The 144,179-nt window shown below is 49.8% G+C and overlaps 1 protein-coding gene across 3 annotated transcripts; it reads right to left on the reverse strand.

Moving 5' to 3' along the window:
• Nucleotides 1–5,681: 5,681 nt before the first annotated feature.
• CLMN (calmin) lies at nucleotides 5,682–120,741 on the reverse strand (the record flags this gene model as incomplete). 3 transcript variants are annotated; one of them, XM_079701274.1, is made up of 14 exons in its annotated part: nucleotides 120,226–120,741; nucleotides 41,262–41,323; nucleotides 37,685–37,780; nucleotides 34,954–35,037; nucleotides 29,297–29,389; nucleotides 27,363–27,553; nucleotides 24,868–25,061; nucleotides 22,830–22,912; nucleotides 16,154–17,767; nucleotides 13,061–13,251; nucleotides 8,564–8,624; nucleotides 7,881–7,951; nucleotides 7,372–7,468; nucleotides 5,682–5,864 (listed from the first exon to the last, which is right to left on the reverse strand). In XM_079701274.1, the coding sequence occupies exons 1-14, from the start codon at nucleotides 120,305–120,307 to the stop codon at nucleotides 5,682–5,684; spliced, it is 3,102 nt and encodes a 1,033-aa protein (XP_079557400.1). In that variant the 5' UTR covers nucleotides 120,308–120,741. The 3 variants fall into 3 exon arrangements, with proteins under 3 accessions (XP_079557400.1, XP_079557399.1, XP_079557401.1); XM_079701273.1 differs by having other exon boundaries at nucleotides 5,682–5,860; nucleotides 13,061–13,257; XM_079701275.1 differs by lacking the exon at nucleotides 7,372–7,468 and having other exon boundaries at nucleotides 13,061–13,257.
• Nucleotides 120,742–144,179: the final 23,438 nt, after the last annotated feature.

Genomic DNA, 144,179 nt, shown 5'->3' on the forward strand with positions numbered 1-144,179 from the left:
GACAGCAGCTGCAGCCCCAAGACATTCAGTCTCTCCCCAAAGGCGGTTTCAGCAGAGATGATGCAATGTCAGGGCAAGAGAAATAACACATGTGGACCCGGAGGGTTTCGTGGGCTCTTGTTTCCCGGCCAGAGTATCACTGGGAAGGTTCTGAGGAACCACATGGATCTGAAACTCCCACATAGACCACCTCGGGGACTTGAGGACGTGAACAGAAATGGCTGGGAAGGTCTCCAAGCCAAAAGGAAAGAGAGGCCACGGCTCCAAACAGCAGTGGGCCTCCTGGAGAGTTAAGAAAACCCAAGCTTGCATGAAAGAGTGTGCGCTTTCCAATGACACGACCACGGAAAGAGAACAATCCTTAACAAAGAAGCCGCCGTGAATTCTGATATTCAGAGATACATTCTTTCCTTGTTTACTCTGGCTTGTGTTTGAGAGATCAGCTCTGTGATGTTCTGAGTCCTTGGTGACGAGGGAGGTGCAGTGTAGCTGCAGTGGCTGGAGGCTGGAGTTCTGTAGAAAACTTGGCAACCAGACGTCCCTCCTGAGGGCACTAACCAGCAGTGTGACTAGTCATCTCTCCTTCCTGATCGTCAGTTTTCTCATTTCTTAAATGAGGCACTAGACCCTTCCGTGATCCCTAAGGCTATCAAATAACCTATAATTTAGGAAGATCGACTACACAGGCAGGCAGCCTCCAAATCTCCTGCCTTCTATGAGTTCGACCCTCACAAAGAGCAGGCTCGCCCTGCATGGGGACGGGGAGAGAGAGCTGAACCCCAGAAAGGGAGAAGCAGCCTTGCCCAGGGTGGCTTCTAGGGGGGCACAGAGTGGGGTACTCCCTGGTTCCCAGTCCTGGTGGGAGCCCCACTCCCTACAGAGGCCGGGCTTGACCGGAATTGCTCACCAAGTTCCAAACAGCCATCCAAGAGAGGGAGCAGCCAGTTTGTTCGCTGGCCGACACCAGTGCGGACGACCTGTTTCCCAGTGAAGTGACGGTGGCAAAGAAAACCTAGAAAGTGCGTGACTCCGAGAAGCGGGAGTGTGGCGGGGAACGGGAGCTCTAAGATAGTTTCGTCGGGACAGGAGGTAGAAAGGAGGGAAGGAAGGAGAGTCCTATCTGTGCTGGGGCATCCAGGGGAGCTCCAGGTGCCCTCCCGCCTCTCCTCACTTGGCCCAGCATTATACGAGGGCACTCGCAGACCGTGGCTCAGCAGGACTCCGGGCACGTTCACAAGCGCGCCCACAGAGCAGCGAGCCACCTAACAAGCAGGGAGACAGCAAACGTGGGGCCTGCGACTCAAGACGGTGTCTTCCCCGGTGAAACCCCAGGGAAATAAGAGCAAAGCAATGGAAGTGATGGAATCATAAAGACAAAGGGATGAAGAGGAGGTGACAGCAGGCGTGAGATGCCAACCCACTTATGGCGGGGGCAGAAACGAGGGAGACGGGAGCAGGGTCGAGGAATCGCAACACCACGCACTGCCTGTGCAGAGCGGAGGCACCAGCACCCAGCGGCGTCAGCAGCCTGCTCCTCGAGGGGAGGCGGAGGAGCTCTAACCCAGGGACGCCAGGCACAGCGAGGCGGGGGCGATTCAGTGAGTCCACACGCTGACTGTGATGAGATGGCTGCTCAGAGCCAGGATGCGGGCGCTCAGGTGTTTGCCGGCATCTCTGGGTACGGCCTTCCAGTCCGTGCATGGCACAAAGGTGCCTGGCTAAGGGGGCAATTGGCGAGTTAAAATCTAGCCCCTACTCTGCTCCTCAAGCCTCTCCCTGGAGAAAGAGGCAAAAGATGCCTCCTGCCAGTTTGGCCAAGTGCCCACGGATGGCTTCTGCTCACAGGGGCACCTATTTCTAAGTCATCCATCCACTCAGAGGGAATGCCCTTTTTGAAACTGCATGAGGGCCCTGCATAGGCTAGGAGCAGCTCAGCGTTATGTCCCTTTATCTCAGGCAGGAGAGAAGTGGAAATATCTCTAAAGAAACACAATGAGAAAAGACCTGCAAATATTGATATGTGTGGTCCTCCCATGAAGAGTCCAGGGGCCCACCTGGGGACCCTACAGAAAAATCCACCAGTTGACGCGCAGAACTTCCTATCCATTTTGTGATGTATCATTCTTACACACGAACCGATCCACAGGATCACTAGATATCTGAAGAAAACTTGTAATGTGAAAGAGAGAGAGTGCGACTAAGAGAAAGGGAACTTAGAGGAAATAAAGGCAAAACAGAGAGCAGAAAAGAACTTCCCCCAAACCCCACTATCGTGAACATCCACAGAGAAATAAGTTCTGCACCCATGAAACAAGAACAGGACACTATAAAACGTTTTGGAAATTAAAAATGAATAAAACATTCATCAGGTATATTGAGAAGATAAAGCTAAATAACTACCTTTGAAAGCAGATCAAAAAAAATTAAGAGATGAGAAATAGAAAAGATAAAAAAATATCAGAGGTCTAGCCTGGGAAGTCCAACATTGGAACAACAGGTGATGCAGAAAGAAAGAATGTGAACAATTACAAGAAAATTTAAGGAGTTTCTCATGAGAACCCAGCACGAGGTACACCATCAAGGGTACAACACCATCGGGACAGTTCAGAACGCTAAGAATGAAGGGATCTTACATGTTTCCCGGGAGGGTGGAGAAACCCAAGTCACAGCTAAAGGCCTGGGAATCGGAATGGCATCAGGAATCTCAACAACCACGATGGGGGGGTGGGGGTGGGAGGGTATTATTTTCCACCCACAATTCTATATCCAGCTACACCTGGGTAAGGGCAGAAAAAGGATATTTTAAGTTATACAAAATCTCAAAATATTTACAATAATATTTACTTCCCACGTTCTTTTCTAAGAAAGTTACTAAGGAACGTGCCACACCAAAATCATCATCATCATCATCATCATCAATCATCAGTCATCAAGGAGGGAGAAAAAATGTGACGAGAAAGGACGTGTAACTATAGTACACTACTTGGCTCACAAGTTAACAGTCCTCATATGCCCATAATGAAGAGAGATGTACCAAATAACACATCCAACTATACTGGAAAAACAAAGCACAGTATGGGTAAGAGCAAGATCCTTCTCTACCACGGTAGCAAGCCAGTAGATGTTTCTAGATTAATTTTAAAAATAAAAGAAGAATAAGCATGTTATGTAGAAATGCGAAGGTAAATATTAGAAGAAACAGCTAAAAGAGGTGAAAGTGTTACTTCTAGAAAGCAACCCATAGGGGATTGCTCGTTTTCATTAAAAGTCTTATAGTATTTGTTTCTTTTTAAACTATGAACATGTATTACTTGGATAAGAATTAAAAATAAATTCTTAAATAGAAGCCATGGAGTGGTTTGTCCTTCAGGCTTCTCACCCACCTTCTATATCTGACTTCTTTCACACACGCCTGTAATCAAGTGAGATTTTTTTTTTTTCTTTAAAAAAAAAATCAGTTTGCTGCCACCCTGAACCAAATGACTTTCAGGCATCTTGCCAGTGGATGGTTTTAAACAACATGACACTTTGTAATGGGTGAGAGAAGAAACCTGCAGAGACTTTTCTGAACAAGGTCTAGACCCGTAAAATGAAATGATTAATGTTCGGGTCAGCTCTTCCCTGGCTTTTCAAGCATCTAATTTAGGTGAGGACTGCATGGTGTCCAGGGTTATAAAATATCACACACATAATCGTTATGATCTCTACCTTTCAGCTTTCAGTGATGCCAGGGAGGTCACTAATTAGCTCACTTTCCATGGGACACTAGGCCTTCGAGATGGAATCGCTCCAAACTCCCAACAGCTTTCAGCTGGGAAGGCTTAGATTCGTTCGTGGAGAGAAAGCAGCCTATAGCCAGAGTGGGTTAGAGGCCAGGCTTTGGCTGTCATCGACTCAAATGCGCTACGTCAATTCTTTTGGCCATGCTGGAATTCTGTAAACTTGAGACCCCCTGCTTGAAATAAGTAAATCCCTGCCTTGCTGAGAGAGAAGCGTGATTCCTGGAGTAACAACAAAGCTGGTGTGTCAGCTGACAAGCTGTTAGAGCTGTCGAGCGTTTTCCAGAAGGAACATCCAATGAGCCTGAAAGCGAACAAAGCTTCCTCATGGGAAAAACACGAGAAAAAACAAAGGTCAGTGGTTGACCTAAAAATTTTGGTTTTGTTTAAATGAGGACATTCTTATCTCTTCATTTTATTATTTTTTTTTCAGGACATTCATGGGCCCAGTAGGAGTTCCCTAAAAGAGGGGACAGCTCTGGATGGGGCATCAGGGGGGCTGGGCACACTTGCAAGTCCGCTCCCGGTTGGCTGTGTGATCTTGGTCAACCAGCGCTGCCTCTCTGGGTTCAGCAGAGGAGATGTTGTCTGAATGCCCCTCCTGACCTAATAGGCTGTGGTTTTATAAGTCTCACCACAGACACGCTTTCTGAGGGGGAGGACAATGGGAGGAGGAAGTAATACACAGGGACGCATGGCCTGCATCTTGACAGGAAGCAGGAAGCAGAGGGAGCCCAGGGCAGAAGGAAGATGGAAGGGCAGGTGGATGTCTCTGTCCTCTCACCACCTGCCTGTTCTGGTTACTTCTCGGGGTGCTTTCCAGAAACCCTTTTCCTTTTCAAGAAACCCATCCTAACTGACCACAAAAGATGCCCATGCTGAGACTCGCACTGTGAGGCAGGTGTGCACAAAAGCCCTCTCGGAGCAGGAACGTGCTGGACCACTTCCTGCTCTAACATCAGTCAGAGCTCATTCTCAGCCAGGCCACTTCTGCATTCCTCCTCAGGGCTTTCGGGGGCTTTTTTTTGACAGTGCCCTGCAGGGCCTTGGGTACTAGCACGGATGCCTCAGGAGGCATGAGTGGAAGCTGGGAGCTGCCTGGGCAAAGAGAGAGGGATCCCAGGCCTTGCCCTGTGTCAGCCAAAGCTCTGCTTTTCATGTATCAACTAGACTGGCCCTTGAGAATCCACTTGAAAGGAGGATTCCATAGGTGGGAAAGGTTTGCAAATCACAGCTTTACCTCAGTTCAATCAATGCAAAAGCAAAATTAAAATGCATGCCCCCCACAAAAAAGAAAATGAGGGTGAACGAGTGTGCACTGCAGCTCACGACCTAGCCTTCACTTTCCTCGAACTTTGCCGTTCATGAATGCCCTTTGCTGGACCCGGCAGCTTTGTGCTGCTCTGATATCCCCCCAAAGGAAACGACCAATCACCAGACCACAACAGGTGCGTGGACCCCCAGCACCTTCCCTCAGACTCCCCTCTCAGAGGAAAGTAGGGCACTTTTCTTCCCAGTGGGGGTCTCCCTGAGGCATCCATCCTATTTCTCACCAGAAGGCGAGAAACTCAGGTCCTCTGGGGCCTTAAAAATCAGCATGTGGGGCGAGCTAAGACCTAGTCATGAGTACTAGTAACAAAGCTTAACACCTGACAGAGCAAGGCACGCAAACAAACCCGCCCAAGGATCTGGCCACACACCTGAGTGTTGAGTCCACAGCCAAAGAGAAAAGCGTGCTTAGGACTTACAGGAGAAAAAGGAAACGTGAAAAAGAAAAGTGGAGAGAGGGAGTCTTAAGTTTCCTCGGAGGTCCTCCACCACCTGCAGAAGTGCCCCATCCAGAACAGGCAATGAAAGGAAGTAAGGAGACTGCCCACCCCTGGCCAGGATCCTGTCGTTTTATTATGCAGACGCACGCATCAGAGTCCGCTGAGGTCCAGCTGGGGGAAGAGTAGCAGGCAGTAAACCAGGAGCCAGAGGAAGATAAAGGACATCGCGTCTGGCTGCTGGACGAACTGCATCAGCGAGTCGCTCTGTGGGCTGTGGATCTCTTGCAGCCCGGCTTCTTCCAAGTTGTTGGCCTTCCTGCAGGAGGGGAGACACACCAAGGCAGTCACAAGTGGGTCCCCAGCCCAGTGGAGCCCCCTCCCTCCCTGTACGCCAGCCTCACTGCCCAACTGGAGAGCTGAGGGCTTCCCAGTGAGGTGCAGACCCAGGCGGAGGGGGCTGGGTCCCGGGGTGCTTTGAGCTTTCAACCCCACTAAGTTCATCTTCACAGCGCCAAGAGGGAGGCACTGTTAGCCCCATTCTGCAGATGCGCATACTGAGCCTCATGGAGAGGGGGTGGGAGGGGGCTTGCTCAAGGCCATACAATGACTTTGTGATACAGCTGGGACCTGGACCAGGTCTACACCCAGTCCAGGATGCTTTCCCTTACACCGCAGTGCCCTTAACGCAGAGTTAGAAGCTGATGCCTCTTTGTTCTTCCCTAGGAACAGAGGAGACTTCCTAAGGAATCTGAAGAAAGAATCGGAGGTTCCCTGATCATTTAAAAACAGCCATCAGCAACAAAAAGACACACCTCTGTACCACCAAGTTTTTGTTTTTGTTTTTGGAATCTAACCTTGCAAATAATTACCAGGTTACCAGATTTTGGTCAGATGTATCTTTCTTCTCTTATTTTAACAGAAGGTAGTGCTAAAGTGACATTTTAGTTTTGCCTGGTGGAGAAAGCCCAGACGGGGACTGTGTGGTGGTGACAGGAAAGGGTCAGAAGCCATAATCTGATTGCAGTTGGGCTTGGGGGCCTCTGCTTGCAGATGCATTTGTAGAACCTAGAGTGTAAGCTTCTCAGGGTCATTTGGGGCTTCTCAGGGTCATCAGGGTGATGGAGTAATCTCAATCATAACAACCTGAGAAGCGAAAACTACCTCCTCCTCCCTAGACCATCTCCTGATACAATGAAAGGCCAGGCCAAGAAGGGATTAAACCTTTGTCCTGGTCTGGAAACTGAGCGATTCCCACGCAGGTAACAGACAACGGACAGAATTTCTTTCTCCTCCTTAAAACTGTTTTTAGAGAAATTTTAAACTGTATATTTTTATTGCAAGGGTAATAAATGCTCAAAAGCATGGAAAACACGACTGTACTTCTCAACCTTGCAGGTTCAATTTTCAAAGACTCTATCTCATAAAAGCTAAAAGTACTATTTTCCTATGAGGATGTCAAACCTGGTGGAAAATGTGAATTAATATTGCCATTTTATGGCAGGGGAGGGAAACAAATCTTGCCTCTTTTTTTAGTAGCCAGACAGGTGGACTTGTAAAGATTACACTCCTGGGTGTTGGGCAATTTTCAGACAAGGTCTCTCCATTCCAATCATCTAAGTCCTTCCAAGCCAATTCAAATCCGTGGCAAATATTTTTTAAAAATCAATTAAATTAAGTGATTCAATAACTTTAACAGAGATAGGGGCATCTCAGAGTTGTCAGAGTTTTAGATTTCTCTGCCTGCCTATGTTCTAAACGGGCTGTGTTACAGCAATTCGACACTCTTAGTCTAGGTCATTTTGTTCTCCAACAGTAAGAAATACTTTCATAGACATCCTGGCATGTTTGCATTCCCTCTTCATGTCTGTTCTGATGCCACAAAACTGTAAAATCAGCTCAGTGAGCTTCTGAGTATTGTACCTGCAGTGGTGACACAGAATGAACACAGTTGTCAGGGGCTACTGCGTTTAGAACACACACAGTATCCCGTCCCTACCTCTTCTGCCTGTATCTGCCTCGGAGGGCCAGCTTATACCACTGTGTCATCTAAATACAGCCACAGGCTCATGACCCAGACCTGTCTTTAAACCGAGTCATTTTCTGAACCATGCCCTGCCCATCAACATGAACTCATATCTAATTTCCCCTCCCACTCATATTCAATTTCCATTCATTTTTTCCAGAACGGGTATTTTCTTGCATGAGTCCAGACTATTAATACTGTTATCCAACACAGCCTTGTTGGAGAATAGCCACCCCCAGAAGGTAGGCTGCGTAATTAAAGAAAAAATATCCTTTTAAGCCCCACCAAGCTTGGACCACTGCCACCTACCTGGTTAACGTTCGGTTTCTTCTGTCATCCTGATCTGGTGCGTTCCTCAGCTGAACACAGCTAAAACGATCCTACAGTGAAATTTATAAACAAAACCCCGCAACCCAGTTAGTAAAGATGAAGTCTCTGAAACAGAAAATGAAATGATTTTAAACATACAGAGTCGAGTCGAGCATGCCATGATTTTCTCAATCTTGCGAACATCAAGTTCCAAAGTAAAATGACTATGCAGTGTTCTACGTTATTCCCACGGGCGGACGGAAGGGTCCCCTCCCCCATAACAACCTGAATCAGGGCAAGCTGTGGATCCCAGGGCTTTGGGTCCCAACACATCCACAGCTAAGTGGTTGCGAAGACAAAGCGAACCCTCTGCTTATGGGGCACCTCTGTCTTTGAACGTGATCTTTCTGGACGTGTGTGCACGGGTGGAGTCTTGGATGCATTTGTTATGACAAAGATGCCTTTGGGCTTTAAAATCATCACTTTATTTACATCCCCTAATGCCCAAACTGGACATCTGATCGGACTATGCTTAGTGACAAGGTTTTAATTTGCTTGTCTTCTATCCCAAAGCATAGCTGTCGCAAGTCAGTAATTTCAAAGCTCTGGGCTGGGGAGGAGGAAGAATGGAAAGGAATTGATTAGCAGGGGCCGGTGAAAGAAGAAGAAATTCACATACTAACCGATTCCGAAGACCTATTAGCATGTCGTTGAACGTAAATGCTGGAGTCACTGTGACTTGTCCTGCAAAATAAACACACGTTTTGAATTGGTGCCACCAAGAACATCTTGCTGCCCCCATCCTGAGGCTGCCACATGTGGAGTTAGGCAAGCTCTGATTTCTGACCTAGTGATGGAAATGAGACATGGTATCCAGTAGACCCACTCGGGGTGGAGCGTGTTTACAAACAGCAGGATGATGTGAAAGGGACACACTGAGCCCTCGTTAACAAGAAAAAAAAAGAAAAAAAACAGTAAGAATTTCAAATAGAAAGCAGACCACATATTCTTAAAAATCATAGGATTTGGGGGCAGGAAGGGATCTCTTTTTCTAAGTATCCCGAAGTCTTGGAACTCACCAGATGTCCTCTGCAAGCTAAAGTCAGACCTGGGCTGAGACCTGGGCCCCGGACTCCCTTTGCAGTGCTCCCTGCTGTGCACATGGCTGCTGACTGCCTAGCTCTTGGGAGGACCACCTCTTTTCCTTTCATACACGAGGAGGCTCATTTTCTGACTATATCTTTGTGGCTGATGTGTTTCTCTGATCTTCCAATAAAGCTGGCTCACTCAGGGCTAAGGCAAAAAGATACCCAACCAGAGGCCTGGGCTGTCATCCTGGCTCCTGGTTGATTAACTGGCAACCTTGGTCAAATATTTTCATCTCTGATCAGTTTTCCTTATCTGTGAAATGGATCATCATTCCCACCCTACCTACTTCATGGAGCTGGCAGGGATACTAGCCTACTGCAGGTCAAAGGGGCCCCGCCCTATTGCTCCACAGGAGAAAGAGGTGTTGCATGTGGATGGGCCTGATACAGAGACAGTCATGTTAGTTTCCTCAAGGCAGACCTACTATGTGGCATTATGGGGTCCGGGAAAGAGGCACCTGACCCACGAGTTTATTCCCATCATTGGCAGCCTTGTTGTTCCCGCCCATGGCTGTCCTCCAAACATCCCCAAACTCTTCCCTTTCCTGGGGCACGTTTCCAGCTAACAGGTTTTGAGCACCTACTACATGCCAGGGGCAGGGCTAGGCCTATGGAAACTTCAGTCCTTTTCCTCAATCCGAAGCCTGTGCTAGTTTTCCCTGGCTGGTATCACAGCACAGAAATGAAACAAAATGCACCTACAAAGAAAAAAATAGGGCTTCCCTGGTGGCGCAGTGGTTGAGAGTCCGCCTGCCGATGCAGGGGACACGGGTTCGTGCCCCAGTCTGGGAAGATCCCACATGCCGCGGAGCGGCTAGGCCCGTGAGCCATGGCCGCTGGGCCTGCGCGTCCAGAGCCTGTGCTCCGCAACGGGAGAGGCCACAGCAGTGAGAGGCCCGCGTACCGCAAAAAAAAAAAAACAAAAAATAACACTGGTGCCTGGAACCCAACAGTGCCCATAAGAGTCAACTCAACAAGTGGTCCTGGAAACGCAGGACCACTCTCCACTCCCCCCCAGACCACATATTTGTAATGTTTTCTAGTAAAAAAGCTCATCCCTGGGGGGGGTGGATCTCATTTTTCCCTCTCCCCCTTTTTTTTCAGTATGCTTTCTTGAAGGTGGTTTTTGTGTTATAGTCAAATCACTATGAGACGTATTCATGTTTGCATCCCGAACTTCATTCTTTCAGCAAAGCATGATCAGGAGGCTACTGTGTGCGGGGCCCCGAGCTAGATGCTGAGGACCCACTCCTCCAGGAGCCTGCCATGGACTGCGAGCACAGCCATTCACTCATCATCCCCTGCGAAGAACTTCTGTTCTTTGGATGCCGACTATAAGGCAGGTGCCGAGCTAAATGCTGGGATACGCTGGTGTGCCCTCCCTTCCTCCAGGGAGCTGGCTCACCGTCTAGGGGAAGGACAGGTGATAAATACATCCTTCCATAAATGATTATAGAAATTATTGCTTTGATCAATGCTGTGGAGAAAAAGAACAGAGGCTATGAGGACACAGAAAGGGGAATCAACAATTGCCTGGAAGAATCCAAGAAGGCTGCTTGGAGGAAGTGGTAGTGGAGCTGAGACCCAAGGGAGCAGGCAGGGGACAGAGGGTCCTCAAGGATGAAGGAACTTATGTTGGGGGGCATTCCAGGACCTCAACTAAGGCCAGGGTGCTTAGCGTGCTAGGGATGAGGGAGAGGGTGACCGAGGGTGGACGGAGATGAGGCTGGGGGACAGGCCACGAGGGGTGGGGTCCTGCAGGCTCTGGACCAGCGGCCTTTCTGCTGAGACCAACGGGAAGCCAAGGGGGTGACTGACAGCCAGGAAAGCATCCTGTGCCTTCCCTGGGAAGAGAGATGCCGGGGCTCTGTCTCATTCCATAGTCTCGGCCAGGCAATGACCTCTCTGAACTCAGTTCTCTTGAGTGTAAAACAGGGAGGGCAGGTGAGACGGCCGTGAGCACAGGACGGGCGCCGGGGTGTGCGTTCATTCGTGGGCATGAGCGCCCCTCTATGCTGTCCGATTATTTTTGGCGTGTAGCTTCTACCTCGGCTAAAATGCTTCATAATAGTTACAGCTTTGCCTGACGTGAGATGGGATGGAGGAACTGGGAGATCAGAGTAAAACCTTTGCACTGAAAGGTCAGCCAGGCCTCACACCCACAGACACCGAAATATCGGCTTACGTTTCCATATCCCTCCCCCACGGCCCCATCTTCACAGGGGCAGGTTTTGCTGGTCCTTCCGAAGCAGCACGCACCCAATTCACTTGCTTTGCCCCACCATGCCCCCCTGGTCTCTCCTCCCGTGTCCCCTCGCATTCAACAAATATTACCTGAGGTGCCTGCTACGTGCCAGCTGTTCCTCAGGCTGTTTCTTCCACTTGGAAAGTCCCCTGCTTCCCTCTCCCAAACCCAAATCCCACTCAGCCCTCAAGGCGGAAGTCAAATGACATCTCAGCGCCTAGGCTGCCCTGACCCTCTCCGCCTGCCTCTGAGGTCTCACCGTGAAACCTCACTTGCCTCTCACACCTAAGGTGCCCACCCAGTCCCAGCAGGATAGACGGAGCACGTCTCCTCTCCCTCCAGCTGGGAGATCCTGGAGGGCGGAGCCGTGGCGGACCTCTTCCGAAGTCCGCATGTCCCCATCACATAGTGACCGCTCAAAGACTGCTTAGGGAGAAGCGGGGCAGTCTGGCAAATGACCAGTGGCCCCTCCTGAGTTGTGGTTGAGTAGATGACAGCCCTGGACCACTTGCCTGGAAGCGCTCATCTGCACTTAGAGCGGGGTCGGGTCCAGCTGCACATGAGACATAGATGTCTGCCGGCTAGTCACAGCCAAGGGCAGGGAGAAGGACTCTGGGAGTCACGGGCTAAGGTGGCAGCAGCCTTCCGTGGTGCCTTGAGCCTGCTCCTCCGGGCTCCCGTCTGCCCTCCCTTTGTCCCCCACAGCTCAGCACGGGAGCCAAGAGGAGGGCAGGTGGGAAGCAGGGTATCGGCCGGCCTCTCCTCCGGCTCTCCCTGTATGGGCTTCCCCCACTCACTCCCCCAGGGCTTATCTCAATAATTTCCCTTTGCATCCAGCATGGCTCACCCAGCACAGCCAACGCGGGGTCACAGAAGGAACGTGGACCGTGGCATCTGACAGGTCTGGGTCCAAGACCCCAGCTGTCCCATCTCCTAAGCTGGGAGATACCCTCCAAGCTTCCCAATGATGCACAATCCCACCTACCTGCCTATCGGAGTGCCCACGAGAACTGATGAACACATGTATGGGAAATGCCTGACACGTAAGGGCTGGTAAATGGTGATCTTTGTGATGATGAGGGATAATGGGGAGAGACCAGGGTCTTCTGACATTCAGCAGCTACCTATTTTCCCCGGGACAAATCCGGACCATCCAGTGGCCTCAGAGTGACGGAGCAGATGCGTGCTACACGCTTCCTGGCACTCAGAGCTCAGCATCCTCCCTGCCCCCTCCTCCCCTGTGGTAAATCGACCACCCTTACTGCCTTGGACCCAAACTCGTGGGTGAAGCGGTCATAATAAAGTCCAGCTTCCATGCGACAGTGATACATGGTCCCCCCCATGCATATGCAGTGCCTCCCTTCTGATCCTGTAAGATGCTTATAAACGGCTAAGTTTGGTCTCTACCTAGCCTGACCGGAGGTTATCAGGGGCCACAGACGGCCGGCAGAGTCTCCAAGGCTATTACTTTTCATACCCCACCCCTACGTACGGTTCAGCCACCTCTCTGCTCACTGCCAGTTTCCACCCAAAGCTACTTGGAGCGAGGAGAGAAGGCAAAGTTCAGGGCCTTCTGGTTTTGCTGATTACAGGCAGGTCTGATATTGTTTGGGGGAGGTCAGTGGGGGAGCCCAGGTGTGAAGAAAGAGGACTTTGCCTGAATCTGTTTCCCTTGCTGTCCAGCCCCACCCCTGCGTCCCCCATCCAATCAGAAACCGGAAATGGGATGAGTTCAGAGAGTAGCTTCCCAGCTCAGGCTCTGGGGTGAGAAGTTGTTAATCAAATACCTGGAAAGGACATTGTGGTCACAGGTGTCTTCTTCCAGGTCATCTGAGGAGCGAACAGTTCCGGGTGCTAAAAATATTGAACTTTCTACGTGGTCCACATGTTTTCTTTTTTCCTTTTTTTTACTGCTGATCGGTTCTTCCGTTACCTTTTCTTCTAATGGGTTTGCTAAGTTTTCCGGGTTTGGAAATTCCTGGGACTGAAGGATATGACAACCAAACACAAGTCAGAATTTTATGCTGAGATGTTGAGTGCGTGACACCACCCGGCAGCGCCCTGCTGCACCTTGACTCCGAGGCCCTGCTAGGGCGCCCCTTCCAATCCTGCCTCTTCCATGGGTTCCTTCCAGCACAGCCCACCATGGAGGAGAAGCCCACCCGAACTGCTGCTCCCCGGGCAGAGTTCCAAGTGCTCCAGACTAATTGATCGAAAACAGCATGGGTTTTACAGTCAGTGAGACCTGGTTTCAAATCCTGGCTAAGTCAGCTATCTGACCTTGAGCAACTGACTATCTCTCTGATCCTTGGTTTCCTTGTCTGTCAAATGGGTATAATGATTATCAGCCTCTTCCCACTATACCACAGTGCTTCCTATAAAGGACGTCCCTCACAGTGGACAATGGTCGGACCTTTCACACAACCATCATCCACTTAAACAGAGGAACAAATCCTAGAGGCCAGGTGGGCCAAGGGGTGTGAAGGTGGCTCCTGTGTTTGGAGAGATGGATCTTCACTGTGCTTTTGGCCGAAGGTGTATGGTAGTGCCACCTTTGTAGCATTTATATGATAAGGAAGATCTTTGACCTCCACCCCCCCACCCCCCCACTCTGAAACCCACCAGCGATGCTCCCACGTGAAATCGAGAAGCGTGAGAATTGCTGGCAGCACTTCTCAAGCATTCTCACAGGGGCTGGAAAAACCTGCTCAACAGGTGTCCGGACAAGAGGATCAGAGTGGCCGGCCGTGCAGCCCAGGAGAACAAAGCTCCCTGCAGAAATTAAAACCGCCCTCAGCAATGTGAAAGGCCAGTTGCTCCTCCATCATCAAGGAGCAAATGCTACCTTTTCGGAAAGGTGAAATGAGGAGAGGACTTATTTTCTTAAAGACTAGAAGTAGAACTTGCCATTTTCTAGTCCATTTAGAAGATAGTTTTCTCTTTTCTTTTTAAAGAAGGGCCAGGTATCAGAGAAATTCTCCACCCGCTGTCATCCTCTCGGTCAGGAGGCAAGTCCTCCTGGGCTGCACCCCTTCCCCTCCCCCGCCCCTGCTCACTCACAGGGATCAAGGCTAGGGCTACACTCGGGAGCCAATGGCAAGGTGTGCTTGGGAGCAGTGGGCGGGCACCTGCTTGTCGGACGCCTAATCTGCGTGCCCACAGGCCACACTCCATCACTGGAGGAGGGGAACTCAGGCGCTCATTAGCCATTCTAAGTCACACAGAGGGGCAGAAAGGCAACTCAGGGCAACCCCAGTCCCCTTTCTTTTGTTCTAAAAGAACTTATTGGCCTGTAATAATCCAGAGAATCACCCCAGTTGCTGTTGTCATCCCCCAACCTGGGGACCCCGAGACCTGATGTCACTGAGGGGCATTTCTCACCCCGCCGGATCTTCGGGTCTCCCACAGGACAAGCCTGCTCTGACAGACAGCAGACCGAGGGCTAGGGGCAGGGGACAGGACTAGGTTCCTTGCCCCTGGGCGGAAGGGGAAGGTGGCAGGCAGGCCTCTTGTACCTATGGAGCCACCCAGCCCTCTTCTGCAGCCGAAGACGGACACAGAATGGGTGCTCGGCACCAAAGGATAGGTCCGGCCACACGTGGCTTCTAGACTGTTTAGTGCCAGAGAACTCTGCGGCCCCCAGTGCTCGGGCAGCTACTCCCCACCGCCTGGAGCTGGCAAACCCATAAATGATGCTACCACTTCTGGCCCATCTAAATCCTAAATGCCTTTTAAGGCTACTCAGATTCCCCTTCTCCTGCAGCCTCCCCAGGGCAAGGCTTTCTCACTCCTCTGGGCACCTTTGGGCCTCCGCTGGGTCCTGTCCTGACTTCCCAGCACCTCAGGGTTTAATTTACCTGCCCTCACCTGATACCCCAAACTGTCATGCAATGCACCTTGTTTCCTGTCAGGCTGGCCTCTGGAGCCCAGAGATTAATACACAAATGCTCACTCTCTCCCAGGAGAGAAAATCACAACCCACGAAAGCAGCAGCAGTCCACTACAGAACCATCGAGAATGTTATCACTATAAATGGAAGAGTGACCGCTCTGCCTGGAGAGGGGCTGGGCGGGCTCCCGGGAGGGGGTGCTGTTGGCATTGGGCTTTGAAGATGAGTAAGTGCTTGCCAAGCCAAGTGTGGGGAAGGGCGTCCAGATGGGGGACCAGCTCCAGCAAAGCCCAGAGGCAGGCTGGGAGGCAGGGAGGAGGTGGGCTTATCCGGAGGGGAGGGGGACCCAGAGGGACATGCAGTCAGGGTTCCCCACACCCTCTCACTGCTCACTCTGGGGGGCCCCTCTGAAGCTGCTGGGCCAGAGGACGTGGAGACACGAGGTGCCAGAGGAGCCTGTGCCCAGCTGCTCCGGCTCAGAAGTGCGCGTCCGCCTTGCCCTGTTTACACAACCCACTTCTAACCACAGGAGCCAAACAATAGTGCTCAACAGGCAAAAGGCCTTTAAAAATCAAGGCTGGAGTCCAGTGTGAGGTCTGGCTTGGTTTTCCCAGGCTGCCGTGGGGTTGGGGGTAAAGCCCACTAAGTGCATGCTAGGTAGAGCTGCGATTACTACTTAAAATGATTTCTGCTACTACTATGCTGGACCCTCAAGCACCTCAAGCACGACCTCATCAGATCTCCTTGGCAGCCTGTGGGCAGGGCCCAGACTAGGGGGAGGCCAGCGAGGCACCCCGGGTACAAAATTGACAAGTGTTCCTCTCAGGTGCTAACCCTGACCTTGCCTGAGCCTGAGTGAGTGTCTCCTTAAATTCTGGACCTGGGATGCCTGTGAGGGAAGCTGCCTTTCTCTATTTTATGGAGGAAGAAGCCGAGCTTAGGAGAAGCACAGAATTCCCCACTCAGCGTTCCCGAACCCGCAGTCAAGTACCTGGTGGTCCTGCACGGGGACACTCTCTGCATCCTCCCTTGGCTGGTGGTCCTCCTGTGGGGATGGGGGCCTGGGTTCCGAGGCTGGTCTGGCATCCTCCGCGATGCTGGCCTGGGGGTGGTCCTTGCCCAGCCCGGGGAAGCTGCAGCTGCTCTGGGAGGCCTCGGCGCCCCCGGCCTCATCCTCCCCGGCCCCCAGGTCCGGCAGATACCCCTCTGGCTCTTCGAGGTCCACTTCTTCGTTTTTCAAATCCTCCATGCCTTCTGCGTAAGCCTCCAAAACCTCAGCCAGGGGAACCTCATAATGCGGGTAGTAGAAAAGGTCATGGGGGATGATGGAGATCCTGGAGAGCGGTGGAGACGGCTTGAAATCCAGGCCTTCTTCGCTGGAGCTGCAGAGGGTCTCCAAGCTGCTGCTGCTGCTTGGTGGATTGGAAGGCAATTCTCCCCCAAGGCCCCGTGGGCCCTCGGCTTCCCCTTCCTCCTCACCCCGACGGCGCCAGGGGGACTCGTGCTTGGCCTTTTGTGGCTTTTCATCCACCGGTGCCTCCTCAGGGGCCAAAGAATAGCCTTGGTCTTCTGGTCCAGGGCCCTTGTGAGGTTCCTGCTGGTTGGGCTTCACAGGGGGCTCATCCAAATCTGTCTTCCTGTGGGCAGATTTACCTCTCCTTTTACGCAACTTCTCAGCACTATCCTCTGACACCTCCTCCTCGGCAGGTTTTTTCTCATGAGGCGAAGGAACCTCGTAGAAAGCCTGGCTGGTGGAGGGAAAATCTACGAGGTCGCTGTTAAATTTCGAGGCTTTTAATGGTATGCCTTCGAAAGAGTCTTCCTTATCCATAGCTTCTACAGTCAGCAGCTTAACCTTGATCTCCATGGAATCGGCCACAATGGTATCCTCTCCCAGCGTTGAGGGGGAACGGCCCTCTTCCCCTGGGCTAGCTGCCCTCTCCGACGCCCCATTCCAGGAGGGAGAGGTCTGGGGAGTCGGAGGATGACTGACCTTACCATCCACTGAAGACACGTCGCTGGGGGCCTCACTGGAGGCTGCTTCCAGGATCTCTGGGGCCTCCTGTTTCGGTGTTTCCTCAGCAACCTCAGCTGCCAAGACCTGTCCGTCCTGCTTGGACGACTCCTTGGTCTCTCTTGGGCTTCCTTCGAAGCGAAGGTCTGGACTGTAGAAAGGGTCCCTACTGCAGGAGGCATCCCCGTAGATGTCAGCCTCAAAGTGCACAGTTTTCTTGATTGGCAGAGAGGTGGACCTCTGGCTGTCCTTTCTGGATGATAAGATGGAAGATTCTGGAGCCAGCTCGCTGGTGCTGTTGATCTGCCCTGGGACCCCTTGGAGAACCTGGCCAATGATCTGGTGCATGAACTCAGAGCAGCTGTCTGCCAGCTCCCGGCTGGTAACGCAGGGCTCCTTCACACCCTCAGGCTTGTCACAGACGAAGACTTTGGAGGGTGGCGGGTGGCTCGTTTCGTGGTTGATGGTGTAGGCACGCTCCCCGTTCTCAGTCAGAAGGAAGACGGTGCTCTCTTGTTCAGAAGGGGTTTCTCTGATGCGAACGAAGGTGGATTCAATAGGGGCTTCTTTGTCGGAATCCGCAAAATCCTCCTGCCAAGAAATACAGGGCAACGTGAAATCAGCAGAGCGTCTAAGTGTCACGTAACGTCCCCTCTCAAAACACAAACACCGAAGTGGAAAAAGCACTTCAGAAGGAATGGAAGTGTTCTGATGCACATGTAGACTGGCAAATGACTATTGCTCCTGCTGAAATGTGAGAACACCAAAGTTAAAAAGAATGTGGTTTTTTGTTGGTTTTTTTTTTTGCGGTACACGGGCCTCTCACTGCTGTGGCCTCTCCTGTTGCGGAGCACAGGCTCCGGACGCGCAGGCTCAGCGGCCATTGCTCACGGGCCCAGCCACTCTGCGGCATGTGGGATCTTCCCGGACCGGGGCACGAACCCATGTCCCCTGCATCGGCAGGCGGACTCTCAACCACTGCGCCACCAGGGATGCCCCGAATGTGTTTTTTTAAAGCTATGGCTGCAAAGACATATCAATGAACTGAACTCTGGAGAAGGATGAGCCCTTCCTAAGTGAGCAGAGATTGTCCGTGACTTCATACCTGTGGGCCACTGCCTGGTCTGGGTATGGACAGGAGAGCGAACTCATCCGAGATAAGGAAAGATCAGCTAAATATTTATTGATTGTGTGGGCTGGCATGAGAGATTGAAACTAGAGGGGGCCCACACACAAAACTAGTTCTCTTCATATACTAATTCTCCCACACAGGGACTTTTGCTAAGTAAGATGCAGCTGAATTATTCACAATAGCTAAGACATGGAAGCAACCTAAGTGTCCACCAAAAGAGGAATGGATAAAGAAGATGTGGTGTATATATTTACACACACGCACGCACACACACACACACACACACACACACTGGAATATTACTCAGCCATAAAAAAGAATGAAATAACGCCACTGACAGCAACATGGATGGACATAGAGATTATCGTACTAAGTTAAGTAAGGCAGACAGACAAAGACAAATATCATATGATATCATTTATACATGGAATCTAAAATATGATACAAATGAACTTATTTACAAAACAGAAACAGACCCACTGACATAGAAAACAAACTTATGGTTACCAAAGGGGAAAGGCAAGGGAGGGATAAATTAGGAGTTTGAGGTAAATATATACACACTACTATATATAAAATAGATAACCAACAAGGACTTATTATATAGCACAAGGAACTATATTCAATATCTTGTAATAATCCATAATGGCAAAGAATATGAAAAAGAATATATGTATGTAACTGGATCACTTTGCTGTACACCAGAAACTAACATAACATTGTAAATCAACTACACTTCAGTTAGAAACAAAAAGATGCAGCAGCTGAGAGCAGGGCTGAAAAGCAGAGAGCAATCTTGGTGGTACTGCAGAGCTTGGCTCCCAATGCACTGGTAGGGAGAGTGGATTGACCTCATTATACAATTACTTGAAACTGGAGGGCTGAAATTAAATAAAACTGCAACAGAACCCTTATCAACTCTTGAGAAGGTCAAAATGATCAGCTCCTCATTATAGGTCCTTGTTTGGGAAAGGGCTCTATTCTCTGGGGGGAAAATGTCATCTACCTCAACTGTACTGCTCTTTTGTACACCAGGTTTGGCATAAAATAAAAAAAATTTAAGACACAAATAAGCAAGAGAAGAGACCCATAATCAGGAGAAACAATAGTCATTAGAAGTAGACCCAGAGATAACCTGGGGTTAGAACTAGTAAATAAGGAGTCTAAAATAACTGCTTAACCTATACTATAAGAAATACAAAGGTTTTTCTTCAGGCTGAAGGAAAGGATCACAGATGAAAGCCTGGAGCTGAAGGGGGGAATGAAAAGTACCTGAAATGGTAAATGTATGGCCAATATAAAAGACTATTTTAAAAGTTTTCTTAAAAAGTCTCCTGTTTAAAGCACAAATAATACATATGCAGAAGAAAGTCAGGCAATAACAGCACAAAGGAATGGAGAAGAGGTGAGTGGAATGAAATAGTTGCATATATACAAATATATAAATATGCGTTTTATTTAATGTTGTATTATAGTAATCCAAAGTAGACTGAGTTATGTTCAAGATGAATATTATAACCCCTAGGAAAACTACTAAAAAGATAAAACAAGGAGATGTTGTTTTAAAGCCAACAGAGGAGATAAAATGGAAACCAAAAAAGTAATTGAGGGCTTCCCTGGTGGCGCAGTGGTTGAGAGTCTGCCTGCCAATGCAAGGGACACAGGTTCGTGCCCTGGTCTGGGGGGATTCCACATGCCGCGGAGCAGCTGGGCCTGTGAGCCATGGCCGCTGAGCCTGTGCGTCCGGAGCCTGTGCCCCGCAATGGGAGAGGCCACAACAGTGAGAGGCGCGCGTACCACATAAAAAAAAAAAAAAGTAATTGAATAATCAGAAAAACAGTTAGAAAGGAAGGACGGGGGAGCATAGAACAGATAGGACCAATAGAAAACAACAAGCAAGATGGTAGACTACGTGAAGTAAATGGTAAAAAAATACACAAATAAAATGACACACTAATTCTTGTCAGAATGGATAAAAAACAAGACCCAACTCTATACTATTTGCAAGAGATGTGCTTTAAACATAAGCATACTCTGAAAGGAGAAAGATGGTAAAAGATGTATCACACAAACACTAATCATAAGAAAGTTGGTATGGCTATATTCCTGTCAGACCAAGGACACTCCAAGACAAAATAAAATAAAAATAAAAATAAAATGATGATGTCGTCAGGAAGAGACAACAGTCCTAAATGTGTATACATGCGTGGCAGAGCTTCCACATACATAAAGCAAAAGCTGACAGAACTAAGAAGCACAACAAATCCACAATCATAAGTCAGAGATTTTTAACTTTTCTCCCTCACACTCATTGATAGGAAAAGCAAAAAAAAAAGTCAGTATGTCCATAGGATATTAGAACAGCATATTACCCAACTCAACCTAATTGATATTTAAAGACTGTCAAAGCTTTCACTGCACAAGACACATTCTTTGCAAGTGCATATGGTATGTTTACCCAAATAAACCGTACATCGGGCCATAAAGCCAGGCACAGTGTCTGGTACGCGGTCAGGGCTTAATGAATGTTTACTGAAATGTACTAAACTCAGCTGAATTGTTAAGCTTAAAAAAAACAGCAGTTTAATGGGAGTCTAGATTAGCTGGGATGGCTCATCTGTATTCCCCTGGGGATGTAAATGGACTGTTCTGTGGTGATGCACTGTGTTCCATGAGTCAGGATGACCTACACCAGGTATCATATCTTGTTCAACCTCTCTTGCCCCAGCCCTAGTCTCTGACCCCAGCACTGGGGAGATCCAAGTGTCAGATCTACTGAATCCTGGCCGTGACCCTGACTCACACAAGTATCATAAATTTTAGTTAATTTTAAACTCTGCCTACAGCTTAAGAGCTCAGGGCTAATAAAAGCCCTGGTGCCTAGTATTTCAGAATTTAGTAATGGTCTATGAAGATTGAAGTACAAAATAACATCACCACCATTTTCTGGGCATCAACTGCTGTGCCACGCACAGGAGTAAGTACTTTATGTATCTATTTATTCTTCACGTAACTCTGAAATGTGAGTCATCTTTCCATTTTACAGATGGCATCTCATACGGACATGTATCAGAGAGGTTAAGTAAGCAGCTCAAGGTCACACAGCTTCAAGTGGAAGAACGGACATTCCAGCCCGTGGAATGCCTGCTTCTAAAGCACCCTGGAAAGTGATCTGTGGGCCAGAAACAGATGGGAAACACACACATAGGTAGGGACTGGAATGAAAGCCACATCCTGGGGAAGACCCAGTCTGGCTCTTCTGAGCTATGCCAGATGGGGTCTCAGTTTCAGCATATATTGTAAGGAACCTAAAAGCCTGAACTTTGCAACCGCAGAGAACTGGGATCAAACCCCAGCTCTGCACTTGGTAGCTGGGCAACCCTGGAGAGCTCTTTAAGCCTCTTAGAGTATCTGTTTTCTCTTCTACAAAATGAAAATAATGATACCAAGTCAAGTGGAATTGCAGAGGTGGCAGTCAGCCCAGAGACACAAGAGATGGTTACCTGACAAGCCTCCAGCTACAAGAGCAGCCCATTCTCCCTGCAAGTATTAGCTCTTGATGCTTTTTTCTTTTTTGTCTAGTACGTCTAACTACCTGAAATGATGATGTGTTTGCTGACTTGTCAACTGTTTTCTCTATTAGAACAAAGCTACAAAAGGTCAGGGACCTCATCCATCTTGTTTATTGCTAAGTTCCCCTGCGCCAGCAGTAGGTGTTCGGCAGATTTCCAGTAAATTCAATAAAGGACTGTTGTTATCCTTGTGATCAGTGTTATTATCATCTTGGGCTTATGCACGGGTTGGCTGGAGGTTCAACAGAGCCATGACAACTTCTAAAAGGTCTGATTCTGGGGCTTCCCTGGTGGCACAGTGGTTGAGAGTCCGCCTGCCGATGCAGGGGACATGGGTTCGTGCCCTGGTCTGGGAAGATCCCACATGCCGCGGAGCGGCTAGGCCCGTGAGCCACGGCCACTGAGCCTGCGCGTCCGGAGCCTGTGCTCCGCAACGGGAGAGGCCACAGAGGTGAGAGGCCCGCGTACCGCAAAAAAAAAAAAAAAAAAAAAAAAAAAAAAAAAAGGTCTGATTCTGCTCCAAAAAATCTGTCACCAAGTATACTCAGATTCTGAAAATAAAAAGGCATGCTTTTGAATGGTCACTGTCTATGAGAATTTTTCACATTCTGATAAAATCTGGTAGACTGCTAAAATGTTCCATCTGACATTTAGAAAATCAAGTAGCTGATTCATAATACAAGTGGGCATCTCTTCTAATCTTAATAAAGTTTGGGATGGGAAGGTTTGTAAGAGGTGTGCCTAACTTCCCACTCTGCTTTTAAATGTCATACACGTTATCTATGATTTTGAAATGAATAAGTGGCAAAGCAACGCTCAAGGTGCTTGAGATCGAGTTTTGACCCTTACGGCTGTCACACAGAACAACACAACCCGAACCCCAAGCTTCATGTGATCGCCAGCTGATGGTGTATGGTTTCTGAATTATAGGTAAGGAAAACAGACATACGGCTTCCAACTCCGGGAAATGTTCTAGAAACTGAGCCACGTAAGTCACGATGGACTGCTCGTCTGGCGTGTCAACCATGATGTCTGTTAAGAGAGACACAGGAGTTAGAAGGACACGCAAAAACGGTTTTTATTTTATTTACCTAAAACATTTTTAATTAAAAAATTGTTTTCCAGCTTTATTGAGGTATAATTGACAAATGAAAATTGTATATATTTAAGGTGTACAACATGATGGTTTGACATACATATACATTGTGAAATAATTCCCACAATCAAGTTAATTCACACATCCATCACCTCACAGAGTTACCTTTTTTGTTTTTTGGGTTTTTTTGGTGTGCTGAGAAACCTTAAGATCTACTCTCTTAGCAAATTTCTAGTACACAATACAGTATTATTAGCTATAGTCACCATACTGTATGTTAGACTCCCCAGAACTTATTCATCTTATAACTGAAAGTTTGTACATTTCCCTACTTTTCCCATCCTACCCCCAACCCCCAGCCCCTGGTAACCACCCTTATACTCTCTGATTCTATGAGTTTGGCTTTTTTAGATTCCACATATAAGTGAGATCATGTAGTATTTGTCTTTCTGTGCCTGGCTTACTTCACTCAGCATAATGTCCTCCAGGTTCATTTGTGTTGTGGCAAATGGCAGGATTTCTTTCTTTTTCATGGCTGAATAATATTCCATTGAACATACCCACAGCATTTTCTTTATCTCGTCATCCACTGTTGGATGCATTGGTTGTTACCATACTTTGCCTATTGTGAATAATGCTGCAGTGAACACTGGTGTGCAGATATTTCTCCAAGATTGCAAGTTCATTTCCTTTGTTTTTGTTTTTTTTTGTTTGTTTTGGGGGGGCTTTTTTTTTGTTTTGGGGGGGTTTTTCGTCATGCAGTGCGCCTTGCGGGATCTTAGTTCCCTGACCAGGGATCAAACTCAGGCCCACAGCAGTGAAAGCACTGGGTCTTAACCACTAGACTGCCAGGGATTTCCTGAGGTGTTTGGTTTATTTTTGTTTTTTTTTAAATTTCATTTCCTTTGGATATATATTCAGTAGAGGGTTTGCTGGATCACATGATTGTCTATTTTTAATTTTTTGAGGAACCTCCACACAGTTTTCCGTAAGAGCTGCACCAATTTACATTCTCACCAACAAGAACACACGGTTTTTACATGGGATCTTGGGATGCTTGATCGTGAAGGATCCCACAGACCAGGGAGTTTTTTTCTCTTTATTGTACACTTCAGGAAATCTAGGCCCAGAGAAGGGGAATGATTTGAGTGAAGCCTCACAAGTGGCTGATGAGCAGAGAAGGTGGAATGAAGACTCCAGCTCTCCTTGTACCCAAGATTCTGTTGTTCTCTACTGTCTTAGTCCCTCCCTGCCAGCAGCCAGCTCACTGCCTGCCCCATCAGCGAGTCTGTTGAGCTGGGACCCTCACACATTGCCAGAGGGAGTCCTAAGTTAGCCTAATCCACATGGAAGGAGATTTGACAGAGATAACCAAGTGCCCTAAAAAGGTGTGTACTTTCTAGCTGTGTCATTCATTCCGCTGTTGGGACCTGGTCCTGGAGGAAATAATCTGAGATGCACACTGAGCTTTAACCAATAAGATGTTCATCGCAGCGTTATATATAAACATGACTATTCTGAAAGAACCTCGATGTCCACCAGTAGGAAAGAGCTAAGTAAATTTTGGTGCACCCACTAAATGGACCATTATGTGGCCAATAAAAATATGTAATGAAGACCTCCTCTCAGCATACTTATGTCACAATTATAATGTTAGGTTTACAAAAAGTAGGCTATAAAACCACACATACACTGAATGATCCCAATTAGGTAAAAAAATTGTAATTAGATGTAAGGAAAAATACTGGGAAAATGAGCTCAGTGGCAGGAATACAGGAGATACAAAAGTGACTTCATTAGATGTTTCCGTATTCTCCAGATTGGACGGCAGGTGTTACATACGTAAATATATATATATTACGAAGAAAGAGAAAGAGAGAACCACATCTACCTTCTGGCTCCAGGAGCCTGGGGATGTGAAGGGCGTCGTGAGCGATGCTGAAAGCCTTCTCTAGATTTTCCCGCATGGAGTCTTCTAGCGCCAGCTTCATGTCGACCAGGCTGGGGTCGATGGCCTTGATCACTGCCAGGAAAGCCAGCCCGCTTCTCCAGCTGCCTGCAAAGTCCTGCACCGCCACGCCATACCTGAGGAAAAGGAGCAGCCTCAGTGCAGGTCAGTAAGCAGACTCGAGGATGCCTCGCTGGCCTCCAAGCGGGGTTGGGAGCTGCTGACCTGGGGAGGCCAAGATGCCCCAGGCCCTGAGGATCGGGATAGCTGCACTGAACCATCGGTATTTCCTTTTCCAGACAAACAGGATAGGAAGGTGTACAGCACACGAGGAGACATAATAGAACATAATAGACATATTATGTATAGACATAATAGATATAATAGAACCTTGTGTTTCCCAATTCCCAGATATATACATATTTATACACACATATATATAAAGGAGTCATTTTATACACTGTTCCTTTTATCAGTGATGTTCAAAATGCAGCAAACATAGATGTGTTGTGTAAAAAAATGGAGCCAGAAAGACCCAAGTTCACACTCGGCTGCCCCACTGTGCTTCCAGTGCTGTGGCCTTATAAGCCTCAAACTCATTTATAAAACAGGGCAGCTGTCATGGGCAAGTATTAGGTTGAATCCCCCAAAACGGCCATGTCACGTGGACAATCTAATGTGCAATGCAGATGGCACATGAAAGCCACTCACTAAGGGATAGCTAATGTCATGATTAATATAAATAAAATCATAACATTAAAAGTGACAAAGATAGATAATCCTGCCAGACACTAATTTCCTTTGGACTCCATCCTTTGAGACCATATCCGCCCCTGTCAATCTCTCAACTGTGATCCCTGAACTCTCTTTTAAAAAAAAATCCTGGGGCTTCCCTGGTGGCGTAGTGGTTGAGAGTCCGCCTGCCGATGCAGGGGACACGGGTTCGTGCCCCAGTCCGGGAGGATCCCACATGGCGCAGAGTGGCTGGGCCCGTGAGCCATGGCTGCTGAGCCTGCGCGTCCGGAGCCTGTGCTCCGCAATGGGAGAGGCCACAACAGTGAGAGGCCCGCATACCGCAAAAAAAAAAAAAAAAATCCTGTTATTTAGAAATCATTTGAGATTCATAAGAAGTTGCAACAGCAGTACAAAGGGCCCCTGTAGACCCTTCACCCAGCTTCTTTCAACGGCAGCATCCTACGTTACCGGCGTGTGTTATCAGAACCAGGACACCGACGTGGGTACAGGGCTATTAAAACCACAGACCGAATTAGGATTTCATTGGCTTCAGTGTCGCGGGGATGGTGTAAGTGCTGTGACATTTTGTCACAAGCACCCATTCCTGTGACCAGTGCCACAATGGCGATACAGACTGTTCTACTCCCCGCAAAGGCCCTTCCTCTCTGTTATAGCCACCCTAACTCCTGACAATGAGCTCACTTTTGGTTGATTTATTTTAAATACCATTTACTGGTTGCTCACATTAATCAACTCTATCACGCTTAACCCCTTAATCAAAACCCCAAAGATCCAACTTCTCTCTCATCTTTTATTTTTTCCTGCCATCTTTTGCTTTCTTTCTTTCTTTCTTTCTTTCTTTTTTTTTTGTGGTACGCGGGCCTCTCACTGTTGTGGCCTCTCCCGTTGCGGAGCACAGGCTCCGGACGTGCAGGCTCAGCGGCCATGGCTCACGAGCCCAGCCACTCCTCGGCATGTGGGATCTTCCCGGACCGGGGCACGAACCCGTGTCCCCTGCATCGGCAGGCAGACTCTCAACCACTGCGCCACCAGGGAAGCCCTTTTCCTGCCATCTTTTATTTCCATACACTGGGGAGCCAGGATCCGCTGCTGAGCACTTACTCAGTGCTGGTACTCTGCAAGGTGCTTTCACAGAGTTTATTTCATTTAACCCTAACTCTCCCATAAGGGGGTGAATGGTACGTCACCATCTTAACAGATGCAGCTTAGAAAGGTAAGAGATTCACCAGGGTCTCCCCAGTCTGGAAGGGGGTTAAACAGAAGGCCAGGAACTTGGTTCCAGTTCACCTGTCTCAGTTTTGGAAGGGCCAGACCTGACTCTGATAGGTTGCAGCCTTTATCGTTACTCGTTTTTCAGTAGGTACAGACTCTGAAAGATACCCAGAAGCTTAATAATAAATGTGTCCATGTTAGTAGGATCCAAGGGCCATCCCCACATTGGGGTTTAATGTGCTGAAGGCCCCTGGGATTTCGATTCACATCCTATCATCAGCTTTCTGCAAACCAAACATGGGGTGAGTACAGTTTTGTGGCAGAAACAGAAACTGACAGAATCCCTTTTCTGAGGGTCTGTGTGAAGCTCCGGGCACGTAACTGAGTAAACGGTGATGCTCTTTTTCTTAGCCCTCCTCCCCCCGCCTGGCAGCAGCACGGGGTGCTGGGGAACAGGGCATGCGGCTTACTTCCTTGTTTTCCTCTGCACCCATGTCAACAGTGTCCTGATGGCCTTCCTCTGGTCTTTCACCGATATCACCGCACTCCTCTCTGCGGTGGGCGTGGGTGGGAAGGAGGAGTCTGAGTCTGTGCCCCCCGAGCCGGGTGACAGGCTGGAAGATGGAGAATTTCTGCTGAGGTTGCCGGTGAGTTCTTTAATCTGGAAGGAAAACGGCGTTTCAGACCCCGGAGGCAGACCCAGCACGGTCCCTCGGGGACCCCGGCTGGAGGGACCAGCTGTGCAGAACTGGTTCTCCAGATCGGGAGAAACCCCTTCCTGAGGGTCGTGTGTCAGGGGTCAGGGCAGTACTCATGATGGCCTGGCTGCTTCTTGTGGCTTGTGGTGCGTGCAATGATGCTTTGCAGGGAAAATCATGTCTTCCTGGAGTCTCTTTAGCTCTGGCCAGAGGCTGCAGATGAGGTCTTCCTGACCTGACTCCACCTACCCCTACCCCGTCCTTCCATGGCCGTCGCTCCCAGAGTGCATCATGCTGTTTCAAGCCCCACCGCCTGTGCTCACCCAGGTCCTGCTGCCTGGATGTCCCTCCCTTCCAACACTGAACTCCTGGCTACTCAAAATGTGCTCTTACCACGGGGTGCCTGTGAGAAATGCAGAACCGCAGGCCCAGCCCCAAACCTACGAAATCAGACTCTGCATTTCAATACCACCCCCATACCAGGTGACTGGTTTGCACAATAAAGTCTGAGAGGCACTTGTCTAGCGAACTCCTCATTCTTTAAAACCCTGCTCTGGTGTCACTTTATCCAGGAAGTGTTCCCCTCCCCCCTTCCCCCCGAGATAGTTGCCCCAGCTTGGAGCTTTTACAACACTCTGCTCATATGCTGACCATGGCCTGCACCACAGAATTCTATAATATGGGACTGACTTGTCTGAGACACCAGAAAGTCATGAGAGCAAGACTTTGTATGCTCAGAGCCTGGCACATGGGAGAAACTCACTAGACATTTACCAAATAAATGAATGACGATCCAGAGTGGAGTTAAGGACTTTTTACACATTTCAGGACGTTTCCAGTCTATCAGGGAGTTGAAGAACAAATATCAGTAACCGAAGCCTGTATATGACACTGTACAATTGACAGAGGGCTTTCCCACGTAGCATCTCTTGATGCTCACCACATATTTGGACCACTGCTACCATTTCACAGATGTGGAAACTGAAGCTCAGAGGGAGCCTTTGGTTTTATAAGTTCAAGGCTGTTGTCTCCAAGCCTTGTTTGAGCTCATTCTCCTCTGAAATGTAAGCATGAGCCTCTGTGCAGATCATTTTTACACTTGGGAGACCCATTAAGCAACGAGCCCTGATTTTCTATTTCAAAAGAGGGAGATTTTAGAAGATAAAACCTCAGCTCACTCCCTCCTACTCAGGGAAAAGAACCTGAGCACAATTTGAAATATCCCCTTCATACTCCAGCCACAGACCCTGCCCTTGCTCTATAAAATCTGCATTTCCAGATAGAGGCTGAGGGTGCTAAGGATGGAAAAGCAAGGTCCTTCCTGTCACACACACCTCTTCCTAGAGCTATCTTTGGACAGGCTCTTTAACCGTATCGGATGAATACAAGTCATTTTAGGAAAGTAACTCTACCAAGTTCAATTTTTGGTTGGAAGGATTCCCGAGCTCTTGTGACACTTTAGAACAAAATTACTTTTCAACGTAAATAGTTAACTCTTCAAGTACCAAGAGGAGAACAGAGCTCATGTCACTTTTAGAATCACAGGAATTCAAAACCTTTAGCAACCAGGTTCTTCCAGTTCTTTCCCAGGAAACAGAAACGTCGAAATCTGTTAGAAACGAAATCTCACTGTCTCCCTCCATCCAGCTCCACTCTTGTGCTGCTGGAGATCATTACCGTGTGTTATAGGAAAGAAATGACTTTACCTGGAAGAAGAGGATGATGTTCCAGATCAGCCCAAGGACCAAAGAGGGGTTGCCATCTGCTATTTCTGCCGCGTCGATGCTAACCAGTTTTACCTGGAGAGAAGCAATTTATAAGCTTAACAAGAGTGTCCAAACAGGATGCAACGTGTTATTTTCTGATGCTGTCGTCGTGGGCCTGTTTCTCTTTCTCACCTGTGCTGTTCAGTGCTGCCCCAGGCCACCTCTCAGGGACCCCAACATGCAAAAGTGTATGTAAGTGTGTCTAATAAACACGTGCATAGTACTTCGCACGCGCAGACACTATTCTAAGCTCCTTACAAGTGTGCATCCTCCCAGCTCATCCTCACAACCCCACATCACAGATTCTTCTATTATCTCTATATTTCCGGTAAAGAAATTCCAGAGCAGTCAATGTAACGTGCCCAGGACACACACCTAGTAAGAAAGTCATCCTTTTCCAAGAACAGACGGTAAATGCCCAGGGGCGGTCTGTGTACGACACTAACACCACCAAACCTCCAGATTTATAACACGTCTTTGGATAAACACAGCACTGACATCAGCGATCAAGGAACACGGACAGCTAAGACAATTATCCATTACTCATTAGAAGTAGTGCGTGGGGATAAGGCTGCTACCCAGCGTTTCTGCATCTTTCTGCAACATTCCGTAACAAAATACCCTACTGACTGGTTCAAATGGGCATATTTGAGAAAGCCTTAAGAGATTACGTTATTTATTTAACTATGTTCTGACCGCAGAGGATTGCCCTTGGTGAATGCCTGAGGCACTGGTTTTCAAAGTGTGGTCCCTGGACCAGCAGCATCAGCCTTGTCACCTGGGAACTCCTTAGAAACGCAAATTCTCCCCCAGACCAACTGAATCAGAAACCCTGGGAGGGGCCATGATCTGCATTTAACCGGAGCTCCAGGTGACTCTGCTACACGCTTGGGTTTGAGGACCACCGCCCTAAGTCATCATTTTACTCTGCAAACAAAACCTGAGTATGTAGATCAGGGGTCTGCAAACTTCTGTAAAGAGCTAGAGAGTAAATATTGAAGACTGCAGGCCACATCCATCTGTGTCACATTTTCCGCCTCTTCATTCTTTACCACCCTTTGCATTCTTCAGGGGGAGGAGAGGAGAAATCAAATAAATCAAGGTAAACTTTTACTTTTCTTTTTTTGGCTGCGTTGGGTCTTCGTTGCTATGCAGGTTTCCTCTAGTTGCCGCGAGCGGGGCTACCCTTCGTTGCCGTACACGGGCTTCTCATTGCGGTGGCTTCTCTTGTTGCGGAGCATGGGCTTTAGGCACACGGGCTTCAGTAGTTGCGAAGCATGGGCTCAGTAGTTGTGGCTTGCGGGCTCTTGAGCACAGGCTCAGTAGTTGTGGCGCACGGGCTTAGTTGCTCCGCGGCATGTGGGATCTTCCCGGACCAGGGCTCAAACCCGTGTCCCCTGCATTGGCAGGCGGATTCTTAACCACTGCGCCACCAGGGAAGTCCCAAGGTAAACTTTCAAATCCAAGTTTGATTCATAGAATTCTGCTCAGGAGACTCGGGAAAGAAAACACAAAGAGAGCGTCTCACACAAATACGTCTTTCTCTCTTTCCTTTGGGGCTTTAAAAAAAGATGGGTCTCTGATCCTACCAGTTCATCAGGGGTTTCTGACCACACCCATCAGTAGGGCCTGGGCTTTCCTAATCACAGGTGAGAATCCTGAGTCCCTGGCTCAGGTGTGTTTTGCAGGTTGATGACCAGAGAATAATCCAGGGAGCACAGCTCATCACTGGCGGGTTAGAGGCTGAAGGAAGTTGTCAATATTGTGAACAACAAAGCCAAACAAATTCAGGCCCAAGAGTTCGTCCATATTCATCACGGCCACACGTCCCATGGGATGAATCACCTGCGGTCTGTGGCTGATCGTGTACCCTGGACCTCTGCTCGGGCAGCTCCCTCCGTTTTTGTGGCTCAATGATCATATCCCAGCGCGGGGGAGTCACATCAAAGCACTTAGTCAAGGTGACAGTCCTGGCCTTTGCTAACCCCTGGAGGAAGCCCAGCATGGCCTCTGAGCTGAGGTTCATGAAAAGTGTCCCAAAGTGAGAAATCACAGAGCTGCCTTGTAGGGATGTGGGGACTAGGATGGTGCACCCTCTTGGGACAGGGAGGGAAGCGGGGGCGGGGAGCAGCCATCACCTTTGGAGAATAAAGCACTCTCCTGGCCACAGGGACTGGGGAGCCTGGCTGAGGGAAGGCGGGGATTATGGATATTCCCGAAGACCTCGTCTCGAGTGCCCAGCCACTGCTTGGTGCTCCCTGGCAAACAGACGATGTAGCATCCAGACATCAGTCAGAAGGTTCAGGGACAATGTCCTCCTCCTCCTCTTCCCGCTAACTTGGTTGTTTTCGCCACACTGACAATAAATGGACCAAGTGGCTTCTGGGAATATTCCTTCTCCCCCTCTGGCTGGCACATCCATCGTGGGGCAGTGATAATGGTCATCACGGTAATGCCCTCCCCGGGGAGTGCTGACTTCTGCCCAGTGGTTTTCATGGGTTAGTCATACTATACCCATTGCACAGATGAGGAAGTTGAGGCTCAGAGAGGTTGAATGACCTGCCGGAGGTCACAGAGCTGGTCCTGTGGGGCAGCGGGTCTCTGACACAGGAGTGAACACCATGCTCTAAGCCTCATAGTTTCGGGGGAGAGAGGGAGGGACAGAGGCTGGCCACACTAACAGCACCTGAATCCTGGGGCAAGTGGGACCTGACTGCTGCCCCTCCAGCACCCGCTTGGCATTGATCACCCAGTTCTGGGCACTTTTTTGGCTCAGGAGAGCCACTGTGGCCCGTCCTCCCTCCAGCTGGGACAGTGGGACAGGAAGGGGCCACAAGGGCCCAGGAGCGCTCTGTGGATTCTGGCAATGGGAAAGAGACTGCAGCCAAAATGCCAGTTTCCACCTGCCTCACTCACCGGTGCTCCCCTCCCCATGGGGCCATTCACCTGTCTCACCTGCCGGACACGGGAGCCAATGGGGCAAAGAGCTGACATAACACAACCACATTTGGCATATTTCCAGATTTTTAAATAAAAAATAAAGGAGAAGGGAGCTTTACTGTTCTTTCTTTTGTACCATAAGGCAGCTACTGCAGTTGGGGAAACATTTAGGGACGGATTACAGAAGGCCAGGCCTGCCACCCCTGAGCATGGGCTAGTCCTCCCTGCAACACCCCCCAGCAGGCTCCCAGGCTGTTTGTTTTTTCGCTTCTGCAGGATCACTGCTCCTCCCTGGGCCCCTGCACTGATGAGCAGCCTGCTGTCTGCGTGAGGCCTCTTCTGAGAGGCTCTAAGCTCCTTGAAGCGGAGATGTGCTTCTAATGCAGCTTTATGTCCCCAAGGCTGAGCACAGCCCTGGGCCCACAGAAGACACTTTGTACATGCAGGGGGAGAGTTCTGCCTACAGTACAGACCCATCAGCACGTGGCAGCTGGCAGAGAGGAAATTACTTAGGGGTTCACAAGCTGGAAGGAAGAACAGTGAGCATCCCGGGTGGTGGTCCCAAGCCCCCACGTTATCATAAGAACAACGTTCTTCGGAATTCAGGGGTGGACACTGCCCAGAAGGGCCACACCTAACGCTCCCTTCCAGGAGCAGACAGTGGAGCTGTGGAGCTGGGGAGAGGTAGCAGGAGCCACAGCTAACGAACGCGGCCCTTGCCCTGTGCCCTGTGCCCGCACCTGGCTAAACCCCACCTGGACGGGCACAGTCCATCCTCAACAACTCTCTGGAGTAGGTTTGGCTTTCATCACCTCTGTGTAACAGATGTGGAAATGGAGGCTCAAGGCGTCTACATCATTTTCCAGGAGCGGAAGCCGTGGCAGCGGTGCCCTGAACGTGCCGTCAGCACCGAGGCGGATGGCGAAACTGACTCTGCAGAGAGGCCAGCGTTTTCACGAAACGGGATGTGCTTTTTTAAAAGCAGCTTCATTGAGAGATACAATTCACATCCCATCCAATTCACCCATTTAAAATATACAATTCCATGGTTTTTTGGCATCACCATAACTTTAGAGCATTTTCATCACCTCAAAAAGAAATCCTGGGCCTCCCTGGTGGCGCAGTGGTAGAGAGTCCGCCTGCCGGTGCAGGGGATATGGGTTCATGCCCCGGTCTGGGAGGATCCCATATGCCACGGAGCGGCTGGGCCCGTGAGCCATGGCCGCTGAGCCTGCGCGTCCGGAGCCTGTGCGCCGCAGCGGGAAAGGCCACAGCGGTGAGAGGCCCGCGTACCACAAAGAAAAAAAAAAAAAAAAGAAATCCTATACCCTTTAACTGTCACTTGTCTAATCCCCCAACCTCTCTCAACCCTGAGCAAACACCCATCTCTTTTTTGACTCGAGAGATTTCCCTGCTGGACGTTTCATAGGAATCGATTCATAGAAGTGGTCCTTTTTGTCTGGCATCTTTCATAATGTTTTCAAGGTTCATCCACACTGTGGCTTGTATCAGCACTTCATTCTTTTTCATGGCAGAATAATATTCCATTGCATGGATAGACCACATTTTGTGCATCCCTTTGTCCATGGATGGGCATCTGGGTTGCTCCTGCCTTTTGGCTATTATGAATGACGCTGCTATGACCAGAGCTATGCTTTTTGGCCGTCACCACCTGAACTCCCTCCTAGGTCTGGGGCTTTCCCCACAGTATGGGAGGCAGAGTACACCTCCCTCTTCAAAAGCCAAAGGTGCTTTTCTCTGCCCTTGGCAGCCAGGACATGGGTGGGGATCCAGGCTTATCAGCCCAGGCCTTAGAATCTGAATGAGTGACACTGAGAGTTCCTTCCAGGGGCTGTGCTGGAGGCAGGGCAACAGTGCAGTAAAAACCCCTCAGCTTGTCCGACACATCGGCATGTACAGCAGAACATCATCACAAAGTGCAATTTGTTTGGGGTTCCTGATGGTAAACAACAGGATCCGATCGGGGCTGGTTTAAGCGGAAAAGGAATGTGTTGAAAGGATGCTAAGGGGTCACAGAATGACTCGGAAGACTGGGGAATCAGGGCTGGGATGAAACCCAGGGCTGCTAAGTGCCAGCACCACTGCACGGCCCCTCCCCCTCCCAATGCAGGGACCCACGTGGTCCTTAATTGGTGAAACTTAATGAAAGGGGAACTTTGGAAATTTCATCCCTCTAGGGCCATTCCTTCCCAGTTTTGAAGGACGTGAAGCAGAGTTCAAAACACAGAAAAGGCTAATTTAAGTCGAGAAAGTTCTATCAAAGGGGACAGAATTATGTAATTTTCCCCGGCTCATTTAGCCCCCTTTTCCTCCTTGCTTCTCCCATATTCTGAGTTCTAAGAAAAAGTTTTTCACGCTGACATGCTCTTATCCCCCAAAATGAAAAAGAAAATGTCAACTAAATTCTGAACATCTGAGAACCTGATAGAGATGGAGGGGCGGGCAGGGAGTCAGGGACTGTATCTCTCGCTGATGGATTAGCTGCCTGAGTTCTGTTACATTTCAACTTAGTTTCATTCGACCATCTCAGCAGGGTCCCTTTTGCCCGCATCTCTTCTGACCAGCATTAAACTTCAAATTATGTCCTTTTTGTCACAGGGGAGTCTGTGTTAACAAGATGTGTTTCAAATACTTACATTGCTATCTTCCAAGAACTTAAGTGCTTTTGCTATGTTGTTCAACCGAAAAATACGATGGGACGAGGATTTGTATTCGTGCAGCTGTAACACAAACCAGAACAACACAAGCAGTTAAGCCAAGACAGGCACTCAGTCCCCAGCGGTGCCGTTGGACGTGCTTGTCTTTTTCTTTACCTTTTTCACATTAGTCTCAAGAGAAGGTTGGGGCTCATAGCAGAGCCCACACGGCCCCCATCCAAACCCGGGCATGGGGCCCCAGGATACACAACCGTACCCTCAGGGGCCCCCGACGGTCACCTTATTTATGGTTCTTGGGACCAAACTCACTCCAGCTGGTGAAGGAGGGGAATCCAGGGGTTAAACAAGGAACAGATTTGTCCAATTTTTCTCCCTGACCCAGCTCCTGGCTTTTGATACTCCTCCCTCCTCCAGAGACTGTCGGTGACATGTTCTTCTCACTGCACTGATGCTTTTCGTCAGGGCAGAAAGCGTCAGCCGGGAGTGTCACCCACAGCTGCTAAATCATCCGGTAAGCCCTCCCTGGCGGCCGCAGATGTTTCTGTTTTCTGGCCAAGAGCTTTGTGGACATTTATCCCAGGTCAGAGAGAGAGAGAGACAGACAGACAGAGAGAGACACAGAGAAACATAGAGAGACAGAGACAGAGACAGAGACAGAGAGAAAGGTGTCTGCAGAAGCAAAAACTCTGACAATGCTAGTCCTACCCACTAGGGGCACCAGCAGAGGAAACTCATCCTGAAACTGAAGTCCGTCCCCACTCCTCCAGGTGGGTGGCTTTACACTATAAGGCAAGCCAGTGGGTATCACTTCCACATGGTGTGAACTGCCAGGCAAGCTAATGGGTGAGGTCTTGGATGTTCTTGGCTGGGCTCCAGGTTCAAAGACTCCCAACAGAGGCCCCGCAAGGACATGGTAGCTCCTGACCAGTGCCCTGGCAGCAAAGTGGGAGCCTGGGCTGCTGGGAACACAGAACGAGGGGCTAGAAGGCGCTTTTTCAGGAAGCCTATTAGAGACTATGCTGCCAGCCCATTGTGAGATGTGCAAAGAAACCAAATACAGCAAGTCCCCTGCACACGAACCTTCAAGTTGTGAGCTTTCAAAGATGCGCATGTGCATCTGCACGTCCAATCACGTAAGTTAGTTCACATGTCTGGTGTATTGCCACGTGCGTGCATCCTCTACAAGTGGTTGTGCTTTTGTGTACTTTACTGTACAGTACTGTACAGAGTACAGTAGTACAATATCTTTATTTCAAGCCCAGGATGTCCGGAAGCAAGCCTAAAAGCAGTGGTATATAGCCGATTGTGTTAGATGGGTACCTAGGCTAACTTTGTGGGACTTATGAACAAATTGGACTTACACGCTCTCGGAATGGAACTCATTCATATGTAGGGGACTTACTGTACTCCTTTTACTGCAGTGGCTTTGCCCTTCATTAGAATTCACAGTATCACTTTGCACAGCCCCCTTGCGGCGGGGTGGGGAGGCTATTGGGAAAGCAAAGGCAAGGAAGGGGTGTGATAAGACTCCAGCCACATTAGATCTGAGAACAGAAGTAGGGGCTCTTGACTTTAAAGCTACAGTTAAGAACAAATCCAGATGGGCTTCCCTGGTGGCGCAGTGGTTAAGAATCTGCCTGCCAATGCAGGGGACACGGTTCAGGTCCTGGTCCGGGAAGATGCCACATGTTGCGGAGCAACTGAGCCCGTGCTCCGCAGCAAGAGAAGGCACCGCAATGAAAAGCCCGCGCACCACGCAGCAACGAAGACCCAATGCAGCCAAAAATAAAATAAATAAATGTATTTAAAAAAAAAAAAAAGAACAAATCCAGAGAGGTCCACATGGGCTGAGCTATACCCCATCACGGCACTTTTGTATCAGCCACGCTGGGTCACTTGAGCCAAATCAAACACTGGACTCTAGAGCTGGTTTCTCAAAATTGACACCACTGGTATTCCGACCAGATCATTCTGCCCCCTCAAGGAACCTCTGGCAGTGCCTGGGGACATTTTTGGTTGTCAAACCTGGGGGTACTACTGGCATCCAGTGGATAGAGACCCAAGGATGCTTGCTGTTACACATCCTGCAATGCCCAGGTCAGTGCCCCCATGACAAAGAACTACCCCAGCTGAAATGCCAACAGTGTGGAAGCTGTTAAACCCTGCTCTGTGAATTGGGGAGAGAGGACCGACCTATATACAGCAGATACAGGCAACATGGAGAGCTCTGGTGAAGATCCAAAGTGGAAGGAACCCCAAGATCAGCTGGTTCGATTCAATTTTGGTCGTACTCACAAGAAGCTTCTAGAACTCTGTGTATCTAGTTTTAGCCTCGGGTGGATTATAGATTTTGGCTGATAAGATGCCTTTCTTCTCCATCTTCCTGACTCTTAGCTCTCATTCTAGGTCATTTCATGGCTGGCCGGCTAAACTGTCATGATTCAGTCATGATCCTTAGCTCTGGACTCACAGAAAACATGGGACAGTTATTTATTTACTTGCTAAAGTATATTTGCTTAGTTGCACATGACTGTATGTATCAGTCTTAGTCACCGAGAAAGGAATGTCACCCTCCCAGGTTTCCCGTCATAGGATTTATGGATGGCCAGGTATGTATGTACATACACATAGATCTGTACAGAAAAGAACCCTTCGGCAATGTTTTCCTTTGCATTTTCACTTCTTCCTAACCCTTCTGGAGCATACGTACCAGATTTCGCCCAGACAGGACTTCTAACAAAGCCATTAGGATTTTGCCATCTTGTATATCAACGAATAAATCTTTAACTTCTAGAGGTGGGTTGCACTGTGGAAGAGGGGGGAAAAAAGTAGCCGATTAGTGATCTGTGTAAGCCACAAAAGAATTTCAGAACTGCAGGTTTCACTGGAGATAGAACTTCCGGACATCCAGATGTGCTTACAGGCAGCAGGGCCCATCCAAGGAGGTAGCGGTCCCCTCTCCCTGGAGGTGGCCCGTGGGCAGGGGGTGCGCTGGGGAGCTGTGGAGGAGGCTCTGGGTGGAAAAAGTCAGAAGCCCCCTGCTTTCCTCTCTGACCTGGGGAGGTCTGAGGAACCGGGGTTGCGTCCACCAAGAGTTTGGCTGGGTGTGGCCTGGGGTCCGCGGGGCCAGCTGGAACTTGTTGGGCAGATGTCCCAGCTCAGGGATTTCCTAACTGTGCTTCCCAGAACAGAGCTTCAGCAGACCACTTCACGGAGCCCTGTGGGGGCAGGGGTGGTCCCAGAAGAGGCTGATTCACGGCACTCCCTTCGATAGCTCTTACCGGCCTCTATTTAGGGTTCCAGGAAGACTTTACTTAAAGAAAGGTTTCTGTTGACTAAACAAGCTTGATAAAAACTCCTTTAACACAGGATGCTTAGGATTTATTGAATCTTGGGGGACAAGGTCCAGGAACCTGCATTTTGAATTAAGCCCCCGGCATAAATTCTATTTACTTTGTGGTACTGGGGCATTTGGAAGCATTAGAACACTTACTGCTCTTGGGGACAACGAAGGGGCGTGTTCCCACAGGAGACCGGATTAATTGGGGGACAGGAATGGTGGCTGTCACCCATCAGAGAGCCAGGGAAATCTTGGAGCTGTGGCCCAGGCACCCTTTCCTCCGGGAAGGCCTCCTCTCCAGGAAGTCCTCCTCCCCGTGAAAGCCTTGGAGGGTCCATGTTTTCTTTTTTTATTCGGGAGGTGGCATTTCCTTACCTCTTATACGAGCCCCCTGACTCCCAGTTAGTCAAAATACCGGGCAATTCCACCCACAGGTGCACAGAAAAGGGCTTTGCTTCAAGGGCAACAGCGACTTTGAACGCAAAGGCAAACTATTTTCTTTGCAAACTCCCCACTGCCCTGCAGGAACATTCCACACAGAGCATGACGGTATCAGGTTACCAAGACTCTTACGGAAATGTTATTCCTGTTAACGCAGGGCAGAAACGCAAGACCTGAACAAAACAGCCCCTGATAGATGAACTCACAAAATTTCCAGTTAGCAGCCCCGACCGTGGCCAAACCTTGCTTTTGAGCTGAACCTGGAGAATAATTTCCATTGACAGTGTCTGTAAGAGCCTCAGCCCAGCAGCAGCGAGCGGGGCCTTGGCCGGCATCCATCTGCAAGATGGCAGGAGGAGAAATTGAACCCACTCCAGTGAAAACACTCCTCGGGGCCCCAGACGTTCCATGGGCTTCATGAGATTGGTATGGCCGAGTAAACAGCACCGCCAGGGGTTTCTTCATGATCTAACTCCTTGGGTAAATTAAGGAATTTTTCCAGAAGCCAGAGACCCCGTAAATATTTCTGACAGCCTTCAAATTGCAGTTAAGCCCACTTCCCCAAGGAGTTCCTGGGTTTCCTTTACATGAAAAGTTGTTCTTGAAAGTCTCAAGGTTGGAAACAGGGCTGTGAATTTTGCCCTGTTTATTACGAATCAGTTTTAGGTGCTATCTGATTTATCTGTAGAGTGGGTGCTACCCGCCTGCCCCGAAAAAGGAAGCAGAAGCATGGCCACGGAGAAAATTCTGGATGCAATCAATGCCAACAGAGGTTCGTTTGGGGGTGGTGGTGAGTGAGTGCGAGGGTATTTGCTCTATTACCCTCTGTACTTTTCTGTATTTGTTTTTTAATTAAAAGAAAGAAAGAAAGAAATACACTAAACTCCGTCTGCCAGGAGGAATTTCCAGCTACCCTGATACACATCAGGCATTAATTTAGGAGTTCAGTGAACTCAGATTTTGGGAACGGTTTTCCTTTTTTTCCAAAAATAACACTTCACTGTGTGAGCACTGCCGAAAATGCACCAATAGTCAAAACAACTGGCAACTGATTTATAACGCTTCATCCATGACATAGAGAGACTTTGCCCTGAAGAGTTCAGGAGCCTCCTGGGCAGAGCGGAACCCGTTCTACAGGTGGGGAATAGAAGTGTGGGTGGTCAAGCGTCTGCTCGGGAAATATTATAGGCCTAAAGTTTATGCTACATGAATTAAAATTTTGGTCAAGAGCTCCACTTCCTAAAAAACCACATTTATTTTCTCTGCTTTCTAATCATTTCAGTGATTTCCTCTAAGAACCTTTCTTTGGGGTTAACTCTAAGGGCCATTAATATTACTCCTGTGCCTTCTAAGGGGAGAGGAGAGAAGAAAATATAGGTATTAAACTCACTGAAGTAGGATCCTTGAATACCACCAGCTTTGAAAGACATGAGACTACCGGCTGGGTCTATTTGGAGAACCAGATAGTAGAATTTAAGAAGACGTGAAGTGAGTAAAATGAATCCTGATAAACCAGCTTTCTTATAATAAGAAAAATAATCTCTCCTCCCCCAGCCCCGGGCAATTTAGAATGTTCTCTGTCGGGGGTGGGGTGGGGTGGGGGTCAGGGTGGGGGTGTGGGGGTGTGGGGGTGTGGGGGGTGGCTAACCTAGTGGTGGAGGAGGGTTCAGATTTCTCCTCCTCCGAGCTGTTTATTTATCCATTTCACATCCCGCCCCTTCTCTGATGCTCATCCTTGTGTCTGGTTCAGCTGCTTTTGTTTTAGGGTTTGTGTGCCTGAGAAGCCGGCAGACAAAATGCGCTTCAATGTTGCTTGGCCAGAGTATGTTAGCAAAACAAGAAAAAGGGGAGAAGAGGTGTCACGAAGCGGAATAGGCAGGAGAAGCCACAGGAAGAGCTTTCTTCTCGGTCGTGGGATTGCAGAGAAGCGATTCAATGTCTCCAGGCTTCTGTTTCCTCGTTCGTAACAGGATGGGGGGTGCAGGGTAGGAGGGTTGTCTTGAGGATTAAAGGAGATGTGTGCTCGATGCACCCAAACAAGCAGATAATATTGCTGACCAATAGCAGCATCACGTGATGAGCCAGGGGATCTGGCTTGGTTAAAAAGTGCGAGGAATTTTTGCTTCAATCAACCCAAATACCTGTACATGGGTCTTCACGAGAGCCTCCCTGACCACCCCAGACTAGAGGTCGAGATCCCCTCAGCCCCGTGTTTGAATGTTTCCTAACTTTTGCTCAGCGATCCCTATTTAAAGATGGACCCTCTCCTTCCCCAGCTAGACTGATAACCCCAGGAGGTCAGAACCCCATGTCTTACTCACCTTCACGTTCCCAGCACTGAGCCTGACGCTTGGCAATGAGAATGCACTCAACAGATGCTTAAATGAATGAACGAAAAACAACGACACAACAGAAACACAGAGTACCCTCACCCCCGCTCTGCTGAACTGTGCACTCAGTTATGGAGGAATCCATCGCTTAAAAACAAGCCGAGTGCCCTGCTTACCTTCTCCAGATGGAGATTTATCCATCGGGTAAAAGTCCGCTTCTGCACATTCTCCCTCTCCACTGAAAACAAAGAAGTGCCATTAGCTGGGTGCAAAGAAATACATGCAAAATCCCACCCTCCTCTTCCCAAGGGGAGGGTCTATGGAATCTCTGTAGGATGGGGAGCCCCAGAGGTCCCATGGAGACCTTCCCAGAAGGAGGCTGGCAAGGGGCTGGGGAGCACCTAGAATCCACTTTCCCCAGCCCAACCCTGAGCATCTTCAGTAGATTAAAGACCCACGAATTCAGACACACAGAACAAAATCTTAGGCACGAGCTAACGTGAGCATTTGGGCATTTGACTCTCCAGCATAAGAAGCACTGGTGGGAAGATACAAATTTAAAGCACGAGGTGATGGTGCCACACGCCTGCCTGGCGGTAGTGATGGGTCAGGGGAGCTGGGATGGAGGGAAGGAGGGGAGGTCAGTGATTAGGGATTGGGAGGGGGCTCGGGAAAGGGTGGTGGAGAGATTTGACAGTCCTGGCTTGGACTCTTAGCCTGGTCACCTCCCAGCTTCGTGTCCTTGGGCCAGTCGCCTATCCCCATATCTGATCTTCCCCATGAAGATACATGGGTGACAGCCCACTTCCAGGCTGCCATAAGACTGACCTGCGATCCTGCAGGTCAAGCTCAACAGGGTTCCTGGCACAATAGCTGCTCTTTTTTTTTTTTCTTTGTAGCAATTATTTTTAGAGCCAGGGAATACTTTGTGCCCCCCAGGAGGGGAGAGTTCTGCAGAGCCCCAGAAAGCAGGGAAGACGCCAACCAGACACAGACCCCTTCTCCCACAGGACAGAATTTCCCAAACAGCTTTCTTAGGAGAAAAGGTCTTTCCTTTTCAAGAGTCATTGCCATCTATCTACCCAGCACTAATTGTGTCCTGGACACTTTGTTTCCAATAATCTTTAAGCCTGACAATACCACCTGCGAAGCAGAAACTAGTATTTTATAGATGAACAACATGGGGCTCAGAGAGGTACCCTGACTTGCCCCGGACATCAGTTGGACAGAGACAGAGCTGAGCATCTGTCTGTTTGCCCCTCATCCGCCAGCTCCCTGGAAATGGAAGGCTTGGGTTTGAATTCTATCTCTTCCAAAAATTACGACAAAGGCATCTGCAGTAGTAATGATAATGATTTTAAAAATATTTACCGAACACCCGCTATGTGGCAGGTACCCATCTAAGCACTTTACATGCATTCACTGATCTAATCCTTCCTACAACCCTCACAGGGAGGGACCTTCAAGATGGGAAAACTGGGGCACTTGCCCAGCGTCACGCAATTAGTGAGGGTATTGTTCCTATGTTACAGATGAGGAAACTGAGGATCAAAGAGCTAATACGCCACAAAATTAGGACTTGGAACTAGAGTCTGTGCTTTCCCCATTCGCTCCTGGGCTCTGTGGCATCAGCTGGCTTGGTGCCTGGGGACCCGGAGGGAGTTTCCGTGATAGGCGGTGGTGCCAGTGCCTGGGTCTGGGCGCCCTGGAGACCATAGTAGCAGCCCCTGCAGCTCAAGACACTACGCCTCTCAGGAAGCTTCCTGGAAATGTCGGAGCCAGAGGACTCCTAAATTACTACGTTCTGGATTTCAACATATTGGAAGAACATATCACATATGCTTAAAACCATTTCATATTTCTTTAGCAATAAGAAAATGAGAGGCAATTTATCTCTTGGCGGAGAAAAAAAGGCTATGGTTTTCTCTAGCAACTGTGGTTCTTTTTTTCCTCCCAGCCTCATTATTAGGTAGATAGTGGTGCCCATAAATCAAATTTTAATATTGTGCCTTTCAATCTTTTTAATTGAAGAGCCAGCAGACAGTAATTATGCACATAACTGCTTCTCTCTCGTTTTCCTCTTTTTCCGTCAGGGAAGGTCACTGACTAGCAGGCATAAGGATGAAAGAGCTCATTCTAGTGAACTGTTTCTCGTGGGAGGCGGGAGGAGGGAGGAAGGAAAAGAAGCTGATGGAAGCGAAGCCAGGAGGGGGGCATGTGCTGAGGGCCATGAGTTACAGAGTTCCAGAACTTCCCAGAAGATGGGAGAGACCTTTCTGCCTCTGCAGCTTTTTCCATAGTGTGGGTCTTCCCATAGTTTAGTGTCTGTCCCACTGTTGATGGACATGGGCTATTTCTGGTTTTTTACTGTGTGGAGCAGTGCAGTAGCCAGCACCCTGGCACAGGCAACCTGGCATGTGAGTCTCTGTGCACAAACGTGTGACTATAGTTCTTAGGCCTGACGACGATAAGCGGAACTGCTGGGTCTTAGTAGTGGGCACATTTGAAAATTTAATAGCTGCTTCCAGACTGCCCTCCCAAAAGGCTGCCCCAGTTTATATCTTCACCCCCACCTGTCTTTAAACAAGTTTATGGGGATTGTAAAGTATTTACACACACGTTCAAGCACTCAGGCTGGTTTCTCCATATGGCTTCAGAGAGAGCGAAATCTGTCTCCTGAAACAGAAGTGCATTCAGTGAAAGCCTAAGAGAACCAGGCGTAGGCTGTTAGTTTAACTGTGCAGAAGGGTGCAAATGAGGAAGTGGGTGTAAATGAGGAAGTGGGTGTCTGTTAGTCTACATATGCCTCATCTATCTGCCCACTGAGCCACCTATCTGTCCATCCACTCACCCATCCACCCACCCGTTAGTCCATCCATCCATCCATCCATCCACCCACTCATTAGTCCATCCGTCCGTCCATCCATCCATCCATCCATCTATCCATCCACCCACTCATTAGTCCATCCATCCATCCATCCATCTATCCATCCACCCACTCATTAGTCCATCCATCCATCCATCCATCCATCCATCCATCCATCCATCTATCCATCCACCCACTCATTAGTCCACCCATCCGTTCACCCATCCATCCATCCATCCATCCATCTATCCATCCACCCACTCATTAGTCCACCCATCCGTTCACCCATCCATCCATCCATCCATCCAACCATGCATCCATCCATCCATCCATTCAGCCGGCCTCCCAGCTGATACTTACTCAATGATTACTACTTGCTGGGAACTATGCCCAACCCTGTGGGCAAAATCAGAAATGAAGAATTAAGCATTCATGGAATCTTGCACTCCAAGAATTCACAGCCAAGTAGGAGAGAGAAAACACGGATGCCGCAAGGCACATAAACAAGGAGAAATGAATTAGAAATTTCAAGAGCTGATGGGATGGGAGGAGGTGATTTCAGACTCCACGGGGGACTCCTCTGGGGGCCCTACGATGATCCCCCCCATAGAATTGGGACACGGAGGGATCCTGAAAGGCAAAGACAGCATTTTAGCCCTGCCCTGATCCACAGCCAACCTCTGGGTGGCTTCACTTCCATTCCAGCCAAGGCCAGTGGGTGAATCCGGGCACAAATCAGCTTCAAGAGTACAGTGGAACCATAGGAGGGCAAGGTGATGACTGAAGACACCAAGGGACTGTGAGACTAGGTCACAAATAGCAGATGAGTCCCAAACAGAAATAGGGTACGGAGACCATATTTTCTGTTCCTGAAACTAGGACATGCCGCTCAATACACAGGAGAGAGAATGCGAGAATTTAGCCTGCCCCAGAAGGCCCACCTGAGAGCCACACACCATTAGACCATTAGCTGACCTTGGTGAAAGTCAGAACTTTCAAAATACCTTTGCCTCAGTCTCCCCTCTGCAGGATGGGGATAACCGTGCCTCCCCCAGGAATGCTGTGAAGATCAAAAGGGATCCGCCAGAAAGGCTTTCCCAACAGCTGTTCCAGAAGGGCCACCTTTCCCCCAGCCCCATGGCACACCGCATGCCCTTGGGGTATTTTATCTGGTGTCTCCACACAAAGGTCGGCTGCCCTTTCCGGGCCTTCTCCATCTCCAAATACCCACCCCCATCCACAGGCCTTTTCTACTTCTGGCCCTGCCAAGACTCTATAAACTTTATATCCTTTCCATAAACCCAACGGCCCCTTTTGTCCACGGCACCTATCACGTTGTAAAGGTGTAGGAAACCATTTCTCAGGAAGGGTCTGGCCTTCTTGAGGAGTGTTTGTGGGGCCTGGTGTGGGTTTACTGGGCAACAACGGAGTAATAACAGCACTGTAAAATCGCCATCCCAGCTCTGCCTGGCCGGCCAGGATGCTCGAGCACCAGGTCGGGTGGAGACGGGGAGGGGCTGTCAGGCCCGGGACTCCAGAGACGCACAGAAGGGGCGGCCCAGCCTTCTGGCTCAACTCCACCATCCCAAATTCCAAGGCATGACTTTGGCCCCGGCTTTGCCTAGAACAGGCAATTTGAAAACAGGAGGTGTGACATTCCTTCCTTCTCAATGGCAGGCTCAGGGGTTGGAAGCCACAGAAAAAGGGATACTAGCTCTGGGAGTTAAAATAGACTCATTTAGGGGCTTCCCTGGTGGCGCAGTGGTTGAGAGTCCGCCTGCTGATGCAGGGGATGCGGGTTCGTGCCCTGGTCGAGGAAGATCCCACATGCCGCGGAGCGGCTGGGCCCGTGGGCCATGGCCGCTGAGCCTGCGCGTCCGGAACCTGTGCTCCGCAACGGGAGAGGCCGCAACAGTGAGAGGCCCACGTACCGCAAAAAAAAGAAAGAAAAAGAAAAGACTCATTTACATTTGTGGCTGTCTTTCCGTAGGTCCACATTTCCCTCAAACCTACTTCCTATATAATATTTCCTCTATAATAGTCTGCTCTTCCCCGCCCATGGGAAAGCCTTGATGGCTTTATCTGTTGGTGAAAATAATATGCTCATCATAATAGAAAAGCATAGAGAGGGAATTCCCTGGCAGTCCAGTGGTTAGGACTTGGTACTTTCACTGCTGGAGACCCAGGCTTGATCACTGGCTGGTAAACTAAGATCCCACAAGCTGCATGGAGGGGGGAAAGAAAGAAAGGAAGGAAGGAAGGAAGGAAGAAAGAAAGAAAGAAAGAAAAGCATAGAGAAATATATCTCAAACCTCGTGAAATCATTACACCCAGAGATCACCAGTATTGCCATTTTAATGACCATCCTCCTAGAACTACACACACACGCACACACACATGCGTGCACACACACACGCGCACACACACAGGCTCAGAGTTAATGCACGTGGGTGCTCATGTACACAACTGCGACGTGATCACCTAAAGACTCAGTATTCGTCAAAGCATTGCCCACGGATCTCTAATATCAAGAGTTTCTGGGCTTCTGGGGTGACAGTTAAAATGCTAATTCCTCGACCCCAGCCAAGACCTACTGGGTCACACTCTCTGGGGCCAGGGCCTGGGAATCTGAATTGAACCAGCTCGGGGGTTATGATAGTACACAGTTGAAGAACCTAGGTCTTCCTGGGAAGAGACAAGTGGCACCGTTCCTTGGTCATCTTCGGGCAGAGTAGAGATGGCAATGGGACGTCACCTGGCGGAGGAGAAAGGGCCGGCGCTCTGAAGCCAGGCCCACAGTGCCACCCCTCACCCTGAGATGGAGACACGGATAGGGCTCCCGGGTTGGCTACAGTATTGCTCATTGGCGCTGGCAACAAAAATTCCTTTCCTGCTTTGTCAAAAATGCTTTTCCTGATAATGCTTTACGTCACTAAATTCATGCAGCTGCTCTGATACTCCTGAGAGATGAATCAGAGCTCGCCTAGGAGGACTGCACAGCAGAATCCCGCAGGGGAGGCTTATCCTTTGACGTCCATCCAGATGCGGCAGCTGGGGGCACCTGTTTCCAGCCGCAGGGGCACTGCCCGGGTGGAAGGGAGGCGGCTGGGGCAAGCTGTGGCCTCACCTCCAGGAGCTCAAAGCCCTCGCTCAGAGCTGGGCACAGCGCATGTGCTGAACAAACGCAGCTGTAGCTGTTATGGCTAACCTCTGACAAGCTGCTGAACTTTTCTGAAGTTGAGTTTCTTTTCTGTGTAATAGAGACAACGCCTTCCGCTACCAAATGAGACGATGATGCCTCTGTGTGTGTGTGTGTGTGTGTGTGTGTGTGTGGGACACATAGAGGACCTCAGTAAACAGACTTGTTTCTTCTCACAATTCACAGCATTTCAGGGACCCATACGTGGGCCCTACTGACAGCTTTCTGTAGGATGGGGCGTGGCTACCCTGGTGACAGCTTGGTGGGCCCTCCCTGTCCCCAGTGGAAAGGTCACTGACGTCCCCCACTCAGCCCTCTCTATCCAGGAGGCAGGGTGGCAGGAGGCCCCGTATTTTTCAAGCTTTACTCCTGTTTTGTGTGAGGGCAGGACCCTGGCACGCGTTGGCTCCTGCACCCCAGGCCTTGTTCGCCAGAAGCCCGGGTCTGTACAGGGGGCCACCTCAGCTCTAGGGGAAGCCACAGGCCCCGATGATGACAGTCTCAAGGGGTTCCTCCGATAGCATCCTGGTCCAGAAACCTCTTGCCCCGCCTTATACGAGCGACGTCCTGAGACACACATACACTTTCCCGTTCTGGGTCTGAGCTGACTTCCTCCACTGGCTGGGAAGCCACTATCCTTCTTCCCAAATATCCTTCTTTTTCTCCATGGCTCAGACCCCTACTCATTCTAAGGGTCCCCCTTGGCTCGCTTCAGCTGTGCCAGCTCCTTCCATCAGCTGGGGATCTTTAACCCCCGCCGCCCCACGGACAGCACACAAAGAAGCTAGCCCTTGGGGGGGGCCCTGCATGCCTGTCCCCGCCCAGCCCTCGGCACTGCTGGACCCCCAGGAGCCCGCAGCCGGCCCCCCGCAGAGGCCGGGTCCCCTGCCTCGTGGTTTCACTCCTTTCCCCATCTTTCAACACCTCCCAGAAACACAACCTCATTACATGGCCCCATGCTGGTTCATTTGAGAAATAAAACTCAGAAACAAATTAAACGGCAATTTCTTTTTCAGCAGGAGGGGAGCCAGGCTTCAGGAATACCAGGCCAGCAGCCTTCGGTTCCGACTCCGGGGGTCTACTTCCCGCCATCGGCTCTGGGGGTATTAAAAGCCAAGGCCTCCCAGTGGTTTGCACCAGCGGTGATTTTGCATTTAATTTCCTTTGTTTTTCCTCCCCCAGTGTTTGCTCTGACCCAAGTCCCTTTTATTGAGACTTTGGTAATAAAATGCAAAACCCTCCTTGGGACCACAGGCCAAGGAGCATGCAACTCCAATCGGTGTGCAGGGAAGTGGCAGGCAGAGCTGGCAGGGCCCTCTCACCCCCTTTCTAGCTCCTCTGCGGCCTTCTCTCCTTTGTCCCTCGTGGGGCTGGGGATGCGCCGATGGGCCTCAGGACCAAGAGTGAGTCCGGGCTCCAGCCGGTGCAAACCGGTGGTCTCCCCAATATGCACCTGGGGAGACTCCAATAAAACTGCCAAGCTCATTCGAACTGGGGACTTAAATCCAATTCTCTCACAGGTCCCAGAGGCCACCAATTAACATACCACGTCCTGCCCCGCCATGCCCCTGCTTCTTAGCTGCTCTCAAACACATAACCCAGGGCTCCAAAGAGTTAGTCCCAATTACACACCAAATTAACTTTTAAGCTATATGTATATATATACAGGGCGGGTACCTGTGACTAACATAAAAAAATAAACCCGCTCGAGTTTTTTCTGTGAGGGATCCTGTCTAACCTCAGGGCTCAACCTCGGTCCACCTTGATTTATGACAGATGACACCAGCCAGCCAGCCATAAAAACCCAGGTTGGGAAAAAGGATTTTAACATCCACCCAGATGGGCAGACCGGGTGACATGACCAAGTCAGGCAGACTGCCCGGACGCATCCAGTTGAAACGGAGATGGAGAGTTAAGTGGCGTCGGACAGATCATTCGCACACCCATCCAGGAAGCAAATGGGTTGATGCTTACACTCAACCATGGAAAAGAAGAATGTGGACCCCGTCCGCATGGGCTTCCTTTGCCAGGTCCCACAAGGAAGGATGGAGAGAGGGAGGGGAGGAGGGAAGGAAGGAAGGAAGGGAAACAAGATAGAAACATACTCTCTTCCCATCCTGTGGAGACCGTGATTCCTGGGGGACTGAACTCTCCCTTGTGGACCACAGATTTCGATGATTTTCTTTTTTCTAATACCAGTATTTTCGGGAAAGTATCCTGGCTTCTGAATACTAACTTGAGTAACTTCTAAAACAGTGTTTTCCAAACCACATTCTGCAGAGGACTAGTTCTAAGAGGTCTTTCAAAAGAGGAACCCAATAAAGCTGGGAAATAGTGCATCCTCTGTTTCCTCTCATGGATATTTATGATCGGTATTTTTAAGGCTCTGATAAGTCCTGTAATAAAGACGTGTTTCACTTGGTCTCAATCAAGCTCATCTGAAGCCAGACCCCTTTTCTGGGTAAAACTGATCACAACTTTCTTGTAGAATCCTGCTTTGGAAATACAGAGAGATGTTCATTCATGGGGGATGTCTCCACTGGGTCCTCACAGCCACTGAATTAGGCAGCCACACTTCCTGTGACAGAGACTCCCATGTATTTGCAAACCCTGTTTCCTTTTTCTCATGGGCACAGAGCCAAACTACATTTCCCAGCCTCCCTTGCAGGTGGTGGGGGCCTCATGGCTGCGTTCCAGCCAAGAGTACGCGGGGAGGTGCAAGCATGCCACTTTCAGACGAGGCCAGGCCAATGCTTCCTGCCATGTGCCAAGGATGTAGAGGAGGACCGAGCCACAGCAGGGAAGGAGTCTGGACTCCCAAATCACCCCTGGGACAAGGATCGCCCAGGAGTACCACCACATGAGGAATACCACTGTGGGACTGTTGAGTGAGTGAGAAATACACCTTCACTGAGTTAAGCCAGAGTCCTTTGGGGATCGTTATTATAGCAGCTGGCCAACCAGGCTTATACCTGCCTTCAGCGAGAACCAGCCTCCCCTATGCAAGAGAGGAAGGGGAGAAGGGAAAAGTCAACATTTCTGCAGCCTCTTCCAGGCACAGGGAGAAATACTCCACCACTGAATCCTCACGGCAACCTCAACAGGTGAGCGATGGTGCTTCTGGTGCAGATGGGGAAACTCAAGTCTCAGAGAGGGGAAGTGACCTGCTCCGGTGCTTGGCTGCACAGCCGAGGGAAGAGTCTAGCCTGGTGAGCCAATACCCTCTCCACGGCACCTTGCTGGGCTGGTGGAACCCTTCAAAGCAAACATCTTATTGAAGAACCTTCACAAAGAATCGGTTTCACACCCAGGTGAGCTCGGCAGAATACAGGCTGACCTGGTGTTTTGTCCCCGAACAGAGCTTAAACAGGCCTAATAAGAATTAGCTTGACTTCTTGGGTTCAGCTCTTTTTTAAAAAGGAGATTAAAATGCTCAGCTGCATACACATGACCTTGATTTGCTTTTTTTTTTTTTTTTTTTTTTTTGCGGTACGCGGGCCTCTCACTGCTGTGGCCTCTCCCGTCGCGGAGCACAGGCTCCGGATGCGCAGGCTCAGCGGCCATGGCTCACGGGCCCAGCCGCTCCACGGCATGTGGGATCCTCCCGGACTGGGGCACGAACCCGCGTCCCCTGCATCGGCAGGCGGACTCCCAACCACTGCGCCACCAGGGAAGCCCTGATTTGCATTTTTAATAAAGCCCCACACTCACCCTTCAGATGCCAATGTTTTTATGTACATGCAAAGGCCAATCAGCTGCGAGATTCTCTAGAATTAGGGTGACCAACTGCCCTGGTTTGCCCTGGATTGAGGGGGATCCCGGGACACAGGACCTCCAGTGCTAAAACTGGGAAAGTCTCAGGCAAACTGGGATGAGTTGGCCATTCTAAGCAGTAGACACAGCACTGTGTCCTGGAGAGCAGGTGGGAGGGGACAGCTGCTGGGAGGAGCCAAAGGCCCTGGGAGCCACGTGGGAGACCAAGACAGCGTAACTCGAGGTGGTTAATATTTGCTTTAAATGCCGGGGACAGACAAACCCTGAAATTCCCATTTACAACTTTAAACTGCCAACGAACAGTGACACCAGCGTGAACAGAAATTCCTGCCCTGAGCGGGAGAGGTAACACTGGAAATTATGATGGGGAAAAGCAAGAGGTGTCAAATTCTCCTGAAGCTGGAAGTGTCCCCAAATTTCCTGTTAATTATTAGCCTGAGAGCCCAGAGGCTGCCAATGGGACAAATACAAATGCTTCACACACCATGGGTTCCTTTTTGAAATGCATATGTTTGAAAACAGACAAAGGTTATCTATATACACAAACCATCCAAATGCACACACTTGTGCATGCCCACGTGTGTGTGCATGCCTGAGTGTACACACACACACACACACACACACACCTCAAGGTAATGTGGGTCACCTTCAACCTTCTTCAGGGACCTTTAGTTCCCAGGGTCACTGGAGGGATGTTGTCATTGCAAGGTCTCCCTTATGCCACAGCCATAATGGTTCAGACCTCAAGGACTGCACTCACACTGAGGTCAAGGGCAGATCATTGCCACTGGGTAGAACCCTGTAGAATGGCAAATTCCAGTTCGGTAATCCTACAAAACCCACTGAGACTAGACCCGTGATGCTCAACCCTCACAGTCACCTGGGGAATCTTTAAAAAAAAAATCAGAGATGCCTGGGCTCCATTCCAGACTAATTGAATCTGAATCCCTGAGGGCAGGGCCCAGGCATCTGCATTTTTCAAGCTCCCCAGGTGACCCTGACACTGAGCCAGGGCTGAGAACCACTGCTCTCAGCCAGGAGTTGGCAAATTTTTTTTGTCAAGGGCCAGATAGTAAACGTTTTAGACTTCGCAGGCCATATGGTCTCTGGCAACTAGTCAACTCTGCAGTGGTGGTAGAAAGCAGCCAAGGCATACCCAAACGAGCATGGTGTGTTCCAATAAAACTTTATTTGTAAGAACAGGTGGTGGGCCGCAGCTTGCCAAGCCCTGCTCTAGACTTCACAAGCCCCATTGCCTGATGTAATCAGCCATTCTAGACTTTGCTGGTGGCCATACCCTTCATGGCCCAACTTTTTTTTTTTTTTTTTTTTTTTTTGCGGTACGCGGGCCTCTCACTGTTGTGGCCTCTCCCGTTGCGGAGCACAGGCTCCGGACGCGCAGGCTCAGCGGCCATGGCTCACGGGCCCAGCCGCTCCGCGGCATGTGGGATCTTCCCGGACCGGGGCACGAACCCTTGTTCCCTGCATCGGCAGGTGGACTCCCAACCACTGCGCCACCAGGGAAGCCCCACGGCCCAACTTTTAAAAGTCAGTTTGGGGCTTCAGGAGCAGGGGGTTGTTTGCATTCTGTTTACTGTTATAAGAAAAGCAAACAGCAGTGGTGGGGTGGGTGGGGCAGAAGGTAAATGGGAAATAAGAGCAGCAGAAAAACTGAGTATTTGGTTCCTGCAAGTCAGAGAAATCCACCTGGATTTTCTCCTCCCGTCACCAAAACTGTAAGAAAAATCACATTTGGGCAACCAGACTTTTAAGTGATTCTTGTCCTTATTTTCCTTCTTCAGCAGCCGGCCTTTTTCAAGCCAAGTCCTATCACCTAGCCTCTCCCTCCTCATTCCCTGCTAAATATCCATTTTGTCTGAAGAATCCAAGGGAGCAAACATGGAGAAGGAAAACAACCCCACACAATCATTATTTTTTTCCTTCTTCTTTTGTAAAGTTTAAATGGAAACAGGCTTAAAAAAAAATCAAACAGAGCTACCCGTAGGCAAAATTTCTTAGCAGATTAAACCTTGTCCAAGGAGAGTAATCTCCCTCGCCCATTTTCTTAGCACCGCAAGGAACCCAGAATTATTCTGCCCATCAGAGCACTCGGCAGTTCAGTGTTCTGTCTGGAGAGGCCATTAAATACTTAGGGTAGCTTCTCATCCAACACTGCCATCGAGGCAGTCGTCCAGGGGCTACTTGAATGCGTCCCAGGATGAGGCACTCAGTACCTCTCCAAAATCAGGCTTCCATGATCTCAAAGCTTGTCTTATGGAAAAGGGGAAAGCGCAGTGGGTACAAGTTAGGAGCTAGAGGATGACAGGTTTCAGTTTGATATCAGGAAGCTAGGCCATCAGAGCTGACCAACAGTGGGATGGGATACCAAACATTTCCAGCTCTTCAAACCTTAACGTTTTAGAGGAAAACTAAAAACACACAGATACTCTGAGATTCTGGCTAGAAAGCCCTGGTAGGGCTTCCCTGGTGGCGCAGTGGTTGAGAGTCCGCCTGCCGATGCAGGGGACACGGGTTCGTGCCCCGGTCCGGGAAGATCCCACATGCCGCGTAGCGGCTGGGCCCGTGAGCCATGGCCGCTGAGCCTGCGTGTCCGGAGCCTGTGCTCCGCAGCGGGAGAGGCCACAACAGTGAGAGGCCCGCATACTGCAAAAAAAAAAAAAAAGAAAGAAAGAAAGCCCTGGTAAATGTTTTTTCAGGCTGTTGGAAAATCTGGTGAGCTGGAAGAAGGTTTTGCTACCTCTCCTGATAACTACTGTAATTCCTCCAACTAGATATGCTATGAAAACTAGTTCTTGTAACAGGTTGGTTAGGGGTGAATTTTTACTTGAAAATGAGTCCGTAGATTTATGTAGGAGATGGAAACACACTAATTCACAAAAAAATGGGACATAACCGTATCACTAACAGATTCTTGAACAGGTTTCTTATACAAAGGGACAGGGTCCTCTGGAAATATTCCTCTTTGGAGGAATCTCAAAACCAGTTCAATTTCCTTTTTCACTTTGCCGTCAGGAAATTCTTCATTAAACTTGAAGGCCAGGTTTAACAAATGAGCGGAACTGTGGCCTGCATATCTGGATACGAACTTTCCCCTGGACCTCAATTTTTACAAAAATATTACAGTCATACCTTGTTATCTGCAGGGGATTGATTCCAGGACCCCCATGGATAACAAAATCCGTGGATGCTCAAGTCCCTTATATAAAACACTGAAGTATTTGCATATTATCTACACACATCCTCCCATATACTTTAAATCATCTCTAAATTACTTATGAGACCTAATACAATGTAAGTGCTACGTAAATAGTTGTCCCCGTGGCAAATTCAAGTTTTGCTTTTTGAAACTTTCTGGAAATGTTTTTTGGAATGTTTGTTATCTGAATCCATGGACGCAGAATCCACAGATATTGAGGGCCAACTGATTTTGATACAGATTCTTTTGTTTATAAACTTTAAAACTTTATTTTATGGATCAGGTAAACTACCTTAAATGTTTTTGTTCAAGAAAGTAAAGTATAATAAATGAATGCACAGACATGTGAATGAGTAAATCCATAAGTAAACAGAGTGTCTTGTACATGGTTGTTACCCTCCTCCACGCCACCCATGCCTGGTGTGTAAGTAGAGATGCTTGTTGAATCAATCAATCAATCAATGGAAAACCCACCTACCACAGCGCTCATTGCATCTGGCCTACAAAACCACCATGCTCATCCTGATACAGCCTGGATCACTCACTTCCCAGCGGCGACCCTGACCTCCAATCTGTCCATCTGACCTCACCGGTGTGGCTCTAGGAACACAGACTAGGTCTTCTCCCTTTTTACAGTATCGCTCAGGCTGTTCCAGTGAGCCAAGTCTCAGGTGGCATCTATAGGACTGAACCAAGAAAGCCCTGATGAAGATACCCAGGAATCAGTATGGGGACCAACTCTGTGGTGCGCTGGCCTGAGGGGCTTACGACCATCTGTCTCTGGTGGAACAAATCACCATGGCTCTATCAGTGAGAGCTGGATCTGGATTTCTCCCAGGTTCAGGTATCAAGAGAACAAGACTGACTGCAAAAGGACCACCACCTGGCCCAGGTTAGGCATCTCGGCACTTGGCTTAAATGAACAGCCAATTGAGATACTGCGTCTAGCTGCCCCTCGGGAAGAAAAGGGGCGCCGTGCCACGTGACACCACTGTGCGTGAACTAATCTTCATGATTCCTGAGAGTTTTTGGTGTCTGCTTTTTGTTGCTAAAGCTGCCACATTTGGGGGGCTCACTGTGTGCCCTGCGCTACACATGGCTCATCTCTTTTCTCTGATCCGTGACCCTAAGGGATGGGTACTGTCATGGTGGTGTGCACGCCAGAGTGCCCTGCAGGGCACCCCCTGGTATGGGGATGCCCCTCCCTCGTCGTTGATCCAGGTGGTAAAGGCAGTGGGACCCTGAAAGTCAACGACACGGCCACTGGATCAGGGTTAGGCCTGAGCTCCTTCTTGGGAATCAGACTGGGTCTGATTCCAGCCTCCATCTGACTGGTTCCTTGAATGGAGCAAGCGGCACAGGGGCCATTTGCTGCCACTCGGACTGGAGGGCAAACAGATCAATCAGGAAGAAAGAGAGACACAGAGATGTGAGATGGGGTGGGAAAGACGGAGAGGGAGAAAGCGTACAAAGGAGAGTTCTGTTCTGGCCTGTTCTCGAGGCCCTGCTACACACACCCTGGCCTTTGGATTCAGTGGGATCCCTGTACTTTTCTTAAAGCAAAGGCAGCTTTTTAGCTTAATCATGCTCTTGTGAGTTTCTGTTGGTTGCAGTTAAAAGCATCCCCATTAATTTCTTCAACAAGCAAACTGCAAATTCAAAGAGAGAGACGAAGGGACACCTATAGATTAAGAAAGGCTCAAGGGACACCCTCGGATTGCAATGTATGGCCCTTATTTGGATCCAGATTCAAACACATTGTTATGAAGATAAAATAATTGTATCCTGGAAGTTCAAAAACATAACTAAAATAAATCCTTAGCAAATTATAAAATGCCAAAATCAGGGCAAGAAGAAATAGGGAATTTAAATACATCAATAAATGTTAAAAACAACAACAACAAACAGTCCTTAACTTGAACATTCCTGATTCCCATTTTACAGATGCACTAACCGAGGCAGGGATGAGTTTGGCCACCCATGTGGTCAGTAACAGAGCCGGGTTTCATACCCAGGCCTGACCCCAGAGCCTGTGTCAAACCCAGCCTGCTGGGCACACTGCCTCCCGACCTCAACCCTGGCTGGGACATCAGACGCCACCACCACTCCGACTTCGCAGTAAACCAGGGCGGAGCTCATTAGAACTATTCTAAGTCCTTCCAATTTAGGTCACTACCACCTCCTGCCATGCTGTGTGCCACCTTGGCGGGTCCCTCTGCAGAGGGATGCCTACTTTCCAAGGCTGTGCTATTAGCGATTTCATATATTTTGTCAGTTCTCCCACACTAAACCACAACTTCTACCCAGGAAGAACCCTATCTTGAAAAGTCTAAAACCTATAAAAGGGCTTCCCAGTAGAAGCGGGCCTGAAAGTGCAGACAGCTAGGGAAGGAGACTACAACTTTTATTACAAGCTTGTCTGTATATTTAATTTTTTAAATGATGTGCATACATGTCATAGAAATTTTAAGCTTTACTTTAAAAAATTTGCTATGTACCCAACCCTGTGCATAGTGCAATCTTTTTTCATCTTTTGTCCTTAATGCCACTGGGGGAAATGTTTCCAAATGCCAGATCTGACAAAAGGATTTTCTGTTTGTAAAATTAATAGATACCTAAAACACACACAAAAATCAGAAAATACAATGGGAAGGAAAAAGTCACATGGATTCAATTATTCCAAGGGAAGCTTATTTCCTTCCATTCTTCCTCTACATGTTTTTCATTTTTGCTTGCTTGGTTGAACATAATTTCAACCATATTATACATGCCATGTGGTATTCCGTGGGGTGGGCACTGTTGTTTGCCGCTCAATACCTTTTCTCACCTTTCCTGAATGGTAGTAGTAGTTATTATTATTATTGTCATTATTATTATTACTGTCATCAATCTTGCCCCTGCTCCATCACTGTGTCTTGGCTGTGTTGGGACAGGGGGCAAATAACTTGTCTTTTAGTTTATAGGTACAAGGAACCAGACAGACACTTTCTTTTTTTTTTTTTTTCCGGTACGCAGGCCTCTCACTGTTGTGGCCTCTCCCGTTGTGGAGCACAGGCTCCGGATGCGCAGGCTCAGCGGCCATGGCTCACAGGCCCAGCCGCTCCGCGGCATGTGGGATCCTCCCGGACCGGGGCACGAACCCGCGTCCCCTGCATCGGCAGGCGGACTCTCAGCCACTGCACCACCAGGGAAGCCCCGAGACAGACACTTTCAAACCTGACAGGCAACTGGCAGAGCTCTTCATGGTCCTGGATTTTGAGCCCTGGCTCAGAGTGAAAGGCCCTTTTTATTTCCCATGTGGTATATGCAGTTGGCGATTGCACACAGCGATCCCACGTTGCGGGGGGGAGTGGGAGAGCACTGAAGGGCCAAAGACAGTGTCTATCTTCTTAGTTCTCAGGTGATGATGATAAAACCACCACCCGCCATCTTGCGTTCTGGAAAACCTTGGTGCCTCTGCCCCCTGATGTTTGTTTTGTGGATGGGGTCCAATCACTCTGGCCGTAAAAGTGAATCCTGTATTCTCACTGACTGACCCTATAAAATCAGAGATGTAGTAAAAGAGACTCATCTCCCAGTCAAGTGGTCTTTGCACTCTTCTAAATACATTTGTTCTTTAGGTGTCTGATCCAGAATGTCTTCAATTTTATAAATAGAACTCATTTATTACAGAACAAGGACTTGACATCCTGGCACTAAAATCACAAAGATCCTCTCTTACCCTCAACTGTGAAAACTAGGACCCTATATTTATTGAGTTCTGGGCTCTGTGCTGGGCACTTGTGAGATGGGTATTAATATCTCCATTTTACAGATGAGGAAACTGAGGCTCAGAGAGGTGAGGGAATTTTGTGTTCAGGATCAGACAGGAGGGGAAAGAAAGGAATTCTAAATGTCTTAAGCAAATGTGCTCTAAATTCTAGAGCGAGCGGTGTCACAGCGAGAATTGTTGGGTCTTTGTTGGTGAGGAGCCCCCTCCTCCCTCCCTTCAATCGCTTCTTTCATAAGGAGCAGTTGGAACTCTGCCCGGCCTGGTGGTTTTCTGAGACATTCCTTTACTTGTGCTTATTCTCAAAGCTGCAGGCCAGGTTCTAAACTCAGGTCCGAGGGCCAGGGCCAGGGCCAGACCTTGGAGTCTTCATGCAGAGAAGAGTTTTCTGCCCTCAGCCCCTGCAGAGGGAAGGATTAGCAGGCAAAGCCCAACTTGATTGAAAAATAACTTCCCTCCCGGCTGCTTGATGGCTTTGTGTCTCTTCCTCCCAGCCTCTGGCTGAGTCTGGCCCCAAGACCACTGCGCTCAGGGTGGTCCTTCCTTCTCCAAGCAGTTGGAAATTACCAAAGGAGCACCGGAGGGGTGCTGAGCAGGCCATCTGAAGTCGGGTGGCAACTTACTCATGTTTTTAAACAGTTTAAAAATGAACGCAGCAACAGTAAAGGCCCGAGGCATTCTGATTCCACCACGTGCCGGCTCTGCACTGCTGGGCAAAGCGCGTCCCCTCACTGTCCCCATCTGAAAAGTGGGGGGACAGTCTAAAGCACCGTGGGGTTGGCATGAGGATGCAGTGAGGGCAGGTGTTTACAGAATGCTTAGAACTTGGCACACGGCAGTAACGGCAGATGGGAAGCCCCAGCCCTGGGATAGGGTGAGCACGTGTACAGCCATCAGGCCAGTCAAAGCTGGTTCCTGCCAGCACTTCTGAGTAGCACAGAATCTGACTTTGGCCAAAGAGAGGACTAGCCTTTGCCCTTGGCTTCTGGGAGGTGACCTACGCCATCCAGCAGGAGTGTCCTCGTTTAGGGCAGGGGCTGACCATGTCAGAGAGACCAACAGTGTGACCTGGGATGGGGGCTGTGGGTCACATAGTACCAGTGGGCCTGGAGACTGAGTACAACCACGTGGGCCACCAATCAATCAATCAATCGATTGATCGATCATGCCTACTTAACGAAGGCCCAGTAAAAACCCTGGGGACCGAAGCTTACACGAGCTTCCCTAGTGGGTGATGTCTGTGTGTACTGTCACACATCACTGCCAGGAGGGTAACGTGAGTAGAACCGCTTTCAGTGAGCTCTGTGTCTTTCTAATGCATTATCAAACCTGAGGGTGGTTTGGGGAACCCCTCGAACTTTGCAGTTAGTGTCAGAAATGAGGGTGAATTCCAGACAACTTCCCCGACACCAACCCTCCTGAGTTTCGTGTCCACTGGGACCCCCAACCACCCAAACTGGAAACAACTAAGTGGAGGGTGTTTCAGATGCAATCTCATGGGCACCTCAGTTTCCACATCTGTAAAATGGGACACACAGCGCCTACCTTTCCAGGTTGTGAGTTGCCAGATCAGGAAGGACTTCATGGAGCTCCCTACATCATTTTAAACCCAATTCGACTGACAAAAGAGCACAATCTGATCAGGCTCATGAGTGTTTAGTGGGAAGGAACTCTCTCCTGGTGTTGTCAGAGACAGTGAATCTTGCCTGAAGAAACTGCAACCAGTCAGTCGCTTTATGATTCAACAGAGAACTGCTGGGCTTAACACTTAGAAAATGATTTCTTTATGAGCTTGTTGCTTCCTGGGAAAGGCCAGCCGCCTAGAGTAACCCCCACCTGCCGTGCCCCTGGGAGGGCATCTGCCCTGCGCGCTGGCTGGGTACCCAGTGAGGCCCCAACACCTCTCTTCCCAACCATCTCTTAAATGTTCACTCAAGACGTTGAAATGACCAGGTGGCTCCTGGCTAGACGTTCCTTCATTTATTCATTTTAAAATGAAACTGAGCAATGCACTGGATGCATAGTGTGTGTCTGTGTTGGCAGGAGAGAAAAACTGCTGAATATAGGGGCCCGGTCAGCACCCTGCCAGGCACACAGGTACAGGGAAACTCAATGCTCGGAGAAGGGCTCTTGTGGTGGATGGAGCCTCCGCTCAGGAACTTCCTGTGTGGGGTGGAGTTGGAGCAGGAACTTGAAGGTCCAAGGTCAGCAGAGAGGGAGGTAAGGGGTGGGCATTCCCTGCAGGGGGACAGAGAAGGCTGGAGCGTGACCAATAACAAAGGGTAGGTTCTGAGACCTGTCAGCCCCCAGCTCCTTGGCAAGGAGAAGTGGGGCAAAAACGGGGGTGGGGGGGACACTCGGTGAGAAGAGCCTTGAATGCCACCCAAGTGGTTCCTTTGGAGCAAATCTACAATGAGGCCATTATTCCTATGGATTCCTTGAATTAGAAGGTGTGATCTTTCATCCCGGTTGCAGTGTTTGCGAATTAGATTTGAGAACTAAACCAAGGCAGAGGCCAGAGTAAAACAGATGATTTATACTTCGTTCATCCAGTGAAATAACTGTCGAGGACCTGCTGCCAGCTGCGTCTAGACGAGGAGCTATTTGTTACTGTTTTGATTCTCTCTTCCCTCTTTATCTTCCACAAGTAGTAGATTCCAAGTCATTCTCTTGGACGTGAAGGATGCCAACTGTAAATAAGGTGTCTATCCATTGACAAAGACCCAGCAGGAGCCACTGAAACTGTTTTGCTAATAGAGTAACTCTGTGCTTAAGTGTTTACAATATTTGAACTGCACCTCATTAATCCAAATTCATCTCTTCCAATTAACTGGCATTACCTCATGGGTGGGTGGAGTAGAAGGAAGCTAACTAGCGTCAGGCAGCCAGCTAAGAGCGCTCACCACCATCTTGTTTAATTTTCTCAACGATGGTGTGTTCAAACTCTGTCTTTGGGAGACTGCCCACTTCCTCCCCTGCCCCTGCCACAGGGTTATAAGGGGTGTGCAGCTACGGTGTTCTGACCCTGCCACGTCTCAGGACCCTGCCCCTCCCTGGTCACAGTTAGATTGACTTAAAGGCCACGGGAGCCCAGCGGAGCCAGTGAGCTACTTCCCTGGGAGCTTTGGACTTGGGACTACAGAGGACATCGGAGATGTCCCTCCCATGACTGAAGCCACGATATTTGAACTTGGGGGCTCATGGAGACCACATTTCCCCCTTGGTGGAGAAAGCTGGTCTAGGGCGTAAGAGAGACAGTCAAAATGCAGAGAGGAGCAAAACAATTGGTGATGTTTGAGTCCCGGATTCCTTTACTCCTGGGGCTCAGCCTCACCCCGACCCTGCCAGTGGCTCCTTTGGTTCCTCTTTCTTGAAATCTAAAAGCAGATTCCTTCCCTTTTGTGCTTAGATTAGTTCCAGTGAGGTTGCTGTCACTTGTTACCAGGAGTCCTAAGAAGCAGGTGTTATTATCACCATCTCACCAACGAAGAAACGAGGCTTGGGCGCTTGCTGGAGTTTCAGAACCAGAATTTGTTGAGTACGTGCAACAGAAGGAATGGTCTCCATGCCTGACCCTATGGGTCCTTCTGGTTGGAATGCAGGGCATCTCCGGAGTTGAGGACATAAAGGCATCAGCAGGGATGGAAAGGTTCAGTTCTGCTCCATCCTTTCTCACCAAGTCCCCTCAACTGCAGCAGTCCCCACGGAGCCAGGGAGACAGCCCTCTCCAAGAAGACTGCTGTTGGGTTCTGCTCTGGCCCTGCATGGCCTTTGCCACTGGGAGATGTTGGTTTCTCTCTTAGCTCCACCAGCCGGCTGTGTGGTCCAGGGTAATTTGCTGAACTTCTCTGTGATGGGCTGAATTGTGTCCCCTCAGAAATTCGTATGTCAAATTCCTAACCCCTCAGGATATCAGAGCTGACTGTATTTAGAGATGGGGTCTTTACAGAGATAATTAAGTTAAAATGAGGTCATTAGGGTGGGTCCTAATCCAATAGGACTGGTGTCCTTACACACACTCAGGGGAAGACCACATGAAGACACAGGGAGAAGACGGCGGTCTACAACGCAAGGAGCGGGGCCTGGAACAGAGCCCTCCTTCATGGATCTCAGAAGGAGCCAACGCTGATGGCACCTTGATCTTGGACTTCTGGCCCCCAGAACTGTAGGAAAATACATTTCTGGTCTTAGAGCACCAGCCTGTGGTACTCTGTTACGCAGCACTAACAAACCCGCCTGTGGTACTCTGTTACGCAGCACTAACAAACCCACCTGTGCAATTACGAAAGCAACACCTGTGGCCCCAGGGTGCAGGGCGTGTGGTGATAAGAAGGAAAAAGCAGGCACACATGGCAGCCGCGTCACGGGCACGCCTGCAATGGTAGCTATTCCTTCTGTTCTCACAGTCACGCTGTCCCCAGAGCTGCACAAGTTTCTCTGTCCTTTGCCAGTCCTTCAAGGAAGCCTGTTGTTTCCTTGACGACAATGCTCCGACAGGAGGTGACACATTTCCATCTTTCCCGGACAGACTGCTCTAAGCTGAAGGGCTGGTGGGAAAAGCCAGCCGGGTCTCTATGTACTGGGACGAAGAAGCTTCCAGGTGTGGGCTCATCCCCAGAGAAGAGGGAATGAAGTGTGCGTGGTTCACTGGACGCCCCGAAAGAGCCCAGTGTGGAGGATGGGGTGAGCTCACGTCCGGCTGGGGGGCAGGTGCCTGACCCGTGTGGCGTGCCTGATGCTAACAAGCACCAGCGGGGAGCCTCAGGCCGAGGGGCCTGTAATAAAGGCTCCAAGAGATGAAAAACACAGCGCTGGGAGGCAACATGTCTGAGGAGACAGGGAGCACAGGGGGCCGGCCCTGCAGCCTCAGGCAGCACAGCACCTCGTGTATGTGTGTGCGTGCGTGTGGGTCTGCTACGTGTGCATCTGTGTGTGGTGTAGGGGTGTGTGTGTAATGGGTGGTGTGTGTGAGGGCTGTGTGGTGTATGGGTGTGTGTGTGTATGGGCGTATGATGTGTGTAAGGGGTGTGTGGTGTACGTGTATGGGGGGGTGTATGAGTATGTAGTGTGTGTGATATGTGTGCTGTGCGTACAGGTGTGTGGGGGGTATGAGATGTGTATGGATGTTTGTGTATAGCGTGTGTATTTGTGTAGGATGTGTGTGTAGCATGTGGTGTGGGGGAGGTGGTGTGCGTGTGTATGGTGTGTGTGTGTTTGTGTATATATATGTGTAAATATACATATTTGTGTATGTGTATGGTGTGTATAGCACATGTGTGTGTTTGGAGGGGCTAGGCCGTGTGTGGGTATTTTTGTGTGTCTGCTGTGTGTAGTACATGTGGTGTGCATGTGCATGTGTGTGAGTAGTGTGTGTGGTATGTTGGCTGTGTAAAGGTAGTGTAGGGTATGTGATGTATGTGGATGTTTGTATATAGTGTGTACTTGTATGTGGTGTGTGTGTGGTATGTGTGTCTGTGGTGTGTGTGTGTGTTGTGTTGTGTGTCTGTGGTGTATGTCTGTGGTGTGTGTGTCTGTGGCGTGTGTGTCTGTGTGTTTGTGCGGTGTCTGTGTGGTGTGTGTGTCTGTGTGTCTGTGGTGTGTGTGTCTGTGGTGTGTGTGTGTGTGTGTTTGTTCAGGGATTGCTCCTGGACCTGGAGGCAAGAGCGGCTGGCCCACCAGGGCTGGGAAAGGAGTGGGAGCCGGACAGCTCCCCCTGAGGGCAGAATGGAGGGAGGTGACCATGTGTGGCTGTGACACAGGACAAAGCGGAGAGCTCGGATGCTGGCTGGACGCGGGCTGGGTCCTGGCCGTCCACCAGCTGCCCCCACCCCAGGCCTGACCTCAGAGCAGGGAGGAAGGGTAGCATGGACCAGCCCGGCGGGTGCCAGAGAGGGTCTTTCACAGGACACAGGAGGACGCCCCACCCCCACCTCTGCCCAGACCCTCCTGGGGTTTCAAGAACCATCTGGGAGGAAGCGAGAGGGCAGGGCCGGGCCGCGGTTCCCCCAGAGCTGCTGGGAGCAGGACAGAAAAACACGATCTTGACCTGCTTGGGGATCCTGTTTTTACACCCAGCCGGTGGGGCTGGGAAAGGAGTTGACTGGTCTGTGTCTCCCCTTCCTGGGCGTGAGCTCCCTGAGCCCCTGGGACACCTTAGTCCTATGACCCCACCAGACAGCACAGGGTGGATACCTGTTCTGAATTATGTGCATGTGCTGCTGAGCTAATTAAGGACCAGTGCATCACGTCTAACCGCAAACCCCTGAGTGCTTAACCCCCCAAAGGCCCTTCCTAACTCAGGACTCCTCAGCGTGCAGATGCGAGGCCGCGGGGGCCCGGCCCACCTGCCTGTCCTCCCCTCTCCTCACGCCCGCTCTCCCCTGGCTGCTGCACGTCTTGTAGCTCCCTAACACACCTGCCCACCGTGCCTCTGGGCCTTTGCACATGCTGTTCACGCTGCATGGAACACCCTTCCTGCCTTTCTCCACCTACTCATGAAATTCCTCTGATGCCCACCCTCCCCATCTTAGGATGGGGAGGCACCTCCTCTCTGTCCCCACAACTGCAGCGCCCGGGATTCTTTGTCTTGTGACTTTCTCATCATTACTGCCTCCCGTGGGTGCCTGGCATTCAGTAAGCACATCCTTCCTTCCTTCCGTCAATCTTGCATTTATTTGCTCATTAAAAGGATGAATCCAACATGCAAATCAAATTAATGAATCAAATATCTGCAGAAAAGACTCAAACACACTCTACTATGAGCAGTGCCCAAAGAATTATAACAGACGCATTCCCGGCTTTCAAGAAGCTCGTGCCATTGTCATTCTGTAAGATAAATGTGTGGGAAAAATGACTAATATCTTGCAGTCAATGTCACGTGTCAAATCAGTGGTAAATAATACATACTGTGGGGTGAGACAGGGTAGGAGAAAGATCTTCAGAGGCTGGAGAAACCAGAGGAGGCTTCCTGGAAGGCGTGGCTTTGCATTAGGTCTTAAGTGCCTATATGACCCAGTTTATTCCTATTGACCAAAGGTAATACAGTTGATTCTCATTATTCACAGTAGTCACATTCTAGAAAGTCACCACGAACACTGAATTAGCAAGTACTGAATTACTGCTTGGGGAAACACGGGTTTGGGTTCCTGAGAACCTCTGGCCACATTTTTGTCAACCAATCAATACATACCTTGTTTTATGTGTGTTTCTGTCTAAAGACACCTTACTTAATATATACTGTTGACTCCTTAACATTGGACTCGGGGCTTCCCTGGTGGCGCAGTGGTTGGGAATCCATCTGCCAATGCAGGGGACACTGGGTTCAAGCCCTGGTCTGAGAAGATCCCACATGCTGCAGAGCAACTAAGCCCATGCGCCACAACTACTGAGCCTGGGCTCTAGAGCCAGCGAGCCACAACTGCTGAGCCCATGTGCCACAACTACTGAAGCCTGTGTGCCTAGAGCCCATGCTGGGCAACAAAGAGAGGCCACTGCAATGAGAAGCCCGTGCACCACAACGAAGGGTAGCCCTCGCTCATTGCAACTAGAGAAAGCCCGTGCGCAATGACGAATACCCAACGCAGCCAAAAATAAATAATAAATAAATAATTTTTTTAAAAAATGGGGGCTTCCCTGGTGGCGCAGTTGTTGAGAGTCTGCCTGCCGATGCAGGAGATGTGGGTTCGTGCCCTGGTCCGGGAGGATCCCGCATGCCGCAGAGCGGCTGGGCCCGTGAGCCATGGCCGCTGAGCCTGCGCGTCCGGAGCCTGTGCTCCGCAACGGGAGAGGTCACAGCAGAGAGAGGCCCGCGTACCGCAAAAAAAAAAAAAAAAAAAAAAAAAAAAAAGGGGGACTCAGCGCCAATAGTGCTATAACTCACGCCTGAACAAAGCTTATTTAATGCGTGTATTTTCTCTTTAAGGTACATCACAGCCTTCTTGAATTTTAGCACGATGTGTGGGGGGCATTTTAAACAATGAGATCACCAGCGAAAAGCACAAAAACGAAAAATGTGGCACTAACTAGACCTCGAAGGGACACTTGTTGATAGCATGAGAACTGAAACAAGAAGACAGACTGATGCTTTGTCCCATCTCAGCTGGAACATGTGCGTTACATACTGAAATTTTTGGCCACTCTGTGCGTGTCTGCAAATGACCGTGAAAGCACCAAGAGTACTGATAAAGTTAGTGAGTAGGCGAAGTGCAAATATGGAATCTGTGGACAATGTGCATGGAATGTAATTAACAGCTTCCCCTTTCACTCTCCAGTTTGAGAGTCACCAGGGTCTTGAGACCTGTGCCTCTGCAGTGGGCACAGCAAAGCACATAACTGCTGTTGGGCAGGTGGCTCTTCCGCCCCTGCCCACCCTAGGCTCCCTGCAGGTGTGCTAGCTCCCCCATCTCCCCAGGTAACACGGGGATCTCCACAGCCCGTCTCCCATCCACAGCGAGAACCTGGAAGCCATCACCGTCCTCTCACTCCCAGGCCTCCTAAAGCATCCGTCAACTTCGTTCTGATAAGGAATGAATCCTGACAACCTGCAAGTAGCTCCTTCTCCAGATGCCTTTCCTAGGAATTCCTCCTCCGAGCAGCAGCTCGGCTCAGGGCCCAGGAGAGCCAGCATCAAAAGCCTGGATGACAGGTGCTGAGACTCAGCCAGCATCCCCGCCTGCATTCCCAAATGTCCCGGGAAATCAATCTGAACTCTCCACGTGTCTCCCCACCTCGCGCAGGGCACCAGCAATCAAGTGTCATCACCTGTTCAAGAGCATTAGAGCCAATCTCAGAGCCGGCTCTGGTGACTCTCTTCAAGTTGACATTTTCTCAGGGCCCTGTATCTGCCCTGTGGTTAACCCAGTTTTTAGCCTGGCTACTGAATATTTAGCCTTTCCGCAGCTGTTCTGCTTACCAGAAGAGCAACCCTATCTCCCTCCACAAAAGACAAATACGTTCCAGTGACTGGAGAACAGCTCAGCAAGCTACGACCTGAAAAATGATCTAGAGCAAGCAGAGAATCAGCCAAGAGATATCCACTTGGCATTTATTAAATGCCTAATAAAAATAGAAAACTGTTTCTTGGGGCTTCCCTGGTGGCACAGTGGTTAAATATCCGCCTGCCAACGCAGGGGACACGGGTTCGAGCCCTGGTCCGGGCAGATCCCACATGCCGCAGAGCAACTAAGCCCGTGTGCCACAACTACTGAACCTGTGCTCTAGAGCCCGTGAGCCACAACTACTGAAGCCCGTGCGCCTAGAGCCCGTGCACCGCAACAAGAGAAGCCACTGCAACGAGAAGCCTGTGCACCACTACGAAGAGTAGCCCCCGCTCGCCGCAACTAGAGAAAGCCTGCACGCAGCAACAAAGACCCAATGCAGCCAAAAATAAATAAATTAAGAAAAAGAAAACTGTTTCTTGAGCACTTGCTGTGTGCCAGGCAGGCACTCTGCTACACGTACTTTAGAGATACTATCTTATCCAATCTTACTAAATTCAAGGTAGGGGCTATTTTCCAGATTTTCTCACCATTTTCTGGTTGAGGAAGTTGGGCTTAGGGAGTCAGGGAACGTGCCGCAGGCCACATGGCTGGTCCTCTGGGTGGCAGGATGTAAAGCTGGGGATCATCGCCACTCCCACCTCCTGGGGTTGTCGTGAGGACTGAATGAGGGTCTGGGAAGAGCGTAGACAAATGGCCGGCACAGCAAACACCAGTAAGAAGGTTGTCACCATCGTCATTATGGCCTTAGACTCTCCGAGTCCAGACTGAACACCACCATCCCTGAAGGGGCCTTTTGAAGAAAAACCTGTTACTGATTGAGCACCAGCCAGGGATGGGGGTCAGACCTGGATTCCAGGTTCCACTCCTCACCAAGCAGCTGTATACCCCAACCCTGGGCCAGTCCCCTAAATGCCCTGTCTTTAAACCTGAGGAGAATCACGAATCCACTCTCCTTGGTCAGAGAAGGGGCTCAATAAATGACCAGTAGTTTTACAAGACCACAGAGGCTCGGAGAGGTTACAGTTACCTCCCTAGAAAATTCAGGAGGGAAGATTCACACCCAAGCTTCCTGGCATCCATGAACTTTGCAGGCCAGCCCACCACTTCTGTGAGCATGCTTGTAATAAACCCGGTGTGATGGTTAACTTTATGGGTCAACTTGACTGGGCTATGCGCCCAGATATGTAGTCACACATCATTATGGATGTTTCTGCGAAGGTTCTTTTTGAATGAGATCAACATTTAAATCAGGAGACTTTGAGGAAAGCAGAATGCCCTCCGTAACATGGGTGGGCCTCATCCAATCAGTTGAAGGCCTGGACCAGAACAAAAACTGAGCACCCCCAAGTTAGAAGGGATTCTGCCACAGATGGCCTTTGGACTTGAACTGCGACTCTTCTGTGGGTCTCCAGACTGATGGAGATTTTGGACTTGCCAGCCTCCATGATCACATGAGCCAATTCCTTAAAATAAATCTATATACGTAGACACATCCTGTTGGTTCTGTTTCTCTGAAGAACCCTAATACACACAGGGCTGCACTGTGGCATGCGTGAGCGTAGAAAAGTGGAGAAAGTCACTACCTGTGAATCAGACCTCCTGGCTGCAACCGTTTGCCATTGCTCCAACCATATCAATTTCTCATTTTCATTTCCAGTGAATCATATTTCGAGCAGCTGGCTGGGATCAGAAGGAACAAGGCATTCTTTTCATGCTCAGACACGGCCCTCTTAAACATTGGCCTTCCAGTAGCCTGAAGTAGGCGGAGGGAGGGAGGGCCTCCCTGTGACATTCTCCAGCCTTGAGGAAAAAGAATATTCTGGTTGAATGAACTTGAGTTTGAATATAATCAGATTTTCTCTATAGCAACAGTCCCACAGCACAATCCTCTTCGCAGCTGTGAGCCATCTCCCGGTGAAACCCAACTCATGCCTAGGCCAGGGGAGAAGACTCCATCAGCGTCTGAGACAGCAGAGCCTTGTGGGATGGTCACATCTAGTCCTTGGCTTCAGACCTGAACGTAGTGGAGGAAGCAAGCAATGCTACGGTCTTTTGATTTGGGAGTTCATAGGTGTTCCTGTAAAAATATGCTTCCCCTCTGATTGGCAGATCTCCTGAAGGGTGGTCAGATGGCCTGACCCTGGCAGAACTGAAAGGACTTCATCCCAGCTCGTGACTCATGATGAAGGTTACAGCACTTTGTGTTCATATGGTGCCTTTCAACTCGCCACAGGGCTTGTACTCATGGTCCCATGGACAATGATGTGGCCTCTTGACTCCCAGACTCCCCTCCTGCATCTCCCAGCCCAGCTGCCTGCCCACCAAGGTTCAGGCTCCCCTTTCAAAGTGTGGAGACATTCCTGGGAGGCGACTGCATCTCCTGACCCCTGTATCTAGCTGGGGTCATGTGACAGAGTTCTAGCCAATGGATGTGGTGGAAGGATGTGTGTCACTTCCGGCCTGGTCATCCGCCCTCTCTCTCCTGTCCCATCTACCGGCTGGAGGGCAGTATGACTTGGCATGAGTAAGAAATTAACTTCTGCTACGTGAAACCACTGTGATGTATGGGCTTATCTGTTAGAGTAGCTGGAATTCCCCTAACACTGGTTTCCATTTGATGAAGAAGAAAACAAAATCCAAGGAGTAGGATGACTTGGCCAGGGTCAAACAGCCAGCAAGGAGGGACAAGCCCAGGATTCAGGCTGTCAGTGGGGACCCTCCCCCTACAACATGCCACATCTTGGCCAAACCGTGGTCCAGTTAATGCTGTCTTTGTTGACTATCTCCCCATCATCATCACCTCACTCAGTGTTTTCCAGGTAATTCAATGAAAAATAATTAATTCCCCCTTATATTTGCCAAATGCCTCACTCATTTTTTCGAGGTATAATTTACAAACCATATACTTATTTAAAGTACAGGTCTGTGGTTTTTAGTATACGTGCAGAGTTGTGGAAACGTCACCACAATCCAATTTCAGGTCACTTTCCTCAAAAGAAATACTATGCCCATTAGCAGTCATTCCCCATTCCCCATGCCCCTCCCTGCCCCAGGCAAACTTTAATATACTTTCTGCCTCCCTTAATTTGGGACATTTCATATAAGTGGAGTCATATAATATGTGGCTTTTTGTGACTTGCTTCTTTCATTTAGTATAATGTTTTTGAGGTTCATCCATGTTATAGCACGAATCAGTGCTTCACTCCTTTTTCACTGTTGAATAATACTCCATAGTACAGATACACAACAGTTCATTTATCCATTTCATGTTGATGGACATTTGGACATTCAGTTTTTGAATAATTCTGTGATGCTGCTATGAACATCCATGTACAAGTTTTTGTGTGGATGTATGTTTTCATTTCTCTTGGGTATGCACCTATGAGTGGAGTTGCTAGATTATACAGTAACTGTTCGAAATTTTGAGTGACTGCCAAACTGTTTTCTAAAGCAGCTGCACCATTTTACATTCCCACCAGCAGTGTATGAAGGTTCTAATTTCTCCAAATTCTTGTCAACACTTGTTATTGTCCGTCCTTTTGGTTTTAGCCATCTAGTGGGTGTGAAGTGGTATTTCACTGTGGTTTCTATTTCATTTCCCTAATGATGTTGAGCATCTTTTCGTGTGCTTTTTGGCCATTTGTATATCCTCTTTGGAGAAATGTCTATTCCAATCTTTTGTTGATTTTTAAACTGGGTTGTTTGTCTTTTTACTATTGAGGCATAAGAGTTCTTTATACATTCTGGGTACAAGTCCCTTACCAGATATATGACTGGCAAATATTTTTTCCCATTCTGTGGGTTGTTTTTTCACTTTCCTTTGAAGAATAGAAGTTTTTAATGTTGATGAACCCGGCTCAATTTTATAAGTTGTTCCTGATGAACCAAAATATTCTGAACAATTTGATCCCAGAACAGCAGCCATGCTCTCCTGGCCTGTCTGCAGAACCATATCCCTGAGAAGCACAAAGATGATGCCAAAGATATTGGGTTTTCCTTCTCCTCTTACATCATTTCAGAAGAATTTTTTACCAGGGAACAAAATTGGTCTGAAGATACAAATGAATCCATGCAATGGAATACTATGTAGCCACTAAAATTACAGTGCAGATCTACACAATGTCCGCATGCTTAAACAAATGAGGTGAAAGTGTCAGGGAACAGAGCAGCACATACAGCACAAGACTCTTTTTTTTATTCCCTCTAACTGAAGCATACTTCAGTACAACAAAACATACAAAAGTTAAGTGTACAGCTCAATGAATTTTAACCTATATGTATATCTGTATAATCACAACCCAGATCAAGACTGTAAACATTTCCATCACCCCAGAGAGTTCTCTTGTGCCCCTTCCCAGTGCATATCCAAAGGTACGCAGTATTTTGACTCTCATTGCCATAGGTAAACTTCACATAACGGAATCACAGAGTACAGAGTCTTTTTTGTGTCTGTCTTCTTTTGTTCTGTTAATGTTCAATATTCATCCATATTATTGCGCGTGTCAATAGTCTGATCTTTTATTATTATTATTATTTCTGTGTACCATTTTATTCCATTGTGTAACTAGTGCACAATTTGTTTATCTGCTCTATTGTTGATGGGCATTAATCCTGTCTTCTTTTACCCTGAATAGCCAAAGCAATCTTGAGAAAGAAAAATGGAGATGGAGGAACCAGGCTCCCTGACTTCAGACTATACGACAAAGCTACAGTAATCAAGACAATATGGTACTGGCACAAAAACAGAAATATAGATCAATGGAACAGGATAGAAAGCCCAGAGATAAACCCACACACCTATGGTCAACTTATCTATGACAAAGGAGGCAAAAACATACAGTGGAGAAAAGACAGTCTCTTCAGTAAGTGGTTCTGGGAAAATTATACAGCTACATGTAAAAGAATGAAATTAGAACACTCCCTAACACCATACACAAAAATAAACTCAAAATGGATTAAAGACCCAAATGTAAGGCTGGATACTATAAAACTCTTAGAGGAAAACACAGGAAGACCACTCTCTGACATAAATCACAGAAAGATCTTTTTTGATCCACCTCCTAGAGTAATGAAAATAAAAACAAAAATAAACAAATGGGACCTAATTAAACTTAAAAGCTTTTGCACAGCAAAGGAAACCATAAACAAAACAAAAAGTCACAGAATGGGAGAAAAATATCTGCAACCAAAGAGACTGACAAGAGGTTAATCTCCAAAATACACAAACAGCTCATGCAGCTTAATATGAAAAAAATAAACACCCAATCAAAAAATGGATGGGATATCTAAATAGACATTTCTCCAAAGAAGACATACAGATGGCCAAAAAGCACATGAAAAGATGCTCAACGTCACTAATTATTAGAGAAATGCAAATCAAAACTATAAAGAGGTATCACCTCACACCAGGCATCAAAAAGTTGACATACAAGAAGTGCTGGACAGGGTGTAGAGAAAAGGGAACCTTCCTACACTGTTGGTAGGAATGTAAATTGATACAGCCACTATGGAGAACAGTATGGAGGTTCCTTAAAACACTAAAAATAGACCTACTATATCATCCTGCAATCCCACTCCTGGGTGTACACATACAGAGAAAATGTAATTCAAAAAGATACATGCACCCCAACGTTCATTGCAGCACTATTTACAATAGCCAGGACATGGGAGCAACCTAAATGTGATGGACAGAGGAATGGATAAAGAAGATGTGGTACATATATACAATGGAATATTACTCAGCCATAAGAAGAATGAAATAATGCCATGGATGGACCTAGAGATTGTCATATTGAGTGAAGTAAGTCAGAGAAAGACAAATATCATATAATACCGCTTATATGTGGAATCTAAATAAAACGGTACAAATGAACTTATTTACAAAACAGAAATAGACTCACAGATGTAGAAAACAAACTTATGGTTACCAAGGGGGAAAGGGGTAGGGAGGGATGAATTGGGAGATTGGGGTTGACGTAGACTCACGACTATATAAAAAATAGATAACTAGGGCTTCCCTGGTGGCGCAGTGGTTGAGAGTCCGCCTGCCAATGCAGGGGACACAGGTTCGTGCCCCGGTCCGGGAAGATCCCACATGCCGCGGAGCGGCTGGGCCCGTGAGCCATGGCCGCTGAGCCTGCGCGTCCGGAGCCTGTGCTCCGCAACGGGAGAGGCCACAACAGTGAGAGGCCCGCGTACCACAAAAAAAATAAAATAAAATAAAATAAATAAATAAATAAATGATAAGGACCTATTGTACAGCACAGGGAACTCTTCTCAATACTCTGTAATGACCTATATGGGACAAGAATCTAAAAAAGAGTGGATATATGCATATGTATAACTGATTCACTTTGCTGTACACCTGAAACTAACACAACATTGTAAATCAACTATACTCCAATAAAATTTTTTAAAACTCCTGTCTTCTTTTAAATATAAATAGGTGCATGGAGAAAAGTGTGGAAAGAAAAATGTCAAAATGTTAAATCAGGGATTGTCCTTGGGTAGAGGGAGGTACTCAGTCCACCAGTAGAAAAATAAAGAGAGAAAGGCTGAGCAGGGGGTAGAGCAGGATATGAAGAAGAGGGGAGGCGAGACAGAGGAGGAGTTTGCTGGGAGGCTGCTGGCTGCGGAGGGGAGGGCAGGGGAGGGCACTGTAGGAAGAGAGGATGAGGGGGTATAAGAGTCATGCTCACTGCTGCAACAGACAACGCCCAAGGCTCAGTGGGCCCTGGGAACAGAATGGGTGAGGGAGACTCCAAAACGCTTCAGAATGAGGGGAGATGAAGTTATCCATTTACACACTCAACAGATCTCTGCTGCACACCTACTAGGTGCCAGGCCCTGTACTGGGTGGCCCGGCATCTCGGGCATTTCAGCAGTAAACTCAAGGGACAACCGTGAGCTCCTTGACATCTGGAGCAGCGTTTAAAGTGGGTAGCTTGGTGGCTATAGATTCAAGTTCAGTACCACAATACACCAGCCTCATGTCCTGAGTTAGTTCATTCCTTCTTAATTTATCCAACCATCAAGTCAGGCTGTGTGTCCAGGCCTGTACCAGATACCAAACAACTAGGCTGACCTGGGCCCTGGCTGCGTGGAGTTCAAGTTCTAGAGGAGAGAAGAAAGGCCACGTCAAACAAATCCATAAAATAATTGTAAGCTGCTCATTAGTGCTCCGAAGGGAAAATATGGGGGCCGAGGTTGTGAAAAGCCTCCCTCACAATGTACGTTCGAATAAACCCTCGCCTGGTTCAAAATTCAAAAAGTATAATAAAATTGAATTATGAAATAATAAAAGTGAAGTCTCCCATCCCTTTCTCTCCAGCCAATTTCCCTCCCCCAAAGCAAATGATTTAGTTGCGGTTTGTGTGATTTCTTCCAGAAATATTTTAGCGCTTTATAAACAAATGCACATATAATATCCCACCCTCCAATCGGCAGACTCTAAAGGACTGGGCCCTGCAGAGGCTGGCAGAATGGTGGGAGAAGGTTCCAGAAAGAGGGACAGCAGGTGAAAAGCCACCAAGGATGTCAGGAAGGCTGAGAGGTGTAGGGAGGATGGTGTGGGCGTCTGCTCTGAGGACATTTCTGGGGTGATTTGCACCAGTGAATCCCCCCCACCCCATCCCATCAGAGGTCACACATCTGGGAGAAGTCATCTCTTACCCCTGCTCAGGAGGGTTCCATGTGTCTCATCCGGGCCTGGTGCTCATCAGCAAGGAGGAGAAGGTGGCAGTGCTTATGAGAGTCTAGTTCACTTATAACTGGGAGCTGCACGTGGCCAGCTCTGCCATCTGATTGGGCCTGGCACCCCAACTGAGGTTGGCTCACCCCTAAATAAATAATACTCCCAACACAACGAGCGTGCTCAGGAAAGGCCCCGAAAGGCTCAGTGGTGTTTGGGACGGATCAGTAACAATCATACACTTAGTGCATCCATACGCTCACTGCTACGTCTAGGGAATTTAATAACCTTGACTATCTTAGCCTGGGGCAGGGCAGGTAAGTGGGAGTGGGCACTTGACCTGCGGTTCCATAAGTACCGCCTCTGCCCTCACCTACCTGGTCTCCGCTCTGTCTACACACCTTAGTCAATAACAGTACTTACAGCTACAAATTTGTTTGTCAGAACTGGCCCAACAGGAAAATGATCGCATGCCATCCTCGGAACCCTCTCAAAGGCCTCCTACAGAATCATCTTCCATCCGGCCAAGCCTGCACTCAGAATCTCACTCTGGACTCAGCTCAGCTGTCCAATTTTGTGGGGTTTTTTTGTTTTTTTGTTTTGTTTTTTTGCGGTAGGCGGGCCTCTCAACTGTTGTGGCCTCTCCCGTTGCGGAGCACAGGCTCCGGACACGCAGGCTCAGCGGCCATGGCTCACGGGCCCAGCCGCTCCGCGGCATGTGGGATCTTCCCGGACCGGGGCATGAACCCGTGTTCCCTGCATCGGCAGGCGGACTCCCAACCACTGCGCCACCAGGGAAGCCCTCTGCTGTCCAATTTTGAACGCTTTACCCACTTCAGTTGATAAATAGAGAACAGATTCTTTACCCACATGGTTTGAGAGCTGATTTACTTCCTTTTCTCTAGGCACGTTTATGGCAGAGAAAGATAAGGAAGAGTTTTACCTTGTTATCTTCTTGGGTTCATGACTAGGGCTCTGGCTTACTGATCAGTTTCACTCCACCCTTTACTGCAATCCTTCTATTCCCCAATTATTATAACTTTTCTTCCCCGCATTTGCTGTGCAGTCCCTGCCCCGTTTGTTTTTTTTAATTTTTTTAATTTTTTGGTCATGCCATGCAGCATGCGGGATCTTAGTTCTCCAACCAGGGATTGAACCCGCACCCCCTGCATTGGGAGTGCAGTGTCTTAACCACTGGACCACTAGGGAAGTCCCTCTGCCCCCGTTTTTTTTTGTCTTTTTTGGTTTTTTGCGGTACGCGGGCCTCTCACTGTTGCGGCCTCTCCTGTTGCGGAGCACAGGCTCCGGACGCGCAGGCTCAGCGGCCATGGCTCACGGGCCCAGCCTCTCCGCCACATGTGGGATCCTCCTGGACCGGGGCACGAACCCGCGTCCCCTGCATCGGCAGGCGGACCCTCAACCACTGCGCCACCAGGAAAGCCCTGCCCCCCTGTTTTTTTGCTCCAGCTTGTTTCCTCTTGGAAATGCTCAGCCCTCAAATCTGCACACCCATAGCCCTCTCTCCCTCCTCTGGTCTTTTTTCCCCATTGCTCTGCTTGGAAACGCCTGTTTTCTTTCTTTTCCCCCCATCAGACCCACACTGCACTAACCACACCTTTCAAATTTCTCAAGACATCCAGGACTATGAAGTCAGTCGGTATTTTAATTGCCACCCCTGCCCATGCTTGGCAGTCATGGACCCGTGATTAGCTGTCATCATGCCATAATGTGATCAGCAAACATATCCCCTAGGAAGCTGCCTTTGTCTCTGCCCAGCAGCGGCGGGCAGACGTCATTTCCTGTCAGGCTCCTGGACACCTGGGCACACGGCCCTGGCCACTGGTTGGGAGGGAAGTGTGTCCTGAGCCCCAGGGAGCTGGTCCCAGCACGCTGCCTTGGAAGGATGTCTCCAAACCTGTGGCTCCTTGTGGGGGAGCCCCTGACTGCCTTCTTCCTCCTGTGCGTGTCTCGCAGTATTGTTATAAAACGATCACTTGTTCATTCAACAAGCAATTACTGACCCCTCCTATGGGTCAGACAGTGGTCTAGGCCCTGGGGAAACAGCATAGGAGGGTATCTTGCAAATAATGCAGATAAAAGTCCCAGATGCGTGACACTTGAAAGTCTGATATGGAGAGGCTGACGATCAACAGGATAAATATGTAAAATGTCTAGTCTGTTAGCTGGGCATAAGGGCCAACGAGAAAAATGAAACATGAAAGGGGAGGGGGTGGAGATTGTGGGTGGAGGGGCGAATGGATGAAAAGTGGTGCTATTTTATTTCTCCCAATTAACAGTTAAGTCAATAGTACTCATTCTGGCACGATTTCGCCCGCAGGGGACATTTGGCAATTCTTTGACACGTTTTTGATTGTCACAACTGGGGAGAGGGTGCTACCGGCATCTGGCAGGCCGAGACCAGGGAGGCTGTGAAATATCCTCCAATGCACAGCACAGCCCCTCCTGACATAGAATTATCCGTCCCACCATGTCTCTAGGGCTGAGGTCAAGAAACCCTGGCAAAGGAAGTTTTACTGAAAAGGTGACATTTGAGTAGAGACTTGAGGGAAATGGGGTGGCAGATTTATATGATCACATGCACACGCACAACACAGGTGAGCATGGATTCTGAAAGAGGTCAGGCAGGTTGTACGTATCTTTTCGGTGAGACTCACTCTATATCCCTGTGTCAAGTTCAGTACCACAGACACCTGTGGGATGTTTAGAACGCAAACATCCCACGGAAAGGCAATAATAAGGCAGGAATAAGAAGACGCTTGTGGGGCTTCCCTGGTGGCGCAGTGGTTGAGAGTCCGCCTGCTGATGCAGGGGACACGGGTTCGTGCCCCGGTCCGGGAAGATCCCACATGCCGCAGGGCAGCTGGGCCCGTGAGCCATGGCCGCTGAGCCTGCGCGTCCGGAGCCTGTGCTCCGCAACGGGAGAGGCCACAACAGTGAGAGGCCCGTGTACCGCAAAAAAGAAAAAGAAGACACTTGTTCGGGGAGGTGGAAGGGCAGGTGGAAGCTGAGGGAAGTAGTGTAGCAGAGGCCGGGGAGCTCACGCTGGGGCCAGGCTGGCTGGTGGGGCAGGAGCGGCACCGATCCATCTAAACCCTCCAAGAATTTCTGAGTCTCTTTTAGAGTTCTCTACTAAGATATCTGTGGACAAAATGATCTGAGGTCTGCGATTTGCTTCAAAACAACCAGGGCAGGTGGGAGAGGCAGCCTGGGGTCACAGGTGACACACGAGCAGCTCGATCACTACTAAAGCTGCAGAGGGGAAAAGGTTCACCGTCTTATTCTTTCTAGTTTGGTGAATGCTTGCAATATTCTATAATCACTTCTTGTTTAATTAATAGGGATTGAAATATATAGTAGCTCTAGGAAAAAGTTTTGGGGGAATCAATTTCATCATCCCCTCCTGACAGGCCGAAGTGGCTGAGGGAATCTATCTTGGGGTCCTGAACTGGTGCTTCCTGGTGTCACGGATACGGGGACATAAGGAGGGAGGGGCTTGTCACAGTGCCGAGGCCCCTGCTGCTGGGACCCTTCACTATCTTCCCCACTGATCAAGGCCTTAACCAGAGGCTAGCATTTGGGACAGGCCTTCTCAACGTGCTCTCAGAATAAAATGGAGTTAGTGCCAAGAAGCCTTTGCCAAGTGTCCCTCTCCCCCAGTCCTGGGCCACCAAGAGTATCTTACAGGTGGGGACCTAGGCCAGGCCAAAGAAGAAGAATCAAGCTTAGACGTCAGACTTCTGATTAATTTACATTCTGGGGATGCGAGCAAGTCGGGAGCCAAAGTCTTAGGTGCAAGTTCATGTCCCACCTGTGACCCCTTTGAATCATTTCAAAGAACAGCGTCTAGGCAGGTCATCAGGACAGAGCTATTCCAAGTCACGCAGGCTCTAGAAAACCAAAGCATATCTCTTGATGATCCAAACTCCTTTTGATGGAAATCTTGGTAAGCTCGCTAACTTTCCTTCTGATGTTTCAAATAGAAAGTGGCAGTCACTTTGGTACAGCAATTCCGGGCAGCGATTAGAGATTAGTTAGGCTGGTCAAGAGCAGAAGAGAAACAGGAAGTGAAAAAATGAAATGGGGAGACGAGGGCAAAGCATAGAGGATCAGGTGGGGGTCAGGGATTCCCCCAAATCCAGACGAATCAATCAACGAGTGATTATTTATTCATTCAACAAACCCTGAGCACTAACTTTGTGCCCAGCACTGTGTTAGACACAAGAAATAACAAGATGAAAACACATCCTCCCTGCCCTCCAGGAGCTCATGGTCTAAAAGCGAATAAGCCCAAGTGACCATCTCCAGGAGAGGTAAGCTCCTCAACCCTTGACTGGGGGAAATCAAGGAAGGTTCCCAGAGTAGGTGATGCCTCGTGGGGCTAAGCTTTAAAAGGATACATAAGTGCTTTCCCGGGCAGTGTTCTGGGTCAGTCTGAAACTGCCAGCCTGAGGAGAACTTTGGATGCACAAATCCCTCGGTCTTGAAAATGCGAAGTGGTCTCTCTGCTCAGAGATGCTCCATCAGGCCAGGGGAAATAGGTGGCAGGTATTTCATGCTCACACACAAGTAATCTACTATGCAGAACCAGAATGAAGTCTATCACTGGGAAATACTCCTGAGATTTCTCGTAATCTGCTATGACAGCATATCTTGGCTTGAAATTAAGATGGACCCATTCAGAGTCATTCTTAGCTGAAATCTTTCTATCCACATATGGACATTTGGAAGCAAGTGTTAGAAATTCTGACTTCCAACCCCCGATGACCGTTTGTGACAACACGCTGTTTCCTTGCACAGAGATGGGCTACTGCAACACTGGCAGAGGAAGGGAGAGAGGGAAGTGGGTAGACATGTGCTCCTCCATCCCCCAATTTGCCAGAGAACTGCTCCACCCTTATCCGCTGTGGGACACACCTTCTGGACTTGGTTGCGTGTCCCTGGTCACGGGTAGTCATTTTCTTCAGAGCATCGGCTGCATGAGATGAGACTATGTGAATTGGGCTCTGAAGCATGAATAAGAGTTCACCAGGCACAGCTGCTGGAGAAAAGAATGTGCAGGGAACAGTATGTGAAAAAAGCATGAGCAGTTTGGTCTTGCAGGGGCAGAGGATGGGCAGAAGCCAAGTGCCAGATCTTCAACGTTTCTCTTGCACTAAGGTTTGGACTCTTCTACAGAACCATAGGGAATGGCCAAATCAGACTTTATTTGTCAGAACACCACTCTGTCAGCCTATGGAGAGGAGGCTGGGGCGGGAAGCAAGTACAGGTCAAGAAGCCAGTTAGGAAGCTGTATCAGTCCAGGCACATGTGATGGGGGCTTGGACGAGAGCAGGAGCTGGGGGCTGGGGGTTGGGAAGGGTCAGATCTGAGGAAAGACCCAGTGATTTGTTCAGAGTTCACCCTGAGGCAGTGGGGAATCGGGTGGGGCAGGCTTAACTGGGCAGCTGAGTCCAGTATGCAGGGGCAGGCAGGCACTGGAGTGGCTCCTGGGGGTCTGGGGCAGAGTCAAGGGACCTGATTTCCAGGGCATTTCCTGCCTCGGTCCTGGAAGTTTTTACGTTCCTCCTGGTCAGGGGCAGCCAGGCATATAAAAGGCCAGAACAGGGTGCTGACAGGGAAGACGGGCTACTTCTAACCACCTCCCTGCTTCTTTTGCTTAAAGCCCTCACGTCAGCAGGACTAGCCCCTTCTTTGTCAGAGGCGGAGTGGAGGGCCATCAGACGCAGGACCGGCAGGGGGATCACCGATCGTGGAGCCTATGCCCGTTTGTGCACAGGAAGACACAGAGGACCAGGGGATGGGGAGCAACCCATCCAAGGTCACAGAGCAGAGCCGGGGCGGGAGCAATTCTTGGGGCTTCAGCTCCAGGGCTGCTTTCTGTTGCATGATGCCACAGCTTTCAGAGTTTGATTTTGAATAGGATGAAAAATTAAACCCTAAACCACCTATCCTTAGCTGGTGCCTGAAATTATACCCATTAGAATCATTCCTTTAGGTCATCGAATTCTCCCCAGGAAATGAAAAAATGAAAATTCAAGTGTGTGTGTGTGAGTGTGTGTGTGTGTGTGTGTGTGTGTGAGAGAGAGAGAGAGAGAGAGAGAGAGAGACAGACAGACAGACAGACAGAATAAGAATCTGAGCCAGGAAGGCAGGGCCCACGTCTGAATGCTGAGGCTTCTGGGTAATACTCTATAGCTTTTTTTGTGCTGTTGATACAGTGCTAGGGAGACTGAGTAAATTGTAGAAGATGGCTTCTTCCTCTGGAGACATAGGACAGGACCCATAAAGTCCAACAGAGTTAAAGATTAATTATGACTGGAGGACCTGGGAAGGTTTCAGAAGAGTGGACTTTGAGCTGGGTATTAAACAGGGCAAGATCTTGGGTGGGTGGAATGTCAGGGAGCATGTACAGGTGCCTGGGTTCCTGGAATAAAGGCAGAGAGACTCTCTAAAATATGTGGCTAAAGTAAAGGGTCCATGGTGCTACCACATCCTCCACTGGTGCCCATGACAGGCATCACTAATCAACCACTGCACTTTCCCACCAATCCCAGACTTGACCTCAAAATACTTCTGCACTGAGCCCTCAGGCAGCCACTGACAACTGATTCACGAGGAACCACATGATAAAGTCGATTGTGAGATCTTCGGTCTGGGGGAGGAGGAGGAGAGGAGACGAGGTAAACTTGGGTGCCAAATGCCAGGCTGAAAAACTGCTTCCTCTGGCTCCTTGAGGATATTAAGGAATTATCATGAATTGTTTTAGGTGTGACCGTGATAATGTGGCCATGCTTTTTTAAAGGGTCCTTATCTTTTAAAGAAACATACTAAAATATTTATGGATAAAATGGCACCGTGCCTGAAATTTACTTTAAAATAGTAAGTCCCAGATAATGAGATGGGAGAATCCCCCTATAGTGAGATTGGGCAGGGGACATGTAATATCCATACTGTAGAATATCATTCATCCATAAGAACAAATGAAGCACTGATACACAGCCCAGCAGGGATGAACCCAGACAACATTATGCAAAATGAAAGAAGCCAGACACAAAAGGCCACATATTGTATGATTCCACTTACATGAAATATCCAGAATAGGCAAATCCATAGAGACAGAAAGCAGATTAGTGGTTGCCAGGAGTTGGGGGTGAGGGTGGGGATTAACTGCCAATGGGTGTACGGTCTCCTTTTAGGGTGATGAAGATATTTTGAAACTAGATAGCAGTGACGGTTGGACAACACTGTAAATGTACTAAATGCCACCGAACTGTACACTTTAAAATGGTTAATTTTATGCACTTTGGTTAAAAAAAAAAAGTTATCCTCCAAAATAACAACGCTATATTTTCAAATAAAAAATAATAATACAATAAAATACCCAGGAGTTAAACACGTGAAGATGAAGCGTCTGAAGACGGGGGACTCCTTTCCCCCAGGCAGAGAGAACAGCAAGTTCAAAGGCCCAGACCTCGTGGCAGATCACTTGGGATCACTGAGGTTTCACTCAGCACCCTCTGCTTGCCATGTGAACCCACAGAAAGTCTGCACGAGGTTTTGCAGATAGACAGACATGCAACGTAAAAGGCACATCTATAATTTGGGAGGAAGTGTGAGCAACCAGCAAAAAAGGGCCAGTGGCTATAGCTTAAGCTGCCTCCCAGGACACGTTCCCCCAGGGTTGCTGCACTTTGCTCCCATCACCCTTCCCAGAATCCCAGTACCCGCCTAAGCCGGCTCCTTGAACCTCCCCTTGGACACTCCTCTCCTGTGAATCTGCAGAAAGAGTGAGAGGCAATTCTGATGGGCTGACTTGGCAAACCAGGATAATCCTGTGGATTTGAGCATCATGTCTGCATCTATACAAATAAACAAAAACCTGTCCGCCCACGCCAGCCCTCTCTGCCCACAAACCCTCTGTCTGATAGGCAGTGTCTGTGTGACCTCCTAGCCCAGCCCTGTGGTCAGTCTCCACCGAAGCCCAGTGCATCACACAAACCAGAGGGCCAGGTGTGTGGGGCCGGCCTCAACCTGCCTGTCCTCCTCAGCACAGGTCTGGGACCCCAGCATCTCTGGGGAGCCAGCTGCATCAGGAGGCAGCAGCCAGATGCATATTTTTCAGGGACTTAGAGAGGGAGAGAAGGGTCTGTGTGTGTCCCCATTCCCGGAGTGCAGGGGTTGTCAACCCCGAGCGTGCGTCCAAATGACACAGACTGCCCGGCCCCGCACCCAGAGTCTCTGATGCAGGGGTCTGGGGTGGGGAGACTCTCCTGGATTCTCTGGATGGGCCCAATGTCATCACAAATCTTTATAAGAAGGGGGCAGAGGGAGATGTGACCCAGAAGACAGAAGAGAAAGCCATTAATGGAAGCGGAGTCAGAGACAGAAGATTAGACACTGCTGGCGTTGAGGGTGGAGGAAGGGGCTGAGAGCCAGGAAACACAGGTGGCCTCTAGAAGCTAGGAAAGGTAAGGAAACACATTTTCTCCTGGAGCCTCCAGAAGGAATGCAGCCCTGCTGGTCCCTGGGCAGTGAGACCTCATCAGACTTCTGACCTCCAGAAGTGTAAGATAATAAAGTTGTGTTCTTTGCAACCACGAAGTGTGTGGTAATCTGTTAACAGTGGCCATAGGAAACTCACACACCTCCTTAAGATGCTGTGAGGTACTGAATGTCAGATCAGCTTTGCTATTCTCAGAATTTCCCAGCCCCACCCAGTGGAACGGCCGTGGGTGCCCCAGTCACACCAGCTGTGTGAAGGGAGTATACAGTGGAGGTTAGAAGCACAGATCTTGGAGACAAACAGACCCTGGTAAGATCCTGACTCTGCCCGTCCTCAGCTGGGTGAGCTTGCACAAGCTAACCTCTCTGAGCCTCATCTGTAAAATGGGTGTCATTTTAGTTTATATTTGTTTTGTTTTGGCTGTATTGCTCAGATTCCAAGAGCTCATTGGCGGGGGGTGGGGGGCAGGGGGTGGTGTTTGGTACAGGGCCAGTAAGTCTCAGCAGTCCAGGGATAATGATGCCCAGAAACTAGGATTACTAGGGGCATTCATCCCAGATGGTTGCAGGGGAGATCACAGGAAAACATGCTTGGAAAGAGCGGAGCTCTCTGAAATATTCGCTGTAGCTATCATTATTATTAATAGCCTCTTAGCTATGTGCTAGGCTCCAACCCAAAAGAAGAGGAACAATTTAAAAAGAAACCACCTTGGAAAAGGCTTTAGCTGTGGCTGGAGCAGGACTGGGGCTCCCTCCGTGTCCCTGGTCACTGATGACACCATGCACTCACTGAGCGGGAGGCGTGGCACCTCCTGACTGCCTGGGACTTGGCTCGCCATCCAGGAAACCACCTGTTGCGGCCACGTGAAATGAGAGCCCAGCTGCCTAGCGATGGCTCTGTAAACAGATGCCTCCTCCTGTCCACGCCAATCGGCATCATCTTGTTCCCTCAGCTCCTGCCCTTCTGGCCTTCTCGGAGCTAATAACTGGGGTTGCATACTGCCGATGCCAGAGAAAAAACAAAAACCGGACACCTGCATCCTCCCTGGAAATGTTACTGGCCAGAGTGTCTGCCTCTCATCCACAGAGGCTCCTGGTTACAGGCATCGCTGGGGATGGTTACTTGTGCAAATAAACATCAAACCCCACAGAATGCTGCTGAGGGGAGGGAGACCGGTCCTAGCAAAGCCATCCAGGGAATGTAAAGCACTATCACCCGCCTGAAAAGTAACGTGGTCTTGCGTTAGCCACAGAAAGACAGTCTTGTAGCCTGTGACCCCAGTATGTTTGCACGGCCGTATCTGTCCTAAAGATCATCAGAAACCCGGAGAATGAATGAGTGGGCAAGGAACTTCACCACAGTGGGATGTATCAAAAACAGTGAAAAGCTGGAGAAGACCTGAATGGTAAACAGTGGCTAAATAAGTCATAGGGAGAACTCTCACCAGCCACAGAAATCATGTTTACTCAGCTTTTAAGACACAGGGAGCAAATTTGGAATTTAGTCTGGGACTAAAACGTCACAGCAGAAAAAAAATAAAAAATAATAATTTGCTTTTTTTTTTTCTTTCTTTCATTTAGCAGCATAAATAAGTTTGGCCACTGGGAGTACAGTACAGGGGTGGGACACAATCCCATATTTGAAGACCTACTTCTAGCACCAGCATCAAGAATTAAATCCATCTCGGGACTCCAAAGTTGCTCTAGTTTGGTTACAGGAAAAAAAAGACTTTTTGCCACTGAAACTTGAACCATCTGTGCCTCTAAGAGGCTGAGAATGGGAGAGTTTCAGAAAATAAAGAGTGAAGTTTGCCTGCAAGTAAAGAATTGAGAGTGTGTGCAAAGCTTATTTTCTTTTATCTGGGCAAAAATTAAAACACATTCCTTGGAACAGAGCTGTTGCCGCCTGTTCTGCGGAGAAACTTTTCTTTTTGAGGGCTGTGGTGAATGGATGAACATACATAATAAAACTGACAAAATATTTTTAAAATATATAAAACACAAAATTAAAATAAAGTTGCTGGTCAGTCTTAGTGTTTTACAGTATTTGGGAAAACAACTGTTACAGTTTTATTGCTCTGAGTAACTGACAAAGCAGAAACTATCCAGTTTTTGTAGTAAAGGCGTCACATGCAAACAAGCAAAATGAATGAAAAAGTCAAATGGTTTGCCTCATTCTCCAAGAGCCACAACTCAAGCTGAACTGTGAAAGTGGTTTAACACTGTATCCTAGGTGATCTTTTTTTCCTCCTCCTGTTTTTGTTTGTTTGTTTGTTTTATTTATAGTCTGATTTAAAACAATCAGATTCAAGTTGGTTAATTTTAGTTATGTAACAACCTGACATGATGGAGGAAAACAACCTTTAAAGGGATTGTGTTTATGGTTTGATTCACTTAGAAATTTTATTTTCTTATAACTTAAGTGAAATAAAATGTGTTTTTTCATGTTAAAAAAAAAAAAGACACAGGGAAATTCTGAGATCTTAATACAAAATGAAAAAGAGCAGGGTCCAAAATTGTGTATACGATTGACCAAAACTGCTAACGGCGACAAGCATCTATTGAACGCTTACTGTGTGCCTGGCGCTGTGCTGGGGCCCAACATGTCATTTAGCCTCACTGCAAGCCCGTGAGGGAGGTCCGCCTTTAGGCCCATTTCACAGAGAAAGGGATTGAGGCATGGAGAGAAGTCTTTAGTTCAATTATTACTCAGCTTGTAAGCGGTGACATTGGGACCAGAATGCAGGTCCAAGTGACTGTGCGTTAAACCATTTATGCTCAAACCATCAACACATTTACAGGGAAAAAAAAGCCTGAGAAGCAAATGTAAGGAAATATTAATTGTCGTCATTTCTGGGGGGTGCCATTTGAGATGATTTTTATTTTCTTCTTTATATTTTGGATATTTTCCAAATTTTATACAGTGGACATGTGCTACTTTTAAAACCAGAAACTGTGCTATTTTTAAAAGCCTCCAGAGATGCCATAACCTCCCCTAGAATGGTTTAAATAACAACAACACAAACCAAGACCAGTAATGAGAGACCTGCCCTCCCAGGACTCCCTGCCCCGCTTGCTATGGGAAAAAGCCTTACTGTCTTACACACTGATTTTCCTTCCCAGGAGATGATGCCCTTGACTTTAAGTAGCTTCAGGTCAGAAGCCTGAGAACAGCTTTTCCCTTCTGCCCACTCAGGGGGCCGAGGGGGCCCGCTGGCTTCACCTGCTCTCCAGGTTCCCAGGCTGCCCCGCCTCCCACCTTGCTAAAAACACCAGCTTTCCCGGGAGCCAGGATTTGCTGGGAGCAGGAGAAAAATTACCAAGGATTAGCACAGACCAGTTTGGGAGGGCAAGATAAGGCTCGGAGAGGCCAGGCCTGTGAGAGCACAGGATGCAGTGGGGACAGGAGGCCCGGAGTCTGTGCCTCTCCAAGGCCATGGCGAATTCAATTCCAGCTCACCCAACCAGCCATCAGACATCATCAGATGGAGGCAACCAAGTCCCAGGAAAAGGAAGTCGGTGAGTGACGCAGAGCAGAAAGCAATTTTGCACGGAGCCTTTTATGGCTGTGAGAACCAATAAAAATGTATTTAGGAAATTATTAAAAATGAAAAAAAAAGATACAAATGACAATAATTATATGAGAGTGAATGGGTGTGAAGGTACTTTTCTTTCTTTTCCCCCCCTATTTTCAAAGCTTTCTCTAATTTATTTTTAAATCAAATCAAATGAACATATATATTTTTGAAACTCTCCTGGGAAGTTTGCCAGGCTCTGGTCTTCACTGTTCCCTCTGGACCATGCCCAGGAACAGTTCTGAACTGGCTCTGCATCCGTGCCAGTGGGGAAGGGCAGAGCCATGCTGGTGCACTGCCCCCAGGAAGCCCTCACTGCTTTGTGAAATGAGAAAAGAAATCCGTGGCAACAACACATCCCCGGGCTGAGCTGTCCCTGCGAGGCTGAGAATGGGGCCCAGGCTCCTTCCCTCCCTCCTTGGGGCTATCAGACAAACCTGATCTCCTCAGAAATCAGCCCCGGGGTTCCAAGTGGTAAGGAAGGCGGAAGCATAAAGAAAGGAAGAGGAAAAAAATCCCTTCCACTAGTCTCTCACCTAATGCTGCAGCCAAAGCTTGTTGAATGCCAGCAGGGAGGGTGCCAGTCCCACATCCCCACTAAGAACAGACCAATGGGATGCTGAGGAGGAGGGGAGGGAGGAGGAGGGTGCGGCGAGAAGTCTGGCCCTGAAGAGCTGCCCTACTGCCCCAGGCAACACCCTCCCACTACACCCCAAGCAGCCCGGACAGCAGGGTCAGCCTGCCTGCTGAAGGACCTGCAATGAATGGGTAGGATGCATGCATATTTCCAGAGGTATTTACTGAGCATCTATTATGCGCCAGGCACTGGATGCGGCAACAGTGCTGAGCAAGATGCCTGGTCCCTGCTTGCCTTGGGGAAGCAAGAAAACACACCCAACCGTAGAATCACAAAGTGTGATTGTTGCAAGGATGAAGAAAGCTGGGCTCTAAGAGACTGAACCTCAGGACGCCTCTGGAAGGAGGTGGGCTGGGGTGCTTGTCTGGCAGGCACCTTGCACACAGTAGGTGCTTAGGGACCCAAGCCCATTGGCAACTGGGTGGAAGGGTCAGGTCGAGCGGAAAGACCCAGGAGACAGACCTGCATCCACATTGCAGCTCCCTCCCTCACCTGTTCCTTCCCAGCAGCTGGATCTTGGGCAAGTTACCCTTGCTCTATAATAACATGCAGAAAAGGATGCTTATTTTAAAGTGCTGGGTTGAACATTAGGATGCACGTTCCTGTGCTGTTTAGTTTCCATTTGCCTAACCCCTCCCTCTAATTCATGCCCCATCTGGGAGGCTGACCCCTCCCCAGCCTGCAGCTTCTGGGCACCCCTGTCCTCTGGCCACCTGCTGGGTTTGATCACTGGGAGATGCTGGCAGAACCAGATGGGGGTGGAGAGGGGCCCGATGATCCATCCCCCTGCTCTCATGCTGGCCTCCCCAGTTGTTGTTTCAGCCAGGGCTGCATTCACCCACCTCGGCCCACAGCTCCCGCCGGGGACCCCTCGCCAGGCTATGGCTTTGGGGGGTTTCCACAGTTCCACCCTTCTCCTTGCCTGTAACAGCTCCCCAGCTCTGCCGTGAGTCCCCGAGGGCTGCGCCTCCCTTGCTGGGGCCCTTCTCCCGCCCCACCCCTGTAAACAGCCCTTCACCAAACCCTGCAGACTCTCCCCTGTGAGCTTCCTGCTGGGCTCCTGGCTGATAAGGCCCCGTGATAAGCTCAAGGCATTTTTTGTCCTGATTACAGGGTGGAGGACACTGTCTCTGGGGAAAATGTGTTCAGGCTGCCACGCCCACAAGCTGGTGAGTTCAGGCTGATCCAAGAGGTTGGTAGCTGGAGAGGGTAAGCAGGAGGCTTTCAGAAAAAGCAGTTCACAGGTCAGAGCTCTCAGGTACTCAACGAATGTTTCACCTCCTGCATACCAGGCATTGTACCAAGTGCTAAAGATAGGAGAAAAAGAGACAGCTTTTCCTCCTGGGGAATGGCCCAGCAGAGGGACAGATGTATAAACAAGTGACTGATGCAACAGAATAAGGATGATGAGAGCCGAGGACAGAAAAGGGGGAAACTGTTAGTCTGTACAGGGGTGGTGTCGGGCGGGGCTTCTCAGAAGACATTGGGTTGGGCCTCTTCGGATGCGTAGGAATGCGCTGGCTGAAAGAGTATGCAGGGCAGAGGGAAAAACATGAGCAAAGACAGAGGCCTGGTGGGGCAAAGGTCAGAGTTCTCATGTTGATCAAAGGACCAGGTCACTTCATGTGACAGCTGGCCATGACAAGAGCGACCCACAAACGACTCCTACCCCAGGACCTTTGCACTCGCTGTTTCCTAGGCCCAAAGTATTTTTTACTCAAATCTTTGCATAGCTGCTACTGCTCATTGCTCATCTCCTCAGAGGCTTCCCCTGACCGCAAAGAGCTTCCTGTATGAGTCTTCCCTGGCTGCTGTAACAAATCAACACAAACGTGGTGACATAAAACAACAGAAATTTATCTCATAGTGCTAGAGGTCAAAAGTCTGAAATGAGACTCCCTGAGCCCAAATCAAGGCCCTATTCTTTCTGGAGGTTCTAGGGGAAAACCCATTTTCCTTTTCCAGCTTTTAAAGGCCACGCATGTTCCTTGGCTTGTGGTCTTCTTCCCGCTTCAAAGGCAGGAACAGCTGGTCAAGCCCTTCTCAAGCTGCATCACTCTGACTCTGACCTCTCACCTCTCTCTTTCACTTAGAGAGACCCGTGTGATTATGCTGGACCCACCCAGATAATCCAGGATAATCTCTTAGTCACAGCTGCAACGGCCTTTTTGTCATGGAAAGGCACATATTTGCAGGCTCCAGGGGTTAGAATGTGGACTTCTTTGGGGTCCAATATCTTGGTTTCCACATTCCCCTCCTTCCCTAAAGCCATCTTAATTTTCCTCCAGGCACTTCTAACATCCAGATTTTGATTATTTGTGTGCTTGTTTACAGCTTATCTCCCCCACGAGGATGTGAAGCTCCAGAGGAGTGGGATCTAGTCTGTCTGGACCACCTTGTGTTCCCAGCACCTAGAACCATGTCTGGCACATAGTAGATGCCCAATCAAGATGTGCTGGGAGGGAGGGAGAGTAGTGGGCAAGTGAGGCCCACCTGACAGCCAAGTCTTGGCAGGCTTCCCCTCCCTCCGCCCCCGCTCCTGGGAGGCAGCAGTTTTGAAAGCCTGGCTCTTGCCTCCTGTAGGTCACAGGCACTGAGGCCAGCTTCCTCATGGAGCTGCCAAAGTTGATGGTTCTAGAACAGTCACCAGGGGGCCAATGGAGGAGGGTTTACAGTCAGGGGGGTGGGTGCCAAAGACAAGATGGCATTGGGCCCAAGAGCAGAGAGAGAATAGGGGGAGAGGCATTATAGGTCTGTGGCTGGGACGCTGGGGACCTGGGAATCTGTAGGCACAGAAGGAGTGGCCCGCAGCCATCTGGAAGCATGGCCCCGGCCCCATCCTGGGCTAGAGGGAACTCCTGTCTGAGGGCCTGGGGCAGCGAGCTCCTGGGAAGGAGACTGATGTCCCCACTCTCAGCCAGAGCCCAATTTTTGTTTTGCACTGGGCTCCACCAATTATATGGCTGGCCCTGGGTACGGCTCATAGATACACAGTCTGTCAAAGAGATTTCTGAGATGGGAATTCCCTGGCGGTCCAGTGGTTAAGATCATGCATGCTGCACAGAGTGGCAAAAAAAAAAAAAAAAAAAAAAAAAAAGGAGAGATTTCTGAGATAATCTAGTCCCGGGACAGTAAATCCTTCACTCGTGTTAAATACTCCCAACTAGCGTCACAGCAGACATTGCTAATCAAACCCAGCATGCCATTCCACCAAGCCCAGACTTGGCCCCTCTCCTTACCTAGACAGGCATAAACCATCGATCAGAACAGGCAGCCAAATCTAACCCTGTATTTTTTTGGGGTGAAGAAACAGGCCCAGGAGAGAATGACCTGCCAACAACTGCACAGAATGGGTAGCTCCACTCTCTGGCTGGCTCACATTTTAGGTTTTCTAGGCAGCCTTTGTCAGACAATGAACTCTGAAAGCAGACGTTGTAAAGCCAATACTCCTTTTGTAATGTGAATTATTCATGAGTTTTAATACATTCCATTTTCATCTACAGTGGTGGGTTAAAATGGAGACAGATGATCTAGTGGGGTGGATGTGTCTGTGGGAAGGCAGGACTGGGGGCGGGGCCCGGAAGAATGCCTCCCACACACCAGGCAAAATGTTGGAAGCTCATTCTTCAAAACCTTTGCTTTTCTTATTAGTAAAAACTCAACATATTGTTTGTAGATAAACTGGGGAACACACATAAGTGAAAAGAGGAAATTATCAGACAACCACTGGTCTAGCACACGGAGAGGAACTCTGTCAGCAGCCTGAGGTCCATCCTGGGGCTTTTTAAAAAAAATAAATTTATTTATTTATTTTTGTCTGCATCGGGTCTTCGTTGCTGCGTGTGGGCTTTCTCTAGTTGCGGCGAGCGGAGGCTACTCTTTGTTGTGATGCGCGGGCTTCTTACTGTGGTGGCTTCTCTTGTTGCAGAGCATGAGCTCTAGGTGCGCGGGCTTCAGTAGTTGTGGCAGGCAGGCTCGGTAGTTGTGGCTCGTGGGTTCTAGAGCGCAGGCTCAGTAGTTGTGGTGCACGGGCTTAGTTGCTCCGCGGCATGTGGGATCTTCCCGGACCAGGGCTCAAACCACCTGTGTCCCCTGCTCTGGCAGGCAGATTCTTAACCACTGCACCACCAGGGAAGCCCCCATCCTGGGGCTTTTAAATGCAGCAAAATTCTCCTCCTCGTTCTCTGAGTGAGGGAATTGCAGAGAAAAGGCACTGATGGCAATGTGACTGCCAGTGACGCGGCAGTGTGACTGCCAGTGACGCGGCAGTGTGACTGCCAGTGACGCGGCAGTGTGACTGCCAGTGACGTGGCAGTGAGGGGGTCTTGGGCCCGTGTCCCACCTTGAGGACCTGGCTGCCCCCCTGGGCGCAGGGGGCCTGTTTAAAGGCAGGACAAGGGTCTGGCTCTGGACCCAAGGAAGAGGGCACTGTGGACCCTGACATGCAAGGGGGCTCATCCGCAGAGCAGACCCCCAGCCGGGTGCAGAGGAGGCCACAGAGCCGGTGAGGGCCACGGCCAGGACAGTCCAGGGGAGAACAGGCCACTGCCAAGAGGTGCCAGGTGCCTCCTGAGTGGAAACTCCCACTCCTCTCAACCAGGCTTGGTGTAGGGCCCACGATACGGGGGGCGGGAAACAAATCAGAAGCTCAGAGGGGTCACAGCCAGTAAAGCGGCGGGGCTGGGATTCACATCCCTCGGTACCGCATTGTCGATGACACGCCCCCCACATGCAGTAATTATTCTGAAGACCAGCATTTCAACCGGGAATGGAGTAAATCGCCCTGACCTCTTCTGGCCCACTGCCGATGGCGCACCCCGCTCGCTTCATCATCGCCACCTCCTCCCCCTGCCTGGCGTGCCCTCCACCCTCCGCCTACACCACCTCTCTACCCGGCTACTTCTCTTTCAAGGGGGCATTGATCTTGGGGTTCCCATGGCCCCGTGTAACACGCCTGCGCCCCTGCCCCGCCGTCCTGCCCTGATGCACAGTCTGTCCCTGCACAAAGCCATGGGTACCCACGACACACAGAGAGAACCCGGACCCTGCTCCACACTGCCCGGGCTCAAATCCCCCCGCCTCGCACTGGCCACGTGACTTTAGACAGGTCCCTAAGCCTCTCAGTGCTTCAGGCCTCACCCCCTCCGCCCAACAGGGATGGGAAGAGCATTGTTGCATGCACACAGTGCCTGCCACAGAGTAAGTTAGCGGTGATACTAGTATATAGTAGCCTGGTCCCCAGGGCCTATCAGAGTTAACTGCTGAGTAAATCTGGTCAGATAACTGGATCCTGGGTATCTGAAAAGTGTGTCCCCTCTTTATGGTGTTCTCCGCTGTGCCTGCTTAGCCCAGATGTTAATAACCAGAGACCATTTACAGAAAACACAGTGGGAATAATAAAAATGGTTACCATGGGGAAACTGTGCCCCAGGGATTTTATATACATTATCTTGTTTCATTTCCAAAACCAGCAAGTGAGGAAGGAGTTATTGTGCTTATTTTACAGATGAGAAACGTAAGACCTCAAGAGGTTAGAGACTGGTCCAAGGCCCCACAGCAAACACACGGCGAAACTGAGAGTTGTAGTAAAGACTATTGGTTGCCCCTCACCTCAAATATCCCTTCCCTCTTTTTTCCATAAAAACAGACCCCCTGTTCTTAGGTGGGCACCACGGACTCTATTTCCCAGCCTCCCGTGCAGTTAATTACAACCATGTGACCATATGCTGGCCAATGAGATGAAAGCAGAAACGCCAAGGGGCAGTTTTCTTGAAACTTCCACGAACAGAGAGCTAGAGTTCACCCCTTGACCCTTCTTCATTGTCCCTTCCTCCATCCTGCTGCCTGAAACACTAATGCAATGGCTGGAGCTCTAGCAGCCATCTTGGGCTGTGAAGTCAGAGCTACACTGGAAGATGACAGCGCAATGAGCTCGAGGGAGCCTGGGTTGCTCAGAGTTCTGTGGTGGACAGTGGCCTACCAGCTTTGGGCTGCCTGCGCAGAAACGCATATCTGTTCATAACACTGTTATTTGGGTCTTTCAGTAACTCGCAGCCAAACCTAATCGAGACAGATCCAGCATCACCCCCAGGTCTCTCTCGGAGGCAAAGAAAGCAAAGGCAGGCCAGCTAGTGTGCTCCTAGGAAGAGCTCTGGGCTTGGTGCCTGTGGGGCCTGGAGTGGAAGGGTGGCTGTCAGACTCCTACCTGTGGCCCTCCCTGCGGGTCTCACTTTACTAGGCTTGAAAGAAGTCTATAAAGTCTCACTTACAAGGTAAATCTATTCCCAGAGCTCAGTGGGGTCCTGTGGTTTTTATGAGGAAGAGATTTCAAAGATCAGTCTAGAAAGTGCTTACTTACATCAGCGGTCACAGGACCAAAAAAGGCCACTTGTGTGCCGTCCTGTATAAATGGACACACCAGCATTATGAAAACAACTGCGATACAGAGATTCTCAGCTTGTCTGTGGCAGCCCTCTCACTTTCTTTGTCTCTTTTGAAAGTCAGATTTATTGAAGTATAATTTACATATAGTAAAATTCACTCTTTCTCATGTACAACATTGTGAATAAATAAATGTGAATAAAATCATGGAAGCACCTCATTCAAGATACAGAATATTCTATCACCCCCCAAAAGTTCCTCCATGCCCCATGGTAGCCAAGCCTCTTCCCCCAATTCTTGGTCCCTGATAAACACAAGGCCATTTTAAAATTCTGATTATTTTGCCTTTTCCAGAATGTCATTTACATGGAATCATATGTAGAGCCATTAGAATCTTTTTTCCTTCACTTAGCGTGTTTTGGAGATCCAGGCGTGTTACGTATACCAGAAGCTCTTTCTTTCTCATGGCTGAGCAGCATTCCACTGTCTGGAGGTACCATCGCCTGCATCCATTCACTGCCTGAAGGGCATGCGCATCGTGTCCGTGCACACGATATAAAGCAGCCACATATATTCCCATATAGCTGGATGTGTACCCATTACTCTGGGTAAACACCAAGGAGGGGAACTGCTGGGTCGAATCGCAGTGTATGTTTCACTGGATAAGAAACTACCAAACCTTGCCGAAGCGGCTGTGCCATTTTGCATTCCCACCGACAGGGTAGGAACATTTCAGCTGCTCCAAGGCTTGGCCAGCACTTGCAGAGAGAGGACCATTGTCAAGGCACAGCATTCTAGACAATCCTTCCGATTGCAAGGTCAGTCACCACTCAGACCCAGCCCACCTGGCCACCCCACCGCACCCAATTCCCCACCAGTTCCTGCCTGCAGCCCTCCTCCTCTCCCACTCCCCCCACCACCTCCAACTCCTGACAAGTCTTGTGCCCCAGTTAACCACAAAGCACAACGGGGAGCCTGTGTTCTCTCTTGTTATGGACGGAAAGATCTCCCTGAGGGTGAGCTGCTAGACTCAGCTCGGCCCCGTCCCAGGTCACCCCCCACTGCCTGAGAAAGGCTTCCCTTTTGGCCACCACAACCTTCTCTTGTCCCGTCTGCCACCCCTGGAGACAAACTGGAACAAGAAGACAGAGACTGTTCAAGGGACCACAGAGTCACCAGCCCGGGGACCCCGGGGGGAGGAAGGGGTCAGTCGTGCAAAGAGATGGTGACCTTGGTGACAGGAATGCGACTCTCCCACTTGTCAGTGTCACCTCCCCCAAAGACACAACCTGGAGGAGGGAGGAAGAAGCTCTCCACCCAGGCTACGGAAGTCTCGGGCTGAAACACTGGCCCCAGGGTAACCCAGGAGGACCCGTAACAGGGGAGCATACGCTCTTGCTCACAAAGGCACATCTATACCCACAAAGAAGGGGCGGCCAAGTTGGCAGAAGCAAACATAAAATGAGACGGCTGCACGACAACAAGCATAGCCGACCTAACCCCCCGGGATTTGGGTATTTCATCCTCACTTTACGGCAGAGCAAAGAGAGCTCAGAGATGAGCCATAATCTGCTCAGGTCACACAGCCAGAGTGGCCAGTATGGGATTCCACACGGTTTTTCCTGACTCCAGGGTATCTTTGGAAGGAAACGTATTTTAAAAGCTCCTATGGGGCTTCCCTGGTGGCGCAGTGGTTAAGAATCCGCCTGCCAATGCAGGGGACGCGGGTTTGAGCCCTGGTCCGGGAAGATCCCACATGCTGCGGAGCAACTAAGCCCGCGAGCCACAACTACTGAAGCCCGTGCGCCTAGAGCCCGTGCTTCGCAACAAGAGAAGCCACCGCAGTGAGAAGCCCGCGCACAGCAAGGAAGAGTAGCCCCCGCTCGCCTCAACTAGAGAAAGCCTGCGTGCAGCAACGAAGACCCAACAAAGCCAAAACAATTTAAATAAATAAATAAATAAATAACTTTAAGAGAAAAGAAAAAAAAAAGCTCCTATGTTACCATCAGGTTCCAGGTATTTCTATGTGCCATAGGAAGCCACTTCCAGCACTTGCCAGGATTCACTCATTCATTCATGAAACTGTTTTCGAGTGTCCTCTATGTACTGGACACTGTTCCAAACATTCGGGAAGCATCAGTGAATGAACAAGACAAAATCCTGTCCTCGGAGCACTAATGGTGGGAGCCAACAGGTCGGGGTGCGGCAACGAGGCTGCCCAGGGTCCACCCTGTGGCTCCGCCAGTCCCTCTCCCAACCCAAGGAGGCTCATCCAAGTCAGGAGGGAGCCGCTGGGGAAACCCAGAGCCCACAGAGAACTTTCTGGGTTCCTCAGTGCCCAGCCCCCACTGGGATCCACATCAGAAGGGGAGATGCTCTGAAAGTAGGAGCAAGAAGCACCAGGTCCTCAGGCACCAGGTCCCTCATCCTGCCATTCCATGCCTTCATTGCAATGTTTGTCGAGCACTCATTCTGCACCAGGCACTGGGGACACAGGAGGACCACAGCAGGGCCCCGGCCCCATGAGGACTCACAACGTGGAGGGGAGGGCTGTCAACACCCACTCGAGGACAGAGGGCTAAGCACTGGGGCACTGGAAGCAGGGTGGGGGTGGAAATCAAGGAAGGCTGCCTGGAGGTGGTGAGTGGCAAAGGTAGACAGGTGGGGCATAGAGGGAGGGGCATTTCTCATCCAGGCTTCATCAGACCTTCCCACCGCTCTGTGAGGAAGGCAGGCCAGCCATTTCAAACCCCCATCTCAGGTGAGGAGACTGAGGCCAGGAGGCTGGTCTGGGTGCCAGGGCCTCCCATCAGCTTAGGACCAGTAGCTGCTGATTCTGGAGGGCCTGCTGGGCATCGGGTCTGGGTTACAGAGATGGTGGGCATTAATTAATCTGCACTCCAGTCCTGCAGGAGGTAGGAGAACTTCCCCCCATTTCCCACGACACAGTCACTTGGGCAAAGTCACAGGAGGAGGCAAGATTGAAACCCCGGCTGTGAGGGGACTGCCGTCCGCACACCAGTGTCTTCTGTCCTCCGAGGGCCCGTCAGGCTTCAGCTGCCGGCACCAAAGCCCACCACACAAAGGGGGGTGAAGGGGCCCCAGGTGGGGGGGAGCCCCCGGGAGCACCTGGGCAGGGGCCAGGCCAAGCGACGCCCCCGTCTGAGCCCTGAGGTCCTGCCCAGCCGCCTGGACGGGAGACCAGAGGTCCCCAGAGCTGGCGCCCTGGCAGGCTTCTCCTGGGCCCTCCTGGCCCCCCTCCTCCTTCTCCTCTGGAGCCTGGGACCAAAGCCCAGGGACCCTCCCCTTCCTCCCTCTGTGAGGCTGATAATCAGAACTCTGGGAAGAGACACAGGGGCGGGTGATCTCACCTCTTGGCAGCTGCAGGGCCAGAAGGCTGTCGCTGGGCTGAGGCCGGGCCCTTCCAGAGGAGAGCTCAGCCCCCTGTCACGGGGTGATGTGTCCAGATACTTAGTGGGAATCCTATTCTTTGAGCCTCAGTTTCTTTTTTTTTTTTTTTGCAGTATGCCGGCCTCTCACTGTTGTGGCCTCTCCCGTTGCGGAGCACAGGCTCCGGACGCGCAGGCTCAGCGGCTATGGCTCACGGGCCCAGCCGCTCCACGGCCTGTGGGATCTTCCCGGAGCGGAGCACGAACCCGTGTCCCCTGCATCGGCAGGCGGACTCCCAACCACCGCGCCACCAGGGAAGCCCGAGCCTCAGTTTCTTCATCTGGAAAATAGGGGCGCTGATAAAAGCAAGTCTCTTAGGGGACGGCCGTGAAATGCAGGTGATCCCTTTACGCCGCGTCTGGCACACCGTGAGCTCCCAAAAGAGCGTCAGCTAGGAGTCTAGGCGGTGGCGGTGCGCTTGGCTCATGGATCCGTCTCAAAGGGCCAGCAGCACCTGGGGACCTGATGGATATGCAAATGCTCGGCCCCACCCCAGACCTCCCGGGGGTGGAGCCCAGCAGTGGTTCAACAAGGCCTCCAGAGGATGCCCAGTCGTCAAAGGCAGGGCTCCTCAGTCCCAGCCGTGTGGACGCTCTGGGCTGCGTCGTTCGTTCTCTGTGGTGAGTGCTGCCCTGTGCATTGTGGGACATTCAGCAGCATCCCTGAACTCCACCCACTACGTGCCAAGAGCATCCTTGCAACTGCGACCAGAAATGTCCCCAGACGTTGCCAAACGTCCCCTGGGGGTCAAATCACCCCGAGTTGAGATCCACTGACCTAGTTTGAGAACCTCTGCTCCACGGAGCACGAAGCCAACTCCCTCCCTCCAGGAGCCTACAGGGGAATTGTTTTCAGTAACAGTAACCTCCTCCACTGGTGGAGTTACCAGCTGGATGCCAGGTCTCACTCCTTACAGCGGCACCATTTTATGCATGAGGAAACAAGCTCAGAGGCAGAGCCAGGACTCAGCCCAGGCCGTCGGGCTCTGAGCTCCGTGCTCTCCGTCCCACCCCCGGCTCCTGACACTGCTGGGGTGTCCCCTCCTCCTGTCCCCTCACCACAGCCACACCTGCCCGTACAGTCCCCTTTCTCAGGGAGCTGCCCCATGTGGCTCTGAAGGCTCACACTGCCCTGGAGGACTCCCCGGCTTGCATGCCTGGCTCTCCCAGGACGGCCGTCCATCGGCTCCCCGTGATCCGTGCCAGCTGCGTCCACTCGAGCTTTGGATGGACTGTTCTGCTTCATTTGTATTCTTCACTTGACCCTCTCCCATCAGAGCCAGCTTAACAGTTCATTTTTCTGCATAAGTGCCGAGTGAAAGGGAGTCTGGGGGATCCAGAACCCCACTCCCAAAAAGAAGGGCAGAGGAGGTCCCAAGATTAGAATTCACCGTGAATGTTGATCCAGAGCCACACGATGTTTGACCTGGTCATCGATATTCAGGGACCCTATCCTGAGAATACATCACCCCAAAGTGGAGACGGCTGTACAGAGTCAGATGCTCAAGAAGGCAACTCTGCTTGGAGAGCAACCTCACACCTCCCAGGAGGGAGCTGGTTAAGAAAAGTCCGGCCCGGGCGCTCAGTGGGACGCTGTGTGTCCATTCTATGGGCACTGCTGGACCAGCCCATGGAGGTGGCTCAGACCAGACCCTCCTGAAAAGGGCTCGCGCCTGATGGAGGAGCAAACAAGTCACGGCAGAGTGACAAGGAAAGGACGAGAGCTGAGACATGATGCTGAGGGCAGAGGGGTTAGGGGCGCCAGCTCGGGGTGCCAGTGAGGCCACCAACAGCACGGAAGGCAGCGCTGGATCAGATGCGACAGGGAAAAGGAAAAAGCAGGACTCAAAGGGGTAAGGGATACAAGTGTGAAAAATACAAACTCATATGAAAAAGACCAGAAGGGACCACACAAAACTAACAGCGGCAGTTGTGTTAGGGTGGTGGCCCCAAAATGTGATTGTCTGACTTTTATAACCCTGTGAAAACAAAAACAGCAATTGCCACAGATGATTAACCCAGCGGGTACACACTGCTGTACCATGCCAAGGGCTTTGCATACATTATTAATTAGGCAGGACTTGGTTTCCTCTAAGTACCTTGGGGAACAGGGCCTGGGAGGTCAGCGGTCTCGCCCTGGAGCCCACGGCTTTTGTGGCATGTGAGGGCTGTTTCAGACAAAACAGCCTCTGTCCTATACCTGCCCCCTCATCACCACTGCTCACCCAGTGGCACCCTAATGACCATTTTAACTCTTCAAACCCAGAGCTTCTAGATCTGAGGCCCCTGAAGCCCAAAGAGATGGACCAGCGTGGGATCTACGGCCAGCGGAGAGAGGATTCCAGGTACGTACTTGATCCATTTGCTCAGAAGCCTCTGAGTTCCCTGCACCAGGTGCAAAGTCAAATCTAGACTCCAACGCACATCCTGGCCTCCAGGGCACAGGGCGGGGCAGCATCACCACCACCCCCAACTCGGGACCAGCAGATCAGCAGGGGCAGGTGGCTCATTTGACTCTGAGGCATCCCATCACCAACACATTTGCTAGAGAAATGAAATGGACACCATCCACGGCAGGGACGATGACAACCGCAACTGGAATCTGTTGGGAGGGTGACAAACATCGGCTACAGAATGTTGAGTAGGGGGTGGGTGTGTGTAGAGCTCCTGCTAGTGTGGGGCTTTACCAACATCCTTATCAGAACAACCCTGTGAGGAGGGCAAGATTCACCTCCGGTTGAAAGTTGAGGCACTTGAGACTCAGAAAGGTGAAACAACTGGTCCAGGGCAGCGGGTGAAGCTGGAGCAGGTGGGTTTCTTTCCTGCGATGGAGTCAGAAGTCAGGGAGGAGACAGGATAAAAGCCCCCCTAGAGAGTCAACCATAGGGCAAGGAAGTCAAAGGGGGCTTGGGGCTTAAAGACACTGCACAGGAAGAAGAGAGATGCAAGCCCCGAAGTCTGCACATTGAAGCATTAAAAGGCTCTCAGAAATCATAGCCTAACCTAGCCCTGCTGAGTCGAAATACAATGCAGGTCACACGTGTGATGTTACATTTTTTAGTAGCCATGTTGTAGAAGGTCCAACGAAACAGGCAAAATTCATTTTAATAATATACTTTATTTAACCTACTACATCCAGAGTATTTTCATTTCAACATTAAAGCAAAATATTTTCAAACTATTCATGTTTCACATTCTTTTTCCAAAAGTCTTCCAATTTTGTACGTTTTTCCAATTTTCTTCTACATTTTACCCTCACAGCACATCTCAATCTGGACTAGACATAGCCTCGATGGGCACAGGTGACTGGTGGCTACCGTAGTGGGCAGCTCACCCCTCAGTTTACACTGCGGATATTGAGGTCCAAAGAGGTAACTGAATGAGGCCAGAGCCATGTGCTTGTTAATCACAGTGGCTGACTCAACTGGGGGATGAGGGTGGCTTAGCAGAAAGAACAACAGGTTTTGGAGCAAGAAATACCCAAAGCCAAATTCCGACCTGGCCGCTCACCAGCTGTGTGACCATGAACCTTGTACTTGACCTCTCTGAGCCTCGGTTCCCCTCCTCATACAGTTACAGTGAGAATTAAATATAAAACACCCAACAGAGTTCTTGGCACACAGTCGGTAGTCAACATGGAGACATGACAGTGATACAGGTGGTGAATATATTGCCTTCATCCTCTGCATTTTCATCATCCCCGACCCAGAAAAATGAAGCTTGAAAGGAGCAGTCTGTCTCAGAGGCAGATCTGCCTGGACTGGGTCAGGGCAGGAAGAGGAAATAAGAGAGATGGGCGTGGCGAGAGGAGAGGACATACCCACGGGGCACCAGTACCACAGTGCCTGCTGCGCCCGAGGCACCCCAACTCTGGGAACCAGTGTCAGAGCTAACCCATGTTCTATCAGCGGTGGGGAGCCCCTCTTCAGAGCTGAGCCTATTGGAAAGCAAGTGATGGACTTCCCTGGTGGTCCAGTGGTTTAAGACTTCGTGCTTCCAAAGCAGGGGGCATGGGTTCAATCCCTGGTCAGGGAATTAAGATCCCACATGCCACGCAGTGCAGCCAAAAGAAAAAAGAAAGAAAGAAAGCGAATCATAGACTTTTTGGTCCCTGTGATAATGGCCCAGCGCCCCGATCTATTGCTTCGTTGAATGGGAAAAATCCAGAAGCTCTACCTCCAACTCCAAAGACATCTTCACCCAGGGTGGGGCTCAAGGGTTCCACACACGAGGTGCTCCAGACTGAATAGAGCCCCCAAGCCCACCCCTGGCCCCTCCCGTCAGTAGAGCCGTGTCCATGAGCCATGCTCTTGGCCCCCTCAGCCTCTGGGTGAGTTGTCTCCTCTGCACGGAATGTCCCTTTCCCCCTTCCATCTGGCTAATTCCCATTTATCCTTCTCTTTCCAACTTAAAATGCCACCTTGTCTGAACGCCCTTCATGGCACCTGCTGCAGGGTTCCCTTGTTGGACACTCTCACAATGGTCCGCCATCACAGTCATCCTTATGGCGGGACTGTGGGGACTGCTACCCTGCCATGGACCAGAGACGAGGGCTGTATCTCTCTGGAGCCTGGAAGAGCACCTGGCACTAAGCAGGCACTCAACAAACATCTGCTGCAAGTGACCGTTGTGTGAAGTTCATTCACTCAAGAACCAGAAGGGCTCTGGTTGGTTTGACTCGGAGAGAAAAGAGGCAGTATTTTGGAAAACAAATAAACGTTGCAGCATCTGCACCTAACGCATTGAGTAATTTTCCACGGAATAGTCCAAAGGGTCAGGCATTGTTGCGTCACTTTGCTGGACTCTTCCAAGAACTGGCGAGGATTTGGTTATAATGGACACAATTCACAGAACAACTATTACATCAACCGTTGATTTTCCAAGAGCCTCAAAGCTGGAGGTTCCTATCAAAGACTCTTTTGAGTGAGGGGCACACACGGTTACCATAGCTCCTCTGTGTACGAGAGTGGAGACGGCTCTTTGGAAAAGCACAGCTTCCCCCTTTCATCTGCATACATGGTGCCCTGTTAGCACTCAGATGAGTGGTACCACTCTCCCAAGTGGAAGGAGATTTCAATCGTCACGTGATTGGCTTTTTTTTTTTTTTTTCGATACGCGGGCCTCTCACTGTTGTGGCCTCTCCCGTTGCGGAGCACAGGCTCCGGACGCGCAGGCTCAGCGGCCATGGCTCACGGGCCCAGCCGCTCCGCGGCATGTGGGATCTTCCCGGACCGGGGAACAAACCCACGTCCCCTGCTGCATCGGCAGGCGGACTCTCAACCACCACGCCACCAGGGAAGCCCACGTGATTGGCATTTTTGTGGGCTCAACCAAGGATGCTAAATCTCCTGTAACACGTGGAACATCCCACCCAAGGAGGACCATCTGCTCCAAAACCCAATAGCATCCCCCCAATACCTACACACTGTGGAATACTGGCCAGAGGCCGGCCCAGGCCACGCCCCCAGGGTGAAATGGCGGCAGAGAAAAATGAGTCCAAAAGGGCACTTCATTCGTAATGAGAATCCACTAACACCGTCCCCTCTGGGCCCTTTTCCCACCCACCCAGGCTGGCCCAGTCACCTTCGGAAGACTCCAGCACATTCCTGCCTCTGCACCTTGGCTTGTACCAACCTCTTCCCTCACCTGGAGAGCCAGCCCTGTCAACCTCCACCTAACCATCCTCAATCTCCACCCAACACAAGGTCCTGCTACACGGCCGGCACCTTGCTGGATGGCTCGGCCCCCATCATCTCGCCCATCTCCAAGGGACTCCAGGCCTCCAACTAGATGACTTACTTAGCGCTCGTCCACTACTGCCCCGTGGTCTCCATGACGTGGCCCCTGAGTATAGACACCAAATCTGACCTCAGTATATTGACTAAGTGATGGATTCATTCACGCCATTCAGTTGAGCCCCTACCCAAACATTGACCACCATACCAACACAATTCCTCTTTTACTTTAAATTAAAAAAAAGAAACATGTATTCAAAAGGTCCTGATTAGTATCGGGCACTCAGCAATCACAGTTTCACTGAATCCTCCAAACAACCCCGGGAGGGCATTCCTGTGATTGAAGTCACATTACAGGTGGAAGAGATCAAAACTCCGCAGGGACATGTAATTTGGCTAACGTTCCACAGCTACAAAGTGAAGGAGCTGAAATTCAAGTTCACCCCTGGTTTCCAACACCTCATTCTGCTGTAGACCAAGCAGGCTCTTCTTTCTCTGGTTTTGTTCTTATTGATCAACTGTGTTTACTCGATAAGGGCTGTGGGATAAAGAGGCATCGTTTCAGGGGTCCTGGAGGGTCACGTATTGATTCGGTCCTTACTGTACTATTCAAAGGGTGTTTCTCCTGTGCTCCTCCTCCCGGGTAATCCAACCCACTCAAAAATCTAGACTATCAGGGCTTCCCTGGTGGCGCAGTGGTTGAGAGTCCGCCTGCCGATGCAGGGGACGTGGGTTCGTGCCCCGGTCCGGGAAGATCCCACATGCCGCGGAGCGGCTGGGCCCGTGAGCCATGGCCGCTGAGCCTGCGCGTCCGGAGCCTGTGCTCCGCAACGGGAGAGGCCACAACAGTGAGAGGCCTGCGTACCGCAAAAAAAAAAAAAAAATCTAAACAGTCAAGTCAGCCTGGCAGTGTCTGATGGAGGCTCAGGCTGGATAATCTTTAATCTTACCATGAAGAATGGCTTAACTTTCAAAGCTTGGTCCCAGCCAATTCTCCCCCAGGTAGCCTGTGGCTTTGGGCTTGGGAAGGTTTTATAAAAGCAGGAAGGGTTCCAACATCAAATAATGTAGAAACCAAACAACCTGTTCCCTTCAGTGGTTTGGTTTTTATCTCCCGAGGCGTCAAGGCAACCCGTGGGCAGCAGAGGCTGCAGCTTTAAAACAAGAACAGCAAAAACAAGTGCATAAAGGTTAGCGCCAGGGTTCTGATTAAAATCCCACCTTGTCAAGCCGAGAGGAGCTTTTAGCCCACTGATGAGGGTGTTGAGCCCTGGGGGAAGCTCAGTGGCAAGTTCATGGGAGGAAGTCCTTCCACCCACCCAGATCCCTGAGCCCCAGGCCTTGGGTCCCCAGCCCCAGGTAACCATAGTGTGTGGCTGGGAAAACAGCCATCAGGTGACTGAAGCCCTCCTGCTAGTTCCCCGAGGTCTCCTGGTTACAAGTATTCAGCAGCGGGTTCTGGAAAACAGTCAAAAGGGAAGGGAACATCGCCAAGCAAGCATCTTCACACTTGGAATCTTCAAGGCTAAGGTGAACGCAGCACCCGCCTGCCAGCTTCCTCCGCGGCTGTCCCGAGACACTTGGAAAGGTGAGGGAGTGATGTCTCAGAGAAGAGGACACACAGAACACGGGCTCTAACTCCAGTCCATCTGGAAACTCCACTAAAACCTAGAGTAAAGGGATCTTGTCTGTTGGATGTATTGTGTATATAGAATAGAAACCTTCCAGGATGGCAAAGGACAGAAGGGGACACAGGGACAAATTCTGCAGGGTGCAGAGAAGACCAGACTCTGATACCTGATCTACCCAACTCAAGAAATCTATATCCAAGTGGCAGCGACAAAGGACAATAACCAACCCAACATACAACGCGGATATCCCAAAGGCTCATGGAAGAGTGATGACAGGTGTCTCTAGAAACGCGGCTGGGATGGAGGAACGCAAAAAGAGGCTTAGAGGAAATAACCAGACAGGTCCTGGTATCCCTTCCCACAGGTCTCCTAGCTGGGGGACTGTCCCTCCTCCATCGGGCACAAGGCTGGAAGTTTATTCCCTGAAGAGGGTAAAACAGAAGGTCTCAGTGTGAATTGTACTCAAAACAGGCAGATTAAGTGATTTTACACCTATTGGATGCAGAGGACCTCCCTGTCCTAAGCCCTCTTCCTTCTTTCAGCTCCCAGACCCCCAGCTCTTACCCCCAGCAGCTCGACCTTCACCCTCCAGACAGGAGACTATAAGACCCTTCCGTGGGGAGTCTGCCCACCCAGGAGGAAAGACTTACAAATAGTGACATCGGGCTTCCCTGTGATACAACCCACAGGGCACCCATCAGAGGAGCTCTAGTCAAGGAGCCCTGCCCCCTGTGCTCAGAGCCTGCAGGATACTTTTTAGTTCCCAACTCTTAAATATGAGTAGCCAACCAAGGACTGTGAATGAGTCAGCCAGCTAAAGAAAGAAGTTTCTAACGTGAAAGCTCCAGACCAAACAAACGCAGTAAACAGAGGGAGAGGCAAAAGGAACACACACATTTCAGCACATCCAGTGTGCATGGGCAGCTCTCAACCCTCCCCCTGTAGTCACTCCTGTAATCATTGCAGCTCCTGAGGCAGACATTAGTACTATTCACATTTTGAAGACGAGGTGTTTGAAGAATAATGAGATTAAATAACTCACCCGAAGTCACAAAGCAAGGAAGTAGCAGAGGCGAGATTCAAAGCAGGCCATGTGGCTCAGTGCTCTCAACCACTGCCTTTCAAAGCATCACCCCGGCCACCACTGTCCATCATTACTATTGTCAGTGTGGAAGAGAAGATTCTGGACTTCTCTTAAGAATAAGAAAGAGCTCTTTGTGGGGGGTGGAGGGGGGTGGTGGGATGAACTGGGAGATTGGGATTGACATGTAGACACTAATATCTATAAAATAGATAACTAATAAGAACCTGCTGTATTAAAAACATAAAATAAAATTCAAAAAGAAAGAATAAGAGAGCTCTTGCAAATTAAAAATGTGGTAGATTAAAATATGGAGTATAAAATTGATGCAATCTCCCAGAAAGTAGAGCAAAAAAGCAAAAGGGATGGAAAATAGAAAAAGATAAGAAAATTGGAGGATTAGTCCAGGAGGACCAATATCCAAATACAAGGAGTTCTAGAAGATTAGAGAAAACCAAGGAGTAGAAACCATGATGGAAAAATCCAAGAAAATTTCCCAGAACCGAAAGACATAGTTCCAGCTGGAAGAGTCTCACTGAGAAGAGCTCAGCATGACAGACGAAAAGAGGCCAGCACCAAGGCTGGTCACCCTGACATCTCAGGGCACTGGGGACAAAAAGAGGATTCTATAAGCTTCCAGAGAAAACAAAACAGGCCACACAAAGGGTTAAAAATGGCTTCACACTTCTCAACGGCAACCCTGGAAGCCAGAAGGCAGTGGAGCAAGGCTTTCAATACTCGGAAGGAAAATGATTTCCAACCTTGAATTTGATGCCTAGCTAATCTAGCAATCAACAATTAGTGGTGAAGACTCCATGCTCCCAATGCAGGGGGCCTGGGTCCAATCCCTGGTCAAGGAGCTAGATCCCACATGCATGCCGCAACTAAGAGTTCATGTGCAACAACTAAGGAGCCCACGAGCCGCAACTAAGACCCGGCGCAACCAAAAAAATAAAATAAATAAATATTAAAAAAAAAAAGAATTAGTGGAGAATAAGCTGACTTTTCCCCGTGCAAGTTCTCAGAAAATTCACCCCCTAGGCACACCTTCTCAGGAAGGATGTGCTCCTGTATTCAAGGGACGAAGCCATACGAGGCAGGCAGGAAATGGCAGATCTGACCCAGGAGAGAAGGGAACCACAGGTGATGGTGACAGACGGCCCAGGTAACAGCCAGGTCCCAGGTGTGGGGGACAGTGAGTCCAGACTGGAGACAGGTCAGAGGATCCTGAAGTGCTCAGGAAGAGGAAATGGAGAGGATTTACCTGATGCATCCAAACAACATGAGGGGCTATCCAGAACACTAACACTAACTTGAGGAAGAATTTAAGCACATATGCCAACAACAGTAGACAGTTTTTAACTCCAAGGAAACCAGAAAGTACAGCAGGAGGGGTGATCATAATTTCCTCCACGACGAAGCTCTGAATCTCACGGGTCTAGTGGGAACAGTGTAAACCCCAATTACTGATCTTACCAAAATTATGATGACAATATATCAGGAAGTTGGGAGGACAGGAAAGAGCTGAGGTTAAAAGAGGTAAAAAGGAGACCTACAGCCTTACCTTCCATAGCAGGAAATAGGAACCCAGAACCAAAAACTCAAGACAAAGGGAATACGTGCATGTTATTTACAGACATGGAAGAAAATACCAAAATCATCCGCTAAAACAGGGGTCCCCAACCCCTGGGCCACAGACCGGTGCTGGTCTGCAGCCTGTTAGGAACCGGGCTGCACAGCAGGAGGTGAGCGGTAGGCAAGTGAGCGAAGCTTCATCTGTATTTACAGCCGCTCCCCATCGCTTGCAGTACCGCCAGAACCATATCCCCCCGCCACCTACCCCCTGCCCTGGTCCGTGGAAAGATTGTCTTCCACGAAACCAGTCCCTGGTACCAAAAAGGCTGCGGACGGCTGCACTAAAATAATTTGCAAGCGATTGCCTCTGGGAAAAGGGGCAACGAGGGGGAACCATTGTTTTTCATATAAACCTTGGAGAAGTAGAGTCTCATACGACTTGGAAAAGGCTAGGGAGAGGGAAACTGACATTGATGAAGACATGTGACATCACCGAATGTTCTCACAACTAAGAGAAGTTGGGTGTATCCCCCTCTTCACCAAAAAGATACTATCAGGCTCAGACTACCTACAGCAACACTAAAAAGAGGCTAAAAGTTAAACCCCAGGTCTGCCAGATCCCAGGATCGACACTTTCCTTTTGAGTCTCCATTCATATATTCAACCAATATGAACTGAGCACACACTGAGCCTGAGACAGGAGGCTAGGCCCTGGGACACAGTGGTGGACAGGCCCCAGGGACCGAGCCAATGAGCCTTCTGGTCTACCAGGGCAAACCAACAGTCAACAAGCCACCACTAATAACAAATCCAAGTGCAGCAGTGCCCACCCTGGGTGGTCACGGTCTATCAAGGGTAACACTTGTCTGGTTCCTGGCCTCCCCCTCTGCCAGCCCATCATTGGTCCTGTGGCATCATGGCACCTCATCCCCCCACCGCCCCACAAGTGAGTCATCACATGCCACTACTTAGTTCTTGCCCACAACACTTCTGGGAACTCAACAGGCTATCACCCAGGCCTGCCAACACACTGCCACCCAGGTCCAAGGCCCTCAGCTTTGATTTGGAAGGTATCATGTTTCGTTTTGTTTTCGATCAGAGTCAGGCTCAAAGGCCAGACTGGTTCTCCAAGGGAGAGCTCCACACACACAGTCCCTTGTGTACATGAAGGGAAAGTGAATAACCTGGCACAGACCAACCTCAGCAAGTGCTGGTGGGTATGCAGGTCCAGGGTAAGTCCCAGACACCAGAGTGTGGAAGGAAGCCTCAGACTGCTGCTCACTAGCTGTGGGAGAGAGCAAAGTGGTTGAACTCCGCTGGGCCTCAGTGTCTGCATCTGTAGAGTGGGGCTGTGACACCAGCCTCAGAGGGCTCCAGGAAAATTAAAATGATGTCATGGGGATGATTGTGCTTTATAATCTGCCATGGCCATAGTATGGCCCAGGATGAGGATGGCAGGCTGGTTTCCCATGGCTGCCTCCAGTCACTTCTGCCATAATTCAAGGTTACAAGGATTTCGTCTTCTCAACCTCTGAAAAGGGGACCCTTGTCCCTGCAATTCTCAGATCTGCCCCTGGGAATCACTAGTCAGGAATCATCAGTTAGGAATTTAGATTTTACTTTGTCACGGTGTGAGGAGCATGGTACGTAGGTGACTATAAGCAGCAGAGTCACTGAGCCCACTCTGATAAGAAGCAATACCCAAGGCTGGCTGACTGCTTGCCAAACAGCCTTTAGCCTGGCCCAGCTTTCTTCCTGGGTTCCAAATCAAGTGCCCCGTCCACAGCCAGCGGGGCCTTGAGCCAGGGCTCATCAAGTCTCTCCCCTCCCCCAAGGCCACATCCCATCAGTCTCCCCTCTTAACATCCCCTCCCCGCAACGTACTCCCTCTTCCCAGACTTGGTTCTGATTCCTGGTTCCACCGCTTACTAGCTCAGTAGCTTGGCCTTCATGACACCCTTGCTCAGCCTTAGTTTCTGGGCAGATAGATAATAACGCCCACCACCGGGGTTATTTGGAAGATGCAGTGCAGGATCCAGCAAGGGGTCAACCCCCATCCCCCAGACTCCCCATAATCACCACATCAATGCCCTATAACCAATTAAGACAACCCCCGACTTGACTGATTTTTATAGAACCTGTACTCTATATTATACATTTTACAACAGCAATGCCCCAAATTCTCTTTAGTCACTCAAGTTGCGTCTTGGCTAAATCACCCTGACAAGGAAGGGGCCTAGCTACAGCACAGGGGAGCCTTTTAGCTACACTGCCGTCTTCATTGTACCGCATGTTTGGGGAGTTACTGGAACATCTGATTGCAATTCATCCTTGTTTTATAAAAATAAGTAGAAAGAGAAAAAATGGAAGTGTCATTATCAATGATCACTACTGGTTTCATAAACAATACCATGGAGCCGATGGAAGCAGAGCGGTGAAGGTTATGGGGTGACCTTCAACCTAGCAGAGAGGGGAAGTTCAAGAAAATAAATGAAACAACAGAAGTGCAGCATGACGTCATTCAGCCACACTTAAACAGTGAGGCACGATTAGGGTTTTCCTCCCATTCTCTGGGAATTTAAGATCCTCATAATTGTACGTTTAATGCTTTATGTAATGTAGAAAAAAATCAGGAACTGCATATAAGCCAATCCTCTAATGATGCTCTCTTGTTTTCCAAATAGACTTTGATATTTCACATGAAATAGAAGAATGTTTATCCTAAATATTCCAGACTTGACTCACTCAGAGTTATCAGCGTTTCCAGAGTTCGTGTATCTCAACTCTAAAACAACACAAGGATTAGAACAGAGATGTTATTGGTGCCGGAGCACGTTGAAGCCCAGGGTCCAAACAACAGGGTGTGTACCTGGAGGCTGCTGTGTCATCACCCGCTTCCTGCTGCACCATCCACACCGCCAGGGCCCCAGGACATAGGCCACAGGGCCAGCCCATGACGTCGTCCCCTGGTTATGCACAGCCCGGTGTGTATCTCGGATCACAGCACTGCTGCATTTGGACCTCCGGGCAGACAGTCTCTGTAGCCCAAGCAGACTCCCTCTCTTGTCCGCTCAAGTTCTGCCCTGCTGCCCTTGGTCAGGCAGCCTTCCCAGGTTCCACAACCAAGCAGCGCCAACCCTGTGACCAGAGCCCAGGTCTCTGCACTCCTGGCTCAGACTCAGCTCAGCGCCACCACCCTGCGTGTCCATCACACTCCCACAGAACCTAAAGGGTATTCCAGGTGTGCAAATGTCCCCCAGATGTGTCTCTTCTAGGAAAAAGGAGAAGCCTTGATAAGTCACTTGTAATTCATTCATGTATCAGTTTCCTGTTGCTGCTGTCACCAATTACCACATTCTTAGAGGTTTAAAACAACACCAATGTATTATCTTACAGTTCTGGAGGTAAGACGTCCACAATGGGTTTGACAGGCTACCATCAAAATTATCAGCGGGACTGTGTTCCCTGAGGCCCTAGAAAAATAATCCATTTCCTTCTCTTTTCCAGCTCCTAGAGGCTGCCTGCACTCCATGGCTCATGGCTCCTTCCAGCAATGGCATCGCTATGACCTCTGCTTCCATCAACATATATCCTCTCTGACCCTCTTGCCTCCCTCTTATAAGGATGCTTGTGATTAATGGGACCCACTTGGATAACCTGGGATCCTCTCAAGATCCTGTACTTAATCACATCTGCAAAGTCCCTTTTACCTAGGAAGGTAACGCATTCCCAGGTTCCGGGGATTAGGATATGGACCATAGTGCAGCAACAGGAGTTTGGCAAACAGCTCTGGCGACCTACTCCATGCTGGGGGCTGGCAGGACAAAAATGCATGCACTCCTCTGGGGACCTACTCAGGGCTGGGCGGCAGGAAGTCCAGGGGAGGTGGCTGTGAATTCCCCCAAGGCGGGGTATAGGGAGGCTGCCGTAGGTGCGGCCACGGTCATTCTCTGCAGAAGGAGCCATGAAGACAAAGGTACAGGGACGAGAAAGGAGTGGTTTGTGGGATAAACAGGATGATTTCCGGGTGATTCCAGAAAGGGCAGAAGTGAGGGTGCCCAGAACACACAGCAGGGTTTCTGCCTCAGGGCAAAGAGGAGTCTTGGTAGAGGACGGACTTAGCGACGGGAAAGACCGGATCTCAGGGCTGAAGTGGGACCCGGGAAGCCGGAAGCAGGAAAACAGTGGTCCTAGCAACTGACAAGGAGAATGTTCGCAAAAGCAGGCAAGAAAGGAAAGGTGTAGGTGAGAGAGACGCTTGAGGACGCGGGAGGTGAGGGAGGGGCCGGTGGAGGAGCCCATCCGAGGGCTAACTTATTTCACCACCAAACTGTCGGGCCAGCTCTGTGCCCTCTCCCCACCTCGCCCCAGTTCGCAGCGAGAAGGCCACGGAACGCTGCTGCTTTTTAAGTATGTCATACCGTAGAAGATTAAAAATAGTTGAAAAGGGATATAAATATTGCAAAGGCTCCTGCCTACTTGGAGGGCCCCCCAGGAGGGGGAAGCAGGAGTGGGGCATGACGTCATCGGATCCCCAGTGTCTTCCAGTTAGACCCCCCAGTTCTGCAGGAGCTGGTTGACACCAGAATGACTCCAGGGATTCTGCAAAATTCCCCAAATCCTGCCTGGCTTTTCCTGGTCCTCGGGGCTTTGGACCGTCACCTCCAAGAAGCAGTGGATCCCGGTGCTCAGGAAGGTCAAGGGGAATGCAGCTGCGTGGGTCCTCTGGGCCCCACTCCCCTGCACGGGCCCCCGCAACCCTGGCTGCAATCTCACCAGAGAGGCCCCTGCCAAACCCCTACCATACTGCCCTACCCCCTGGATCCACACTGCCTGCCTTTGGGATTACCGATTTTTCCAGGCCACCACCCTTAAGGCTGGATCACGCCTCCCCTCCCCCCATATTCCTGGCAGCACACACCTTGGCATCCTCAGTCCTAAAATGCTCATCTTAGCCTCATGATGCCCGTGTCCTCTGGGTACTCGGGACTCCCAGAGTGTCCCATCCATCCCTCCATCCCAGCTCCCAGCATTTCCGGGAGGACTCAATAACTATTATTTGAACAAATGGCCAGCCTTCCAGTGGGGAAGTCCATTTCTAAAGCGGGTGCAGAACCCACTCCAGGCATGCATCAGCCCTCTGCAAAGAAGGCTGGGCTGTTACACATGCAGCAGCCATTCACAAACATCTCCTACTTGTCATGTGCCCCGAGTCTGGGTCTAGAATACAAGGTCCCTGCCACCCCACAGGAAGCTCTCTGGATTCCCACATTCCAAATGGGCCAGAGAGTAAATATTTTTGGTTTTGTGGATCTCCTCTGTCACAACTACTCAATTGCCATTGTAAGTGCAAAAAGCAGCCCTGGATAATATGCAATCAAATGGGCATGGCTGTGTTCCAATAAAACTTTATTCCCCAAGACAGGTAGCCGGTTGGATCTAGCCTTCAGACCGTAGTTCACCAATCCCTGCTCTGATAGGAAAAAAAAATTAATGAAAGCAAAGCAGACAGACTAGTGAGGGGAAAGAACTGTGAAAGACTCTTTAAAGCCACACTTGTGATTTTTGATGCTGCCTCTAATTCCTTCTGTGGCTGACACAATCCACCACTGTTTTTAAAAATAAGAGGTGCAGGGAGGGGGTGGGGGAAATAAGAAAAGGTTTCTATGGGAACCGGGAGTTTACTTTTAATGGTTCAACCACTAAAAAGAGAATTACTTTCTTTTTCTCTCTTCCCCTCTGAAGCGGAGCAGGCGTGACCTCTGGCTTGTGGGGCAGGACTCTGCCAGTGCCTCAGCTGTTCCAGGCAAAAATTAAATGCCAGAGTGTTCCCCGGGTCCGAGAGGGCGGTTAATGTAATCTTGGCACCTTGGGCAAAGGGCTGTTTCCCCAGAGCACTGGATCTGCTCAGAAGCCTCACCTCACCCCGTGGGACTGCTCTGATGGAGTCAAGGTCAACCACGACCGTGGCCACTAACAAGGGATTCAGGGAGAAACCTCTTCCGGGGTCTGCCCTCTGGATGGAGGGCTTCCCTCTCACGGCTGACAAACCCTTTCGGCGACGGGCTTCTGTTTTACCTGGTCTCGAACGTTCCTCAGTACAAATGTGCATGTGCAGGACGTGCCCCCCTCCACCCAGTCTGCCAGGACCGTGGGCAGGTCCCTAAACCTCCCCGAGGGCACCTTCAACTCTGCCCAGCTAGCTCAGAGTAGGTGTCCCAGGCCTTTCCTGGGCTCTTCATAGAAACACATAATTCATCAGCCAAGCATAAACCAAGAAGGTACATCATTTATTCACATGTACTTTAACAACAGAGCTCATGAACTGCGACCCTTTCTACACGGAACCCGTAGTGGGAGTGAGTCTCCTGCACCTGGCAGTGAAAAGAACTCAGGAACGCAGCCAGCTGTGCTCAGCGGTGCCCAGAGCTGCACGACGGCCACCCGCCCACGTGTTCCAGGGGCTGGGAGGACAATGGCTTTACGTGGGCATCTCTGTCCAGGTCCCACCCTCCTTACACCCCCTTCGGCGGTGGGTGGGCCACGTGAGCCCCTGAGAGTCCAGCCCTCTCCTTCTGCAGATGTGAAAACTGAGGCACAGGGAGGGGAAGAGGTCTCCCAGGATCCCACAGCAAGTAAGCAGCAAAGCCAGGACCCAGACCCAGGCCTTCAGCTGCCCTGTCCTGACTGTGTCTTCCCCAGCTGCTCACATGCTCCACCTGGAAAGGCTGCTCGAGAAGAATCCACACCCGGAGGGAGGGATGCAGCCAGGGCTGGAACACAGCCCTTTGTGGGCAAAATCCAGAGTTAACTCAAAGCCAGTGACTTGACTCCAGCTGGGGGGCCAAAAGCAACGTCCTACATGATGACTCATCCTTTAGAACCAAGCACACAGCACCGGGGCTGGGCCCTAATGGGCAGCAAGTTCTTGGAGGATGGTGAAACATCTGAATTTGAGTATCTTTGGTTTTGTTTTTTGTGTTTTTTTTAATCTTTATTGGAGTATAATTGCTTTACAATGGTGTGTTAGTTCCTGCTTTATAACAAAGTGAATCAGTTATACATATACATATGTTCCCATATCTCTTCCCTCTGCGTCTCCCTCCCTCCCTCCCTATCCCACCCCTCTAGGTGGTCACAAAGCACCGAGCTGATCTCCCTGTGCTATGCGGCTGCTTCCCACTAGCTATCTATTTTACGTTTGGTGAGAAAACCATAATTCAAAAAGAGTCATGTACCAAAATGTTCACTGCAGCTCTATTTACAATAGCCAGGACATGGAAACAAACTAAGTGTCCATCATCGGATGAATGGATAAAGAAGATGTGGCACATATATACAATGGAATATTACTCAGCCATAAAAAGAAACGAAATTGAGCTATTTGTAGTGAGGTGGATGGACCTAGAGTCTGTCATACAGAGTGAAGTAAGTCAGAAAGAGAAAGACAAATACCGTATTCTTCGGTTTTTATACAGAAACCTCCAGCAGCTTGCTGTGCCCTCCAAGAGCTGAGGGAGACAGAAGCAGGAAAGGTCCCCTCTCGGCTCCTTGGCTCCTGTGGGTCTTGGATAACTTTGACCAGGCGACATCCCTAATCCCATGGCTGTCTGCACAGGAGGTCTAGAGGCTTGGAGATAAGAACCTAAGGAATGGGAGGGGCGGGTACTGGGTGCAGGGAGTGGGAGGGGAGGCTGGTGTGGCATCTCGAACCAGACCCCAGAGGGCCTCACCCGTCAGGCAAAGGGGCCTGGACTTGACCCAGTAAACCAGTGCAGCCTGACCTTTCTTACATCCCGGCATTTGTGGACAATGATGCTATCAGTCCTGGGGTGGACAGGAGCTGCACTGGGCCAACAGGTTGGCCCTGGAGACCCACTGAAGGCATTAGCAGGGACATGTGCTGGTGGCTGCGTGGTGGGTGGCTTGAAGGAGGTGACACAAGGCCCGGAGCCATCAAGAGGTCATTGCGGAGACTGGGCAGGAGTGAGGAGGGCCTGGGCCGGTGGAAGGAAAGGAGGAAGTGGGTAATAAGGCAAGCAAGTGCCCATCTTGAGCACGCAGGCACAGTCCCGCCCCTGAGCCTGCCTTCAGGAGATCCCAGCCACTTGCCTGCCTGCCGGGCTGTGCAGCACAGAACTCATGCAGTCAAGTTTCTGCTCTGCCCTCAAGGTCTGGTTCCAAGGCCCCCACTCTGAGAGGCCCTCCCAGCTCCCAGCCCTGAGGCTACCAGCTCCTTCACCCGTGCAGCCTTCGCCCAAGATTTACAGAGCCAGTGCGATGGGAAGTGCGCCTTAGTCTGACCCAGGTTCAAAGCCCAGCTCCACTTACAAGCCCACGACCCTGGGCAAGTCATTCTACCTCTCCACTTCTGACACAGCCTTAAAGGCTTGCAGAAGCATTAAAACACAGCAGTTCGCGCCGTGCCTGGCACACAGGCTGCTGGAAGTCGGGTTAACTATTACTACCTCTGTTTGGCAGTCAGTTCCAAGTGCCCTGAGTCACAGTTTCTGTTTGCTCACCCTGGGTGGTACTGCTTCCCAAGAAATTCTGACTGAGGGAGACACTAAGGCAGAGGGGGAGGGCTGCTGCTCAGGGAGCTCCAGCCGGCGGGGCTCAGCTGGCAGCGCTGGACGCCCCTACCTAGCTGGCTGCCCCAGAGATGCAGTGGGAAAGCCTCACGTCTGCCCAGCCTAATCTAACTCCGTCCACCTCCAACTCTGGCCAAGTCGCTCCGGAACAATGAAGTCAAAGTTCACAGCATCAGACCCAACCGGCACCAGAGCAACAGGAGACGGTCCCGAACTGAACGGACGTCTGTGCTGCCAGAAGCAGAAAATTCCAACCCCGGTCTGGCCAGGTGCCGTGATGCCTTCATGCTCCTTCAAGGCAGGGACAAGAACCAACTCTGCATTCCCTGGTGTCTGCACGATGCTAGATGCTTGGCACATGTTTGCTAAACTCAGCAGAAAAGGACTAGGGATCTTGGCGGTGGGGGGGCGGGTGGAGGCTCCTTACAGAAACGGGAGCATCTTCCAAACACTGGCCTGACACCTGCCTTGGACCAAGAGGCAGGGGACCCCGGAACTGGCGGAGCCTTCAGCTGGACCCTCAGGCCAAGTCAAAGAGGCAGAGGGGGCAGCCAGGCAGCCTTGTCATCGGAAAGGCACCGGCGCCCCTGCTGCCCACAGCCCGGCTGAGAGCCAAGGCACAGACCTGAAGGGCCGCCTCCAACCTCAGCTCTACCCCATGAGGCTCCAAGGAAGTGGGGGCCACCAGGTGGCAGCTGCCCACATCCTGCAATTCCACGTTCTCCCTTCTGAAAAGGTCGACAGCTGGGCCGCCCCCGTTTCCTTGCGAAGGACCCTGTGAGAGTGGCACAGGCAGCTTCGCCCAGATGGACATCCATGCTCCCTGCCAGGGAGTCCTTCATTTACAGACACTTTTCTGAGCCATCGAAGTGAGCACGTCAAGAGGACTTCACGTGCCCATGTGTCAGGTACAGTGAGTTGTCACAGCCCTCCTGGGAGAGGCCACGCTTTCTGCCCGGCTCCCCCCGACCTGGGGGACGGCCTGGTGACAGCACAGTCATATTTTGCATGGATTCCACAATTCCACAGGGCCATAGACAAAAGCCTGATGGAGGCTGGGGATCCGCCTCAGTCCCTATGATGGCAGATTTGTGAAATTCCCCTGTACCCAGCGTCCCATCACCACGACAACTGCTTCTACCTGTGCTCGCGGAAGAAGCACAGAGTTTGTAAAACAACCCTTCTGCCTGGACTCCTGACTACCACCCATGCCGAGTTCAGATGAACAAGGCCCCCGCCCATGGCCCATATGTCACCCAGACACGTCCAGGGCCGGCCAACACCCACCAGCTGGTTTAGGCAGACGTTCTAAGCATGGCGAGGGCCGCCTTCTGGACCCAGCCCTTTGGCTGGACTTCCTGAGCACCACAGAGACAAGGAGAGAAAATGGTTGTTTAGCATCCTTAAGAGACGGGGATGCCAAGGGAAAGATGGAGAGAGACAAGACAGATTCCTGGCCCACTGCCTCTCCTAGCCTCTCCTCAGCGACGCTGGGCAGCAACTCCACAGCGTCCGCCAGGACTGACAGCTCCATCCACTGAGGACAGCCCCGAGCTGCAAACAACCCAAACGCCCCTCACCGAAGAACAGATCAACAAACTGTGGTACATCCATATGATGGAAGAGTCCTCGGCGAAAACAAGGAACTATGGACAGCCTGGATCTAGGGCTGGGAGCGAGACTGACACAGAGGCTGGGCACTAGGGGCCGTGAGCAGGTAATGAAAGTGTTCCCCAACGGCGTTGTCGGGATGTTTGCACAACCCTGCAGAGTTACTAAAAAGCATTGAATTATAAACTTAAAGCAGGTTGAATTTTATAATATGTAAAACTGCCTCAGTAGTTTTATAAAAACTCTCTTAAAAACGGAACTACTGATACAAGCAAGAAAGTGGATGAACCGCACCAACATAATGTGGAGCAAAAACGGGCCGTTTCGCAGTGGTTGGGAGTCCGCCTGCCGATGCAGGGGACGCGGGTTCGTGCCCCGGTCCGGGAGGATCCCACATACCGCGGAGTGGCTAGGCCCGTGAGCCATGGCCGCTGAGCCTGCGCATCCGGAGCCTGTGCTCCGCAACGGGAGAGGCCACAACAGTGAGAGGCACGCGTACCGCAAAAAAAAAAAAAAAAAAGTCCATTTCAAAAGAGTATATATACTGTGCTACTCAATTTTATAAGAAGTTCTAGAGGCAAAACTACAGCAATAAAGATAAAAGTAGTAGCTGCTTTGTTGGAGGAGGGGAGTGGGAAGGGAGACAAAGCATCCACCCAGGGTGCTAGAAAACTTCTACATCTTGATCTAGGCAGTGGTTAAACAGGTGTATCCATACATAAAAATGTGTTGGGCTTGTACTCGAGATTAATGCATATTTTAGATACATGTACATAATCATTAATATACATAAAGTTAAAAGTTTATTTTTTTAAATGGCAAAGCCCATGGATGCTCAAATTGCAATTGGCAATTGCCTAAAAGTGAGGACAGTTCACTGGGAGCTGAGAGAGAGGAGCCCACTCAGTGAACTCCTACCCAACCCTCAAGACCCATTTCAAACTGTCCCCATTGAGTGAAGCCTTCTCTCACTGTTCCAGGTGTAACTAGCTGCTCATATTGTTGAACATCCCTTCACAAAAGTCGATCTCCTTTTTACCGAGAGTTGAGGGGTGCAGGAAGTTGTTGCACCAAGAATTGGTTCGTATGTGCTTAATAAACACCCACTGATTGCCTAAGACACACACACACACACACACACAACCTGACAGCCCAAACCAGATGCCATCTCAGCAAAAGATACTAACACCCACCCCCAAAATAGGATGTCAGTTCTCAGGCAACAGGACCCAGACGTGAGGCTTAGCGAAAAAGATCATTTTCAGCATCTCCAGCTCAATCCTCCTTACTTTACACAAATCACTGAAGAAAAAATCAGGGGAGCCCAGAGCAAACTCAAGTTTCCAGTGTCCAGCGCACTAGGTTCCCCTCCGCCCCACGGCAGGTCACCTCTGCCTGCACTGTCCTTGCCCAGCCTAGGGGTGGAGCAGGCCATGTGGGCTCCCAGGAAACATTTTATCAGGTGTAATGTTTACACTTGACTGCCTAGTCACCCCGCAAGACTGCACCCTGACCGCTGGGGCTCTCTGCCCTCCAGCAGTAAAGGCAGGGCACCTGCTTGGGATGAGAGGGAGGACCCACGGCCCCACCCCCTCTCTGTCCAGGCCTCCCAGCGCTCTCTGAGCCGCCCCCTGACCTTGCAGTCTCTAGAAACCCAAGCCCGTAGAGGAAGCTGCTAAACTTCCCTGTCCCGGTCTGTGTGGGTGAAGAGAGGCGGAAGGGGGAACTCTGTCCAGTTCTGCAAAGTCCACATATGAAAAGAAAGAGGCTGGAAGTACACCTCCATGAAAAGCGGCTTTCTTCGTGTGGGGGGTGTGTGTGTGTGCGTGCATGGGTTATGGGGTGATTGTTGGTGACTTTTTTCCTTTAAATATGTTTGTGCTAAGTTTCCACAATGAACAAACTCCTCTGGAAGATAAATGCACGTCGTCTGTGGCGGGAGACCCCCCCTTCCACCAGCCCTTGTCAGACCTGCCGGCTCCCAAGCGTCTCTTTCACCTTGTCCCAAGGCAGACACAGGTCCCAGCGTCGCGCGCCGGCGGGCCGGCCTCTCGCCCTTACCCCCGCCTCCCACCCCGGCAGGGTGACCCCCGGGCCGGGGGAGGGGCAGCTCCCCGAACAAAGAGGCCGCCTGACCCCACTGACCCCACCGACCCGCGCCTCTGACCTCCTTCTCCCCTGTCCACCCCGAGGCGCCGCACCCCATTCAGTTCCCCTAGCCCCGGAGGTACTTAGGAACTGTGTGAACTCAGACACACACACACACACACACACACACACACGCACACCCACGCAATCTCACTTTCTCCTCCCCTCCCTGACCTGGGCCGCGCGCGCGCGCACACACACACACGCACACACACACACGCACACACACACACACACACGCACGAACACACACACACACACACACGCACGCACACACGCCATCTCACTTTCTCCTCCCCTCCCTGACCTGGGCCGCCGCCCCCAAGGGCCCAAGTACAAACTTCTCCAAACTCGCAGCTGCGGCTTGCGGGGGGGCGGAATCGTGACGCCCCCGCCCCCCCGCAAGCAAATGGGATGCTTCCCCCCCGACACACACACACACACACACACACACACACACGTGTGCCTCCCCACCCCCTGGGCCACTGTTCATTTGGCCGGGGAGGCAATGCCGGGGTTTGGGGGAGGGTGTCTCGACCCCCTTCCCCTCCGTAAGTGACAGGACCGGGTCAGGACGGGGCAGGGGGCGGCGCGGGTCTGAGCTTCCTCGGTGGGGGTGGGGGGAGCCGCTCCCGGGGCTCCCGGGCTCCCCCGCTCCGCGACCCTCTCCGGGAGGCTGGGCGCGTTACCTTGCAGGTTCTGGACTCGGATGTCGCTGATCTGTCCGATGAGCTCCTCGCGCTGGAACCAGTCCCATTCGTGCGCAGCCATGAAGCGCGGGCAGCAGGGCCGGGGCGCCGGGGCCGGGCCGGGCGCGGGCGGCGGGCGCGGAGAGCCGGGCGGGCGGGCGTGCAAGAGGCACGCACCCGGCGAGGGCGCCGCGGAGCCGGAGGAGCGCGGGCGCGGGCGGGGCGCGGGCGGGGCGGGCGCGCGGTCGAGCCGCCCCCGCCGCGGACGGGAGCGGGGCGCCTGGCTCGCGCTCACTCCCGCATCCGGGGGCGGGGGCCCCGGGGTGCGAGGGGGAGGGGCGGGGAGGGAGGCTGGACTCCGGCTGGTTTCTTTTTTTTTTTTTTTTTTCCGGGGTGTTTGTTGCTTGGATTGTTTGGTTGCAGACGGGTTGGTAATGAGGCGCGGGGTCCCGGCCCTCTGATTGTGATGTCTCAGTGGGCGGTGGGCCGGGTGACGCAACCCGGGGTGAGCCCGCGGGTCCCGGTACCCAGGGGGGCCCACTCCCTCCCACCCTTACTCCCAGCGCCTCCCCCACCCCAGCCGGGTCCCAGATAGGAACCTGACACCCACACTCTTCTACCGCAGGTCCTCTGCCCCCGCAAAATTGGGGGAGGCAGCCCCCTGCGGAGGGGGGTCCCCCAAGCCGTGCCCATCGCCCCAAGGACACCTACCGTCATCGGGAGGGGCTGGGTAGGGGGCCAGCGAGTGTGGAGATGATGTTGGGGGGTTCGCTCGTTTGTCTCCAGATTGGGGACTCGAGGAGAGAAAGACTTCTTTCCTGGGTCTGGATATTGGGAACCTTTTCCCCGGGGATCCAGTCCAGAGATGACCCCAGATTCTGGGGAGGAGGGAGAAGCAGCCGACACCCCGGGAGCTAGGGTACCCCATGGAGTCCAGGGCCCCTGAATCTCCAAGTGACCCTCTCTGGGGCTTTACTGAAAGTGAAAAATGAGTATGGGCCTTTCCGGTGGGGGGTGTGTGTGTGTGTGTGTGTGTGTGTCTTCACTGTTTCTTTTGAGTCTTGAGAGTTCCAGGATCTTATCTTATTTGGTGCTCACAACTCATACCTTAGGCAGAGTTCTTTATTGGTTTTTAAAACACAGAAAAAAGGAGACTTTGGAGTTCTGGAATTTGCCTACGGCTGAAGAATGAGCTAGGGACTTGAGGTCCCAGCCCCCAGCTCAATACTCTGACCCTTTCCAGAAAACAAATACCGACACACACACACAGAAAGAGAGAGGAGAGAATGGCTTATATATGAGATATTCCAGGAGAGAAAAAACGGGCAGGGCTCAGTGAGCATTTATATATATGGGCCGTGCTCATCGTTGCCATATTTATGGTACTGAAATACTAGAAACCCAGGTAGCCTACTTCCTAATTAACAAGTAACTAGGGAGCCCCCGCTGATAGACAGACCCTGTGCCTTTGAGGCAGGGCCCTAAACTGAAGATGTCTTACCTTAGGCAAATTCCTGGGAACAGTGGACTGCCAACAAAGAAACCAGACAACTGCAAACAGAAGTGAGTTCAAGAAAAAAATCCTCTTGGGATAAGTAATTGGGATGGGGACCTTGGAGCTGAGCCTGAAGGATGAAGGGAACCACCGCTGTGACAGCAGTTTGGGCAGGGGGTCAGTGGAGACATCCCCATGGCACAGCCGGGGACGTGGCTGCCCGCGTGCACTGCCTCTCCCGTGGGGGGCGTTTATCCAGAGGGCGAACGGGAATCTACTGTCAGGGTGCGGAGCTCTAGCTTGCTTTTTTCTTTCTCCTTGTTCTCCGTTTGCCAAGTTTCCTGCCATGAGCACATATTTTTACAATCAGACAGAAAACCAATAAGTTCTCTTTTAACCTCTGGAGGCCCTTTGCAGGAGTTCCCAGCCTGCCCCAGCTCACCTCATCTGCGGGTCTGGGAGCACAGTGGAGGCCCCGTGTTGCCAATGGGGACCCACGGGTGTCCAAACACATGCCCCCAGGCTGAGGCTGGTGCTACCTTCTCCCTGATTTGATTTAAAAGTGCATGGTCATTTCACACTCCAGGGGGCAGGGTCTGCTTCTGTGTCTGCAGAGTAGGGTACTAGAAGCCAAACCTTACCTAATTGTGCCCCATCGGCTAGCCATCTCCTGTTTTTACACTTCAATTTATTTCGCATAATTGTTATGGGCTGAAGTTGGAAGGAAAGTCATTTTCTTTTCCAAGTAAAGAGCCAAGAGAATCAGCCTTCCTTGACATTAAGATCTCAGGGAATAGAAGGCTCTAAACAAGCGGTGTGGATGTTAGCTGCAGGGATGGGCCATTTTTCATCATACAACGATGTCTGTTCCTGTGAATGAAATGCTGCATCTTTGGGGAACATGGCATAGGTGGCAACAACCCCCTGGCAGGGAGGGGCCACGGTCACCATGGATGGAGCACCAACTGTGTACCGGATGTTGGATCACCAGCCCAAAGAACGTCTTTCTTTGCATCAAAATGGAAAGAATCTTAGGTGGTTTTTAAAGTGGGATGGGAGCCTGCGTCAGCCCTGAGCATGAGGCTGGCCTCTACAAGGTACTTGAATAGTCATTGAACCAATGTGTCAATATCACCCCTCTACCCTTCAGTGTCTTTGGACTCTGGTCCTCCCCAACTGGTCCCTGTGCCACCTCTTTGTCCGTCAATCCTGGTTTTACACTTTTTGATCAAGTACTGCAGGTCATGGCCACACCCGGTCACCTCCAGGCTTCCACTCAGTCCGCTGCCTCTGAAACGCCCTTTCCCTTTCCTGTTCCCTGCCCTTTGCCTTTATCTGGATTACTCCTGTATAATATGTTTACTTGATGGTTACTGCCCTCCCATTAACTGTGAACTACTTGAGACCAAGAGCTGTGTCTCTTAATTTCTCTAGTTGAGTACTTAGCACAGTGCCTGGCACAGAGACAGGTCTCAATATTGAGTGAATGGATGAATAAATGACTAATTATTGACCTGAACTCAGAAAGCCGGGACCAAATGACGAACAGTTGACGCCCTCCTCCATGTCCTGGGCCCAAGCAAACTTCTGGGGAGGCGATCAAAAAATGTTTGCATATTGGTAATGGGCAAAACCCATGCTGCTGGGCACCAGGCAAGTACCACACTGTGAAATGTCCCTTCCTTCCTCAGGCCTGTGCAGCCTCCCTCCCGGGTCTGGAGTTCTGGCTGGGAGAGAGGACCGTGTGACTTGCAAGGGGGATTCGGTTATTTGCCCTCTTGCATGAATTAACAGTACTACTTTTCTTTTGCACTTTTATTTTGGAGAAGGAAAAGTAGTCTGCCTGAAGGCTTGGCTTCCCGGGAGTTTCCAGAAACAGATTTTCTAGAAATTGCCCAATTCTGCTAGAATCCTTGTCATTGTTTAGAACTGACTCCTGCCAAGGGAAAGGAAAAGAATTGCAGAGAATCCCTGGTCTGAACCTCAGAGATCATCAAACCCAACATCCCTGCCCACGTAAGGACTTTGCAACATCTGGCGCAGTGATCTTCCTGTCTCTGCAAGTGGAGACTGATGACTTCACGCAGATCATCTGGACAGATGGTTTACATCACCACACCCACAACCCCACTGGGAAAGAAGACAAACAACAAAGATAACCCTGGTGGACCCTCCCAACCACTTCCAGGGGAGGAGTGTGATGGGGACATCCTATAGTGGGAAGCTGTTTTCTCTGGTCACTGTCATGGTCCCGTTTGTGTGCACAGCCCTTTAGGGTTTGGGCAGTCCTTTCTCAACCAGAGCGAATCTGGTCTTCACAGTGACCTCGTTAGGCCAGCTAGGCAGGGATCATTTTTAGATGAGGCTTAAAACTGCTTAGTAACCTGTCCAAAATCAGAGTAAGGCTTAAAACTGCTTAGTAACCTGTCCAAAATCACAGAGTAAGGCTTAAAACTGCTTAGTAACCTGTCCAAAATCAGAGTAAGGCTTAAAACTGCTTAGTAACCTGTCCAAAATCACAGAGTAAGGCAAGACCAGACTTTGTCCTTAGCCGTCACTGCCCCAAACACCTATGCCTTGTCATGTTTATATAACATTGTAAAAATCATAGCTCCGTTAAAGTCATAGCACTCATCAGCACAGGGAAACTGTTAGGAGTTTCATATTAAGTCCAGTTAAGAGGTTGTGATGCATCCTAGCTAGATAAACCAATAATCATCCTTCAAATAGACCAAGATCATCTTCTGGGCAGGATATCTGCATTATGATGTCATGAGGCTGCATTGTAAGGTAAAGACCATCCTCCCGCCCCCCATCCTGCCTCATTTATTCATTTAACAAACATTGATTGAATGCCTACCTGTGGCCTGGCCCTGCATGAGGATCCAACAGAGGACAAGACTGAGAATCTGCCTGTGAGGAGATGTCCCAGCACAGGAGTTTGGACTTTGTTGTAAGGGCAGAGAGGAGCCTTTGCAGGATGAAAACGGGTCACATTGTCCCTTGAGTTGCAGTGTGGGAAGGGATCAGAGCTCGGGAGACCCTGTTGGTCTCAGTGGCACAGGTGCCAGAAGGTGGTAGTCCACACCAGAGCAGCTGCTGTGGAGATGGATTCTCAGGATATTCAGAGAGTGGAACTGACAGTACCTGGTGGCTGGCTAAGGGATTTTGTGGCACCTGTTCTTGTACTTGTGCATGCCTCTTAAGCTCATTTTACTGCAAATTTCTCAAGAATGCTGTGCAAACAGGGCTGCCTAATTCGTCACTGTCTTACCAGAGCCCAGTACCATGCTGGGCACATAGTAGGTGCTCAATAAAACTTAGTTGCATGTATGAATAAATAAATTGTATTTAACTTCACCAAACCGTAACTCTAAAAACTCTTTGAGCCCTGGGCTCCTCAAGAGTCAGGGTCTCCTCTACGCCTTAGGAATGCCAAGTGTCTGTCCATCTGCTCGTTTTGTCCTGCTAAAATTTCCCCATTGATTGCTACCCACTTCCAGGAATACTGCGGGAAATGATGCCAAGGCTGGTAGTAGAGAGAGATGCTGAGAAACAGAAGGAATTCGTGTCCAAGCAAAAGGAGGGAGGACGTGTGGTGTAGTGGACAGTGGGCAGACAGTAGAGGCTCATGCTGTGGGACCTTGGGCAAGTTTTTAACCTCTCTGGGCCTTTAGGGGTTTTATCTGTAAAATGGGGCCCAGAGTTGCTACCTGGCAAAATTGCTGTGAGATCAAATATCGAGAAAAGATGCTTCAGTAAGATTCAGATAATTTCTATGGCATAAAATGAACTGCACTCAGAAGAAAAACTGCCCCTGAATTTGGGAGATTACCAATAATGTAAAATATTAATGTATTCTCTGGGATTCTATTACTTTTTGGTGTGTGGAGGTGTTGATGGATGGTTTAAAAAAAAATCTTGCTTCCCTAAGTATACAGCACCGGATGTCCCAATTTCCACAAATAAAACCCTTCATTTCTTCCAGGTTTGAATAGTCAAAGGATGCTTCCCTGGAGACCGCTCTGCTAATTTTTTTTTTTTTTTTTTTGCAGGCATTAGAACACTATTTAAGGAGTGTACATGTTTTTGCAGTAAAGCAAATGATAAAAACTTTTTTCCCCACAAAGTGTGAGATGTTGGCCATGTGAAGATGTGGGGAGAAACAGGATGCTGTGAGGGAGAATAAACACCCTATATAAGGTGCTTGCAACAGCCTTGGGGAAATATATAGAATTTAACATTTTGGAAACAAAAGAAAACTTCGTTGATGATCATTCCAGGAAGGGTGGTTTAAAAGCCAAAACTTAGTGCAAATAAAAATCCCTGGACCAGCTCCTCTGGAGCCAACAGTCCCTGCACAGGCAAATCAGTTTCAACAAATTTATCGCGCGTCTCTTGTCTGCTATGCAGCTAACCTTCACTGCAAATTCACTCTTGGCCAAGGATTGTACAAAGTGCCTTGCATTATCTCATTTAATCCTCTCAACAACCCTTTGAAGGAGGTACAATTATCATCCTGGTTTTATTGATGAGGAAACAAAGGACAAAAAAAAATTCAGTAACGTCCCCAAAGTCACACAGGTCGTAGGTTAGCAGAGAAAGGACTTGACCCCAGATGTAGTGCAGAAACCAAGTCTGATTTTTCTCCTCCATGGCTGCAGCTGTAGACTCTTTTGAACTGGCCCAGGTTACTAAGTAGAGCAATTCACGTTGGAGATTCACTGGGGAATGAGTTCAGCCTTAGGTAAACAAGACCATACTGGTGGTGGTGAGCGGGGGCGGCGAGCTTTTCCTACTAGGTCAGGAACAGAAACACTGTGTCCATTGCCTTCTGTAGGGAGGTTTCTTGTGTTTGTGTGATATGCTGGGAGGCATTTCTACTTCTGACCCCTGAGCATCTCAAATGGCAACATTTCGTTGTAAAGAACCCTCAGTGTGGTTCTGCTGGAAAACTATGTACGTTTTATGCTGTTGAAATGGATTTTAACAGGTCGATTCTTAGGGAGTAAGGGCAAAAGCCTTTATCTAAACCAGTAATATAAGTCCTGAAACCTAGGATGGACTTGCTTGCCCAAGAGAATATGGTGGAAGTGGTGTTCTGGAACATCCTAGGCTGGGTCATAAGAAACCTTGCAGCTCCTGTCCTGGCCTCTTAGAACACTTACTCTGGGCACCTCCTTGGTGGTCCAGCGGTTAAGACTCCATGCTCCCAATGTAAGGGTCCCGGGTTCGATCTCTGGTCAGGGAACCAGATCCCACATGCCACAACTAAGAGCCCTCATGCCTCAACTAAAGATACCGCACGCTGCGCAGCCAAATAAATATTTTAAAAAAAAAGAATTCTTGCCCTGGGGGGGAGCCAGCTGCCATTTAATATGAAACTGCCATGCTGTGAGGAAGCCAAGCTAGTCATGGGGCAGCGAGGAGGAGAGAGAGAGAAAGAAAGAGGCCTCACCAGCCCCCAGCTGCTCCAGCCATCAGGGACCAGGCACCAGGCACGGGAGTCAAAAGCCACCGAAGAGGAGCTCATCTTCAGCCCCGTTGTGCTCTAGGATGACTCCAGCCCTGGCTACCATCTGACTGTAAGCGCAGGAGAGACCCCAAGTGAGAACCTCCCAGCAGAGCCCCATCAACCCCAAAATTGTGGATTGTGGGAGAAAGGGCATCGCTGGTTTTTTTGTTGTTGGTGGTGGTTTTTTGTTTTTCTGTTTTTTTGCGGTACATGGTCCTCTCACTGTTGTGGCCTCTCCCATTGCGGAGCACAGGCTCTGGACGTGCAGGCTCAGCGGCCATGGCTCACGGGCCCAGCCGCTCCGCGGCATGTGGGATCTTCCCGGACCGGGGCACGAACCCGTGTCCCCTGCATCGGCAGGCGGACCCTCAACCACTGTGCCACCAGGGTAGCCCAGAACCATTATTTTTTAAGAAAATCAAAAATTAAAGCTTCATCCCTCTCAGGAAGAGTGAGGGAGAGGCCGCGTGCCAGCACCTGGGAACTTGCTCGCCCCCCAAAAACGACTTCAAGTGAATCCACATAATACTCTTTCAGAGGATGAGAAGAACCATCTGTAGGGCCCAGGGAGCCTCACTGAGGAATTCCACACGAGGTCCTCCTGGAGGGATGCGGTGGCCCCGTTGGTGCCAGTGAGTCAGGCTGCTCACCTGGGACGTGCAGCACAGCCCCTGAGCTGTGACTGCTGTCACCACTGTGGAGCCAAGCAGACCTGAGTTGGATCCAGCAGTGACCACCACTAGTGAGCTATTTAGGCTCTCTGAGACTTGGGTCCCATCTGGAAAATAGGCTGGCCGTGAGGATTGTGTGAGAATGAATATCCATATGGCTCACCTCTTTCTTCCTGGAAGGAAATACCTTCTGGACTCAAACAAGCAGTCATGAACACCTAGCCCTTATCTAGTCCCAGATGAACAGCCATCCAGCTGTCATCTGCATGAGGGATGGTCACAGTATCTTGCGACGCCCTGTGGGCTGTTTACCCTGTGCAGGGCACACACAGCTACTCTGTTTGTTTGTTTTTAAATTTTAAATTCATTTAAAATTTTTTAGTCATGCTGCGTGGCATGTAGGATTCTAGCTCCCCAACCAAGGATCGAACGCATGCCCCCTGCATTGGAAATGCAGAGGCTTAACCACTGGGCCACCAGGGAAGTCCCATGCACAGCTACTCTGAATCAGCACCACCTTCCAGTTAGAGGGGTATCATTGTCTCCATTGTACAGATGAGGAAACGGAGACTCCAGAGGGGGAGTGCAGTAGACGTGAGTTGATTTTTTCTGACCAATATCGCTTCCCACTCATTCTGATAGTAGAGCCCTGACTTCTCTGGGAGGAACTCCCTCTTCCACGTGACATGCTGGCTGGTGGGATTATCAATGAAGGGACCCACATCCTCTGGCCAAGGTCCATCTGGCCAAGGTCCTTTGGCCAAAGTCCTGCCCTGGTCTAGCTCAGCCCGTCAGAGCCTCTCTCTCTCCATTCCTGGAGTTTCTATCTCAAAAACTGAAAATGGGGCTTCCCTGGTGGCGCAGTTGTTGGGAGTCCGCCTGCCGATGCAGGGGACGCGGGTTCGTGCCCCGGTCTGGGAGGATCCCACATGCTGCGGAGTGGCTGGGTCTGTGAGCTATGGCCGCTGAGCCTGCGCGTCCGGAGCCTGTGCTCCGCTACGGGAGAGGCCACAACAGTGAGAGGCCCGCACACCGCAAAAAAAAAAAAAAACTGAAAATGGCTGAGGCTGAAACAGCCCAGAAAGGAGGGTGAGGTAGCCTGCAAAGGAGACCCCCTTGTTGGCTCCTGCTGCTTGGAGTCCCATCGAGCCCCATCTCCACCCTGGGCAACCTTATCCTGCCTTCACAGTCTGGTCCTTCACTTTCCTTTTAATTCTGAAACCCACTCGGTTCTGCTCTTTTTTGCCTAAGGTAGCCAGATGGGTTTCTGTTGCTTGCATCCCCCAGACGCTGGCTGACACAGGAAGTGAGTCCTTAGGGTCACTCAGTGGCTTAGTAGCAGAGTCAAGACAAGGACCCACGTTGCCAGGCTGCCAGGCCAGTGCTCTTCCCACCATGCCACATGGCTGGCCTTGGGGAGACCCTTCTGTGAGTGGTGGGTGAGGATGGCATCAGCAAAGAGTGGTAATGGGAACACACGTGACCTCACTGTCATGGAGCTGTCGTGGAGGCCAATGTGCTGGAACAGAGCTTTGAAGGCATCCAGTGGAAGCAGACTTGGGAAGCCCGGAAGCTCCCGTCACCACACTTTCTTTTGTCAGCTTTTCATGGAACATCTTTACTGCTCCTGTCAGAAAAGTACTTTGCTATTCAAGTCCTCAGCTCATCACAAATTTTTGAAAGCAAAAGTGGAGACCTGGGCTTCCCTGGTGGCGCAGTGGTTGAGAGTCCGCCTGCCGATGCAGGGGACACGGGTTCGTGCCCCGGTTCGGGAGGATCCTACATGCCGCAGAGCGGCTAGGCCCATGAGCCATGGCCGCTGAGCCTGCGCGTCCGGAGCCTGTGCTCCGCAACGGGAGAGGCCACAACAGTGAGAGGCCCGCATACCACACACACACACAAAAAAAAAAAAAAGTGGAGACTTTCCTGAGACAGGTTTCCTCATTTTACTTAACAATGGGGCGATATTGACTAAGCTCTAGCATTCTGAAGAACATTCCCTCACACCCTTCCTGGTTTGGAGTCCTGCCCTGGACCCACCCTTCGGGCAAGTCACCTGAACTTTCTCACCCGTGGCATGTCCCGGACCAGCCATGGGCTGTGACAGAGGCTTTGGAATCAGAGAAATTCCTGTTCACGTTCTCACCCTCACACTTAACTCACTTACCGTGTGACACAGGACAATTTACTTGAGGCTGTGAGTCTCAGCTTTCGAATCAGCAGAAAGTGAGACTCACACCATCTGCCCCGTAGTGTGGGGTGAGAACGGTGCATTGTGTTCGGGAACGTGACACGTGGTGTTTGCTTGGCCTCCATTCAGTGCCCTGTGCCCCTTCCTTTGGCCAGTGGACCTGAGCTCCTCACAGCCGATGACCCACCAGCCAGAAGCGGATCTAGGTCACAGGAGCTGGCTTTGAAGAACAATTCCCATACCCGCCTGTGGCCTACACTGTTGATTGTGTACACAGCAGCTGCTGCCAGCCTTTTTCTTCCCTGCCCACTTCCTCTTCCAATAGCTGGAAATCCTAGATACTCCCTTTCCCAGACTCCTTTGTGGCTATGAGTGGCCACATGAGCTTGTTTGGCCAATGAGATGACAGAAGTTTCCCTTTCATCTCATTGGCCTCTAGGGGACCTCAGGGAAATACTTATTTCCCCTAAAAACGTGAGAGGCTGTGGGAAAAGCCCCTTTTCTTCCTACCTGTGGGTGTCTTCAGGTGAAGATGCTAGAGGCAGAGTCCAGGCCAGGGCTGGCTTCGAGGGTGTGTGGTCAGTGCAGTCACTTGGAAGAGCCCCACGCTTGGGGTTTCATGCTCTGGTTGCCATCCTAAAATTCTGAATAATTTTATCTTTGAGTTTGTATTTTGTAAGTGAAGTCTGATGGGACAATGGAGCATGTGCTGGAGGCTTGGAGCCTTGGTTTCCCCATTCCCACTGCCTTCCCAGGGGGATTCGTGGCTGCCTGTTCCCCACCTCCTGCTGCTTCACGTCCCAGCTGGTCACCAAATGTCAGTCTATGGTTGGGGGAGAGGACCCTGGCAGTCAGTGTGTCCAGCTGCAGGGCAGGACCCCCAGTCACCCTTGGGCCCTCATGAGGAAGCACAGCATTAAATAGCAAATAAAAACACCAAGACAGGTCGAGAAAGAGACTATGAAAGAAAGGAAAATGTTTTATATTGTGGTATACTTTACTTTTTTTTCCTGCTTTTTAAATAAGGGGCCCTGCGTTTCCATTGCACTGGGCTACAAAAACTACATAACTGGCACTGGCTGAGACAGCAGGTTGGAGATGGCAGAGACTGAGGATAGAAAGGAACTGGATTCCTGATTTGTTGAGCTGTTAAACCAACCCCCTCAGCTGCTGACAGAGATAATTATCTTCACTGTTTAAGCCACTGTCAAGTAGGCATCTTGTTACTTGCAGCCCAACACATCCTAAGCCAAAGCCATTTCATTTTTTACACTCAGGATGATGCATTCGATCCTCTTTGACCAGCTGATTGATAGCACAAGAAACAGCAGTCTATGTGTGGTTTTTTTTTTTTTTTTTTTTTTTTTGCAGTATGCCGGCCTCTCACTGTTGTGGCCTCTCCCGTTGCAGAGCACAGGCTCCGGAAGCGCAGGCCCAGTGGCCATGGCTCACGGGCCCAGCCGCTCCGCGGCATGTGGGATCTTCCCGGACCGGGGCACGAACCCGTGTCCCCTGCATCAGCAGGTGGACTCCCAACCACTGCGCCACCAGGAAAGCCCTATGTGCTTCTTATAGACAGTGAGGACACCGCTCAGATCACCAAGCAGCACTTAGACTTGGACCTTTTATTAGCAGCAATAATAATTTCATGACTCATATTATGGTACCATCTTGTATGATTCTGTTGTCAGTATTATTTTGCTCACTTTTCACATGTGGAATCAGAGGCTCAGAGAGGTTAGGTACCTTGCTTAAGATCACACAGCTCATAGGTGTTAGAGGCAGAGATCAGATCCATGATGTTTCATGTCTAGAAAGATGACAGTTTTTCCACCGTGTCCAGCCTTGAAGGAGTTATTTGCTCCTGTACCATTCCCTTGTCCCTGGTACCTGCTGGAATTCTGATACACACCCCACGCTGCTCTAGAGTTCACTCTCTGGCTGCCCATCTTCCCCAGGACCTTCTCCCCAAAGCCATTGCCAGGACTAGAAGGCAGTGAGGTGGCATCAGATACCAGCAGGGCCCTATACCTTTGTTCAGGTTCCTGTAACCTATCAAGGTCCCCTTTGCTTTGTTCTCATGCCTGAAGCGAGGCCTTCCTCTGATACAACATTTACAGCCATGCCCTCTGATCAGGACCCGATGGAGACAGAGTCCAGAGCCCACGGTTATTTTCCTTGCTGGGCACTAGAACTCAGCTTCTCTCCCCACATATTTTTCCAGGACATCCGCTTCCTATTTATCCAGAGAACATTTCCAGATTCCCTTTGCTTGTCCCTGGGTCAGCAATCCGTGCTGAAGCCTGAAGTGTGGTAGGTGGACACCTTGGGATTCTCTTGGGCCTCCCCCCAGCCCTGCCGGGATGCTCTTACACGCGCTGTCAGAAATGCGCTTCCGCAGCAGTTTGGGGGAAGCCAGGCAGCCCTTAATGGTAATAGCTGTAACTGCAGCCAATTTGGGGTAATTGGTGGCATTTGCCGGGGAATTCCTTCCTGTCACAGCAGCTCCTTCATGCTGTCTTTGATCTCTACCAGTCTCCGTGAGACACGAAATATCGTTGCCATCTTCAATTACTCCAAGGGGCAGCGTGGCCTTGACCTTGCCTCCAGACGTCCCCAGCCCACAGGAGGCAGCGGCAGCAATGGAGGAAGGCTGGGTGGTGGGCACGGGGAGTCCCGGGGCCCATACCTGGGGACCGGGCCCTCTGGAAACTCAACTGATGCCATGTGCTAAGATGGGGCTCCAGAGCTGAGGGTCCGGGGGAGGGCAACGTGCTAGCAAATCATAAAAAGCACGGGGCGCTGAGCACCTCTTTGTGCAAAGCACCTCTCCTTTCTTTAAATCTCTCCACATCTTCTCTGACAGGACATATAATTACCCCTAGTTTATAGAGGAGGAGCCTGAGGCTCTGAGATCATCATAGAGCAGGAAAAAGCCAAGGCCCGGTGGGTGGGGAGGCGAGAGGGAATGGTGGGCGGAGAGGGTCCGGTCCAGGTTTGCCTGGCTCGGGGCCAGAGTTCTTTCCACATTGCACAGCTCCTTGTATCTGTGGGTGAGATGCAAGCTCCATCTTCCCTACCAGGCTGTGAGCTCACTGAGGTCAGAAATTGGGTCTCATTCAAATCGTGCCCTCCCACAGCTGCTAGTACAAAGCCAGGCTCAGCTTAGTGTAGTCAAGCCCTGGGATCAGTTCCTTGGTTTTCTTTTTTCCATCACACTCACTTCTTGGTGATCTTATACAGGCTCCTGGCTTTAATATATCAGCTCTACCCCCAACGACGCCCACATTTATGTCTCATAGATCCAACTGCCTACCTGAGTATCTCTTCTTGATGTCTAACAGACATCTCAAATTCAACATGTCCCAAACTGACTTTCTTGTTTTTCCTCCAAAACTGGCTCCCCCAACCGTCTTCCAGATCTCAGTATTTGGGTTCTCTCTCTGTGCCTAGGACACCCTGTCAGTTTTACTAAAAAATAAAAATAAAATAAATAAAATTCCACCATCCAGCCATTTCTCCCCGCCTTCCATGCCTCCATCCTCTCGCACTGAGATTATTGCAGTTGCTTCTGGACTGGTCTCCTTGTGTCTGTCCTTGCTCGCCCACTGCAGACTAGGCTCAGCCCAGCAGCTGGACGGATCCTGTTAAGACTTCATCCAGATGTCGATGCTTTTCTGCTCCAACCGTCCTGTGGCTTCTCACTCCGCCAGGGGAAGATTCGTGAAGGTCACTGACACAGCGCCTAGCATCTGTGAAAAGGGAGTGCCACCATCAGTGGAGTGATAAAGGCCACGGCATGTGCCTTGGACGCACAGGGCAGGGGGATTCATTCTGACTAGTGTATGGGAAAGCTTCCAGGATGAGAATGTCATTGGCCTTGAACCTTGAATCTTTTGATGATGCTGTCAGGAGTTTACGACTGGCAGATAGCAGAGCCCTCGGGGCTGCATGCTGGCCAGTGTCCACTGAGGGTTGATTCCATCAGAGTCTGACCCAGCCCCTGAGTGTACACACGTTCACACCCACAAGCCTTTCCTGCACTCCTGCTGTGTGCCAGCCCTGGGCAGGTTCTCAGCACGCAGCCCAGGACTCAACATCCTCACTCTCCACCATCATGGAGCCTATATTCCACTGGGGTAGACAAATAACGAACAATATGCAAATGGGAAGGCTCTTTGAGACCAGCACAAGGATTATTATTATTTACATGCAATAGTAAATACCTGCACCAGCTCTTAGCCACTGCGCTGCGTCACCAAACTGAGAGGCTTGCAGAGCCACAAAGAGGTCACATGCGGATTTCCTACTTTCAGGGCTGATTCAGGACCCACCACTTCTCACCTCCCAGGCCGGTGAGCACTGACCTCAACTGCCTGTTCTGGTGAGTTTGTCCTGCTTCCCCCGACACACCAACCCCTCATCACCCACTGCTGCCCTCCGGGCTGAGGTGTTGCTGGACATACACCAAGAGATCTTTGCACTGCACTTGGGAAAGTTATTTGATGAGAAACTTTTTGCATTTTTCTTTTCTTCTTGCCACAGACTTCTGTATACATAACTCTGCAAACTGCTGTGCAGAGAAGCCTAGGTAATTTTTATTCTCTGCCTTCCTTCTATGTCAGTTCCTTCTAAATAGTTCTAGGGCCACTTCCTCCTTTCTTTTTTTCCATCTTTATAACTATGTCTGCACCTGTGTTTGTTTATAGGTGCTATGTAGGTGCCACTCCCTGACCTTTACTTAAGCATTTCAAGAGAAGGCTGGGATCTGAAGCTACAAGTGAGAATTGTCTGTGTATCTACCTAAGACCTCAAAAATAATTCAGAGTGAGCAAGTCAGGGTCAAGGTGATGCTTCCACAAAATCAAATTCCAGACCCAGGAACAAGCAGTGAGAATATCAAAGTGCTGACTCTAAAACTCTGGGGGCTCAGATGCTGGCCCTGAAGTTCACCAGCTGAGAGAGCGTTCACCCCGCCCTCTTTGTGCAGAAGGACTGGGTAATGTCGTGGAAACCCCATGGGCTTTGGCCTTGGCCAGATTGGGGTTCAAATCCTTGCTCTGCCCGTTTCCTTGGACTAGCTCTTTAACCAACCTGGCTGTGGTTTCCTTGGTAAGTAGTAATGGTGATGATATTTACCCGGCAAGGTCTTGGGAAGATGGTGTCATAAAGCTCACAAAGAACCTAGCACAGGGTCAGACACATAGTTGGCACTCAATCCCCTTTATGGCCTGTGGTTGGACTCTGGGAATATCAGGCATGTGGGTGGTGTTTGGCAAATGCACAGCGCTGCCCTGATGGGTTGCAGTTTCCTGCCTGGGGCATGTTCTCTTGCAGAGAAAGGGCTCTGGGAAGGATGGACTGAGAAATTGGGCTCCCTGGGCACCCACTAGCTCACACCCAATCACCATCATGATGGAAGAGTTTTCCCAGGGGCTGGTGTGACAGCTTGTGAATTTTGCAGATGTTTTGCTTCAGTTTTTTTCCTTCCACTAACCTAATGGCTGGTCACTTTGCATTTCTGTGCCAGCCCTACTTTGGTAAGCAGAGGGAAAGAACGTGGCATTTGGGTCAGTTTCTTCAGGTGCTAGAAACACTGTGGGTGAGCATAAGGGAAAGGACACAGATTCCTTTGCTCAATCAACACATATTTATGGAGTTCCTAGTAAGTGCCAGACACTGTTCCAGGCACTGGGGATACAGTAATGAATGGGATGAAGACCCTGCCCTCGCAGAGCTTACATTCTTTTATGGGAGGCTGAATGAACAAATACATAAGTAATTAATAAAATATTGGGTAGCAATAAGTGCTAGGAAGAAATACAAAGCAGGGCAAGAGGTTGGAGAGGAAAGAGGGGATAGAATGGGACTATTTTAGGTAGAATAGGCAGGGAAGGCCCCTCTGCAGAAGTGCATTTGAACAGAAACAAGAATAAGGATGTGAACCATGTGAGTATTTGGGGAACAAACTTTTCTGGCAGAAGGTAATGACCCTGAGGTGCTGTATTAGTCAGCTATCGCTACAATGATGTTGCATAACAAACACCCCCCCCAACTCAGTGGCTTAAGACAACAATTATTGATTCTTGATGATGCCTCTGCAGATCCACTAGTAGGTGGCTGATCCAGGGCGGCCTCAGCTGGGCTTGGCTCTAAGGTACATATCTGTGTCTCTCATCCTCTTTGGATCAGCAGGCTAAGGAGGGCATGTTCTTAAGTTGGAGGCAGGAGGGCAATAGGATGAGCAGAAAGAGATGAGTTCTCGTAGAGTCTAGCTTTGGAACTGGCACACTGTGGCTTCTACCCATATTCTATTGATCAAAGCACATCACATGGTCAAGGTTAACATTAATGGGGCAGAGAAATATACTAAATACACTTTAACTCTAGTGGAAGCAACTGCAAAGTCACATCCAAAGGGCATGAATAGAGAGAAAGTGAAGAATTGGGAACACTGATGCTATTTGCCACAAGTGAGAAATAGTTTTGCGTGTTTGAGTATCAGCCACAAGGTCAGTGTAGCTAGAGTGGAGTAAATGAGGTGGAGAGAGGTAGAATTTAAGGTCGGTGACCTGGGCAGGGCCAATCATATACAGCCTTGGTAAGAATTTGGACTTCTGAGTAAGATGGGAAGCCACTAGAGGGCTGTTTGTCTTTCTTTTAATTTTAATCAAGGTATATCACATACTATGAATTATACAAATGTTAAGAAAACACATCAGTCGGGACTTCCCTGGTGGCGCAGTGGTTGGGAATCCACCTGCCAATGCAGGGGACACGAGTTTGAGCCCTGGTCCGGGGAGATCCCACATTCCACAGAGCAACTAAGCCCGTGCGCCACAACTACTGAGCCCAAGTGCCACAACTAGTGAAGCTCACATGCCTAGAGCCTGTGCTCTGCAACAAGAGAAGCCACCACAATAAGAAGCCCGTGCACCACAATGAAGAGTAGCCCCCGCTCGCCTCAACTAGAGAAACCCTGCATGTAGCAACAAAGACCCAAGGCAGCCAAAAATAAATAAAAATTTAAAAAAAAAGAAAGAAAACACATCAGTGGTAAGTTTTTACAAATGAAAGGTAGTTTTGCCTATTTTTAAACTTTATATAAATTGAAAGATACAGTACATATTTCTTTGTGCCTATCTTCTTTTGACCAACCTTGTCTATGATATTTATCCACATTCATATATATAGTAATTAGGTCCTTTATTCCCCCATCACTATATATTTTTCTATTATATAACTATACCTTAATTTATTTATCCATTCTATTGTTGCTAGTCATTTGGGTAGTTTCCAGTTTGGAGCTATTAGGAATAATCCTGCTAACAATGTTTTTGTTCATGTTTCTTGATGCACGTATGTAAGCATTTCTGTTAGGTGTGTATACCGGAATATGTAGTATGAGTTCATAGTATATTTGTATGGTCAACTTTAGTAGATATGGCCCAAAAAATGTCATTATTAGATATACCTATTACAAGTATCTTCTCCCATTTTATGGCTTGCCTTTATACTCTCAAAAATATCTTCCAGTGAACAGAAGTTCTTGATTTTAATGAATTCAAGTTATCAGTCTTTTCCTTCATGGTTAGTACTTCTTATATTAATTTAAAGAAGTCTTTGCTTAAACAATTTAAATAAATTTTTGCCTACACAAAGATCATGAAGATATTCTATGTTTTCTTCTAGAAACTTTATTGTATTAGTTTCAACATTTAAAGACTCATATTGAAAACGTTTAATGAACTCATACAAATCAATGACAGACAAACCTATTTTTAAAATGAGTAAAATTCTTGGATAGGATCTTCACAAAAGAGTGCTTCCAAGTGGCCAATAAGCACATGAAAATATGTTCAACATCATTAGTCATCAGGGAAATGTCAATTCAGACTATCTGAAATTCCACTACACATCCACCTGAATGACTAAAATTAAACAAAACAGAAAATACCAAGTGTTTATGAGGAAGTGCAGTAAACTGTTGGTGGGAAGGCATATTAAATGCAACCACTTTGGAAAACTTTTTGATGGTTTCTACTAAAGCTGAACACACAATATATCCTATCAATAAACACATCAGGTGGGCCCAGGTTGAGGGTCATCCCACAGAATTGTTGAGGACATAAAAGATAGAAAAGAATGAGAACCCATTTCAGATCAGAGGAGACTGCAACTAAATGACAACAAAATGCAGCTTGAGGTTTCTCATGACCAGACTCTATCATGATGGTTTTGCTTCTTCTTTTACAATCTTAATATATTTTTCTTGCTTTATTGCATTGGTGAGGACATCACCTGAGAGTTGTAAACAAAGGAGTGGCATGATATTATTTATTGTTTTGAAAGATCATTTTGGCTCTGTGTGGAGAACAAATGGGACATAGTGGACAGCAAGGGGGCCAGTTAGGAGACTCCTGAAACAATCCAGGCAAGAGATCACAGGGACATGGACCAGGGCAGGAGCAGGGAGGAGACAAGTAGTCAGATGCCAGAAATATTTTAAAGACATTGACAACAGAATTTGCCAATGTGGGTATAAGGGGGAGAAAAGAAGGTAAGACTGGCGATGTGAGGTTATTGGCCTGGATGAACAATGCTGTCATTTACTGAGATGAACAAGGCCGGGAGACCTTAATGTGGTTAGATGAGAAGTGGGAATCAAGAGTCTAAAGTCTGAGATATCCAAGGCGGGGAGATATCAAATAAGCAGTTGGCTTTGTGAAGCTCAGAAGAGAGGGCAGGGCTGGAGATAAATATTTTAGAGTCATCAGTGTAAAAAGATATTTAATGCCTTGAGAATGGACAAGGTCACTAAGGGTGTGGATGTAGGAAGAGGAGAGGAAAAGAGAGAAGAGAGGAGAGGGGAGGGGTGGGGAGGGAAGGGAAGGGAAAAGAAAGGAAAAGACCAGAGGAGGACAGAATCTGGAATTAGAAGCCAGCTAAGCGGGAGGAAAACCCATGAAAGTGTGGTGTCTGAGAAAGTGTTTCAAGATGGAGGAAATAGGGATCAACCATGTTAAATACTGCCAGGAAGATGAGGGTGAAAACTGACCAGTGGATTTGGCAAATTGGAAGTTCTAAAGACTTGACTAAAAGTGAGACTAGGTAAGTGAATTTCCTTGTCAAACGGTCAAGGATCAGTGTCAGATGCAGAGCTCATAATCACGGTTACTAGTACTCTACAGGGAATAGGTCCTTCACACCTCTTGAATCACAAGAATGGTGACCCCAGTGAAAAGTGAAGGAGGGGGCTTCCCTGGTGGCGCAGTGGTTGAGAGTCCGCCTGCCGATGCAGGGGACACAGGTTCGTGCTCCGGTCCAGGAAGATCCCACATGCCGCGGAGCGGCTGGGTCCGTGAGCCATGGCCGCTGAGCCTGCGCATCCGGAGCCTGTGCTCCGCAACGGGAGAGGCCACAACAGTGAGCGGCCCACGTACCGCAAAAAAAAAAAAAAAAAAAAAAAAGTGAAGGAGGGACCATCACAACTCAAAGCACTGACTGTAATAGTCTCGAAACCTTGGGATTTGCCAGACTCAGGGCGCTTGGATGCTTTGCTGTGAAGACCTGAGAGGAACCACCTCTTTGCTCCCACTCACCAGTCTATATTTCTGGGTGAATGGGGTAGTGAAATCTAGATACAGTTTTATGCAGAGAAAATCCCCAAGGCTTGTTTAGCCACCAAGTCCTCATTCAAATGCTCAGCAGGGGTGGTATCTTAGGGCAAAATTCATTGAGGAAAATTTCACTTCTTCTCCTAGCACATTGATTGATGGATGGATGGATTGGTTTTTTGACTCTTTGATGTATCCATTCTACATTCACTCATCAAGCATCCTTGCTAAGTACAGGCCCACTAGAGCTATGTTAATGCGTAAGCCATGGTTCAAAATCCTCTGTGTGAGTGTGTGTGTGTGTGTGTGTGTGTGTGTGTGTGTGTGTACATGTGGGGGGCATGACATCAGGTGAAGGCCATGCAATGGGTGGGATTAGTGCCAGGATAAAGGCAGATTAGATGCTGCAGGGAGCATCAGAATAAGAGAGGGGTCAGCTTCATCTGGGGAGGTTGAACAGTCTGCCACTGTGGCCATAGATTGACAAGGGCTAGAAGGAAGGCATTAATTCTCCAGACTGGGAGTGGGATGAGAAGGCATCCAGGGGAGATGAAACAGCACAGGCAAAGGCAAGAAACTGCAAGGCATTTGGAAAGTTTCAACCATAAACGGAGAGAAGCAGAGAGAAACTTTGCAAGAGCTGAGCCTGGCCAGGTCATGATAGTAATTATTAGTAATAATAATAGCCCTGGCTAACATTGATTCACTTAGCTGAATAGCAGCGCTTGTTGCGTGGTTGCTGTGCACTAGGCCCTTTTAAATGGAGAAACCATTATATCCTGTAGTGTTTACGCGGAACTATTTTATTCTGTTTTTATCAAGGCCCTGAAATGATGATTCCAAGGAATAGACTCCCACGTTCTAAAGGGGATTCCAGACCACCTAGGTGGAGCTTGCCAAGGAGCGGGCCGACAACTGATTTTGTTGTGACCTCTGTACGCTCATCCACCCCAGAACAGAAAGGAAAAGCCAGGAAATTGGAGGGGCTCTTCAATGAAGAAGTCCCTGTACCTGAAGCCCCCTCCCACCTCCACACTCCTAACCCCTCCTCCAATCAGGAGAAGTGGGTGGTGCTTTCCTCCCATCTAAGGCTAGTCAGCAGGGGCTGTGAGGAGATCTCAGAGAGCCTGACGTGTCTTTGACAACTTCAGAGACACAGTGGGCTGGTGTCTGACTCGACCTTATGAAAGCTCAAGGGCTTTAAGAGGCTGCTTGAAGTGGCTTTGGCCACAGAGGAGGGGACAGTTCAACTGTACTTGTGTCGATAATGGGACAAAGGATGCAGAAGCGTTCCCCAGGGACCACAGTGCTGCCAGCCCTTCGTTCGCTGCATCAGGCCCTAGCCAAAGCAGGGAGAAGCTTTAACTTTGAAGGAAGTTAAAAGTTTTGATTATTATATTGAATGAACATAATATTTACCAAAATGAGACCAGGAGACCACTGTGACCCTCAGATTGTTTTCAGTAGTGATATTATCCAGGAGTGAGCAGATAAGCCACAAGGACTGCCCAAGATTTCATCCAGCGGCAGGAACAAGCCCCCGAGAGTAGGTTTGGACGAGGCTGTAGAAGGGGTGATGGAGTGGCTTAATGATTACACCTTCAAGCTCTGCCAGGTCATGACACAGTTACAGGCCTTCCAGCAGTGAGAGGAGGTGGGACCTATTATTCTTATTATTTTACACATGAGGAAACTGAGGCACAAGGGTGTTGAGAGGATAGATTGGAGGTGGTAGGGGGCTTATGGCAGCTCCAGAACTTCAACATAGGACAAATTGATGGGTCTTCCTGAGAATGGAGGAGATAAGACACTTATATTAAAGCTGTTCCCATGACAAGCAGGCTGTTTTCCTCCTGGATCAACGTGGAGTGGCTTGGGAGGGGTGAGGCTGGTGGAGACTGGAGGTGGAGATAGTTAAGGCCCCCACAAAGCTGGCTTTGGGGCTCCCACTGGGTGAGACCCAGGGCAGTGCAACAGTCCTGGGGTGGGTCTGGGTACACAGACCCTGCACTTGGGATGGAGGTGCCAGGAGGAATTCAGCAGATGCAAAATGTTGGAAATTTACCCTGGAGTGGGGCTGGAGAGAAGAGAGATTGCAGGAAGAGCCTCAGGTTTCTGCTTCTGAAAAGAAGCAAATTTCATGTAGGCGCAGAGAAAAAGCCAAACAACTACATGTCCAGCAGCCTTAGAGATATAGGGGGAAGCTAACAAGGCGTCTAGAAACAGAAGCCCCTGGGAAATGGAGACTGGGTGCTTTTGTTATCTGCATGGCCTGGGAGACAGAGGCAGGAGCTGGGGAGATGGCACACAGTGGGAACTCTTCAGCCCAGGGCAGCTGCTCAGCACCCCGTTCTCATCAGTACCCCCTCCTCCTAGAACAAGTTTCCTTCCAGCTGTGTCACCCTGAGAAACACTGCTCTGGCCTTAGGACAGCTTTCAGATGTTTACACAGGTTTGGAGAGGAAACCAAAGGCCCATCCCTAGAAGCTCACCACCCCCAAGGGCTGCTGCTTTGAGTTCCTTTACAGCAGAAGGGGTAACCCCGCCCCTCCATCGGACCTGCTTGGCCAGAACTCCAGGAAACGACCTATAGATTCTAAAGATAGTCCTTATTTGTTTAACATTTTACTCGCCCCACCTGGCTCCAGGGATATTTACAAGTGACCACTATATGGCACACACACACAGAAAATGTACCAGCTAAGCCTACAGCATCTACAGCAATTTTGCACATCAACCTCCCAACCAGAGGGGAACATCAGAATCTGGTGCAGCCCAAAGGCTTGGAAGACAAAGATGCGGGCAGGCCTGGAGTCCCAGCTGCGGCCATGACGGTGGGTCCTTGGGCAAGTCACTACTTCCCTCTGACAAACGATTTTCCCTTCTGTGAAATGGGCATGCGATTCTCACCCTGGGGTCTTAGGAGGTGGTTATGAAGATCAAATGAGACAAGGGGTAGGGCTTTACAAGTGGTGAAGTGCACGTTCAGGTAAAGACGTGGATATTGTTCTAAACCTACGAGTACCTCCCTCTCCTCTTAATAGTTTACGGGGGTTCTAGAGTCTGCGTGAATGGGTGCTGCAGCAGGTGTGGGTGTAGGACCAGAGCACAGTAGGGAGGTGTTCTTGGGACCCTCCTGGCTAGCTGTTCTGGTTCCCAGGGGCCAGGTGAGGGAAGGTGGCTGGGTCAGCAGAAGCCACACTCAGGGCAGATCTGCTAAGGTGCCTTTGTGCCCGCGCTGAGCCCTGCGTGCTCTCCTCCAATCCTCCAGCGCCCTGCGTGCTCTCCTCCAATCCTCCAGCGCCCTGCGCAGGGCGGTTGCGTGGGAAACGCCTCGTTCAGACACAGGCAGCTGGTAAGTAGCAGAGCTGGGATTTCAGGTCTGCTCCCCTTCAGTCCCGGCTCCCGCTTCTGCCCCCCACTTTTGCAGCATCACACCTGTGATGCGCGGGACGTCACCCCAGCAGGTGGAGCACGTGGCGCTGGCAATCCAGAAACATCTTGTTCGAGAGTCAGCCTCCACAGACATTTATTTCCCAGATAACTGACAGTTCCTTTAAAACCTTGACCATCTTGTAAGTCTTTTTGGTTAAAAAGCTTTCTAAATCATATCACATGTGTCTCTACTGCTTCAATAGAATACAGACAACCCTCAAGTTTATACTAAACTTCATTTCCAATGCAAAGATACTGCCTTGAAATAACATCCACCGAATCTGATTTCTCTGTAGAAACAATATCATAATGATGGGCTACATCCCTCACCAAGGATCCAAGGCCCACTCTTTGATAAGAATGAACAAATGATCAAATTCAATTCACCACTAATTAATGCAATTAGCTATTGTATCTCCAATACCCAGCACAGTGCCTGACAGTAGATGCTCAGTAGACTTTTGCTGAATTAGTGAGGGAATAAATATAGATGAGATAGAGCTATAAAATAAAATACGATCAATAACAACATTTACTTACTATATCCCCCAGAGGAGGGGCTGAATGCCAGGGAACCTTGAGATGCAAGATATACTTACAGAGTCTGGAGAAGTTATCCGAAGCCCGTAGCCAGAGGGAAAGGGAGCTGCGCGCAACATCAGGACCAAATAATTTCAGCTTTTCTATTTCTTCTTGATCAGTTTTAATAGTTTCACTTTTTGAGTAGTTATCCATTTCATCTAAGCTGTCCAGCTCATTGGCATAACATTATTCATTATTATCCATTTAATGTTTATAGCATCTGTAGCAATGCTCCCTTTTTCATTCTTGATATTGATAAATTGTGTTGGTTTCTATCTCTCACTATTTTCTTTATCAATCTAGCTGGGGATTTATATGTTTTATTAATTTTTCAAGGAAACAACTTTTGACCTTGTTGACTTCTGCTATTGTTTGTTTGCTGTCTATTTCATTGGTTTTGACTCATTTTTAGAATTAAATTTCTGTTAGCTAAAGTTTAATTTTCTCT

Source organism: Hyperoodon ampullatus, assembly GCF_949752795.1.
Source record: "Hyperoodon ampullatus genome assembly, chromosome: 3".
In the NCBI taxonomy this organism is placed as follows: Eukaryota; Metazoa; Chordata; class Mammalia; order Artiodactyla; family Ziphiidae; genus Hyperoodon; species Hyperoodon ampullatus.